At 40.6% G+C, this 144,179-nt stretch overlaps 1 protein-coding gene and 1 non-coding gene across 2 annotated transcripts; both read right to left on the reverse strand.

The window, feature by feature from the left end:
• Nucleotides 1-530: 530 nt before the first annotated feature.
• Nucleotides 531-114,457, reverse strand: LOC136863529 (cytochrome P450 307a1-like). The gene is made up of 5 exons (XM_067139915.2): nt 114,042-114,457; nt 2,794-3,215; nt 1,450-2,039; nt 974-1,187; nt 531-862 (listed from the first exon to the last, which is right to left on the reverse strand). Exons 1-5 carry the CDS (start codon nt 114,455-114,457, stop codon nt 531-533), a joined length of 1,974 nt encoding a protein of 657 aa, XP_066996016.2.
• Nucleotides 49,800-49,876, reverse strand: TRNAS-CGA (transfer RNA serine (anticodon CGA)). Its single transcript has one exon. It is a non-coding gene; the product is annotated as a tRNA-Ser (tRNA).
• Nucleotides 114,458-144,179: the final 29,722 nt, after the last annotated feature.

The following is a 144,179-nucleotide window of genomic DNA, read 5'->3' on the forward strand; positions in this document are numbered from 1 at the left end:
GTGTTTACATGTAATTGATATGTCTTATTAGCATTTACATTTATATGATTATTAAGAAACGTTGCACATAGTCTGGAGATCAATTACGCGGTTTAAAATTATTAATTAAAACTGAAAATATGTATGTGGTATCTCTGGAGTAATTTAGGCTCATTATTTGGTGCATTTGCTATCAAAATATAGAAATATTTTCAAGCCTTTAATATCAATCTCTCTCATTCGTGAGTACTTGGACACATACATCATAATGTTCTGTAGGTCAGGTCATAAAAAACGTATGCATTGTGAGAGGTAGGACCTTCAGAGTGTGTGATGTAACTAATATCCTTCTCAAGAACTTTACGTAATGTTAATGTATGATGATTAAATTGCGACATGTTCAATAAATAATATACATAATGTGAAATATGCACTTTTGTTTGCAATGTATGCATTTGACTTAATATTTAAGGCGGGAAGATATTATGTACAATGATATTTCTGTCATTACTTAGTTACTGAATTTTATGTGTATGAAGTCACCTTTTATCTTACCGCCTTTTCTGCAGAGTGAATTTAAAGACTTCTTTAGGCAGACCTAGATTGCCCACAGGTACACGATAGTCAACTCGTGGAACTGGGGCGAGCGAGAAATGCTGTAATAATGTTGACAAGGTCAAGAAGGAGAGGAACTGAACCATCTTGTAGCCCATACAAGATCGACGACCGCCTCCAAATGGCAAGAAATGATCCGGCTTCACCAGACGACCATTTACAAGGAACCGCTCCGGTTTAAATGCTTCAGGCTCGGACCAAAGTTCTGGACTCATATGTAGATCATAATTGTTGAGGAAAATAAGCGTGTCCTTTTCTACTTTAAAACCTATAACAATAAGAGATGACTCAGTTAATCTACTGTATGTTACACAACTCATATTTTGAGGCCTATATTTTTCAGTTATACACGAGCAAGTTGTAGGGTTATATACTGTACCTGAAATAGAGCTGTCCTGATTGGCCACATGGGGCACAATTGGGGAGGCGATAAGTCTTAGAGCTTCCAGAGCTACAGCTTCTGTGTATGGCATAGCTGTCCTGTCTCCGAGTTCAACAGGTCTTACGTTAACTCCTCCCACACAAGTTACGGCATCCACTTCTTCCTGGATTCTTTGTTGTACTTCCGGGAGTGTTGTGATGAACCCCAAAATCTGAAATATAAAAAAATGAACGAATTTATTAATATGATATGGGAGTCTTCTAATGTAATTGAGGTAATTATTTCATTAAATGGTGGACTACTTTTCAGTGGAGAAATTTTAAATCCGTATACGTTTTAGAAACCAAGGTGACTCAGGGCATATTTTTGAATCGTGTGACCACGAGTGTAATTTATGCAACAAGTTAAAGATATCTGAAACAACTATGAGAAAAATACTTAAATAGGAGTTGATATACAGTACTTCTTTTTACCTTGAAAACAAAGCAGGAGAGTGCAGAGTGGCCACCGATGATATCCTCCAGAGCAAACATTGCGACATCAAGAGACATAGCTGGCTGCTGTTCACTGCGTACGTGGTTGATAAGAGCATCTACATAGTCCTCTTCTTCTTTCCATGGCGTCCAAGCATCCATTCGTGATGCAACTATTTCAGTCATCATGAATTCTCGAATTGAATGGCTCCACTCCTCTATCTGTGAGAAATGTTTCTTGTGAAACGGCAACAGCCAAGGGATGAAGTCTGCAGCGTAGCCCTGGTTCACTTCGTAGAAGATTTCGTCGAAGTTCTGAACCATTTGCATAAAGCCACTATCATCTTTATCAAAACGACGATTGCAGAAGTATGAAGTGAAAATGTTGGCCATAGCGAAAGAGAGTTGTGGTCTCAGATCGATTGATTCGAGGTGCGATTCTTTGAGATCTTCAACCAGCAAGTCCAGCTCTGCCGTGGCAATGCTATTGAGCAGGTGGAAGCGCGCAGAGAAGGCCCTCGGAAAGGTGTGGGTGCGAATCATTTCCCGGCGAGCCTTTTGCACGTCTGACCAGTCACAAAATGCAAGAGCTGTGAACAGAAAAAAGGAATGTTTTACATATTTACAAACGTAAATTTTACTTGTTAAATTTTAGGAGAAATAATTTTAGTTCATATTAGAAATGAACTGCAGGATAAAATACTAAGATAAATACATGGTAATAGCTGATATTGTCAGATAACAACATATTTGTTAATAATTATCCATTTTTTATTCGAAGTACAAATGTAACTTTAGTTATTGCATGAAAGGTCCTTATGCAGAATTTCCTTTAATGCGGCATCAGAATCTATCAAATAGCCGAAAAAAGTGACTTTTAAGTATGTATGTCGTGGGAGAGTCCTCAGCAGCATTTTCAATTGTGTGACATGCATTGCTACAACTCGTCCCTGGGCTAGTAAGGATATCCCCATTATGTATTGGAAGGATGTTCGTATAATCCAGGGTACTGAGGAGTACTAGATTTAATAAAATATTTCATACAGTATTTAAGACTGAATTGTTTAAATGTTGATGTCCTAATTTAGAGGAATAATTACTTCGCTGGAGCTTTATCAGTTGTTTCAAAATTACTAAGCATAATATGATTTTTAATGACGTAATGAACATTCTATAAGAAATCAGCTATGATCCTGAATCACAAGAATAATAGTTAATTTGTAGGTAAGTACTAAATAATGAAGAACCTTTCTTTGCTTTACAAACTTGAACTTGGGATCAATAAGCTATCTAATATTTAAAACTATAATTCTCTGCATACGCAGTATAATTTAATGTACTCACAGTTTTCTTTATCCCCACAGAAGAGTTGGTTGTATCTGCTGAAATTAGGTCGTCCATCGAAATGAGTTCCTTTGGTTAAAAGTACTTCTTTTATGTTTTCAAGTCCATTGACCACCAGGCAGGGTACGGAACCCAGGTGAAGCTTGAAAACATTTCCATAGTTCTTGGCCAGAACTCCAAAAGCTTGGTATGGCACGTCATACCCTGCCAGCAGATGAAGAGAGCCGATGACAGGCCATGACTTCGGGCCTGGTGGATCGACAAGTGCCAAGTTTTCAGTGTCTTTATTGTCCACTGACTTGTTTTGTTTTCTGAACCTCAGAGTGTCCAGTAAAAGTAAAAGCAGAACTATTATTAATCCCAGAAGTAAAATGTAGGAAGTGGTGCTCATCATGAAAAGTGGGCCCATTTCAAAATACTGGCTGCAATAGTAATAATAATACGTTCTTTTTTAGAAACGGTAAGTGTTGTAGCGTGAATTATGTAATGGATGCTCCTCAAAGTTAACGAAGGTATTCTGTAGAGAATTCTCAAATTCCAAAAATTAAATAGTGAAGTGACAGCGCGAGTTATAAGTAATTAAAATTTTGTAACGAAGACTCCGTGAGCTGCTTCTCAGAGTAAAAAAGACACGACTTTTTACTCTTACTTGAGAGAGCCGCAGGCCTCGTCTGAGTTCCACTTGATTCCGCCGCGGTTTATATAGTGCAGAGCACCAGCCGCGGTCAGTATGGCATTAATACAGGTTTCCAAGTCACTAATACATTATGGATGTGGAGGGCTTTCATGAGGTGACAAGGCTTAAGGCTTCTCTCTCTAGTGGCCAATAGGAAGCCTCGATGAATACCATTTACATAGTTTGTAACTTGCTGTTGGTTTTCTAAGTCACGGGGCGAAGGCTTGATAATGTAAATTTAGGCATAAGGAGTAGGCGAGGGAGTAGAGTGCTTGCTATTTGGATTGATATGAACCTTTTATTTCGCTACGATATGTTGTAAAATATAATCGGTGCGGTGAAAGGCAAAATCTCCCATTACCAACTACTAGTAAGTATATAAGTGAATAGTTTAGATCGGAAATGTTTACTCCAACTTTTGCGAGCATTTGCAAAATTTTTCCTCTACTCTCAGGTATCATAGGGAGAAATACCTTCTGTGCACAGTATGTATTTCAATGAAATCAAAATGACGATGGGATTTCTTCCTTTTTCGAATAATTTAAACGTTATGACCCCAAAGTTATAACAACACAGGAACTACCTACTTTCTAACAATGAAAGTACCAGAACTGATGAAAATGTACTCAATGAAATGGCGTATGGTTTTTAGTGCCCGGAGTGTCCGAGGACAAGTTCGGCTCGCCAGATGCAGGTCTTTGGATTTGATGCCCGTAGGCGACCTGCGCGTCGTGATGAGGATGAAATGATGATGGAGATGACACATACACCCAGACCCCCTGCCAGCGAAATCAGCCAATGATGGTTAAAATTCCCGACCCTGCCGGGAATCGAACCCGGGACCCCTGTGACCAAGGGCCAGAACGCTAACCATTTAGTCGCGGAGCCAGTCATGAAAATGCACTGAAATATAGAAAGAAACAATTACTTTGAACTCAGTAGTAACAGGGCAGGAAATTTTAAACACTGGACTAATAGGAATTCGTACACAGTGTATGTTCAGTCTTCAGCCCTAAAGCTGGTTGGATCCTCAACAGCTCTGCTATCAGCTGTCACAGATGGCCTAGGCATCACCGAAGAGGCGTACTAGGGAAATGAGGAGTGAGGTAGTTTCCCGTTGCTTTCCTCACTGAGCCAGAAGTTGCTATTACATATCAGTCTGCCGAGCCCACTGAGATGCATGCACCAACCGACCCTATGAGCAACATTTTCACACCATTCACAGCAGCGACTGGCTGCAGAAGGAATGGCATTACTAGCATCGCTCATACCTCAGTCACTTTCATATTGTCAACGCCAAGGATAAGACAGAGACAGATCAATGAAAGTAACAAAATTGCTCTAGCCTATACCAGAAGACATAGTGCACTGTAAACACTAGGTCCTGCCACCAAAGGCATAATACACAGTATCATAATTAATTTAGTATTACTGATCCACTTAAATTAAAATATACTACGACGTAACAACAATGCAATAAAACTATTCCATGGACTTTAACGCCGAACAGAAGGCATTTTCCTTTCATTGGGGTCTGACACTATCTCGTAGAAATGGGTGGGGCAAGGACGATGCTCTGTAGATTCTTCCTTTTTGTTCCAATCACGAACTACCATCTCGGTCCTGCCTAAATGGGGCTCGGACTGCCTTCCTTTTTACAAAACATTTTTAGTCCACCTTTCCCACACTCTCGGAGAAGGTGGGGACGGGGGTGTGAATTGTGTCGCTGTTTCACGGACGGATGCCCTTTCTGGCATCAACCTTTTGTGAAGGGATATCTTCACTACTGCGCGTTTCTCTGGTGGTTGGTTGTATGGTATGTTGTATGTACGAAGGGGAGTGTGTTGGAACAAGCACAAATACTTAGTCCCCGAGGCAGAGGAATTAACCAGACGTGAGTAAAATCCACTACCAGGCCGGAAATCGAACTCAAGATCCTCTGTACGGAAGGCTTCGATGCTGACCAATCACCCAAGGAGTCAGACATCATGTTTATATTTACTGTAAGTAAAAATTTGTATATCTCAAATCAATTTCACCAGCGATTAGAATTTCTTCCTGTTGAACTCAGTAGTAGTCGCCACAGAGTACCAATTGGAAGAATTGCCTGTTTTAATTTGTTTCCTCGTGGCAATTACTGAAGAAACTCCCAGGCTTTCTCGTGCAGAAACGATAAAACAGGCAAGGAGTTCGAGTGTGGGGGAGGGGTCACTCTTCATATTATCAATAAACAGTGTTTGCGGTACGTTTTGGGAATCATGTTAACAAGGGCGAGTGTTGTGTAGTGTGGGAGTGACGCTTGTAATGCAGTTTAAAATAGCTGAGTGTGTTCTAATGGAGGGCACTACTTAATTCTTACGGAACAATTTGATTTACCAACACATTATTGATATTTAGAAGGCTTAAAATATCGTATACTATCCTAAACCACCAGGGAAAGGATGTTACATGTGCGTAATCTATTACTCGTAAATCACGTACCGGCAACTTAAGTATTTATTATAATTTTAAAGTACAGTACATATTGTTGGATTTGCAAGCACTTCAGTCTCTTCAAGATGGTTGTCTTGATATTAATGAGTACATTGTAGCCCCTTCTCGGGCCAGTGATCTGCTGCAGACTGTAATCTTACGACTGCATGTCTTTTCTAACACACACTACATTACTTGTATGGAAAATATGTAGACTATTTCATCTTTAAATTGTTGCTGATAACTCATATATGGACTCATTTAAATTGCAAATACTAAATTTATTATTTTATTCAGAAGTATATCAAGACATACGAGAACAAATTAATAATTGTTAATAATATTTAATGTCCGCCTCTGTGATGTAGTGGTTAGTGTGATTAGCTGCCACCCCCGGAGGCGCGGGTTCGATTCCAGGCTCTGCCACGAAATTTAAAAAGTGGCACGAGGGCTGGAACGGGATCCACTCAGCCTCGGGAGGTCAAATGAGTAGAGGTGGGTTCGATTCCCACCTCAGCCATCCTGGAAGTGTCTTTCCGTGATTTCCCACTTCTCCTCCAGGCAAATGCCGGGATGGTACCTAACGGCCGCTTCCTTCCCTCTTCCTTGTCTATCCCTTCCAATCTTCCCATCCCCCCGTAAGGCCTCTGTTCAGCATAGAAGGTGAGGCCGCCTGGGCGAGGTACTGTCCATCCTCCCCAGTTGTATCCCCAGACCCAGAGTCCGAAGCTCCAGGACACTGCCCTTGAGGCGGTAGAGGTGGGATCCTTCGCTGAGTCCGAGGGAAAAACCGACCCTGGAGGGTAAACAGATTAAGAAAGAAAGAGAAAGAATTATAATTAATAATAATTAAAAGGTATCACACACTTCTGATTTTTATTCTGCTCATCACAAAACTATATATTAAGTCCTGGTGCCCTCAAGATGTGCTATAGTTAATACTTCAAAATAAATCACAGTATTCTTACTCGGTAATCATCTTCAAATACCGTGTTAAGTGTATGTTGTGCACATTTTGGTTTTGTTGGATATCCAAGAAGAATTTCTGGATCGTGAATTAATGGGAAGTCATTTTGGAAGTGATCTACTCTCTCAGAGGATGCTGAAGTACATACATTTGATTGCATATTCACCGAAACATAACGCGTGATTCTCAAGTCTTTACTTGGCGTCTCCGAAAACCGTAAACATGTAGTTACTGGGACGTAAAGCAAATAACATTAATTAATTAGCCTTTCCGACAACTAGTTTTCAGAAATACTATTCCAGACTTACCTTCCAGATTTCGAATCACTTCAGCGTCAGTTAGGATAAAGTACAAATCAAGCATACAGAAGTAACGTCTTAAATTTCACATTGCGTATTATCTGCACAGATCATACCTGTAGTCTACGTACTTGGTACTATGATATTATTTTAGTGAAGATCCAGACTGTCAGCATGTTCAAGAAGAGGCACATCACAGGTTAAACCTCACGATATCTCAAAGCCATGGAGAGGGTATGGCATCAAGCATGGGAAATGCGCAACAGAAACTATGCAATCTTGTTAAATGAATTACCGGGTGAGTCGGCCGTGCGGTTAGGGGTGCGCAGCTGTGAGCTTGCATCCGGGAGATAGTGGGTTCGAATCCCACTGTCGGCAGTCCTGAAGATGGTTTTTCGTGGTTTCCCATTTTCACATCAGGCAAATGCTGAGGCTGTACCTTAATTAAGGCCACGGCCGCTTCCTTCCCATTCCTAGGCCATTCCTGTGCCATCGTCGCCATAAGACCTATCTGCGTCGGTGCGAGTTAAAGCAAATAGAAAAAAAACTTAAATTACTCTAAAGTTTCATGTTGTACTCCCTTCACTTTCCGCAAATACGATCAATAAAAAAATTTCGGGGACAATTTTAATGGCATTATCATGCATATCTCCCTGGTGTTAAAAGTGTTCCTACCGGGCGAGTTGGCCGTGCGGTTAGGAGCGCGCAGCTGTGAGCTTGCATCCGGGAGATAGTGAGTTCGAATCCCACTGTCGGCAGCTCTGAATATGGTTTTCCGTGGTTTCCCATTTTCACACCAGGCAAATGCTGGGGCTGTACCTTAATTCCAAATCCCAGCCCTTTCCTCTCCCATCGTCGCTATAAGACCTATCTGTGTCGGTACGACGTAAAGCAAGTAGCCAAAAAAAAAGTGTTCCTCTGTAGTTGGCTATAATAATCCTTGCAATTGGCTTTACGTCGCACCGACACAGATAGGTCTTATGGCGACGATGGGATAGGAAAGGGCTAGGATTGGGAAGGAAGCGGCCGTGGCCTTAATTAAGGTACACACCGCTCTCGATAGCTGCAGTCACTTAAATGCGGCCAGTATCCGGTATTCTGGAGATAGTGGGTTCGAACCCCACTGTCTGCAGCCCTGAAGATGGTTTTCCGTGGTTTCCCATTTTCACACCAGGCACATGCTGGGGCTGTACCTTAATTAAGGCCACGGCCGCTTCCTTCCCACTCCTAGCCATCCTCACCATAAGACCTATCTGTGTCGGTGCGATGTAAAACAACTTGTAAAAGAATTAAGGTACAGCACCAGCATTTGCTTGGTATAAACATCGGAAACCACAGGAAACCATTTTCAGGGGTGCTGACAGTTGGATTCGAACCTACAATCTCTCGGATGCAAGCTCACAGCTGCGCGGACCTAACCGCACGGCCAACTCGCCCGGTTATAATAGTTCTTGCTGTGTCACCGTCATCATTAGAACTACCACACTGTTGATATCATCCGTTACTTGGAGGTATCTGAGACTCTGTGACTTTTGATAGGATAGATATTCTTCTTCTTCTTAATCTGGTTACTCTCCAGAGTTGGTTTTTCCTTCGGACTCAGCGAGCCCACCTCTACCGCCTCAAGGGCAGTGTCCTGGAGCGTGAGATATTGGGTCGGGGGATACAACTGGGAACGATAACCAGTACTTCGCCCAGGCGGCCTTACCTGCTATGCTGAACAGGAGCCTTGTTGGGGATGGGGAGTTCGGAAGGGTTGACAAGGAAGAGGGATGTAAACAGCCGTGGCCTAAAGTTAGGTACCATCCCGACATCTGCCTGGAGGAGAAGTGGGAAACCACGGAAAACCACTTCCAGGGTGGTTGAGATGGGAATCGAACCCACCTCTACTCAGTTGACCTCCCGAGACTGAGTGGACACCGTTACAGCCCTCGTACCACTTTTCAAATTTCGTGGCAGAGCCGGGAATCGAACCCGGGCCTCCGGGGGGTGGCAGCTAATCACACTAACCACTACACTACAGTGGCGGACGATAGGATATGTCACGGGAGAATACTGACGTAAATGAGGACTATTTGACTAGTTGTTGAATGGGTGGCTAAATTTCTAGAAAATATAACTCAGAGAATTAGAGTAGGTGAAGTGTCATGTGATCCTGTGATGGTTAAGAGAGTGTCCTATAGGTCAGTATTATTGGACCTTTATGTTTTCTTATATGATATGAGTAAAGAACCCGCCTCTGTGGTGTAGTGGTTAGTGTGATTAGCTGCCACCTCCGGAGGCCCGTGTTCGATTCCCGGCTCTGCCACGAAATTCGGAAAAGTGGCACGTGGGTTGGAACTGGGTCCACTCAGCCTCGGGAGGCCAACTGAGTAGAGGTGGGTTCGATTCCTACCTCGGCCATCCTGGAAATGGTTTTTCGTGGTTTCTCACTTCTCCTCCAGGCAAATGCCGGAATGGTACCTAAGTTAAGGCCACGACCGCTTCCTTCGCTCTTCCTTGTCTGTCCCTTCCAATATCACGCCCCCCCCCCGCAAGACCATCTGTTGAACTTAGCAGGTGAGGCCACCTCGGCGAGGTACTGGTCATCCTCCCCAGTTGTATCCCCGACCCAAAGTCTGAAGCTCCAGGACACTGCCCCTGAGGCGGTAGAAGTGGGATCTCTCGCTGAGTCCGAGGGAAAAACCGACCCTGGAGTGTAAACAGATAAAGAAGAAGTAGAAGAAGAAGAAGAAGAAGAAGAAGAAGAAGAAGAAGAAGAAGAAGAAGAAGAAGAAGAAGAAGAAGTTAGAATTCAAGAGGAAAAATTGGGGCAAATATTCATTTATAGGACGATGAGTAAGGTACTGGAGTACTTTATGAAGGGAAATGTTCGATAAATTACCAGAATTTTTAAAAACGTTGAAGAAAAATATAGGTAAACATTGATAGGGAATCTGCCACCGCGGCGACAGCTCTAAATACAGATCATTGGTGATTGATTGATTGATTTATTGATTGATTAGTTAATGTCTAGGAAGTATCTCAAATGCCAAGTTTATCTAATCGTTATATAAATATATTTCCTATTAAGACCCTGGCCACTACCTTCCCAGTCCTAGCAGTTTCCCATCCTTGCGTCGCCGAAACCCTTCGATGTGTTGGTGCGACTTTAAACCACTAGAAAAATAAAATTAAAAATAATGATGTGTTCAAGAAGTATTTACGTGATATAAGCTTACTGTATATTAGTAAGTATAAGTTACTTAAATCATTTAGTATCATTTTCTTAGGTGGAAATCTAACTAACTTCATGTATTAATCACGATTACAATAAATGGATTTTCTCTCCATAGTTGATACTCATCCGTGACTGGGAGAGAATTCATTCATTCATTCATTCATTCATTCATTCATTCATTCATATCGTTTACAATTAGGGGCAGAAAAATGATGGGTCTGAGGCACTGAGCCCAATGGCATGCACAATATACCGATGAACCATCACTTGCAAGAAATTTCTCATATTAATGACTAGGCCTACCCAGAGGATGAACTGCAAGACCTACGCTGAGTAGAAAAGACTGCCTCAAGATAGACAAGGCGACAAGGCTTGGCCTTTGGAATATGATCGTGATAATCCCAGAACATTTATATAAACCCTTCTACAACCAACTATCAAGCTAAATTCTGTGTGAAATTGGAAGTAGTTCACATTTTTAGTGTCTGTAAATTATTTCTGTGATATCTGCTTTGAAAAACTGTGGAGGTAGTCTTGAAGGAAATGTCTAAACTCAGATATTCGCATTATACATGTTATTACGTGTGAAGATCAACGCCTTAAAACCTCATCCACGAGAATAAGGAGATTGTGTTTTCTTATTTCATTTCGTTCTAAAACTCCAATGTACTAAGGGGCAGTATTATATTCTCCTTCCGTACCAAGAGGTCCCACTTCACCCCTCCAAAGGCGCTGAGAAATTCAATCGCCGACTTGGCTGCAGCCACACAGAGTTCGTGGAAACAGGCTTGGCCCACTTACCGCAGCAGTGAATAGGTATTAGCTACAAGCTTGTGCGTAGTACTGTCTACTTTTAATATATCATCGAGTGTTTAGTAGTTTACTGTGAGCTGTGGAGTCCTGCTTGTAATTCGCAGCAAGCCTCTCTAGGCGCTATCATGGTTTTGAAGCCTAGAGCCTAAACATTCACTGAGGTCATTTACAGGCCTTAGGATGACTTCTTCCCCCTGTAGGGGAAAATAAATACAAATATGATCATTATTTATTAATAGTGAGGATTTAACTTGATGGATGAAGTTTGGAACGATTTTTTTTTCTACGAAAATATAATTTATGCAGTTTAGACACAAGAATGATTTGACTGGGATTGCAGTGAGCACTCGGAAATTATTGAAGTTTTTTTTTTTTTTTTTGCTAGGGGCTTTACGTCGCACCGACACAGATAGGTCTTATGGCGACGATGGGATAGGAAAGGCTTAGGAGTTGGAAGGAAGCGGCCGTGGCCTTAATTAAGGTACAGCCCCAGCATTTGCCTGGTGTGAAAATGGGAAACCACGGAAAACCATTTTCAGGGCTGCCGATAGTGGGATTCGAACCTACTATCTCCCGGATGCAAGCTCACAGCCGCGCGCCTCTACGCTCACGGCCAACTCGCCCGGTTATTGAAGATTAAGTGATGATTGTTATTACATAGTGACTTCATTGAAGTGGAAGGGGAATATAATATATCTCTGATATACACCCACTGAGCGAGTTGGTCTCACGGTATGGGTCGCGTAGCTGTGAGCTTGCATTCGGGAAATGGTGGGGTCAAATTCCACCGTCGGCAGCTCTGAAGATGGTTTTGCATGGTTTCTCAATTTCACACCAGACAAATGTTGGGGCTCCACCTTAATTAAGGCCACGGCCGCTGCCATCCCAGTCCTACCACTTTCTCATCCTTACATCGCCGAAAACCTTGCACATGTTGGTGCGACGTTAAAGTACTACCAAAAAATAAAATAAATAAAAAATAGACGCACATCCAGTTTCTTTTCCGGTTATTTCTACTCTATGATTATTCCGAATCGGAATTTCGTTCTAGCATCATAACTTCTTAAATAATGAAAACTGACTAACTGTTAACACTTTTTTGAAGATAAATTGGACGGTCTTACGCTACAGAGGGCCACGCGACATTAACAAGACTTCGATAAAAGCTGAGAGAACTTTCTCACATTCCTACGACTTATATATTTACAGTATGAGCCCTTTCCATGAATGTGATTGTAGAAGAAAGATTTACTTACATTTTACACACAACACAACTTGTGGAACACTTCGCTAATAATAATGAAAAATAATGTTTTATTTTCATTAATTTGTGATTAATTTTAATAAATAATGTTATTGGCTTTCCGTCTCACTAACTACTGTTATTGTTTTCGGAGAAGCCGAGGTTCCGCAATTTAGTCCCGTAGGAGTTATTTTACATTCCAGTAAGTCTACCGACATCCGGCGGCCACGAGTTCGATTTCCGGCCGGGTCAGGGATTTTTAATTGTAAATGATTGATATCCCTGTCCTGTTGACTGGGTGTTTGTGTCGTCCTTAACGTTCCTTTCCTCACATTCAAGACTACACTTCCGCAAATCCAATTGCATGTAGGTCCATATCATATGGTGCAAATAGTGGCAAAGCATCCACAGGGGTCGACGCCACGAACAAATATCATTTTATACTTTTAAAAAAGTCTACCGACACGGGGCTGACGTATTCGAGCACCTTCAAATACCATCGGACTGAGCCGGATCGCACCAACCAAGCTGGGGTCAGAAGGGCTTCAACCGTTTGAGTCACTCAGCCCGGCTGTGGTTAATGTATTATTGATCCTGAGCCTCAGTATTTAACACTCGTAACTTATTGTACAATATGGTAACATAAAATGTACGACACTTTTGCGTAAATAATTTGCATTAAAATGTCCGTACGTATCGTTATTGTAAGAGTTACGTATTGAAATTGTATGTTTGTCAATGCGAAAAATAATGCAAATAATTACTGCTCAGACAAATCAACAATGAAACAATTCTTAGCATTACGGAATTATATTTTGTAACGGCACTGAATGTCTGCCTCTGTGGTGTAGTGGTTAGCGTGGTTAGTTGCCACTGCCAGAGGTCCGGGTTCGATTCCCGTCTCTGCCACGAAATTTGAAAAGTGGTACGAGGGCTCGAACGGGGTGCACTCAGTCTCGGGAAGTCAACTGAGTAGACGTTGGTTCGATTCCCATCTCAGCCATCCTGGAAGTGGTTTTCCGTGGTTTTCCACTTCTCTTCCAGGCAGATGCCGGGATGGTACCTAACTTAAGGCCACGGCTGTTTACATCCCTCTTCCTTGTCAACAATTCAGAACTCCCCATCCCCAACAAGGCTCCTGTTCAGCATAGAAGGTGAGGCCGCCTGAGCGAGGTACTGGTTATCCTTCCCAGTTGTATCCCCCTACCAGGACACTGACCATGAGGCGGTAAAGATGGGATCCCTCGCTGATTCCGAGGGAAAAACCAACCCTGCAGTGTAAACAGATGATGTAGAAGAAGAAGAAGAAGAAGAAGAAGAAGAAGAAGAAGAAGAAGACGAAGAGGAAGAAGAAGAAGAAGAAGTGCCACTTGGTTTAGTTTAGCAAAATACCAACCAGTTTAAGTAGGTGGGGAGGTAAGTTACGTAAGTTGGCGTCCGGCACCATTGCTAAATGGTTAGTGTGCTGGCCCTAGATCACAAGGATCCCGGGTTCGATTCCCGGCAGGGTCGGTAATTTTAACCACCATTGGTTAATTTTCAGGCACAGGGACTGAGTGTATGTGTCGTCTTCATCATCATTTCATCCTCATCACGAAGCGCAGGTCGCCTACTGGTATCAAATCAAAAGACCTGCACCTGGCTAGCCGAACCTGTCCTCGGACACTCCCGGCACTAAGAGGCATACGCCATTTTATTTTAAGTTGGTGTCCACAACACATTTTGTTTGATGCGGCCCCAGTCTTCCTACGAGCAAACACTTTGGAAGCTCCTTCTACAGTGTGTACGACATATTTGTGTAGCTGGGTGGGGTATGTACTTGTTAATTTTGCTGGAGTGAGTGAGGTAAAACCAATGAAAATTCACATTCCGGATGACTGCATACATTTTTCACAATCTGGTTTTGATCCTTGAAATAATACTGAAAATCACCCACAACCTTGAAGCACCAGAATAATAGTAGGTCGCCGGGACGGATGCACGGCTAAATGCCGAAAATTCTTTGCTGATTTTTAAATTATAAAACCTGCACACTAGTATTATACATACAAATTCGAATAATTTATATGATACAAGTCACAGCATATCCAAATCGGTACAGTCACGCTGCAACCCCAAAAGCAACTTTGGGAGTGGTCAGTGCCTGGATGGCCGACCATCCAGACCTTCCACATACCGAGTCGTATTTGTCGCTGTGCCAACCTGGTCAACGGTCAATACGAGTGGAGTGTGACTATCAATGAATGAATGAATGAATGAATGAATGAATGAATGAATGAATGAATGAATGAATGAATGAATCAATCAATCAATCAATCAATCAATCAATCAATCAATCAACATCCTAAAACTATTAAAATTTAATTAAATTATTAAAACTCCTGAAACACTTAAAACTATTCGAACAAACACACCCAAATATACGCCGACAGAGGAGCGCAAAGGCGCACTGGTATCGGCACACTCAAATCACATAAGTCTTCGGAGATGTGTGGCATATCGTCGCTGCCGGGACAAAACCTCCTATGTGAAATATTTTAGCTTAGAACTTTGACCGGTAAGGTTCTGTCATCTAAGGTGCAATATTGTCTGAATGTTGTCAAGGCATTCTCGCTCTTCATAATGTATGTGCTGCGGGTCAGTATATCTCCAAAAATATTATCACATAGGAGGTTTTGTCCCGGCAACGACGATATATGGATGATAGGTTTTGATCCGCAGTCCGTATAAACAAGACGAGTAAACGTTTTGCCTGAAAATAACAGTACATAGACAAGTTTTCAGAAATCATCGAAATCTATCGGAGACTACCTGTTGCGCAGTAATAATTCACTGCTACTTTTGCTTCAGTCAGTGGCTTTTTTTGTTATTTGTTTTACGTCGCACCGACACAGATAGGTCTTATGGCGACGATGGGACAGGAAAGGCCTAGGAATGGGAAGGAAGCGGCCGTGGCCTTAATTAAGGTACAGCCCCAGCATTTGCCTGGTGTGAAAATGGGAAACCACGGAAAGCCACCTTCAGGGCTGCCGACAGTGGGCTTCGAACCCACTATCTCCCGGATGCGAACTCACAGCTGCGTGCTCCTAATCGCACGGCCAACTCGCCTGGTCAGTGGCTTTTGTCCCTGGAGCTTATTCTATCTTTTCAGACATGTACGGTTTGTTTTTTACTGTTGTAAAAATGGAAAACCACGGAAAATCATCTTTATGGCTGCCGGCAGTGAGATCCGAACCCACCATCTCCCGAATGCAAGCTCATAGTTACGCGCGGCCAACTCGCTCGGTACTTCCAGAGTTTGACTGGTGAACAAATATGCCGCCGTGATGTGATAACCTCCCACCCTGCTAGTCCGGGTTCGATTCTCGGCTTTGTCACAAATTGAACACTAGTTTGATGCATTAGAACGGGATGGCCACCGCCTCAGAGAACAGAACCGAATAGAGACGTGAGTTAAAAGAAAGCTCTCGTCATCTTAGACGTGGCCTTCTGTGAATGGCAGGATGGTATCTCCTCAGCCACTTCCTTAGCAGTCGCGTAGACACAGGTTATCAGTCAAGGTGTCCCATGTGAAACAACTCTTCTAAACGATATGTAGGCTACATGGAGTACAACTTCAGGACCCTCGTTAGCTTACAGATACGCCAATACTTCTAATTATCGACTGTTATTACGTGAAAATGATTATATTTTTCAGTCCGAGATGCAATGGAAATACGCTGAATGACATTACACGAATGGCGAAATGTTGTAAGCAAGTTTGCTAGTTGTTTTACTCGCACCGACACAAATATGTCTTATGGCGACGATGGGACAGGAAAGGGCTAGGAGTGAAAGGAAGCGGCCGTGGCCTTAATTAAGGTACAGCCCCAGCATTAGCCTGGTGTGAAAATGGGAAACCACGGAAAACCTTTTTCAGGGCTGCCGACAGTGGGGTTCGAACCTACTATCTCCCGAATACTGGATACTGGCCGCAATTAAGCGACTGCACCTATCGAGCTCGGTTCTAAGCAAGTCTGAGTACTGATGATGATTTTTGTTGTTTAAAGGGGCCTAACAACTAGGTCATCTGCCCCATTCTGAGTACTTGCTGGAGATATTGAGCCCGGTCAACTCTGGGTGTCCACGCTTTATATCCTGGCTGCGTACCTCAGTGAACGAAATAAGCTCCTCCACTTACCTTAATTCATAATTAGCAATGTATTATGTCGTATTTTCACATATCCTACCTACTTCTCTTACATTTTCTAGGTAATAAACTCTTGTCCATTTGCATTTTGTCGTCGTCTTCTTCTTCTTGTTCCTCCTAGCCTTTCCCCAGTTACCTGGGGTCGCCACTTTGTATGGACTTAGCCCCATTCTTACGGCTGGATGCCTTTCCTGACGCCAGTTCTATGTGGAGGGATATATTCACTGTTGCGTGTTTCTGTGGTGGTTTGTAGTGTGTTGTGTTTTGTATGTAAATGAATATGTGTATTAAGACGAGCACGAACACCCAGCCCCCAAGCTGGAAGAATTAACTAGACAAAATTAAAATCCCCGACCCGGCCGGGAAACGATTGCGGGTCCCTCTGAACCGAAGGTCAGTACGCTGAACATTCAGCCAAGGAGCCGGACTCCGTTTGTATCACAGGCTGCCATAATATTTGCCGATTTCTACCTGAAGATACATATTGAACCCATAATTCCACGATGAGAATTTTTTTTTATTTTCTCAATATTTATTTCAAATCAACAAGCTACTTTTATTTTTGAGGGCAGACATGTTGCGCTCCTAAGAGCCTCGATGTCGCGTGGGAAGGATCTCACCCGTGGCAGGCTCGTGAAACACCGTGACACCTCGGCGGTCTTCGAGTGCCCGATAATTCTTTAAATTCACGGAATTCTGCGTAACGAGGGATTTTGGCAATGCAGTAAATAAAGAAACAAATCATCTAAATTATTCTTAAACCCTACGTGAAGACAGATCCCCCAGGGTAAATTATAAATGCAGTTAAGCCTAAGTACAAGTCAGCGTCAGATCAGTGAACTAGCTCCACGTGCCAAGGTCAAGGGATGAAGAAAACGCGCGAAACGTCCGGGCAGAAATAATTTATTTCACCTGTTGTGAGTGTGGTAAAATTATGAGATTAACATCTAAAATAATTACAAGTCTGTCCGGAAGTTTGGGACAAGTCTCATAAAAATCGGTCTATTGGACGCGAAATTAGCAGATTACGCAATCAAGCTTAGTTGTGTGTGTAGCGTCCCTCCTATAGACTATAAGAGGAACCCCCCATTGCATATTTTTCAGTGTCGATCTGGTTTTTGAAGCGGCGGTAGCTTACGCCCGTCGTCAGCAGAAAGTTGTACCAGATTGATCTACAAACGACTTAGTACATGTTCGTGGCTGAGGTCCACCCAGTCGGTTAGAAAGGGAAGGTGACAGAAAATTTCTGAACTATTGCCGACAAATTGTGAAAGTATAGGCGCCTGTTAAAGTACACAGCAAATGTTACTGTATCACCTTATGTGCGATTGAAAGTGGTAAGAGAATTGGGAAGCTAGTCAGAGTAGCTTTGATTTCGTTATCTGTTGAACACCTGGTGTGTTTGTGGGTGACAGAGAGAGACAACTCTGGGACGAAAGCAGACAGTAGCAGTTGACGGCAGAACGAGGGAGGTTCGTGGTACACATTATAACGAGGAAAGTGCGTGATTTGTGTTGTAATTTAATATCGTGTGAAAAAGGCAGTGTTTGTAAGAGTGATATGTTGGAAATGATGATGTAATTTGTGCAAATGTACGGCTAAAGGCACGAGGTCAGCTGGCGACGATGTAGCCAGAATACTGGGAATGACGCCATGTGCAGGTCTGTCTATATTTGCATTATGTTGTAGTTAGATTTTTTTTGTTCTGTCCCAACATACTTTTCAAGATGATTGTCGGGTTGATATTTGTAATTATCAGGCGAAAAGTGTTATAATTTTGGTCAGCGTGTGAAAATTTTAGCTTGAAAATTTCACGTCAAGAAACTGTAAAAATGCGACGTTTAAATCTGGTGTTAATATTCTATGAGATATTGTCCAAAGCGAGAAAATTTAGGAAAGCTATAATTGTAAAATAGTCGTGAAGAGTGTCTTAATTTCAAATATCAGTTGAATTCAGAAATGTTTGTCGATAATAATAATAATAATAATAATAATAATAATAATAATAATAATAATAATAATGTCTACCGTGGGATAAAGAAATTTGTCTATGTTAAAAGTGCATTTAACCTGTATATTTTACAAGGATCACAGGCACTTAGAATTTCAGTGAAATTCGATAGAGTTATATTTATTTATGGGAAGTAAAAATTTTGGGACATCGTGTATATCAGTGATACGGAAAGTCGCGGTGTGTTCTTGGATTCTCGAGGTCCGAAAGTCGTAGTAATAGTAAAATAAAGAGGTGTATTTCATAATGGTTGTTGTTTTCATTAGAGGATTGAAAAATGAAAGGGGTCTTGGAAATATAAGAAAAATGGGTTGAGAGCGAAGAATTTATATATGTGGAGATGAGAGGGATAGGAATATTGAAGATGAAACGAAGCCTGGATTTTAATCGATACCGCTGGGATAAGGCGAGGAGAATGAGTTTGAGACAGGCTATGTTTGCCGAGGAAGTATTTGTGAAACAGACTGTATTGTGACAGGCTGTAGAGTATTCCGCTACCAATCCGAAATGTGAGACGACTACTGTGTGAGGCATCGTAGATTTCTAGTAAGATCCCAAGTGAAAACGACTCCAGTAAAAGGTTAAAAATCTTGGTAGTAAAAGTCAAGCGACTAGTTACGTAAAGCCCGTATGAATATTAAGATAATGCGACCTCAAGGATAAAAGAGCATTTCGAATACATGGTTGGTGTTGTATTGAATTTCGTTTCACTGGATATGTCATTGATATAAATATTTGGAATTGACGGTAGGCGATTTGAGAGTTTCTAAATGCGGTAGTGATGATTATTATTTTGAATACATCCACTAAATGGTAGACGTGTGTTGGTAGTTATCATTGCTTCCCTAAAAACTTCATTGCACAGGCTGAGATTGTGTTTGAGTTGGAGAATTGTTCGTCACGTATATTTATTTTCGAGTTCACGTATTGTAACGAGATGGAGACTTACTGCATGTTTCGACTTGCATTCGTTTAATAGTAAGAGACGCGGTCCCATGTGTATTGAAATGTCAGAGTTGGTTTGAAATTGTTAGTTCGCCTGATATGCTAGGGGATACGTAGTACGATCCATTCTGACGCCCGACAATAGATTTAGGACGTCACATGTTATCCTTGGAGTTACTGATGATATGTCCTAGTTCACGCCCGACGATAGAATTTTTAAGGTATCGTGTACATAGAGATTAGTGTTAGGATGTACAGATTTTAAGTGAGCCGGACGAGAGGTCTGGGATGTCAGCTGTACATACTCAAGTCTCAGATTAGATGTTTCTTTTGTTTTCGCGAAGTGACTTTGGCGAAGGTAGCCTCTACAGTAAAATATGAAATATGAAGAGGGTTAGATCGACAATAATGAGGCCAACTAGTGCGTAGCTCCAACATTCGAAGGGTGTTCCTTGATATAACGGGGCCGCTATCGGTGAATGAGGGTTGCCCAAATATTGGATATCGACCTGATGGAGATTAAATATTTTTGCTGTAATTCTCCATGTGTGTTGAGTTTTAATGACTTCGATATGTTATTTTATTTTACGGACTTAATTGTTTTGTCGTTCTGACGCCCGTTTCGTTTTGATAGTGTGCATATTGACACTCAGTGTATTAGCGTGAGACTTGAGTTGCGAATGCGGTTTCGATTCGTCAGCCAGTAATATTATTTTATTTTCAATCTTCGTCGTACTTTCATTTTATTCGTAGTTGAATTCGATTAAGTAATCATTTTATAGGTAGTGTGTTGGGACAGACAATAAGTAGACGGATCTGTAAAGGTAGTCATTGTTTTTTTTTAGGAAAGAATTCCTTAAAGTTGTAATATTTTTTCAATGTGGACTGGTAATTTCATTAAGCGTAACATAACCATTTCTAACCTGAAAATCGGTTTGATAATAATACTTTTCAAGTGATTTACCACTTTTTAATTAACTTCAGTGTTTGGCATTTCTTCTAAATGCGTGATGAATAAGTGTTTCCTGCATTTCGCAGTTTTGTTCCTTTAGAACGACGTAACGTAAGATCCTCGCGGATCATGTTGTTGTTGGTTCCTTCCGAACAGCTGTTTGGGTGATGCACATTTAGCATCGGGATTACCTTATCACTTAAGGGTGTCATGAATGACAAATACATGGTGGAATTTTATTTCAATTGTGAATGATGCTGTTAACTTGTAGTGAACACCATGCTTTCCCATAATATTTCGCAACCTATCCAAAGCAACTGATAGTCAATTTGGTTCGATTAAGGGTCCATTCGGCGGGTGTTCCGTATCCGTAAAGGGTATTCGACTGGTGGATAACTTTAATTGAGAGGAAATCAGGCGTTCTACTTGTTGAAAGTCAGATTTTCCACGGATCGTGTGGATTAATTCTCAGTTCTCGTTTGGAGTAATAGGTGCCCGGTTTTCAGGTCTTTCCTTTTTCAGTTTTTCAGTTTCGCTGTCCACTAATATACTCATTTCTCCGAAGCAACTCTTCGATATTGTGAGAAATAAATCAACGCTATGCAATGTGACTGCGTTTGAAACATTCAATAATATATAATTTATAACTTTTTTCTCTCAAGGATTTATATTAAAATAACAATGTTGTCGTGTCATTTCGATTTTAATAAAAGTTAGTGAACCCCATCGTTTGGTTAAGATCGTGACCGAATTTATTCCCGCAACGACCCATGATTTAAGAGTTCTATATTGTTCTACTGTAGCAGCCGTATCCGACCAACGATGGAATGGTAAGTTCAAGGGTTCAGTAAAATGTGTTAGTTTTCCCCTGGTCATTCTAGGAGGAAAAACATAAACTACTTACTGTGGATGAAACAGTCCATCTGCTCCAATTTCATGTCTCTTTCCTGACATTTGATACTTCTAAGGCTCTTTTCTTGAGCGTGCTGAATGTTATGCCATACCCACTGTGTTTCAGTACAAGTATGTTCATCATTACATACTTCCCTGTCAACATCTAATTCAAGACGTCTTCTTCGAGCAGAATATAACCTAAATGGGCCTAACTAAAAAAAATCATTGCATTCGGGCGATATTTCTAAATCGCTGACAAAGTGAAGGCAGTTCCGTAGCCGGAAAAAGCTTGATATACTACCATTGAACAGGTTCCAAAAATACTTAATTCTAGGAAGTTGTAATGCACCCATGGCTATAATTATTCCTTCTCAGAAGATGTGCTAGGTCTAAAACGACTCTTTCCTGATTGTAAAGCTTTTGTTTGAGAAAATACTTCTTCTTCTTTATCTGTTTACACTCCAGGGTAGGTTTTTTCCCTCGGACTCAGCGAGGGATCCCGCCTCAAGGGCAGTGTTCTGGAGCTTCAGACTCTGGATCGGGGATACAATTGGGGAGGATGACCAGTACCTCGCCCAGGCGGCCTCACCTGTTATGCTGAACAGGGGCCTTGCGTGGAGGATGGGAAGATTGGAAGGGATAGACAAGGAAGAGGGAAGGAAGCGGCTGTGGCCTTAAGTTAGGTACCAACCCGGCATTTGCCTGGAGGAGAAATGTGAAACCACAGAAAACCACTTCCAGGATGGCTGAGGTGGGAATCGAACCCACCTCTACTCAGTTGACCTCCCGAGGCTAAGTGGACCCCATTCCAGTCCTCGTACCACTTTTCAAATTTCCTGCCAGAGCCGGGAATCGAACCTGGGCCTCCGGGGGTGGCAGCTAATCACACTAACCAATACACCATAGAGGCGGACCCATCAAAAATACTTTTTGTGTAAATAGCTGTGGAAGAATTACAGGGGAGATCCTTTTTGTCATTCTTATGCGGTTCAGAAATCCATTCCGCAGGACATCGTGTTGTGAACATTACTTCAGTTACCTTTACCTTCAGTTATGAGGTGAGAAATCCAATGCATGCTATCCTGAACGTGTTCACCACCCGTACCTGTAGTATTATTCTGTTTATGCAATTTACAGTCGTTAGTTGTTGTGATAATCACATGACCATCCGAAAACAAGCTTTCTGTTTCTTCCTCACTTTGCCCTCCATTGACATCTACCACAACGCTATTATTTGGCACTGCATCATCACTAAATATTTCTAGTTCTGTTATTTCACCTGAATCACCAATACCAATAATATCTGAATGTTCAAAGATGTACGCATTATTGAGTATTAAAATGTTTTGGATCGTTAGACACTTCATTCAACGTGAATATGTAGTATAATGTACCGTTACATTCAAATTCACATTCCTACAGCACTTTCAGTTCCAGGGTAACAATGTAACTGTAGTACATAACAATGGTAGTTTGAACAGCCATCAACAAGAATTTAAATATCACAACAGTTGGAAAGCAAAGAAAGAGCACAAAGCAAACAAAAGAATACACTGCGTAGCATTCCTTTCTTTAAAATGAGCTTCCGTTGGCAGGGTCGCTAGTTGATTGGCTTGTCACGAGATATAGCAACCAAAAGACCAACACCTAATAAACAGACCCCTTGGCCAAACCATAGCATCATTATCCAGAATAATAATAGTAATAATAGTAATAATGTGCAGTTTATGTATGTGTATGTGAGGATCTTCAAAAGGCAGAAGTATTCAGTCAGCAGTATGTAAAGATTGTTGGTTACAAGGATAATGTCCAGATAGAGGAGGCGACTAATGCTAAAGAAGTATTAAAATTTACGTATGATAACAATGACATTTACAATAAGATACAAAAGTAAAAAACTAGAAAAGCAGCTGGAATTGATAAGATTTCTGGGGATATTCTAAAGACAGTGTGTTGGGATATAGTACCATATCTGAAGTACTTATTTGATTATTGTTTGGTTGAAGGAGCTATACCAAATGAATGGAGAGTTGCTATAGTAGCCCTGTGTATAAAGAAAAGGGTGATAGACGTAAAGCTGAAAATTACAGGCCAGTAAGTTTGACATTCATTGTATGTAAGCTTTGGGAAGGCATTCTTTCTGATTATATTAGACTTGTTTGCTAAATTAATAACTGGTTCGATAGAAGGCAGTTCGGTTTTATGAAAGGTTATTCCACTGAAACTCAACTTGTAGGATTCCAGCAAGATATAGCAGATATCCTGGATTCAGGAGGTCAAATGGACTGTATCACGATTGACCTGTCTAAAGCATTTGATAGGGTGGATCATGGGGGACTACTAGTAAAAATGAGTGCAATTGGACTAGACAAAAAAGTAACTGAATGGGCTGCTATATTTCTACAAACTAGATCTCAGAGAATTAGAGTAGGCGAAGCTTTATCTGACCCTGTAATAATTATGAGGGGAATTCCTCAAGGCAGTATTATTGGACCTTTATGTTTTCTTATATATATATAAATGGTATGCGTAAAGCCAAAGACCGTAGGCGTGTTCAAACACCCGATCCCGTGAGATCTCCAAAGTTAAGCAACATTGGGCGTGGTCAAGATTTGGATGGGTTGCCACGCGCTGTTGTTGGGGGGGGGGGTAAGGGAATGGAGGAGCGGAAAGGAACTGGCCACCCTACCGCACGTAAACTCCGGTTCAGGCACACCTCTGCGGAGGTTCGGACCTGCCTTCCGGCAGAATACACTCTTACCTTACGTTATATGAGTAAAGAAGTAGAATCAGTGGCAAGGCTTTTTGCGGATGATGTTGTTCTGGATAGAGTAATAAGTAAGTTACAAGATTGTGAGCAACTGCATCATAACCTCGATAATGTTGAGAGATCGACAGCGGGCAATGGTATGATGAAATGAACTGGTGTATGGCTTTTAGTGCCGGGAGTGTCCGAGGACATGTTCGGCTCGCCAGGTGCAGGTCTTTTGATTTGACTCCCGTAGGAGACCTGCGCGTCGTGATGAGGATGAAATGATGATGAAGACAACACATACACTCAGCCCCCGTGCCAGCGAAATTAACCTATGGATGTTAAAATTCCCGACCCTGCCGGGAATCGAACCCGGGACCCCTGTGACCAAATGCCAGCACGCTAACCATTTAGCCATGGAGCCGGACAATGGTATGATGATAAACGGGGTTAAAAGTCAGGTTGTGAGTTTCAGAAATAGGAAAAGTCCTCTCAGTTTGAATTATTGTGTTGATGGGGTGAAAGTTCCTTTTGGGGATCTAGGTGTTAATATAAGGAAAGATCTTCATTGGGGTAATCACATAAATGGGATTGTAAATAAAGGGTACAGATCTCTGAACATGGTTATGAGGGTGTATAGGGGTTGTAGTAAGGATGTAAAGGAGAGGGTATATAAGTCTCTGGTAAGACTCCAACTAGAGTATGGTTCCAGTGTATGGGACCCTCAATAGGATTACTTGATTCAAGAACTGGAAAAAATCCAAAGAAAGCAGCTCGATTTGCTCTGGTTGATTTCCGACAAAAGAGTAGCGTTACAAAACTGTTGCAAAGTATGGGCTGGGAAGACCTGGGAGAAAGAAGACGAGCTGCTCGACTAAGTAGTATGTTCCAAGCTCTCAGCGGAGATATGGCGTGGAATGACATCAGTAGACGAACAATTTTGAGTGGCGTCTTTAAAAGTAGGAAAGATCACAATATGAAGATAAAGTTGGAATTCAAGAGGACAAATTGGGGCAAATATTCATTTATAGGAAAGGGAGTTAGGGACTGGAATAACTTACCAAGGGAGATGTTCAATAAATTTCCAATTTCTTTGAAATCATTTAAGAAAAGGCTTCGAAACCACAGATAGGGAATCTGCCACCTGGGCGACTGCCCTAAATGGAGATCAGTATTGACTGATTGATTGATTCTCTCCATCAGCTGAAGATAATCTCTTGTTACTGCTAATTTATATATTTTAGCATTGTCCGCGTTACCTATGCAGAGCAATACAGCAGAATGTATTTCCCAACACCATCATCCGGGGATAATTCTGCAAGTCTCATCAGGCAAGTGGTGTGATAGAAACTTATTTCTCAAGTTCTAAAAAGTTTTGCTCAATATAAACACACGCGCACTCCTAGCTTTAAAATGTACTTTCGCTGCTAGGGTGTCTAGTTGATTGACTTAGGGGCCGATGACCTTAGATGTTAGGCTACTTTAAACAACAAGCATCATCATCATCATCAGTTGATTGACTTGACATGCCCACCTCATTGTTGCGGTACTCCTCATGTTTGCTGTGCCTGTACTTCCAAAAAACTATCATTGTATGACATATTTTAACTTTTCTGATGCACCCTGTTCGTAAGTCAGATGTTGTTCTCCCAAACGATTTATTTACTTCTTCTCCTGTGAAGTAATAAACGAAATATTTACTTCAGTATTGACGTCCATTACGTACGGCTGATAATAATTCATGAATTAGGCCACTTACACAACGGGAAATGAAACACAAGAACAGTTGATATTTTGTGTCCGATAGCAATATTAGAAACCATGCCAGTAGTTAGTGGGACGTACAATCAAGAACTTTTTTCTTTGCTATTTGCTTTACGTCGCACCGACACGGCGACTAGGACTAGGAGCGGGAAGAAAGCGTCCGTGGCTTTATTAAGGTGAAGAGTGAAAAAACCTTCAGATCTACCGACGGTGGGGTACGAACCCACTATCTTCCGAATGCATGCTCACAGCTTCGCGACCCTAACCGCACGACCAACTTGCTCGGTATTATTATTATTATTATTATTATTATTATTTCTGACTCTTTGGCTGAATGGTCAGAGTACTGGCCTTCGGTTCAGAGGGTCCCGAGTTCGATTCCCGGCCAGGTTGGGGATTTTAACCTTCATTGGTTAATTCCAGTGGCCCGGCGGCTGGATGTTTGTGCTGTTCCCAACATCCCTGCAATTCACACCCACACCACACATAACACTATCCTGCACCACAATAACACACAGTTATCTACACATGGCAGATGTCGCCCACCCTCATTGAAGGGTCTGCCTTACAAGGGCTGCACTCGGCTAGAAATAGGCACACGAAAATTATTATTATTATTATTATTATTATTATTATTATTATTATTATTATTATTATTATTATTATTATTATTATTATTATTATTATTACCATCTGATGGGTCTATTGTATCCTGTGTGACATGATATTAATGTATACCTATGTTTTCCACTAAAGCTATCTCTTTGATTATTTTAATGCACAGATATTACAAGGCGTATGTGTCTCGCAAAATATTACAACAAAGCTGAACGGTTTCTAAATTTAAAAAAAATATAAAATCTGTATTTTTGTGCTGTTTTGGAAATCATTGGATTTCTTTTTAATATTACTTTTATTAACATTTGTTTAATTGCATCCAAATACATGGTAAGAGTTTAATTTTGAAGAAAACATATTCACAAATATATCAGTAAATACATGACCCTAAGAAATTTTCAGTCCGAATCCCAGGCGTCACTTTCTTAGGCAGCATTATCATTGTCAGAGTTTCCATCATGTAGCAGACGCTCAAGGTTTGGCCGATGCTGTGCGCCAATGGATAGTATATTCTTCCGAATGTCTCTTGCTTTCGCTGGTTTCATCTTTAGTTCACTGTTGTAGGCCTTCGTTAAAGCTGCCAAATTACAAACACGCTTTTCTTTAAATTGAAATATGTGTGCCACTAGTCCACTAGTTGATGTGCTAACAGTCACATCATTGCTGCGATACTGAATAAGCTTGTATGATGTGACTTTCTACTAACCTTCATGTTTAGACAGTGGCACAGTTACTTTTGCAAGGAAGGTTTTGTAATCCATGCTCATGGATTGATCAACGTGAACAACGTGTATATTTCTAGCACTCTTCTCCAAGATGTCTATCCATTGTTGAGGAATGTACACAGTGTCCTGCTTCCTCTTCTTCAACTCCTCAACTCAGTACAAGTATATGCGTTTAGAGTCAGAACAGCATTTGTTCATGCACTTGTGATATTTTGATTATTATAACTCAAAATAGATGTCCACAAAACGGATATTTTGTGCCTGTTCTGATTGCCAAGTGAAAGTTTACGACGAGACGATTCCAGCGATACCCATAACTCATATAGCGTCTGTGCTGTTTTGGAATTCATGGCTTCAATTAATTATATTATTTTGTGAATTAAACATATAGTTAGTTAATACGGATAAAAGATCTGAAATAAGTTACATCTAAATGTTAGCAACAACGGCGGCCACGTTATCATTCTTAGCCCTTTCGAATATTAGTGTCGCCGGAAACTTGTACTGTACAATAAGGTCTTAAATCGCCAGCAGAAGAGGAAAAGAATATAGGAAGTCACAAAATTGTCTTCAGCAGTAGGTGATGGCATGGGATACACAGGATACATATTATTCTTGTATTCATGAACATTCTGTGAACAACTACTATTTACTTTCAGCACATTTTGTATATGTATAATGAAGTGTTATTAACATTAGTGTAAAACGCAAATTACACACATTTATTCACAACTTTGTAATATGCCCACTTCTGTGAAGTTTCTATGGGCCAAATATTAATTCTGTTAATGGAAAACTTGACTTGACAACTGATGTATTTGAGTCTCGGTGGAAAACGTTCTCCTTATTTATGTCTGAAAAGAAATGAAATGAAATGAAATGGCCCATGGCTCTTAGTGCCGGGAGTATCCGAAGACAAGCTCGGCTTGCCAGTTGCAGGTCTTTTGAATTGACACCCGTAGGTGACATGAGCGTCATGATGAGGATGAAATGATGATGAAGACGACACATACACCCTGCCCCAGTGCCAGCGGAATTAACCAGTTGTGATTAAAATTTCCGACACTACCGGGAATCGAAACCGCGACCTCTGTGACCAAAGGCCAGTATTAGCCCTGAAGCCCGACACAGGAACCGGTCACCCTACTTCTGATAACACTCAATGTAAGTGAATGAAGGAAATGAATGGTAACATAAGTCACTTCATATCTTAATAGTGGTAAAAAGAAATACCCAAGGGATTGTTCTTGTTACGGAGCCTCCGTGGCTCAGGTGGCAGCGCGCCGGCCTCTGACCGCAGGGTTCAATTCCGGTCACTCCATGTGAGATTTGTGCTGGACAAAGCGGAGGTGTGACAGGTTTTTCTCCGGGTACTCCGGTTTTTCCTGTCATCTTTCATTCCAGAAATACTTTCCAACATCATTTCATTTCATCTGTCAGTCATCAATCATTAATCCAGAGGAGTGTGACAGGCTTCGGAGTACCGCAGTCCCACTCCCATTTGACAGGCGAAAGACTCCCCGAAAACAACTTGGCGAACGAAATGGAATTCGATGGGGTGCTATCAATATTAATGGGGCTTATGGAATAAAGAAAGAACTGGCTGAGTCAACAAGGAGGATGCATCTGGATGAACAAGGAGTAAATGATATTCGGGTAAGGGGACATAACGAGGAAGAGATAGGAGATTATAAAGTGTATATGACGGGTGTTAAAAAAGGGAAGGGCAGAGTGTGGGGTAGGGCTGGTCATCAGGAACAAGGCGATACTTGTTTCAGACATAACATTCAAGTTCAAATTCAAATTCCGACACCTCAGCGTCTCCGAAAACCGTAAAAGTGGTTAGTGGGACGTAAAGCAAAATATGATTATACATACATACATAATTCATCATTATAGACCGTTATGCCTTTCAGCGTTCAGTCTTCAAGCCCCTCTGAATTTATTAAATGTCGCTACAATCCTCTATTTGCAACTAGTGCTGTGGCCTCATTTGTTTCTATACCTCTTATCTTTAAATCGTTATAAACTGAGTCTATCCATCGTCGTCTTGGTCTCCCCCACATCTCTTAACCTCCAAAACAGAGTCCATTATTCTCCTCGGTAGCTTATCCTCCTCAATTCGCTTCACATGACTCCACCACCAAAGCCGATTTATCCGTACAGCTTCATCCGTCGAGTTCATTCCTAACTTAGCCTTTATCTCCTCACTCCGAGTGCCCTACTGCCATTGTTCTCATCTGGTTGTACCAGCAGTCATTCTCGCTACTTTCAAGTCTGTTACTTCTAACTTATGAATAAGATATCCTGAGTCTGCCCAGCTTTCACCCTCGTAAACCAAAGTTGGTCTAAAAGCAGCCCGGTGTAAGGATAGTTTTGTCCAGGAGCTGACTTCCTTCTTACAGAATACTGTTCATCGTAACTGCGAGCTCATTGCATTAGTTTAACTGCACCTTGATTCAGTCTGGCTTACCATCCTGGGAGAAGATACATCCTAAATGCTTGAAAATTATCTACCTGTTCCAGCTTTGTATCACCAATCTGACATTCAATACTCTTGGATTTCTTACCTACTGACATCAATTTAGTCTTCGAAAGGCTAACTTTCATACCATATTCATTGCACCTATTTTCAAGTTGAAAGATATTAGACTGCAGGCTTTCGGCACAATATGCCATTAAGACCAAGTCGTCAGCATAGGTCAGACTGCTCATTTCATTTCCACCTAAATGAATCCCTCCCTGCCACTTTATGCTTTTCAGCAGATGATCCATGTAAACTACGAACGACAAAGGTGAAATATTACAGCCTTGTCTAACCCCTGTAAGTTCTCTGAGCCAAGAATTCATTCTACCATCAATTTATCACTGCAGCCCAATTGTCAACATAAATAACTTTGATTGATATTAATAATCTACCCTTATTCCTATAAACCCCCTTGGCGAACACCTTTTCCCCCGGTACCTGTCATATGCTCCCTCCAGATCTACGAAATATAAACATAACTGTCTATCCCTCTCGTAGCATTTTTCAATCACCTGGCGTATGCTGAAAATATGATCCTGACAGCCTCTCTGTGGTCTAAAACCTCACTGGTTTTCATCCAACTTCCTCTCCACCACTAATCACACCCTCTCTTCCACGATGCTAGTGAATACTTTGCCTGGTATACTAATCAATGAGATACCTCGATAGTTGTTGCAATCCTTCCTGTTCCCTTGCTTCTAGGTAGGTGCAATTACTGCTTTTGTTCTATCTGTAGGTATCTTACCAACACTCCTTGCTAATCTTATTATCTATGAAGCGATTTCTTCCCTGCCTTCCCATTATACTTCACCATGTAAGGTCTAATTTAATTTATTCCTGCTGCTTTATGACAATAGAGTTTATTTACCATCCTTTCCACTTCATCAAACGTAATTTCACCAACATCATTTTCCTCCTCTCCCTGAGCTCTGTTGTTCCCGACGTCACTAGGAAGATTATCTTTTACGTTGAAGAGAATTTCAAAATATTCCTTCTACATGTCCGGTGATTCCCTGGGATCCATTATGAGTTCACCTGAATTACTCAAGACACTGTTCATTTCCTTTCTCCCTCCCTTCCTAAGATTCTCTATTACTGTCCAGAAAAGTTTCGCTGCTACTTGACCTAGCCTTTCCAGGTTATTACCAAAATCTTCCCCGGACTTCTTTTTGAATTCAACAACCATTTGTTTCGCTCTGTTCCTTTCATCTAAGTACAATTCCCTGTCTGCATCAGCTCTTGTTTGGAGCCATTTCTTTTTACGTTTAAAAGCTGCTCTCACTTCAACATTCCACCAAGATGTTCTTTTTCCCCCAACTTTACACACAGTTGTTCCTTGCTATTTCCACTCTTCATCCCTGTATGCCACCCATTTTCTTTTGTATATCCTGAACCTGCTTATAGTCCACTTTTCGGAACTTCTCACTAATCATATCCATGTACTTCTGTCTAATTTCCTCGTCCTGGAGATTTCCTACCCTTAGGTCTATTCGTTTGCAGACAGATTTCACTTTCTCTACCCTAGGCCTAGATATACTTAGTTCGCTACAGATCAGACAGTGGTCTGTATCATCGAAAAATCCCAGGATAACCCGTATATTCCTAACATTTTTCTGATTACGAAGTTGTTTAAGATATAGTCTATTATGGATCTGGTACCCCTCTCCCATGTGTAGCGGTGAATAGCCATATGCTTGAATAATGTATTCGTAACTGCTAAACCCGTACTACCTTAGCACAGAAGTCCAGCAAACGCTTCCCATTCCCATTAGCTTCCATATCTTCCCCACATTTACCAATCACCCTTTCATATACTTCAGTTCTCTTTCCAACTCTCGCATTGAAATCGCCCATTAGCACTATTCTATCCTTGCTGTTGACCCTGACCACGATGTCACTCAATACTTCATAAAACTTGTAAACTTCATCCTCATCTGCACCCTCACCTGGTGAATACACGGAAACAATTCTCGTCCTAATTCCCCCAATTGTCAAATGTACCCACATTATTCGCTCATTTACATGCCTGAGAGAAACTGTGTCGTGTGCAATGGTATTCCTGATAACCAGCCCTACCGCACACTTTGCCCTTCCCTTTTTTAACACCCGTCATATACACTTTATAATCTCCTATCTCTTCCTCGTTATGCCCCTTACCCGAATATCATTTACTCCTTGTACATCCAGATGCATCCTCCTTGTTGACTCAGCCAGTTCTACTTTCTTTCTTTCTTCCATAAGCCCCATTAATATTGATAGCTCCCCATTGAATTCCATTTCGTTCGCCGAGTTGTTTTCGAGGAGTCTTTCGCCTGTCAAATGGGAGTGGGACTGCGGTACTCCCATAGGTCCGAGGCTTGCTTAAAATGCTCTGAACTCGATAAATTCTGTGAAGCAGGATGCTACCCTTACTTGCACATAGTCCATGTGAGGATATCTCTTCTGACGGTTTAGGGACCACTGGTGGATTGTATAGTCCTAGCCGCCTGAGGACAAGGAGGGCCATGACTCAGAATATGTCCGAGATACCCACTCCCATTCCGTAGCAACTGGTATCCCGACACTCAGGCCCACTTACTAGGCCACTCAGCCGTTGTTCATGGTTCACGAACTAGGACGTGACTACAGTAATCCACACAATGAACCATTAATAATAATAATAATAATAATAATAATAATAATAATAATAATAATAATAATAATAATAATAATAATAATAATAATACTAATATGTTTTGTTTAGTTTGACTTCACCAGTCTTAACCTAGAAGACTGTTAATAATAACTACTGACGACAATACTGTAACATGAAAAAATATTAACAGTCATAACAGCAATAGTATTAAAAATAATAATAATGATATTTGTTTTACGTCCCACTAACTACTCTTTTACGGTTTTCGGAGACGCCGATGTGCCGGAATTTAGTCCCGCAGGAGTTCTTTTACGTGCCAGCAAATCTACCGACACGAGGCTGACGTATTTGAGCACCTTCAAATACCTCCGGACTGAGCCAGGATCGAACCTGCCAAGTTGGGGCCAGAAAGCCTGTGCCTTAACCGTCTGAGCCACTCAGCCCGGCGCAATAGTATTAATAAAGTAATCAAACCTAGTGATATTAAGGAATAACTATATATATAAATCGTATCATCTATATAAAACACAATGTACTTACGTAAAAAACGTATGACAAATAGGTACTAGATATACTAATTAAAAGGAAGTTTTAAACATATACAATTTCAAGAAGATACCGAAATATCGCCTTTAGTTGAGAAGTGAAGAGAAAGGAAAGCGTGAATAATAATAATAATAATAATAATAATAATAATAATAATAATAATAATAATAATAATAATAATAATAATAATAATAATAATAATAATAAAATAATAATAATAATAATAATAATAATTTGATCTGTGATAGGGGAGGGAATTAATGTTGAAGAGGAAGTAGGGGAGGTGTTTTCAGGTCAAAACTAGATGATTCATGCATGTTACCTAGTATTTCGGCACAGGCTAGGATTGGGAAGGTAGCGGCTGTGATCTTAATTACGGTACAAGCCTCAGCATTTGCCTGGTATGAATATGGGAAACCACAGAAGGCCGTCTTCAAGGTTGCCGTCGGTGAGATTCGAGCCCACTGTCTCCCGAATGCAAGCTCACGGCTACGCGAACTTAACTGCACGGTCAATTCGCTCGGTTTATTGGTATTTACATTTTTGGTTGTTACTGCTGCTCTTCGTATTTAAATATACAACTGTTGGCATACAGTTTTGTTTGGGCTTTACATTTCTGTTGTTTCAGTTAACCTGGAATATAATTACACTGACTGACAGAGCAAATGCAACACCAAGGAGGAGTGGTTCGAAAGGGATGAAAGTTGGGGAAAAAACAGAGTCGGCACGGAAGAATAATTGATGTTTATTTCAAACCGATATGCAGGTTACACAATGCGCACGGCATCGACTCAGTAGGATGTAGGACCACCGCGAGCGGCGATGCACGCAGAAACACGTCGAGGTACAGAGTCAATAAGAGTGCGGATGGTGTCCTGAGGGATGGTTCTCCATTCTCTGTCAACCATTTGCCACAGTTGGTCGTCCGTACGAGGCTGGGGCAGAGTTTGCAAACGGCGTCCAATGAGATCCCACACGTGTTCGATTTGTGAGAGATCCGGAGAGTACGCTGGCCACGGAAGCATCTGTACACCTCGTAGAGCCTGTTGGGAGATGCGAGCAGTGTGTGGGCGGGCATTATCCTGCTGAAACAGAGCATTGGGCAGCCCCTGAAGGTACGGGAGTGCCACCGGCCGCAGCACATGCTGCACGTAGCGGTGGGCATTTAACGTGCCTTGAATAAGCACTAGAGGTGACGTGGAATCATACGCAATAGCGCCCCAAACCATGATGCCGCGTTGTCTAGCGGTAGGGCGCTCCACAGTTACTGCCGGATTTGACCTTTCTCCACGCCGACGCCACACTCGTCTGCGGTGACTATCACTGACAGAACAGAAGCGTGACTCATCGGAGAACACGACGTTCCGCCATTCCCTCATCCAAGTCGCTCTAGCCCGGCACCATGCCAGGCGTGCACGTCTATGCTGTGGAGTCAATGGTAGTCTTCTGAGCGGACGCCGGGAGTGCAGGCCTCCTTCAACCAATCGACGGGAAATTGTTCTGGTCGATATTGGAACAGCCAGGGTGTCTTGCACATGCTGAAGAATGGCGGTTGACGTGGCGTGCGGGGCTGCCACCGCTTGGCGGCGGATGCGCCGATCCTCGCGTGCTGACGTCACTCGGGCTGCGCCTGGACCCCTCGCACGTGCCACATGTCCCTGCGCCAACCATCTTCGCCACAGACGCTGCACCGTGGACACATCCCTATGGGTATCGGCTGCGATTTGACGAAGCGACCAACCTGCCCTTCTCAGCCCGATCACCATACCCCTCGTAAAGTCGTCTGTCTGCTGTGGCACACGACAACACGTTCTACAATGACTGTCGGCTGAGAAATCACGGTACGAAGTGGGCCATTCGCCAACGCCGTGTCCCATTTATCGTTCGCTACGTGCGCAGCACAGCGGTGCATTTCACATCATGAGCATACCTCAGTGACGTCAGTCTACCCTGCAATTGGCATAAAGTTCTGACCACTCCTTCTTGGTGTTGCATTTGCTCTGTCAGTCAGTGTACATAGAGTAATAGATATGTATTTACTAGATATTTTAATAGGAATTTAATAACGAGTAAGAAATTATATTATGGGTGCGGAAATTTTCTCTCAGAACTGAAGTGTTTATCCCTTTCAGACCTGAAATAAAACTGGTGGTGTGATTTATTTGCACGTCAGAAACTGACTAAAATGCTCTTAAATACATATACTTTTAGTTTATTCTACAAAATAAAAATTAAGATCTCAAAAAAAGCACCCGCACAATTGTGCGTGTCAGGACTTAATTCACTACTTACAAAAAAGAAAAATTACCTCAAAGCATGTGAATATACATATGTACATGATCAAATGTTCTATTTTACACTGGGGAATAATTTAAAACAATTAAATCTTCGTTCAAACACAAGTAAACGTTACATTTTCTACATTGAGGAAGAGTTTTGCTTTTACTGCCCTTTTGGCAGCAGCAACTTGTCGTCAGACCTGAAAGAAATATGGAGGTGTCAAAACGTCAAAAACTTACTAAAATGCTCTCAGATACATGTTTTTACAGTTTATTTGACAAAATAAGAACTATCGGCTGAAAAACAGAACCCACACTATTGTGCGTGTCAGGACTTCATTCACTACTTGCGAAAAATAAAAAATTTAAAAAATTCAAATCAGTACATGTGAATATGCACATGCACATGATCAAATGTTCTATTTTACAGTGTGGAACGATTTCAAACAATTAAAATCTTATACATTACATTTCTCATGTAGAGTACGAGTTTTGCTTTCACAGTCCTTTTTGTGACAGCATCCAGCACTCTTGCATGCATTGCCTGTAAGAAAACCTAGCCCGCACATATGTGCATATCAACATTCAAAACCTCATGGTATTACGTATGATGTTGTAAGTTCACAGTTTACGTTTGCTACATAATTTACACACTTCATTGATTATAATATTCTGATATTCAGTAAAGCTTCTAGATAAATATGAATGCAATAAATAAGTACATACTTTAGGCATTACTGCTTCCCGCCATCTTGCTAATGAACTGTATTTTTAAGCTCTTCTTCGTGCCCCCCGGTGGTCAAGCGCTAAATAAAACAACTGAAGTACATGCTACGTGTCCCGCACAAGCACTGCAGTCCGGTCTAGCGCCAAGAAAACGTCAAATAAGCTCAGACATAAATAAAATACGAACCCGCACAATTGTGCGTACACGGTCTGTGTAGGAAGGACACAGAAAGGAACGTGATTGTAGTGAGTGATCTCAGTTTACCAAATGTTATTCGGAAAGGAAATGCAAATGACAGAAAGCTTGGCCAGAAAATCAGAAAGTGATGGAAGTAATGGAAGCTATTAGAGGGAAGAGTATTCTAGATGTAGTGCTGACAAAACCAGATGAGATGAGTAGAGAAACCTAAGTCTTAGGTTTTACTTAAAAATAAATGCGATAGATAGGAAAGTTCTAAATGTAAGACTATTAGGCTGTACCATATGGTTGATAAGACAGGCACGAGAAAGCTTCGGAAAAGTAATTATAATCGGTGAAAATTTGTAAATAACAATGTAAACAGCGTATGGGATGGGTTTAAAGCAATTATCGAGGAGTGTAAAAAGAGGTATGTATCTTTCCAGGTGGTCAAGTATGATAAAGACCCACTGTACTATAACAGAAAACATTAAGGATTAAGAGGGAGGTGCAGGTTGGAAAGAAAAAAGTTATGAATGGTTGTGGAGTTGCTATAGTAGTCCAAGTGTGCAAAGGAAAGGGTGATAAACATAAAATTGATAACTACAGGCCAGTCAGCTTGACATGTGTCGCATGTAACCACTAGGAAAGTATTCTTTCTGATTATATTAGAACCGTTTGTGAAATTACTAACTAGTTTGATAGAAGCCGGTTTGAGTCAACTAGTAGGATTCCAGCAGGATATTGCAGACATTTTAGATCTAGTAGACCAAATGGAGTGCATCGCTATTGAACCATACAAGTCTTTTGATAGGATAAATCATGAAAGATTGCTGACGTAAATGAGGATTATTGCAATCGACAAAGGGTTTGTTAAATGTGTAGTTTAGTTTCTAGAAAATAGAATTCAGAGAATTAGAGTAGGTGAAACGTTATCTGATCCTGTAATGACGACCGGTGGTGGTGGTGGTGGGGTTGTCCGCAAGGCAGTATGATTTGACCTGCTTGTTTTATTATATACATACTGTATGAGTAAAGCACTAGAATCATAGATATGACATTTTGCCGTTGGTGATATACTGTACAGATTATTAAATAAATGACAGGATTGTGAGCGACTACAAAGAGACTTCAACAGTGTTGTGAGATGGGTAGAGGACAATGCATGATGGTAAACGGAGTGAAAAGTCAGGTTGTAAGTTTGAGGAAAATACACAGATGTTAATATAAGGAAAGCGGTGAGCTTGCATTTTCACACCAGGAATGAGGATTATTGCTATTTGCTTTATGTCGCACGAACACAGATATGTCTTTTGTCGACGATGGGATAGGGAAGGCCTAGGAATTGGAAGGAAGCGGCCGTGGCCTTAATTAAGGCACAGCCCCAGCATTTGCCTGGTGTGAAAATGGGAAACCACGGAAAACCATCTTCAGGGCTGCCGACAGTGGGTCTCGAACCCACTACCTCCCGATTACTGGATACCGGCCGCACTTAAGCGACTGCAGATATCGATCTCGGTGACGTAAAGCAAATAGCAATATATCTACATATAGAAAATAACTTGTCCTGACTGACTGACTGATTCATCATCGCCGAGCCAAAACTACTGGATATAATAAAATGAAATTTTGATGATACATTTATATTACAATGTAGGTGCTCGCTAAGGGAGGAAGGGGGGGGGGGTGAATTTTTGAAATGAGTGTATCTATATCTCAAAACTTTAAAATTTTACAGATCTGAAAATTGGTATTTAGAATCTCCTCTAAAAACAAAGAAACACGTATTTTTTGTTTTCGGGAACTCCCAATAGGAGGGGTGAAAAAGCGTGAATAACCGGTTGAATGCTTTTAATGAGGATACTTATATCTCAGAAACTGAAGACATTACAGACCTGGAAATTTGTATTTGGGATCTCCTTTAAAAATAAAAAACGTATTTTTTGTTTTTGGAAAATCCAATTGATGGGGGTGAAAAAGTAAATGAATTTTTAAAATGAGTTTATCTATATCTCAAAACTTTAAATGTTTACAGGTGTAAAAATTGTTACTTAGAATCTCCTTTAAAAATAAAGAAACACGTATTTTTTGTTTACGGAAAATCCCAATAGGAGGGGTGAAAAGGGTGAAAAAGTGGTTGAATGCCTTTAATGAGGATACTTATATCTCAGAAACTGAATATATTACAGACCTGAAAATTTGTATTTGGTATCTCCTATAAAAATAAAGAAACGCGTATTTTTGATTTTGAAAAATTCAATTAATGGGGGTGAAAAGGGGGCTGATTTTTAAAATCTGTGTATCTGTATCTAAAACTTTAAAAGTTTACAGATATAAAAGATGGTATTTAGAATCTCCTTTAAAAATAAAGAAACAAGTATTATTTGTTTTCGGGAAATCCCATTAGGAGGGGTGAAAAAGGGTGAAGAAGCGGTTGAATGCCTTTAATGAGGATACTTATATCTCAGAAACTAAAGACATTACACACCTGAAAATTGGCACTTAAAAACAAACAAACGCGTTTTTTTAATTATTGGAAGTGACAAATGGGTGTGAATTTTTAGAAAGATTATAACTACAGTGTTTCTCAGAAACGTAAAATGTTACAGACGTAAAAATTGGTATTTGGAATCTCCTGTAAATGTAAAGAAACATAGGTGATTTGTTTTTGGAAACTCCGCTTAAGGGGAACTATAAAGGGGGTGATATTTTAAAATGAGCATTTCTACAGTATATCTCAAAAACTTAACATGTTACAGGAGTGAAAAATGGTATTTTTTAATCTCTATTTCAAGTAAAGAAGCATGTATATTTTTGTTTTGGTAAAACCAATTGGGTGGGGGGTAAAAGTGACTGAAAATGGGATTGAATTCTTTTAATTAGGATACTGATATCTCAAAATTGAAGAGGTTACAGGCGTTAAATTTGGTGTTTGAAATCTCCTTTAAAATAAAGAAATACGTAGTTAATTTTCCGGAAATCCACTTAAAGGGGAGGGTGGAGGGAAATTGAAAATTTAGTTGAAATATTTGTATGAAGATACTATTATTTCAAAAACGAAAGATTTTGCAGACGTGAACATTGAGAAAAACGCGTTTTTTGGGGAAATCATATTGGAAGGCGGGGGTAAAATGGAGTTAAATTCCTTTTATGAAGACACATATCTCAAAAACTGAAGATGTTAGAGTCGTGATAATTGGTATTTAGAAGATCCTTTACTATTAAAGAAACAAGTATTTTTTGCAGAAAAATTCACTTGGGGGGGGGGAGGGTGTGAAAGGAAGTGACAAAGTGAATTATTTTTATTGGGATACTCATATCTCAAAACTGAATGTAACAGGCGTGAACATTGGTATTTGGAATCTCCTTTAAACGTAAAGAAACACGCCTTCTTTAGTCTTGGGGGAGGGGGGGGGGGGGGCGCTAAAATATTTTAACGGCTATGGGCTGAAAACAGTGTTGAGACCAATTGATTCTACTGTTCATAATTTACTTATTCTGATCATAAACCGATCATTTTTAATCTTTCCTGGGTTAATTTTCAAGAGCCATCTTTTTCTTTGGAGAACTTACAGTTAGATTACAGTAGATTCTCCTGGCATATAAATAAAAGTTTAACCCCATTTGAAATAAACTACAGGAATGATATTCACTGTGCAATTTTTCACCTCTATAATAAGGTCAATAATGCACGGAAGTATATCATTCGTGTCGCCAGAAATCCCGCGCACTGCATACGCGTGACAATGGTGCTGGTCACATAGTCAGCAATGACAATAGCGGCAGATGTAATTTACCGCCAAGTAGCGGTCTTGCATCTTGCTGTGGGGTCCAGAACATTAATAATAATAATAATAATAATAATAATAATAATAATAATAATAATAATAATAATAATAATAATAATAATAATAATAATAATAATACAACTAATATCACCCACCCTAATAATAATAATAATAATAATAATAATAATAATAATAATAATAATAATAATAATAATAATAATAATAATAATAATAATGTTCTGGACCGTCGTCGAAATGTGCGGACCGCGCTATAAACGGGTCCTGGCCGGGTAATGACTACGAATGCAGTCCGGCCGCGGGTTCAGTACCGCTAGGTACCCAAGACGACACCACGCCGGATCTCCTCAAGGATTTGATCTATATTAAAAATGCTTGCAGGGAAAGATGGCAAAGATTAAGGGACCCAACTGACCGAGTGGAATACCTGGACCTAGCCCGGGAAGTACGAAATCAATTGCTGGAAAGAAAGACTAAAAAAAGGGAGGAACTTTGCCGTAATCCCTCAGAAAACGAGTCAGATCGCGAATTTCGGCGGATTATATATAAAACGTTAAGCATTCAATTATAAATTTCAGTATAATACCGTAGCGAAGCGCGGGTATCTTGATAGTATATATATAAGGAAGGATCATCGAAGTAATCACATAAACGGGATTGTTAATAAAGGTTACAGAAATCGTCATATGGTTTTGAGGGTATTAATTAGTTCTTGTAATATTGTAAAGAAGTGGGCGTGTAAGTCACTGGTAAGACCCCAATTAGAGTATGGTTGCAGTGTATGGGACTTTCTCCAGGAGTACTTGATTCTAGAACTGGAAAAGATTCGATAAAAAGCAGCTGCGTGAAATGTAGCTGCAATTGAAGAGGACAACTTGACGTAAATATTCGTTCATAGAAAGAGGGCCTAGGGAATGGAATAATTTACCAAGGGAGATGTTCGATAAATTTGCAGCTTCTTTGAAATCATTAAAAAAACAGATGAACAACTCGTAGGGAATCGTAGGGAATCATCAGTTGGGCGACAGGGCTAATGCTTATCAGTGGTGAGCGATTGATTTGATTCAGCTTTTTAAATTCGGAGATCTTATTTGGTCTACGCAATTATATATAAACATTTGAGGAAGCAGATAAGGAAAGATACTCTCAGCCTTTCCTCAGTTCTCTACAATGAAGATACCATTAGAGAACTAATTGCGAGGTTGAGGAAAGAAGAACAGTCACTGTGTTAGACATTGTACAGTAGAGTATATAAACTTTTAAGAACGGTTCTCATCGCCTGGGTATTCTGGAGAAGCTTAAACCCATGTTTAAAAGAGCAACACCGAGTGATATGCCCGTGTGGTTAGGGGAACTTGCATTCGGGGGATTGTGGGTTCGAACCCTACTGTCGGCAGTCCTGAAGATGGTTTTCCGTCGTTTACCATTTTTACACCAAGAAAATGCTGCAGATATACTTTAAGGCCAGGGCTGCTTCTTTCCCACTCCTGGCCAGTTCTTATCTCCTCGTCGCCATATATGTGTCGGTGCGAGGTAAGGCAAACTGAAGAAAAACAGCAGTGTCTAGAGAAGTTGCACGTTAATGCAATAGAATTAGTGGGAATGGTCGGAAACAATTAGTGTTAGCCTATCAATGAAAACGCAAATACAAAAGAAAAAATAAATTTTGAAATATTGCTTTTTAAGTGTCTCGTAAATGATACACAGTAGTAAGGTATACCGAGTGCGATGCTTGACTATAATAAGGAATGTAAAGCGAATAAATCTATGACGTTCTGGGAGTCCACTACTTTCTTAGATGAGATTGAATTTAATTTTTCCCCAGTAAAAGTAATTAGGTGCTATACGAATCAAACGAGCATTTAAGAGTATTTAGGATTTGATGGCATATATTTGACTGTATATTGTGGAGTAGGAAGTGATATGATAGAGTATGAGTACATGAGTATAAGTGTATTTTTAAATGTTATTTAAATAATAACTCTATTGATTAATTAAACTTTAACAGAATATTCATGTTCCAGCAAGACAACGATACGATGCTGACCACAAGAAATCAGGCAGTTGACAATACTCCTTCACTTCCATCGCCAAATTTGAAAAAAACAAGTGAACACGTATGGTAGCAACTAAGAAGAAAACATAAGATTGACCTGAAGGAAGCTCTAAAATAAGTTTGATTTGTATCGATGTCCATAAGGTTAATTGAAGCGATTTGCTGTAACGCCAGGATCGTGTCAACATGCAGTACGTTGTACGAACATGCTTTAGCGTGTATTTTGTTTAATTCTACATTTTCGGGTCAAGGGAGATTTGTAGGATTCCAGCAAGATATATCACATATCTTGGATTCTGGAGGTGAAATGGACTGTGTCGCGATCGACCTGTCTAAAGCATTTGATAGGGTGGATCATGGGAGACTACTGGCAAAAATGAGTGCAATTGGACTAGACAAAAGAGTGGCTGAATGGGCTGCTATATTTCTAGAAAATAGATCTCAGAGAGTTGGAGTAGGTGAAGCTTTATCTGACCCTGTAATAATTAAGAGGGGAATTCCTCAAGGCAGTATTATTAGACCCTCATGTTTTCTTATATATATAAATGATATGAGTAAAGGAGTGGAATCAGAGGTAAGGCTTTTGGCGGATGATGTTATTCTCTATAGAGTGATAAATAAGTTACAAGATTGTGAGCAACTGCAACGTGACCTCGAAAATGTTGTGAGATGGACAGCAGGCAATGGTATGTTGATAAACGGGGTTAAAAGTCAGGTTGTGAGTTTCACAAATAGGAAAAGTCCTCTCAGTTTTAATTACTGCGTTGATGGGGTGAAAGTTCCTTTTGGGGATCATTGTAAGTATCTAGGTGTTAATATAAGGAAAGATCTTTATTGGGGTAATCACATAAATGGGATTGTAAATAAAGGGTACAGATCTCTGCACATGGTTATGAGGGTGTTTAGGGGTTGTAGTAAGGATGTAAAGGAGAGTGCATATAAGTCTCTGGTAAGACCCCAACTAGAGTATGGTTCCAGTGTATGAGACCCTCACCAGGATTACCTGATTCAAGAACTGGAAAAAATCCAAAGAAAAGCAGCTCGATTTTTTCTGGGTGATTTCCGACAAAAGAGTAGCGTTACAAAAATGTTGCAATGTTTGGGTTGGGAAGAATTGAGAGAAAGAAGAAGAGCTGCTCGACTAAGTGGTATGTTCCGAGCTGTCAGCGGAGAGATGGCGTGGAATGACATTAGTAGACGAATAAGTTTGAATGGCGTTTATAAAAGTAGGAAAGATCACAATATGAAGATAAAGTTGGAATTCAAGAGGACAAATTGGGGCAAATATTCATTTATAGGAAGGGGAGTTAGGGATTGGAATAATTTACCAAGGTAGATGTTCAATAAATTTCCAATTCCTTTGAAATCATTTAGGAAAAGGCTAGGAAAGTAACAGATAGGGAATCTGCCACCTGGGCGACTGCCCTAAATGCAGATCAGTATTGATTGATTGATTGATTGATTGATTTTAACGATTCAGTATTTTTGAAATATTTAATACATATGAGCTGTTCAAGAGTTCTCGAGTTGTACAGGGAAGGATTCTTATTGTTGTAATAAATATGTGTTTCATTACGTCTGTATTGAGTTTTCGGACACATTATTTATATACTGTAATTATGTATATTAACGACTGGGAGGATGGGGAGTATTGTACAGTTGTCTAGCCATTCGAATCCCAACTCCAGTGTCCCAAATTTGAATCTCAGGGTCTGTTATGGGGTTTATTTTCACTAGATCCTACGCGTGGCAACACGCTGCCAAGTCCTGAGCTGAACCTGGGTGTTTCACTGACCACACAGGAACTTGGTTAGGTGGGAGTGGGGGTGGGATGGTTTAAAAACACATTGACAACTACTAGACACTGAAGTTTCGTTTGTATCGTAGACTTAAATTAGACTTAAATGTTTGGCCCTTATCCAGGAATAAATCTTACAATTCAATTGAATTTACATTTTAAAAGTATAAACTAAGGTAGAACACGTGTACGCAAACCCATGACAAAAGGACAAAATTATTTCGTGCATTTATAGGATTTCGAATCACATTCACCGTGAGAAGGAGCTCGTGATACTTTATATACTTATCTTTTACATTTAAACACGAAGTATAACGAGGACTCAGCAGTGACGTAGACGGGCGTACGGGTCATTGTGACCCGACTCTGTCCAGCTCGATCCTGTCTCTCAAAACAAATACCGCTAACCCGGATCTGGATCAGACACATAATTGGTTCCGCGAAGTATATTGTAGGGCGTTACGTCAATGCTTTCATAAGAGACTTCAATGCAGTGCGTTTGTAAGTCTCTAGGTCAGAGTTTATCATCGGTGTAGGAAGCAGGCAATCATGACTACTGTGTTACTTCTCACGAGAAATAGAAGTTTTCAATTGGACTATTCACCGAAGTGAACTTCACTACTCTCTGCTTCATACATTACTAACCTGCTATCAGGAACTTAGGTGTCCGACTTGTTGGCCGAATGGTCAGCGTACTGGCCTTCGGTTCAGACGGTCCTGGGTTCGATTCCCGGCCGGGTCGGGGATTTTAACTTCATTGGTTAATTCCAATGGCCCGAGGGCTGGGTGTTTGTGCTGTCCCCAACATCCCTGCAACTCACACACACACACACACATAACACTATCCTCCACCATAATAACACGCAGTTTCCTACACATGGCAGATGCCGCCCACCCTCATCGGAGGGTCTGCCTTACAAAGGTTGCACTCTGCTAGAAATAGCCACACGAAATTATTATTATAGGAACTTACGTTCACGATACATGTAGGCCTATTGTGTCTTTGATTACGTCGCACCGACACAGATACGTCTTATGGCGATGATGGGATTGGAAAGTGCTAGATGTGATAGGAAGTGGTCGTGGCCTTAATTAAGGTACAGCCCTAACATTTGCCTGGTGTGAAAATGGGAAACTGACAGTGGGGTTCGAACCCACTATCTCCCGATTGCAACATTACTAGTATTACAAGTAAATCAGGATAAACGAAATTGGTTGTTCTAGTGAAGTCCTTGGTTCAAACTGCCAATTTCTTTCTCTTTTACGAAGTGATCGTTTCTACAGCACAATGGCTGCTTGTTAGACTGAGTGAGTCTTATGAGAAGATACCAGTAGTATTTTACTATTCTGTACAATTTGCAGATTAGAACGTTGATTATCTTCTACAGGAAATTAAAACGTGATGATCTGTCTCCAAAGAAGGCGACAACAGGTGGTCTACGTATTAGAAGGGAACTTTTTAAATGTTTTATTTACTCACTGCACTCTGTTTCGTGTGCTGATTATCCTACCCCTTGAAGAGTTATTTTAAACATCTGCAAAGTAACTTCTCGTCAGAGTTCTTCGAACATATAAATTCCTGCTTTTGTGAAGTACAGAAATTTACGCGTGGAATTGACGCAACTACATGGTGCAATATTTAGTAATATTTTGTCTGTCTGACATCGATTAGCAATTCGTACTTTTTATCACCTGTCATTTTGTTAGAACATTATAAGATGTTATTACTGAATCACAATTAGGTGATGATATAACCCCAGTGCAGAGATTCATTTTAACATATTCTGCTCGCTTTTAGGGTCATAGTTTGTGTATTTATTAACTGTGACTACTTATAACCAGATTATTAACCCTAGTCAAGGTACTGTTATGCCAATTTTGAGCATAATAACAGTCCCGCTATTTAACGTGAATAATCGCACTAATCTATGCCATTCTACAAGCATTTAGGTCATCGACTACCTTAAAGTGAAAGGCGTACACATTGAGCATCGAGTGGTGATGCGAAGAGAATATACAGTATCTGTTACCTTTAACTAGAAGATTACCGACCAGTAATGTATTTTCAAGTATAAACGTGAAAGGCCTTTCTATGTGGTGTATACATTGAAAAGTTAGCATCAAATGATGATGCCAAGAGAATATATCTGTTACTTTAACTCGAAGATTACGGACGAGTAAAGTGAAGGCCCTTTCTATGTGATGTATACATAGGCGATGAAGCCATGAAAATGTATATACCACCTTAAATAGAGATAACCGAGGAGGCAAAGTGAAGGGCCTTTCTATGTCGTGTATATATTGACGTACGCGGAGAGATTGGTTCACGCTCTAACGGACTGTACATATTTTCTTGGGTAACGGTGTTTTACTAACGGGTTTGGAGCTCGAGTGCAATCTGAAGAACAAAACATTAATCTCTAATTCGAACCATTTCAAACTTAACCTAGAAGTAACTTCGGAAGGAAGATCATCACGTCTTCCCGCACCAGTAATTTGTTCAAGATGATCGAAACGTACCGTACCACTTAACACGATTTCACGCAGACTACGTCCTAACCTGTGCTTGCGGAGCCACGAGTGTGGTTCGACCTTGAACCAATCCGATTTTCGATGCATATCTTAGGTGAGGGCTCTCTGAGGAGTTTCAGCTCTAATTCAGGAAAAGGCTGGAACGGCATCTCATGTCAAGTTTCAAGTGAGTTGTTCCATATTTATACATTTTAATATTAGTGTAAAATTTAACAGTCATAAAGTGTATAACGTATTTTAAAACTCGTATTAAATGGTGAATGATGTGATGGATCTTTAATGACCCCCGGAAGTTCGTGGGAGCCAAAATATGAAGTAAGATGCAAATCATTTTTAGTGAATTCCGGACTAAAGGCAAAAAATATAGACGGCAGTTTTATTGACATTTGAAAATTAAGAAAGTTACGATCATATAAAGGTTAAGCACGATTTATACTATAATATAATTCATGAACCATGATTTGTTCATTCAGTTCACCGAGTTATATGTAGTGCTAGGAATTTTAGGTGCAAAATTTGAATTAAAAAAGGTGCTTTAATATAATCGAAAAAGGTATAAAAAGTGCAAATTTTAAATGTAAATATCACCAAAATCAATTTTACATCATATAAAAGGACACAAAATTCACTCGTGTTATCATGTATTAAAAATCTGCCTAAAACAAGTCCCAGAACACAACGTTATTAAAATCACATGTCCAGAAAACTGTCAAACAGGTAACATTTCAATGTTATTTTCAGTGAGGTTGCAGCTCCTGTCAATACGTAAATACTTACGGTACACATAAAAAAGGAATGTTCAACGTCAACAGACACAAGTGTTGCAGTTGATATCAAATGCCTATTTGTTGCAACATCCTTAACATCAGGGTTTTCTAGTGTTCTAGTATCTGGTTTGCAATACCATCCAGTGCCTTCCTTCACATTCATCACAACATGTAGACTCCTTCCTCACATGTTTATTCCCTAGCTATATACTGCATAACATGATTACGTTGTTTTTTTGGGGTACCAATTGTTATTTATATACCTATCACAAACATTGCACTTCAGAACTGACCCGTCGCTCTGAATACAATCAGCACTAAACTGTTTAGCACTATCACTTATTTTCTCAGCGTTCGTTTTTTGTTTCAGCATACTTGATACTGGTGCTACAATAACAACAAATAGCGTAACATTAAGCTATTTGCTAGTAGGACAATGGGAGACACCACACACAGTCTAAGCGTATTCTGAACCGTCGCCTACGTACATATCAGGGCCGGCAGATAAGCAGCTGCTGAAGGGCGGCTACAATCACCAGGTTCGTAATTCCTTGTTGTTTTAAGCTTGCTTGTTGTTTTAAGGGCCTAACATCGAAGGTCATCGGCCCAGGTTCGTAATTAAGTTCCCGATCAGTGCAATATAAGGGGCCTACGATTTTAGCGACGAATTGAAGAACCGCATAGAACATAGGACCATGCTTTACATACGAAATGCTCGGCTTTTCTCGCTTAATTTCTGTAGTAATAAAATGCGGTGAAGGAACCAAGAAAATGGATTATACAAGTGGAAGAAGGTGTTAGCATTGAGAAAAGGTGCAAAAAGGTGCAACTACAACACAATTAGGGGTGTTCATTTTATGGTTTTTCTGTAAGATAAGCTAATTTGGGCATTTTAATAGAGAAAAAATTAAGGGGCAGCACTAAAATTCCTACCTCTAGTTAAATGTAAGCATTACATTGGACAATGTCAACAACTTGTCTCAAAATTATGAAAGTCTTCTTCAAAGCACCATTTCTTTCTTTCTTTCTTTCTTTCTTTCTTTCCTTCTTTCTTTCTTTCTTTCTTTCTTAATCCGTTTACCCTCCAGGATTGGTTTTCCCCTCCGACTCAGTGAGGGACCACCTCAAGAGCAGTGTCCTGGAGCGTGTGACTTTGGGTCAAGGAATACAACTGGATAAGTGGACCAGTACCTCACCCAGGCGGCCTCACCTGCTATGCTGAACAGGGGTCTTGTGGGGGATGGGAAGATTGGAAGGGATAGAGAAGGAAGAAGGAAGGAAGCGGCCGTAGCCTTAGGTTAGGTACCATTCCGGCATTTGCCTGTAGGAGAAGTGGGAAACCACGGAAAACCACTTCGAGGATGGCTAAGGAGTGAACCGTACCTTCCTCTACTCGTTGACCTCCCGACGCTGAGTGGACCCCGTTCCAACACTCGTGCCACTTTTCAAATTTCGTGGCAGAGCCGGGAATCGAACCCGGGCCTACAGGGGTGGCAGTTAATCACACTAACCACTACACCACACAGGCGGACTGAAGGCAACATAAGAAGACTTAATTTCAGGATGACAGCCTTTGTCTCACCTTTACCATTCATGCGTTTTCCTATCAATGTGACACACTCATTTCTGCAAATCGATGTGCAGGGAAGATGTCATGTGTATCAAGACTGTACTATATCTCAAAATGAAGAGAAACTTGAATATTGAATTGTCACGACCGCATTGTAATCGAAACAGACTTTCAACGTATTAGGTCGTGTTACGTACATGTAGTACGTGTTGAAGAGATGTTAAGTACAGAACAAAAATGGCCAGCCGGACACCAGTGGGATCCGAACCCGCAACCTCCCGATTTCGCGTCGGTTGCTCTACCAATTGAGCTATGGTGGCCTAGGCCATCTTTGTTCTGTTTGAAGGGATCTGAGCTACAGGTCTGGCACTGCTGCTAGCACACTGTAGAGTGCGTTTTTAGTCGCCCGTTGTGGGGCATGTCAATGAATATTGAATTTTCACGACCGCATTGTAATCGAAACAGACTTTCAACATATTAGGTCGTGTTACGTACGTGCAGTACGTGTTGAAGAGATGTTAAGTCATCATCATCATCATCATCTGTTTACCCTCCAGGTTCGGATTTTCCCTCGGACTGAGCGAGGGATCCCACCTCTACCGCCTCAAGGGCAGTGTCCTGGAGCTTCAGACTCTTGGTCGGGGGATACAACTGGGGAGTATGACCAGTACCTCGCCCAGGCGGCCTCACCTGCTATGCTGAACAGGGGCCTTGTGGAGGGATGGGAAGATTGGAAGGGATAGGCAAGGAAGAGGGAAGGAAGCGGCCGTGGCCTTAAGTTAGGTACCATCCCGGCATTCGCCTGGAGGAGAAGTGGGAAACCACGGAAAACCACTTCCAGGATGGCTGAGGTGGGAATCGAACCCACCTCTACTCAGTTGACCTCCCGAGGCTGAGTGGACCCCGTTCCAGCCCTCGTACCACTTTTCAAATTTCATGGCAGAGCCGGGAATCGAACCAGGGCCTCCGGGGGTGGCAGCTAATCACGCTAACCACTACACCACAGAGGCGGACGAAGAGATGTTAAGTACAGAACAAAAATGGCCAGCCGGACACCAGTGGGATCCGAACCCACAACCTCCCGATTTCGCGTCGGTTGCTCTACCAATTGAGCTATGGTGGCCTAGGCCATCTCTGTTCTGTTTGAAAGGATCTGAGCTACAGGTCTGGCAACCGACGCGAAATCGCGAGGTTGTGGGTTCGGATCCCACTGGTGTCCGGCTGGCCATTTTTGTTCTGTACTTAACATCTCTTCAACACGTACTACATGTACGTAACACGACCTAATACGTTGAAAGTCTGTTTCGATTACAATGCGGTCGTGAAAATTCAATATTCATTGACATGCCCCACAACGGGCGACTTAAACGCACTCTACAGTGTGCTAGCAGCAGTGCCAGACCTGTAGCTCAGATCCTTTCAAACAGAACAAAGATGGCCTAGGCCACCATAACTCAATTGGTAGAGCAACCGACGCGAAATCGGGAGGTTGTGGGTTCGGAACCCACTGGTGTCCGGCTGGCCATTTTTGTTCTGTACTTAACATCTCTTCAACACGTACTACATATACGTAACACGACCTAATACGTTGAAAGTCTGTTTCGATTACAATGCGGTCGTGAAAATTCAATATTCATTGACATGCCCCACAACGGGCGACTTAAACGCACTCTACAGTGTGCTAGCAGCAGTGCCAGACCAGTAGCTCAGATCCTTTCAAACAGAACAAAGGCCACCATAGCTCAATTGGTAGAGCAACCGACGCGAAATCGGGAGGTTGTGGGTTCGGATCCCACTGGTGTCCGGCTGGCCATTTTTGTTCTGTACTTAACATCTCTTCGTCCGCCTCTGTGGTGTAGTGGTTAGCGTGATTAGCTGCCACCCCCGGAGGTCCGGGTTCGATTCCCGGCTCTGCCACGAAATTTGAAAAGTGGTACGAGGGCTGGAACGGGGTCCACTCAGCCTCGGGAGGTCAACTGAGTAGAGGTGGGTTCGATTCCCACCTCAGCCATCCTGGAAGTGGTTTTCCGTGGTTTCCCACTTCTCCTCCAGGCGAATGCCGGGATGGTACCTAACTTAAGGCCACGGCCGCTTCCTTCCCTCTTCCTTGTCTATCCCTTCCAATCTTCCCCATCCCCCGCAAGGCCCCTGTTCAGCATAGCAGGTGAGGCCGCCTGGCTGAGGTACTGGTCATTCTCCCCAGTTGTATCCCCCGACCAAGAGTCTGAAGCTCCAGGACACTGCCCTTGAGGCGGTAGAGGTGGGATCCCTCGCTGAGTCCGAGGGAAAAACCGAACCTGGAGGGTAAACAGATGATGATGATGATGATGACTTAACATCTCTTCAACACGTACTACATGTACGTAACACGACCTAATACGTTGAAAGTCTATTTCGATTAAAGAGAAACTTGTTGTATATGAAGACTAGGTTCAGTATTTTGCCGGGATGAGTGGCTCAGACGATTAAGGTGCTGGCTTTCTGAGCCCAAGTTGGCAGGTTCGATCCCGGTTCAGTCCAGTGGTATGTGAAGGTGCTCAAATACGCCAGCCTCGCGTCGGTAACTCCTGCAGGACAAACTCCCGGCTTCTCGGCGTCTCCGAAAACCATAAAACTGTAGCTAGTGGGACGTGTAATCAATAATATTATTGTGCTGTCCTTGTGGTGCCCGTGACACAGTAGTGGCTACGATCCCTCGTGAGGTCAATGAAGTTTGTGGGTAGTTGAATAGGAAAACCTGTCTTTGGCATCCGGCAGTGTAAGGAACTCATGTGGGACAAAATTCCGGCATCCCGGCGTCCCTTAAAATCTATAGCACTTGCAGAGACGCTACTGTTTGTATTACAATAATGATTAATCTCTAGAATGATTCAGGAAGTAGTGGAGAAGTTCTGTTTCGAAGACTTCAGTATATTTTGGTGAAGATATATAAAGTCCAAAGAATGTGTAAATTAGCACATGTAATATTAGAAGAAGTAATCATTTAGGCAAAAGAAAGGTAAGAAACTCGTCAGTACGTACCTTATACTCTGACGTAGTCCGGCTCCATGGCTAAATGGTTAGCGTGCTGGCCTTTGGTCTCAGGGGTCCCACTTTTGATTCCTGGCAGGGTCGGGAATTTTAACCACCAATGGTTAATTTCTCTGGCACGGGGGCTGGGTGTTTGTGTCGTCTTCATCATCATTTCATCCTCATCATGACGCGCAGGTCGCCTACGGGAGTCAAATCGAAAGACCTGCACCTGGCGAGCCGAACTTGTCCTCGGACACTCCCGGCCATTTCATTTCATTTCAATCTGATGTAGAGCACAGTTTCTCTAGCTTCATGAATGCCCTGTTCAATAAGAAATACGCACATCTCGTTTCAATTGTACACTGAAATGAAGAATAAGCTAAGTACATTGTACATACATACATACATACCTTATCATTATAGACCGTTATGCCTTTCACCGTTCAGTCTGCAAGCTTCTGTGAATTTACTAAACATCGCCACAAACCTCTATTTGTAACTAGTGCTGTGGACTCGTTTAGTTCTATACCTCTTATCTTTACATCGTTAGAAACTGAGTCTAATCATCGTCGTCTCGGTCCCCTCTACTCCTCTTACCCTCCATAACAATGTCCGTTATTCTCCTACGTAACCTATCCTCCTCCATTCGTCTCACATGACCCCATCGCCGAAGCCGGTTTATGCGTACAGCTTCATCCATAGAGTTCATTCCTAAATTAGCCTTTATATCCTCATTCCGAGTACCCTCCTGTCATTGTTCCCATCTGCTTGTACCAGCAATCATTCTCGCTACTTTCATGTCTGTTACTTCTAACTTATGAATAAGATATCATGAGTCAACCAAGCTTTCGATCCCGTAAAGCAAAGTTGGTCTGAAAACAGACCTATGTAAAGATAGTTTCGTCTGGGAGCTGACTTCCTTCTTACAGAGCACTGTTTTTTGCAACTGCGAGGTTCCTGCATTAGTTTTACTACACCTTGATATAATCTCACTTACTATATTACCATCCTGGGAGAACACACAACCTAAATACTTAAAATGTTCTACTTGTTCCAGCTTTGCACCACAAATCTGACATTCAGTTCTGTTGAATTTCTTACCTACTGATATCAATTTAGCCTTCGAGAGGCTAATTTTCATACCATACTCATTGCACCTATTTTCAAGTTCCACGATATTAGACTGCAGGCTTTCGGCACAATCGGCCATTAAGACCAAGTCGTCAGCATAGGCCAGACTGCTTACTACATTTCCACCTAGCTGAATCCTTCCCTGCCACTTTATACCTTTCAGCAGACGATGCATGTAAACTACGAACAGCAAAGGTGAAAGATTACAGCCTTGTCTAACCCCTGTAAGTACCACGAACCAATAACTCATTCTACCACCAATTCTCAGTGTAGCCCAATTGTCAACATAAACGCCTTTGATCGATTTCAATAATTTACACTTAATTCCATATTCGCCCAGTATGGCGAACATCTTTTCCCTCATTACCCTGTCATATGCTTTCTCTAGATCTACGAAATATAAAAAAGAACCTGTCTATTCCTCTCGTAACATTTTTCAATTACCTGGCGCATACTGAAAATCTGATAATGACAGCCCCTCTGTGGTCTGAAACCAACCTGGTTTTTATCCAACCTCCTCTCAACTACCGATTGCACCCTCCCTTCCAAGATGCCAGTGAATACATTGCCTGCTATACTAATTAATGAGTTACCTCGATAATTGTTGCAATCCTTCCTGTTCCCTTGCTAATAGGTGCAATTACTGCTTTTGTCCAATCTGAAGGTACCTTACCAACACTTCATGATAATCTTACTACTCTATGAAGCTACTTCATCCCTGCCTTCCCACTATACTTCACCATTTCAGGTCTAATTTCATCTACTCCTGCTGCTTTATGACAATAGAGTTTATTCACCATCCTTTCCACTTCCTCAAGCGTAATTTCACCAACATCATTTTCTTCCTCCCCATGAGCTCGGTTGTTTCTGACACCACCATGAAGATTTCCTTTCACGTTGAGAAGATTTTCAAAGTATTTCCTCCACCTATCCAGTGATTCCCAGGGATCTGTTATGAGTTCACCTGAATTACACAAAACACTGTTCACTTCATTTTTCCCTCCCTACCTAAGATTCTTTATTACTGTCCAGAAAGGTTTCCCTGCTGCTTGACCTAGCCTTTCCAAGTTATTACCAAAATCTTCCCATGATTTTTTTTTTTGATTCAACAACTATTTGTTTCGCTCTGCTTCCTTCATCTAAGTACAATTCCCTGTCTGCATCGGCCCTTGTTTGGAGCCATTTCTGATAAGCCTTCTTTTTACGTTTACAAGCTGCTCTCGCTTCATCATTACACCAAGATGTTCGCTTTTTCCCGTCTTTACACACAGTCGTTCCTAGGCATTCCCTTGCTTTTTCTACTACAGCATCCCTGTACGTCACCCATTCTGTTTCTATATACTGAACCTGCCTACTGTCCACTGTTCGAAACTTCTCACTAAACATATCCATGCACTTCTGTCTAATTTCCTCATACTTTATTCGTTTGCAGACAGATTTCACTTTCTCTACCCTAGGCCTAGAGATACATAGTTCACTACAGATCAGATAGTGGTCTGTATCATCGAAAATTCCCCGAAAAACCCGTACATTCCTATCAGACTTCCTGAATTCGAAGTCGGTTAAGATATAGTCTATTATGGATCTGGTACCCCTAGCCTCCCATGTGTAGCGGTGACTAGCCTTATGCCTGAAGAATGTATACGTAACTGCTAAACCCATACTAGCACAGAATTGCAGCAAACGCTTCCCATTCGCATTAGCTTCCATATCTTCCCCAGATTTACCAATCACCCTTTCGTATCCTTCAGTTCTATTCCCAACTCTCGTATTGAAAACGCCCATTATCACTATCCTATCCTTGCTGTTCACCCTGACTGCGATGTCACTAAACGCTTTATAAACCGGGCGAGTTGGCCGTGCGCTTAGGAGCGCGCAGCTACAGTATGAGCTCGCATCCGGGAAATAGTTGGTTCGAATCCCACTGTCGGCAGCCCTGAAGATGGTTTTCCGTGGTTTCCCATTTTCACACCAGGCAAATGCTGGGGCTGTACCTTTATTAAGGCCACGGCCGCTTCCTTCCCATTCCTAGGCCTGTCCTCTCCTATCGTCGCCTTAAAACCTATCTGTGTCGGTACGACGTAAAGCAAATAGAAAAAAGGAAAACATGCTTCATAAAACTTGTCAACTTCATCCTCTTCTGCACCATCACATGGTGAACACACTGAGACAATTCACGTCCTAATTCCTCCAACTGCCAAATCTACCCACATCATTCTCCCATTTACGTGCCTAACAGAAACTACTGTATGTCGTGTGCAATAGTATTCCTGATAAACAGCCCTACCCCATACTCTGCCTTTTCCTTTAACACCCGTCAAGTACACTTTATAATCTTCTATCTCTTCCTCGTTATCTTCCCTTACCCAAATATCACTTACTCCTAGTACATCCAGATCCATCCTCTTTGGTGACTCAGCCAGTTCTACTTTCTTTCTTCTATAAGCCCAATTAATATTGATAGCTCCCCATCGAATTCCATTTCGTTCGCGAAGTTGTTTCCAAGGAGTCTCTCCCCTGTGGAATGAGAGTGGGACTCCATCACTCCCATAGGTCCGAGACTTGCTTAAAATGTTCTGAGCTCGGTAAATTCGTGAAGCAGGATGCTACCCTACGTACACATAGTCCAAGTGAGGATCTCTCCTCTAACGGGTTAGGGACAAAAATCAAATCAAAAAATCAAAATCTCTTTATTTGCAAATGAGGTGTTTACCTCGGTGGCAAATGGTACACATTATTGTCAAGCACTAAATATTAAATTAACAAGAGAAGAAAATTTTCCTATAATACAATATTGTATAATTTACGCTAACAATTTTTTCTATTAAACACACAGCTCATCCTTAATAAATTTACATTGTTTACAAAATTCTACTTATAATATCTCCTGTACTACTTACAAATATAGTCATCTGATATACAGTATGTGGAATTACTTCAAATGATACTGTACAACTGGTATAAGATTAAAATTTACATTGCATTTATTTACTTTTTCTTTTCCTTACCCATTCTGGAACCTAAGTAGCATAACGACCTGCTGCGTCTTAACCAGAGCCCCTTTTACCACCACTTTTCAGAGTTCCTGAAGGGCCTTCACAGCTACCGTAGCGGTCCCAGGGCCCTCGAATTCCCCACTGTACTTCACCCCTACAGGCAGTCCCCTACTTTGGCTGTCCAAACTCCTTAGACCAGGGGATGGAATTAATTTATTCACACACATTCTTTATTTACATTAACCTGCACTGGTCGAATGCCCTCTAACATTTCATTTTTTTCTGTTGCTGTTTATTCTCTTCTTGAATATCTGTACAGATTTTGGAAAAGGATCAAACACTACCCCTGGTTAACTGTTCCACTCCTTCACACCCTTCCCAATGAATGAAAATTCACCCCAATCGCTTCTGCTAAAATTCCTTCTAATTTTATATTTGTGGTCAGTCCTGCCGATATAATTATTTTCCAACTGAAGCCTCTCACGGATATCTCCCCATGCTGCTTCTCCTGTATAGGCTCTATATAAACCTATAAGTCTAGTTTTCTCCCTTCTCTTACTTAAAGTTTCCCACCCTAGTTTCTTTAACATTTCTGACACACTACTCTTTCTCCTGAAATCCCCTGTTACAAATCTTGCTGCTTTCCTCTGCACGCTATCTATTTCTTTTATTAGGTATTCTTGGTGAGGATCCCAAATACTGTTTGCACATTCCAATAATGGACGAACCATACTTAAGTAACTTTTCTCTTTTAATTCTTTGTTGCATCATTTACGTAGCCTCATTATGACATGTAACGATCTGTATGCTTTCCCAACAATGTCATCCACATGACCCTTCCAGTGCAAATTACTTTCAAATCTTACACCTAAGTATTTGCACTTGCCATCTTTTGGGATAACTACCCCATCCAAAGTATATTCAAATTCAGTTTTAAAACTCCTGTTTGTAAATGTTGTAACAGTTGATTTGCCTCCATTAACCTTCATGTTATTCTCTTCAACCCATTGTTGGATACTCTCAAGGTCCCTTTGTAATTCTGAACAATCCTCAATGGTATTTATTTCCCTATAAACAATTATGTCATCTGCATACAATCTTATTTTTGATGTTATATTGTTCCCTAAATCATTTACGTATATTAAGAAAAGTAACTGACCGATTATACTACCCTGTGCAATTCCCTTCCAAACTTTCTCTTCCTGCGATACGTTAATTCCTACTTTGACTTTCTGAAACCTTGAATTTAGAAATGTTTTTACCCAACGTGTAACCCTTACGTCCAATCCTATTCCCTCCAATTTCTTTAATAATATTCCATGTTCCACTCTATCAAAGGCTTTGGAAAGATCTATGGCTATGCAATCTAACTGGCCTCCTGAATCCAATTGATCTGATATGTCCTGCTGAAATCCCACCAGTTGTGCCTCACAAGAAAATTTCTTTCTAAATCCATACTTGCTCATCATGAACCAATTTTTATCATCACATACCCTTCTGATGTACTTTGATATTAAACTCTCCAGTATTTTACAAACTATACTGGTCAGGCTGATTGGTCTGTAGTTCTCTGGTTTCCTTTTATCACCCTTTCCTTTATAAATTGGTATTATTATAGATTCCTTCCATTCCTTTGGTATTACACTATTATTTATGACATAGTCAAAGAGAAATCTTAAATAAGGCACTATGTACCACCCCATTGTCTTTATCACCTCCCCAGTAATTTGATCACTTCCTGCTGCTTTTCCTTGCTGAAGCAGTTGGATTTCTCTGAAAATATCTACGTTTGTGAACGAGAAGCTTCTTGTTTCCCTCTGTGTCTGTCCCTCTGTAACTTCTGTTTCGGTTTCCAACTCCTGACAATCATCTACTGAATCTCTAAATTCCCTACTAAAGAGGTTTGCTTTCTCAGTATCTGTTAAATAGTGTTCACCCCCTTCTCCCACCATTGTAGGAATTTGGATTCCTTTTCCTTTTTGATTCCTGATATATTAATACAGCTTTTTCCATTTCCCTTTGTGGTCATTACGCTCTTGAAGAATGCCATTCATATAATTCTCTTTTGCTTTCTTTTTCACTCTATTCACTTCCCTCATTAGCTGTTTTCTACTTTCTCTACTCTCCCTACCTTCTTTGATTTTCCTGTTTACTATTCTACATTTTCTTTTTAGTTTTCTTATTTCCCTTGTATAATAAACAGGGTCTGAGGTCATTTTACCCTTCTTAACAGGTACAAATCTCTTCTCTCCTTCCCAAACGATTCCTTTGAATTTAGCCCAAAGTGTATTCACATTACTCCCTTCACTTATCCAAAACTGAATTGTGATTTAAGGTACGTCCCAAATTCATCAACTTTAGTTTTTCTGTACAATTTCTTGTCTTGTGTGACCCTCTTATTAAGCCTTTTTGGTACCAGTCCTACATCCATTATTATAGCCTTATGGTCACCTATTCCTTCAATTACCTCAGTTTTATCAACAATTTCCCATGGTTTAACCAAGAATACATCTAGTAAGTTATTGAGACGAGTCGGTTCTTGTACTACTTGTGTAAATCCTCCCTCCCAAATTAACTTATTTGCCAGTTTCTGTTCATAGGCTTCACTTGCAGCTCCATTCCATTCAACTTCAGGCAAGTTTAGATCTCCCCCAATTATTACCACATCATTATTATTGTTTTTATGAGTATATTCTATTATTTTCTCAAATATTTCCATGTCTCTTTCCTCTCTTCCAGGCCTGTATGTTCCTATAATTCCCACCTCCTTCATATTATCACAAATTAATTTTATCCCTAATATTTCATCCCTTTCATCGGTAAACCATTCATGTGAACAATATGTTTCCTTCACCAGAATAAACACCCCCCCCCTCCCTTTTTATCTCCTCGGTCTCTACGATAGACTGTGTACCCTTCTGGAAATACTTCTCTATTACCCACCCCTTCTCTCAACCACGATTCCACTCCTATCACCACATCAGTCTCATAAGATTCCATCAATGTACCGAATTTTAATTGTTTATTTACTACACTCTGACAGTTTACGAAGAGCAATCTCAGACCCCCTTCCGCCCTAAAAATTGACTGTTGCAATTGGGTAACTTGAAATTCCTTAATTTCCTGAGTTTTCCTGGTCAGTATTATAACTCAAGGGAGTTGCCTTTTTTACAGTACATATCTGATGATTAATACAATCTAGAACAATATTTGCTATCTTTCGTTTACCTGAATTGTTTAGATGAAGGCCATGCTTTGTGTAACAGTGTCTCTCGAAACTGCTGCTATCAATTACCTGTGTATTACGAAAATGTTGACAAATTTTAACCATATCTGTATTAACTTTGTCCACTTCAATGTTCACACACGAGTCTCTAATTAAATCATCCCTGCGGGGCACGTTCACTACAAAGATGTTAGTGTGAGTCAGCTTACCTAGTGTACATTTAAGTTCAGAAATAACATTCTTGGCGTCGTTGTGAGCTACGTCGTTCGTCCCGCCGATGATCACTACTGCATCACGACTTCCGAGATTTCTTGCCGCCTGCTCCGTGTTTTCCAATACCTTCTTCATTGGGGCCCCAGGATAGATGTCTGCCGATGCTGCAATATCTTCATTGACCATTTTCTTCGCAATTCCCCTCGCCTGGCTATCACCAAATATAAGAATGTTCGACACTTTCGCCGGTGCACTGTGTGGGATTTTAGGCCTAACTTTGCCGCTTCTCGTAACGGATTTTGCCCTATATGATTGACTGCTTCCTATACGGATACCTTGCGTATCGCTTACTTCCCTCAGGGCTGAAAATCTATTTTTGGTGTCAATTACAAAGTTGTCTTTATTAAACTGTACACTTTTCCTCCTAGAATCTGAAGCAACTTGACACCACGCGCTAGGATTCTCGGAGCCACCTGTGTTCTGAGTGTTTACTGGTACCGGTACTTTCGATTCCAGTAAACGTACCTTTTCCTTTAAAATCTCATTCTCCGGTTTTAATGCTTGTAAATCCTGTTGCAATAAAGAGAGAATTACAAGTACATTATCATTACCTCCATCCTCCAAGTAATGAGACGCCAGCGATTCGTTGACCGTTGTAGGCCTAGGTTTGCTACCGCTATTCAAATTGCTCTCGCCACAGCTAACACAAGTCCAAGTATCTTCATTTTCAGCAAAACCAGCACTACATATACACTCAAAATGGTACCAAATTAAACACTTTTCACACTGGATACCATTCTTCACTCGCTTCTTGTTTACACCACATTTATTCCCGATTATTTCGCAAGAGAACCGGGAGCTATCTTCACTTACAGCCTTCGCTGACGCCATCTTGTACCAGTACCACGGTGAATTGTATAGCCCTAGTCGCCTGAGCACAAGGAGGGCCATGACTCAGAATATGTCTGTGCTGTAAGTTTAATTCTCTCTAATGTATACAAGTGGCGTATGCGTTTGTTTACACCGAGTAAATTCGCTGCGCGGATAGTGCCAAGTAGGTGTTATCTTGCATTCCGCGTATGGTGAGTTCGAACCCCGCTGTTGGCAGTCTGTCCTATCCCTTCGTCGCCATGAGACGTCTGGGTTGGTGCGATGTAAAATCAACACCAAAAATGAAGGAACACGTTTTGTTTTCACTCAATGCGTATTTATGTCTACCCCTTAGTCCAGTGTACTGATACGGGATTGAGAATGAGGTGAGATGAAATTATATGGCATGCCTTTACGGCTGAACGCTCTTCCTGACGTCCACCTCAATTGAGGAGCTAATAAAAGTGAAATGAATGATGGTGAATGAAATTGTTTGAGGAGGTCGAAGGAATCGGCTGTGGCCTATGGACAGGAACTGTCCCGGCATTTGCTTGGAGGGGTAAATGTGAAACCACAGAAAACCAATTTTAGGACAGCCAAATGTAGAGCATGGCGCTTTCACACGCGCGGCCACTCCACTCGCTTTAATACGTATATTGAACAATAAGTCTTTGTTTACTGCTCATTTCGCAGGTCAACCGGAGCCATTAACAAAAGTAGGAAAATAAAACTACTGAACTGAATGATGATGATGATAATAATTGCTGCATTAAAGGGTCAACAGCAAGGTTATCGACCCCTACAGCATTTTAAATTGAATGTTGTAATTTTTCAATATATTGTTCATTTTTGAAGATGTAAATTGTGAAGTACGGTCTGTCAATCTTTTGTTTGTATGTACAGTCACTGAAAAAGGTATGAGCGAATGGTTTTGTAAAGTTCCTCCCAGGTAAACTTTTCTCAGAAACAACTGAACCTGTAGGTGTAATGTTTGATTTGTTATCTACAAGGTTTGTATCTGCATGAGAGGTGAATTATATTTTGACGATAATAAAAATTAAGTCCGGAAAGATGCTAAATGCGAGGAACATACAAAACCTGCAACCATACAGCAGTTTTATATCTGTCCACACTGATTGTCGGAGTTAATAGGTGAATCAATGACTAAGCCTATGATAAGAACCAACAAGAGAAACGATACATTTTAAGAGTGATATAAAGGATCACAGTGGCTCGGACAGTTGAGGTGCTGGTCTTCTGACCCCAGCTTGTCAGGTTCGATCCTGGCTCAGTCCGGTGGTATTTGAAGGTGCTCAAATACGTCAGCCTCGTGTCGGTAGTTTTACTGGCACGTAAAAGAACTCCTGCGGGAGTAAATTACGGCACATCGGCATCTCCGAAAACCACCAGAGTGGTTAGTAGGACGTAAAACCAATAACATTATTATTATTATTATTATTATTATTATTATTATTATTATTATTATTATTATTATTATTATTATTATTATTATTATTATTATGGTTCGTGGTGTGGGTTACTGTAGTCACGCCATAGTTCGTGAATCACGGGCAACGGTTGAGTGGCCTAGTACGTGGTACCAGTCGTGATACCAGTTGTTATGGAATAGGAGTGGGCATCTCGGACACATTCTGAGTCATAGCCCTCCTTGTGCTCAGGCGACTAGGACTAAACAATCCACCGGTGGTCTTTGATCGGTTAGAGATCCTCAGTGGGACTATGTGTAAGTAGGGTAGCATTTTACTTCATAGAATGTTTACAGAGCACGCTCAGAGTGATAGAGTCCCACTTCAATTTGACAAGCGAAAGACTCCTTGGAGACAACTCGGCGAACAAAATGGAATTTGATGGGGACCCCTTAGTATTAATAGGGCTTATGGATGGGGAAAAGAAAGTAGAACTGGCTGAGCCAACAAAGAGGATCCGTTTGGATGCATTAAGAGTTAATGACTTTCGGGTAAGGGGAGATAACTAGGAAGAGAGGGAAGATTATGAAGCGTTCTTAACAGGTGTTAAAAAGAGAAGGGCGTAGTGTGGGGTAGAATTGTTTATCAGAAATTCTATTGCACGCAGCGTAGTTGCCGTTAGGCACGTGAGCGGGCGAATGATGTGGGTAGATTTAGCAGTTGGAGGAATTAGGACGAGAATTGTCTCAGTCTATTCAGCATGTTAGGGCGCAGATGAGGATGAAGTTGAAAGTTTTATGAAGCACTGAGTGACACCGTAGTCAGGGATAATTCTGAGGATGTTTCGATGACACAGACCACCTGTAGTAAACTAAGTACCACTAGGCCTAGAATAAAGAAGTGAAATCTGTCTGCAGAGGAATAAGGATAGAAAATCTTCAGGACGAGGAAATGAGACAGAAGTACATGGATGTGATTAATGAAAAGTTCCGAACAACAGATAATAACTAAGTTCGAGATATAGAAAGAAATAGTTGGCATACAGGGATGATGTAGCAGAAACAACAAGGGAATTCCTAGGAACAACTGTGTGTAAAGATGGGAAAAGTGAACATCTTGGTGGAAAATAAAGTGAGGGCAGCTTGTAAATGTTAAAAGGAAGGCGTATCGCAAATTCCTCCAAACAAGGACTGATGCAGACAGGGAATTGCACGTAAATAAATTGAACAGAGAGAAACAAACAATTGTTGAATCCAAGAAGAAGTCGTAGGAAGATTTCGGTAATAATCTGGAGAGGCAAGGTCAGGCGACAGGGAAACTTTTCTGTACAGTAATAACGAATCTTGGAAAGGAAATTAGTAGTGTTCTGGGTAAATTAGACGAACTCACAAAAGATCCCAGGAAGGAATATTTTGAAAATATTCTCAACGCGAAAGGAAATCATTCTGATGACATCGTGAACAACCGAGCTCATGGGGAAGGAGGTCAATGCTCTTGGTGAAATTACGCTTGAGGAAGTCGAAAGGATGGTAAATAAATTCCATTTTCATAAAGCAGCTGGATAGATTAAATCAGACCTGAAATGGTGAAATAATTATAGTGGGAAGGCAGGGATGAAATGGTTTCATAGAGTAATAAAATTACCATGGAATATTAGTAAGGTGTTTCTGATTGGACGACAGCAGCAATTGCATCCATATATAAGCAAGGGACCTGGAAAGATTGCAACAACTATCGAGGTATTTCATTGATCAGTATACTAGGCAAGTTGTTCACTGGCATTCTTGAAGGGATGATACATTCAGTGGTGGAGAGTAAGATGGATGAAAACCACTGTGGCTTCAGACCATAAAGGGGCTGTCAGAATCAGATTTTCAGTATGCACCAGGCAATTGGATAATGCTACGACAGGAGGAGATTGTAATGCTTATATTTCATAGATCTGGAGAGGGCATATGACAGAGTACCGAGGGAAAATATGTTAGCCGTACTGGAGGAATATGGGATTAAGGATAGACTGCTAAAAGCAATCAAAGGCATTCATGTTGATAATTGGACTTCAGTGGGAATTGACGGTAGAATCAGTCCTTTGTTCAAGTGATGTCAGTAGGGAAGAAACTTAAAAGAATTGAATGTGAGGTTGGGGAAACAAACTGGAACGGGTAGATCATTTCAGATATTTAGAATGTCTATTTTCTCACGATGATAGATTGAATCAAGATGCAGAAAAGCTAATATAGGGAGTTCGCAATTGCGATCCCCAGCATTATGTACGAAAGAAGTCAGCTCCCGGACAAAACTATCTTCTCACGGGTCTGTCTTCAGAAAAAAACTGTTGTACGCGAGTGAAAGCTGGGTGGACTCACAATATATAAATATATATAATAAGAGTTTTGTCTGTACATTGCTCAGAATTTGAAAAGAATGGTATTTCTGTATCGATCATGTCCACAGTAACAAGGAAATGCACTTTTTACTATTCCGTAATTTCTGTCTGTCTGTATGTAAGTACACGCATAACTAGAAAACGGTAAAGAGAATTTAATGAAAATCGGTATGCAAAGTCGGGGAATAAGTCGCTACAATCTAGGCTATAAATAATTTTATTCACGCTGATTGAAATGGTAGTTTAGGGAAGGCGTAAAATTTAATTTTCAAATTTTATGTTATTAGTGATCCTATCTTAATACAAATTGGTATGCAAAGTCGGAGAATAAGACGCTACAAACTAGGCTATAAATAATTTTATTCACGCTGAGTGAAATGGTAGTTTAGGGGAAGGCCTAAAACTTAATTCCTAAATATTTACATTATTAGTGGTCCTATATCATTGAAAATTGGTATACAAAGTCGGAGAATGATCCACTACAGTCTATGCTATAAATCATTTAATTCACGCTGAGTGAAATGGTAGTTTAGTGGAAGGCCTAAAATTTAATTCTCAAATATTTATATTATTTGTGGTCGTATCGATACATACTACATAACCAAAGCTATATAGAATTAAATTTCCTACCATTTATATCTTATACATTTTTACCGTACCGGCTATGATAACACAAATTTAATATCAATTAGTTTTAGTACTAACTTAGTAATTTATTTAAATTTATTCTCAATTCTATTAATTTTTGTACTTTTCACTATTTTAAGTATCTCAGTATTTTATGTAAGATTTTGATTAGTATGTGGTTAAGTGGAAGAGAGGGCCTCGAGCCCTAACTTCGCCACTGAAAAAAGGCATAAATAAATAAATAAATAAATAAATAAATAAATAAATAAATAAATAAATAAATAAATAAATAAATAAATAAATAAATAAATAAATAAATAAATAAATAAATAAATAAATAAATAAATATTCATGAATTTGTATTTTTGTTGCTAAGTCCATATCAACGCCGAGCCACGAGAAAATGGGTTAAGCTAATTTAATGAAAATCGGCATATATAATCGAGGAATAAGAAACTACAGTCTAAGCTATAAACAATTCTATTCACCCTGGTTGAAATTGTAGTTTAGGGGAAGGTGCCTAAAATGTAATTTTTAAATACCTATGATATTGGTCCTATCGAAAAGTACTACATAACAAAAGTTATAGAGAATACTATTTCCGGTCATTTATGTTTTATTATGTTTTAACGTACCGACTATAATAAGAGTGGCATTTCAGAGTCGGAAGAATACTACATGTGAATGCCTACAATATCGAAAGCGCATAGCATTGATCAACAATAACATTACATTGACCATTGCTTGTTGTGGTTTCATTGTCTCTTATGTTGCCTCTCAACTCCGATAGATGGGATTACTGCTGCGTACCGAGTATAATAGCCTGACCGAATATTGGCGGGAAATAGCCGGGGAGTTAGAAAACTTTCTTTTTTAGCATGCCATTCCTCTGGTTCATACATTTTCTGATACAGCTGGTACGTAACATACTGGTTCCTCATATTATTCCAGCTATTCGATCCCTACTCTGATGCGCTGTGTTGAATGAGCAGTGGGCATAATTGAGGCAGAGGCTCGCTTAGTAGAGTAGTAGTATGACCTGGTCTAGAACTACAATTGGGGCTATTTCAAATTATAGCATTACAGTTCACTAAATAACTCAAAATTCAACCCTGAAAAGAGCCGTTTCTTATGAAAAGCTTCTTCCTCTTAGTGTTTATTAAATTCTACACTCATTTTATTCCAAACTAGCAGTGAAGAGGGGGTTTCTCCTCCGGCTTGAAGGAAACATTTGCCTCCAAGTCAGATAGATTTTTCCGCCACCAGTGTAGTGAATTGATACTTTCCGACTCATCGGGTACTCCTAGGAAACAGATTAGTAAAAGGGCATAGTTTTTGCCCTGGGAGTCGCCACTATTCGACCCCCCGCCGAAGAAAGACGAAGAGTATTCACGGCTCACAGCTATCTGCGGCCTAGTTATTCCAGCTCTGGAACTTTGTACTGTTAGATCAGCAGCGTAGTACTGTTCGTTAAAAAGTGATAAAATGTGTGGTTTTTCATTGCTTTTAATCGCGCCATTCTTACTGGCGTCATTGTAATGTATGTTCATTTCAGTTGGGAAAACCACTAAGAAAGTCTTTTTGAGGATGTAAAAAGGCAGGTGGAGATTGCGTGTCTACCATTATAATGAAAGTTCCCCAACCTGATTCTGACTGATGGTATGCAAGCGGTTCTACCATTACAGTGAAAATTCCCTAACTCAGTCTTCATATGAGAAAAGATGTTTGGTGACTTCCCCGTCGCGTTTCTAGGGTAACGTTAAGAGCTTTGCAATTTAATACAATCTTGCTCACAACGTGTACACTACCTAACCTAAAATTCTGTATACAATGTAGAATTCCGTAGCGAAGCACGGGTACATCAGCTAGTCTTATTAATAGGTTAAGAGTAACAGACATGAACGTAGTGAGAATAATTACTGGTACAATCAGGTGGGAACAATGGCAGGAGGGCACACGGAAGGACGAAATAAAGGCTAAGTTAGGAATTAACTCGACTGATGAAGCTGTACGCATAGATCGGTTTCAGCAGTGATGTAATGTGCGGCGAATAGATGAGAATATGTTGCCTAGGAGAATAATTGGCTCGATCATGCAGGGTAAGTGAAGTAGAGGGAGGAAAAAACGACGATGGTTAGATTCACTTTCTAATGTTTTAAAATTAAGAGGAGTCCAGAGAATTGTGGTGGCGTTAGTAAATTCACAGAGGTTTGAAGACTGAACGCTGAAAGGTGTAGAGTCTATAATTAAGATGCATGTATGTAATAATGCATGCTACCTGTTTTTACGTCCCACTAACTATTTTTACGGATTTCGGAGACCCCGAGGTGCCGCGGAATTTTGCCCGAAAAATTTCTTATACGTGCCTGCAAATCTACTGATACGAGGCTGACATATTTGAGCGCCTTCAAGTACCACCGGAACTAAGCCAGGATCGAACCTGCCAAGTTGGGCTGAGAAGGCCAACGCTCTACTCTCCGAGCTACTCAACCCGGCTGTATGTATATATGCATGCATGTATGCCTGTATATATGTGTGTGTGTGTATAAATGACCACATTTGAAATCTTTTTGCATCAGAGAATAAATTAAAGAGGGAATTCTGTGTTACATCAGAACACATTGATCGTTATCTTTACACTATTCACCGCTAGGATTAGCTTATACCTCTGCCAACTTCGTATAGCGAAAGTCAGGGATCAGACTCATCATTTACATACAGGCATTTGAGGCCCCAGAAGGTGTGAAAGATTACGAGTTTGACTATTCGTAACCTTGGCACTGAGTTTGCTCTGTGCCCGGCTGCATTTGCTCCCTCGTCATTTGATCTGGTTCTGATGTAGGCCGAGTGAACTTCAGGGCCTTGTGCCTCGCTGAATTGGAAACCTCTCAGTACTTCTAAACCCTTCCACACACACCTTTACGGTTTCGGCTAGGCAGTCATAAATATAATAATAATAATAATAATAATAATAATAATAATAATAATAATAATAATAATAATAATAATAATAATGGGTCGATATAAGACAATCAGAAGATTAATTTAAAACTTTAAAGTTAGAGCTATATTTCTTTCTCTACTATCTTTTTTCTTTCCAGATTTTAAATTTTGCACTTTGCTAAGAAAGCAACAATTCACGTACAGAACTAGTTCGATAGCTTAGGTACAATGTTGGAAAAATCAGAATGATCAACAAACTGCCAATTAACAATCTGAGCTTAAAGCTCCCAATTTACAAATGTGACTTGAGCACTACTGCTCCATTCAGTCAGTAATCAAGGAGACGGATCTCCCAATTTCTTTTACAGCATTAGTAATAGCATCTTTGCTCTACAAATTTGTCTAGGAGACTATTCTCCGAACCTTATAACATCACATCTTTGCTCTACAAGTTTGTCTAGGAGACTACTCTCCGAACCTTATAACATCACATCTTTGCTCTACAAATTTGTCTAGGAGACTACTCTCCGAACCTTATAACATCACATCTTTGCTCTACAAATTTGTCTAGGAGACTACTCTCCGAACCTTATAACATCACATCTTTGCTCTACAAGTTTGTCTAGGAGACTACTCTCCGAACCTTATAACATCACATCTTTGCTCTACAAATTTGTCTAGGAGACTATTCTCCGAACCTTATAACATCACATCTTTGCTCTACAAATTTGTCTACGACACTACTCTCCGAACCTTATAACATCACGGCCTTCCAAAGGCACCATTCAGTCTTCACATTAATAGAAAGAACGTCTTTGCTCTATAAAATTTACGCTTAGGAACCTATTTCCGGAAATGTCCAGGCCAATCAAAGGCACAACAAATTCGAGCAGTCTTCACTGTCTTATATGCTCAACAGTCTAACATCTTTACATAAAGGAATGAAATAGGGTTTAACAGGGGGATCGAGTACCCATTCTACCAGGCCTTTGTGAAAAACAACAGGTTAAGTTACTGGCCCAAAAATCAAAATGGTGAGGAGGGGGACACTTGGGCTCCTTGAAATGAAAAGCTAAAAACCCCATTTGGGCTTATGGCCTGAAGTTACAGAGGCTAAGCCTATACTACTGAGGTGACTAGATGGAGAGAATATTTAAGTTACAAAGCTTACAAACAGAAAAAAAGAAAAAGGTTACAAAATCAAGTTGATAGGGAACACGAGAGGGCAGCTCACCCTCTATTTCCTGATTTCGGTTAAGTTCCTTCTGCTTGTTTGAAATTTATATTTGACATTTGAAATGTACATTTATGGCTTGAAATTTACATTTTAGAAAATTAAAGTTACATTACTAAATATTGGAGACCTTCCCCTCGAGCTAGCTTTCAAAGACTATCACCTAGTTACGCCAGAACTACCATACCTTGAGCTGGTGGACTTCTCGAAGGTAGACGAGGCGCCTCCACCTCCTTTATAAACACACTCTGTAGACTGGAACGATCAATAAGACAACCTGGTCCGAAAATATGCCAGCTTTTATACCCGAGGGGAAAGTTCCTGAAAACTCTGGGCTAAGGCCCGACACACCCCAAGTTCCCATTGGGTAATTAAATAAATACCAGAAACCTGTAATTGGATGAAGAATAAATATACAAAATTTTCTATTGGTTCACATCTTAAGTTGGCGGGAAGAGTTGTAAACTTTAACACGCCAAAAACAAAGAATAATCAATTCAATTTAGGAAACCTTAGAATACAAACTTACTTTAAATTTTAATAGTCATTCTTCACACCAGAGGGTATAACATAAGTTTATAGTAGAGACATATGTAGAGAAATATCCAAACTTCTTGTAAGTTATTAGTTGTTGCGAGATTTAGATTTTAGATGGCCTTCTCCAAGGCGCTTCATTTAAATGAACGGGGCGGGTGTACCTTCCGGTACGATAATAATAATAATAATAATAATAATAATAATAATAATAATAATAATAATAATAATAATAATAATAATAATAATAATAATAATAATAATAATAATAATAATAATAATGTCGCCAGGTTCTCGTCAAGAAGACCTTGGTTCAATAAGGATAAGATTTTGGAAATAGTAACGGCATTCCAATTGTTCATATTCTACGCGATCATATTGATGTTTTTCTACTCAGGTAGGAAAATAGCATGCTGTTTTACGTTCCCGGCTAATTCTAATCCAATTATATACAACTACTGAGGTGCAGTCTCGTAACTCTTAGACTAAAGGCCGGTCTCCACTGATTAACATTTATCACCAACATGTTAAATTTAACATGTTACAATTGACATGTATATTGTGTTTGTGTCTTCCAATTGACTTTGCATGTTAACTCAGAATGTTGAGGTTAACACTTTTAACATGTTGGCGTGTTTTCCGCTCCAAGTGGAAAACATGTCAAGTCAATTCGTTGTTCGTGAGATGTTGGCACAGCTTCGGCAACTTCCTTGCCGTTTCCATGTCAACATATAGCCAGACGACGCAAACGACGTGTTTCTCGTGAAGCAGGATTACAGTTACAACACTCCGCAACACTCATTCTCTTTGTTATAAGCTACAAATACAGTACCGGTACCGGTACGCGTACGCGTGTCGTTCTGTCTACACTATACTAAAATTTATGGTCAGAAATGTAGTGGAGCAAGATTCCTTTGGACTTAATTAATGATATAATAGAAAGGCCTTGTTTGTGGGATGTCTCATCAAAGGAATACAGAGATAAAGCGAAGAAAGCCGACAGTTTCCAGGAACTCTATATTATAATTATTCCCGCGAGTGCATCGAAAAAAACCTAGCTTACCTCCGCTCCCAGTACAGTCGAGTATTGCAAAAAAATCAGAAAAAGTCTGAAGTCGGGGGGCGGGAACGGACGAAGTTTATACTTCATAGTGTTTTGCTTTCGAAGCAATGAGCAGGATGAGGGGAGGAAATGTGTCTAATAAAACTGCATTTGTAAATCATAACAAGAAGCAACAGTGGCAATAACAAAGGCCAAATCTTTTTCATCTGAGTCCATTGTCCTTGTTTGAAAATACTAGACACCACCTAAATTTATTACCGCAAACTGATATGATGAACTACCTACATATAAACAAAGAAAGTTAAGTTTAACATGTTTATTAAGTGTGGACACAATGTTAAATGAAACAGTATTCAACATTTAACATTTAACATGTTGATGGTGTCACCAGTTAACATTTAACACTTTTAACATTTAACATGTTGTTGTTAAATGTTAATCAGTGGAGACCGGCCTTAAGAGACAAGAATGTCATTTGATGCAGGATAGTTCAGTGGACTGGCTTGGGCTAGGTAGGTAAGTTTTCACTTTGTGTCAGGAGGAACATCCAGCAGTATTGCTGAGGAGTAACCGCTCTGTACGACATATGTCTTTTACGTGTTGCAGCATTTCTTAATTTGTAGTATGTTCAAATGCACATGACGTCTGTTCGATCGCAATCACTCTATACAGGTATTTAGAATGTCGAAATATTGTTCTGAAATATGTTGTTTAATAGATTTCTCTTTTTCTATAAGCTGCTTTAGGTCCCACCGACACATGGCGATAATGGAATAGGAAAGGGCTAGGCGTGGGAAAGGAGCGGCCGTGGCCGTAATTAAGGTATATTCTAGAAGACACATCTGGGTGAGCAACAGTCGTCATGGCAGGCAAAGGTTCTTATTGAGCCTGTAGTGAAAATGGGAAACGACGGAAAACCATATTCAGGGCTGCCGACAGTGGGGTTCGACCCCACTATCTCCCGAACCCAAGCTGACAGCTACGTTACTCCAACTACGTGGCCACTCGCTCGGTGTTTAAATATCTAATACAATAACAATAACACGCTTTTAATCAGTATTAAAGTGTGTGCATTGCTTTTTTCCAACAGGAAATTGTTAACTAATGCTGCTGTAACTGGAAAAGTGGCATCCAGTACTTCAGTGTGAAGCTTTTCAGGAGAGACAAGAACGGTGATAAGAGCGCTGTCTGCTTTCTGTCTTAGCAATGGAAATTACCTATAAAATTACTTTACCGGTCACTTACAGTGGATGAGTAGTTTTGTTGTGGTTTACTTTGAATAATGAAAATTTGGACTCAAGAAACACTGACGTCCTTGTTTGAATCAGATGGCCTTGACCTTTTTAGTGTTCTTCCTTCGTGATTTTAGCATTAAGTACATCATTTTATTCTACTTTCTTCCTGATTCCAGTTGTACCAACGCAGGAAAGCCCTGTAGCTCAATAGGAACCTTTTCCTGCTAAGACGACTGTTACTGTTGCTCACCCAGATGACCACCAGCTAGAGAAGTGACGTGTCTTCTGCGTGACGACATCCTCAACCGCATCGCTTAGCTTTCTTGACGGATTTCGCTGTCTCTCAAATTTTCACTCGGCCTCACCTCGTTCCAGCCGGTAGTGCAGGATTTAAATACCTGACAAAGTCGAGAATTGAACTCGGAACCTTCGGATATGAACAAATACACCACCCTACACCTCGAGGCTTACATTCCAGTTATGAAAATTACTGAAAGTGACCTAAGTGAATTTCTTTGAATACCGCTAATTTGTTATTTGTGTATAGAATAAGCCGACCCGCAGTATAGGGGTGGCGTGCCTGCCTCTTACCCGGAGGCCCCGGGTTCGATTCCCGGTCAAGTCAGGGAATTTTACCTGCATCTGAGGGCTGGTTCGAGGTCCATTCAGCCTACGTGATTACAATTGAGGAGCTATCTGACGGTGAGATAGCGGCCCCGCTCTAGAAAACCAAGAATAACGGCCGAGAGGATCCGTCGTGCTGACCACACGACACCTCGTAATTTGTAGGCCTTCGGGCTGAGCAGCGGTCGCTTCGTAGGCCTTGGCCCTTCGGGGTTGTTGTGCCATGGGGGTTTGGATTGGGTGCGTGTACTTTATTTACACTTCCAAATAGCTTTGCACTCAGTAAATGGCACCACGCAGTCATCGAATTTTGATGATTGACATCTGACAAATTGTCCATTCTGTAAGGACGTCGTTCAATTCAGAATACTGGATCCCCACACTTGAAATATCTCACGAGCAAACCTTCAGGTGAGACAGAAAGCTAAATTGTTACTGGGCACCCAACAAGACGGCCGCGGCTCAAATCACGACCAAAACATATGTAAACTTTACGATAGAATATCACGTTCTTTTGGTTCGGATTACGTAAAAAATTGTGGTCCCATGGCTATGGTCGCAATATCAACTGTCACATAAAACTGCAATCTTGCTTAAAAACAACTCTTTTCAATAATAATAATAATAATAATAATAATAATAATAATAATAATAATAATAATAATAATAATAATAATAATAATAATAATAATAATAATAATATGCTTATTTATTCTGGCAAATTTAGGGATGTAGTCCCTTTCTTACACTTAACCATTCTTAACCTAGAACACTGTTAATAGTAACTACTGATGAAAATAAGACGAAAAATATTAACAATAATAACAGTAATAGTATCAATAGCATAATCAAACGTAGTGATATTAATATATATTTATATATAAAAACAAATCAAATCATCAATATAATACACATCGTATGTAGAGCCCATGAGAACTTATGAATAATAAGTACTGGATATACTACTTAAAAGGAAGACTCAAAAATATATACATTCCAAGAAGATACCGAGATATCGCCTTCAATTGAGGGGTGAAAGGAAGGGTTAATAATAATAATAATAATAATAATAATAATAATAATAATAATAATAATAATAATAATAATAATAATAATAATAATAATAATAATAATAATAATAATGCTCTGTGAAAGAAAGAGGGGAATAATTACGAAGAGGAAGTAGGAGGGGCGTTGTCAGATCAAAACTTGATGATTCATTCATGTTTACCTGGTAGTTCTACACAGCCATGTTTAAAAGCTGAGTTGCTGGACATGCTTCTGACGTCCACTGGTAAGAGATTCCATTGTAGGTCAGTGGTAGCGGTGAAATATTTCGCGTAGATTGTTGTTCTATGTGGAAGATATGTAACTGAACATTACAAACAGTGTACTCAGGGTTCAGGGTTTATAAATCAAATGCAACAAACATTAGAGATGTTGGCGTTAGTTGAGGTGGAAATAGCCGATGACATCCAGAACTGGATAACGCTTGTCGAGAAACGCAGAGAACCGTATAAGTTGTGGAAGTATCAGTTATACAGTTCTGATAGTGTACTGGTTTCATGTTGTGCTCAACAATAAAATCAGATACAGACAACTAGGGCAAGCTTACTATCAACTCATTCTTTTCCTTCAAGTATGTTAGTGAGTCTTTAGTTAAGTATGGAGGATGCCTAGCTGAGGTAGTAAGGTTCACCCGCAAGGATATGGGTTCCATACCTCGTCAGAAAGTCGGCGACGTCTATGTTCCACAGCCCTCCATGCTCTATGTGGAGAACGTTTATTTTGCAGTTTGAATTGCAGTTGCTTGTTCTCACTTATTAATTCTAGTCCGGTGGTGAAATTCATATTTTGTTACACCAATTCCAATAATGCCGCCCCCTCGGTCTAGGGGTGGCGTGCCTGCTTCTCGCCCGGAGGCGTCGGTTTCGATTCGGGCCACGTCAAGGACTTTTACCTGGACCTGAGGGTTGTTTCCAGGTTCACTCTCTGACGGTGAGAGACGACCCTGGTCTAGAAAACTAAGAATACCGGCCGAGAGGATTCGCCGCACCAACCACGCAGCACCTCGTAAATTGCAGGTCTTGATTCTGAGCAGCGGCCGCTTGGTAGGCAAATGCCTATCAGAGCTGTAGTGCCGTAGGTTTTTGTTTTACTTTCAATAATGTTAATTTCTACAAGTTCCATGTTTGGAACCTAAGTTGTTCACTTCAGCTACTAACTTTGTCGATCTACAGTCTGTTCTTGTAAACATATGCATTGCACTGTAAGGATTAATCCAAGGCCAGGAAATCATTTTGTTCAGTTTTCTGCCTTAGCTGACTGTTGCCTAACGAGGACACTTCCTTCTCATCGCTCGAATTCGACTTCCTTTCTTGAAAGAAGAGATAAGTAGGAGTAGTAATCCAATGTAGATATTATACCGCAGCCAAGCACTTAAGTGATCTCCTGTCAGGGAGTCCCATAAGGCAAAGTAGCATTTTAAATCATGTATCATGATTCCATCTCAGTTTTCATGCAGATGTGATCTCGTCTGCAGTTTGACTTTGGAAACTATTAGATCTCTCGCCTATCCCTGGCTGAATAATGTCCCTGTATTACCAAGTTCCGCCAATAGACAGTTATACTGTATACATGTACACCCAGTACATGGAGGACCCTCCCCCCCCCCCCCCCCAACTGTCGACACACCACACGAAAGCATTTGACACATAATTGCCGTGGTCTGTGTAGTTTCTCACACGGTTGGTCCGCGTTCCATTCTCGACTCTGCAGTGACTTCAAGAAAGATTTAAGGGACTGGGACGGTATGAGTGAAGTGACTTAACATCTCACCGTAGTCGTTCGAGAAGTGATTGATCATTTCAACTACAGGTGAGAATTTATGTAACATACGGCCACTCCATAATATACCGACATGTTCCTCAGTTTTCAACCTGCAAATTCACCCGAAATATCTGAAACAGTAAAAAAAAAAAAAAAAAAAAAAAAAAAGGAAATTTCTTCCCGCTCATCAAGAGACATGTCAACAGTACAGCCTACAGACTAAATACCTCCATCATTCTTAGCAAGGAAACAATATCTTCTTCAACACCTCAGGTAGGCACGAGTAAAACGCACGTTTATTTCTTTTCTACATACATTTTTTTACAAATTGTTTTACGTCGCACCGACACAGATAGGTCTTTTGGAGACGATGGGATAGGAAATGGCTGGGAACGAGAAGGAAGCGGCCGTGGACTTAATTTGAGTACAGCCCCAGCATTTGCCTGCTGTGAAAATGGGAAACAACGGAAAACCATCTTCAGGGCTGCGACAGTGGGGTTCAAACCCATTATCTCCCGAATAATAGATATGGTTTCACTTCAGCGACTGCAGTTATAGAACTCGGTTTTCTACATACATACATACATACATATTCACAGGAATACAGTATATGACCGAGCGAGTGTTTGCGTGGTTCGTGTCACGTAGCTGTCATCTTGTGTTCGGGAGATAGTGAGTTCGAACCCCATTTCGGCATCCTTAAAGATGGTTTTCCGTGGTTTACCCATTTTCACACCATGCAAATCCTAGATCTGTACCATAATTAAGGTTACGGTCGCTTCCTTCCCGCTCCTAGCCCTTTTCTATCCTGTCGTCACCATAGGACTTATCCGTATCGGATGTGCCATAAAGCAAATTAAATAAATAAATAAATAAATAAATAAATAAATAAATAAATAAATAAATAAATAAATAAATAAATAAATAAATAAATAAATAAATAAATAAATAAATTGTAGGCTAAATGCGGCTTATTGCGTGTGGACTCCATAGTCACATACAATTCTTATGAATAACATGAAATACTAACACATTTTGCTCACCATTCTACTTACGATAAAAAAATAATAAAAAATCTATGACTTCGCCTTTCCAGGATCAGACCTTCTATTTTACGTTATTTTGGTTGCCTGCACGTCAGTTTCACCTTTCCGTTCTCTTCCAGAGAAACCGGAAATCCATCAGGCGACATGTTGCTGAGTTATTGTTTTCTCGGACAAATACAGAATGGGTTGATAAAGATAATTTTCCGCTTTTAAAAAACTGACTCCCTGTGTTGAGTTTGAACTTGCGATCGCTCCACTACTAACGTTCAATGTGATGGTGAAGAGTAAGGAAGATTTATCTTATCTGAATTTTAATATTCTGTTGATTCAATATGTTGCGCTGAATTATTTAAGATAAAAATGTGAATTCACAGAAAAACTGAATAAATTCGTTTAATATTAATAGTGGAAGTTAAATAGTTTATTCACTGATTCATAATGATTATTAAGAAGCTTTGGGATGAGGTAGATCTGATGCCTTCAAGAGACAGAGGGTCTGTGTTTGATATGGTCACTCCAGTTTTGTTCTGGTCCAGTTCAGAGATGAGATGTGTTGAGTATTTAGTCTTCTCTGTAGAGTTCACTTGCGTCGTGTACGTCACTTTCAGAAAGTCTTTGATGCGAAGCTTCCAGGGTCTGTTAAATTAAGTTCTTCCTCGTTGGACCGTGTTGTTTTACGCACGTCATGAACAGGTTGCCGATTTTCGAATACATTGGAGTAATCTTTATGAAGTCCGGCTCCATGGCTAAATGGATGATTAGCGTGCTGGCTTTTGGTCCAGTGGGTCTCGGGTTCGATTCCCGAATGGGTCGGAGGTTTTAACCGGAAATGGTTAATTCCCTTGGCTCGGGGACTGGGTGTTTGTGTTGCCCCCAACATCAATGAAAGTCACACACCACATATAACACTATCCTCCACGACAATAACACGCAGTTACCTACACATGGCAGATGCCACCTACCCTTATCGGAGGGTCTGCTTTACAAGGGCCACCCGGCTAGAAATAGCCACACAAAATTATTAATATGTTTATGAAGCCAACTGATGAACCACTACTCGATCCAAGGCAATCAGTCTCCCGAGACAGCTATGCGTATGCATGGTTGCCGTGGACATTGGATCCCAAGCCGGCATCAAAGGTCTTACATACCTTCCACCCTTTCAGCCCCACACAGGCGCCTTCCTGCCAAGTATTTTAACTCCTCCACAATGACTACAATGTTTCCTGGAATGTATGCTCGTTTTAGATCTCCGTTTCTGGGTGAGTGGTAGAGTGTCGGCATTCGGATCCCAAACCGAACAAAGTTAATTCAACACTACATGTAGAGTAAAATGGAACGTCGAAATTGACGGGCGGTAAGCCTAGAGAGCGTCGAATACGTGCACGCGGTAGCTGCGGCCATACCTAACGTAACGTAACGTAACGTAACGTAACGCAGCGTAACGTAACGTAACGTAACCTAACCTAACATAACGTAACTTAACCTAACTTAACGTAACCTAACCTAACCCCATGGCACTAAGCGACCGCTGCTCAGCCCGGAGGGGTCGTGTGGTCAACATGACGAATCCTTTCGGCCGTTATTCATGGCTTTCTAGGCCCGTGCCGCTATCTCACCGTCAGATAGCTCGTCAATTCTTATCGCGTAGGCTAAATGGACCATGAACCAGCCCTCAAATCCAGGTAAAAATCCCTGACCTGACCGGCAATCGAACCCGGGGCCTCCGGGAGCTGAGGCGATACAATTATTATTATTATTATTATTATTATTATTATTATTATTATTATTATTATTATTATTATTATTATTATTATTGTTGTTGTTTTTAATGCTTTTAGGATTTTGCGTAGGTATATCTAGGTTCATAGTGGAAGCCCGATGTTTAAAATGCGTCTGTAAAGAGATGCGGCTGTGTGGGATTGAGCAATACAGGGCAGCTTGGCAACAACCTGTTACTACAGGCTCAGGCACACGCAGTTATTAACTTCAAGGGTTTTAAGTATTCCGCTGGAACTCAAATACTGCTGGCTGAGGATCACATGGCCCTTGTGAACATACAACACACAAGGTACATTTCCGTGTACAAATTCTGGCCTATTTCCGTTGATCAAATTAGTGTTTTTTTTTCTTCCGTAAGGTTTCCACATTTACCTAACACTCGACTCTACCCAACCCTTACTGCTTCCCCCTGACTGGCTTGAAGTAAATCCGGAAAAAAAAAAAAAAAACAAAAAAAAAACACGTTGCACCAACACAGGTAGGTCTTATGGCGACGATGGAACAGGAAATGAAATGACAGGCTTGCCAAATGCTTAGAGACGGTGTGAAGTGCTCACTCAATCCACTGGCTGGAGGTAAGAATTTGTCAGTCATGTTGTTAGAAGTAGGCAAGAGGAGGAAGGAGGTTGACGCTAGAGAGAGCGGGTGTATTATACACTTATTACCAACCTAAATCACTGTTTCTTATACGGGCTGCATTTTCTGCACCCAAGTGTACACAAAACAACAACACGGTCCAACCCGAAAAAAATAATTTTAATTTTATTTCTACTTGTAAGAAGACTTCATTCACTTTCTGATGGAACTTCGTCTGATTTAGAAGTAGAGGAACTTAGTACAAACACCACCTGAAATGAAGGTAAGTAGAGGACTACTGAACAGAATTGTTAGCAAGAGTGCGGGGCAGAGAGACTGCATGGTGGGTACTAGGTCAACCATTGCAGGTAAGACGTCTAGAAAGATGTATAAATGTTTACCAAATGAGAGTTACTCAGATGTAGTAAGAAAGAACATGTCCCGATTGAACTATTTACAGTGTCCATGAATTCTAAATTAGAGTCAGCAGATGCTAGTGTAATAAAAAAGGGAGGCACATGTTGCGCATTGGAAATGATCCCCACAATATTAGACGACCTTTTAAAGGAACACCTTTGCTACATTGGTGTGAACAGGCTCAGCATTTTAGGAATAACACAGGTTTAGAGAAGTGGTAAGAAAAAAAAAGTTTCTCTCAGTGATTGCGAATAGCTGGTGTCACCCAGGACATTTTAGGATTTGGTCAGGATTTTAAAACCAGATGCTCTTCCTGCCATCACGTGATATTTCAGGTCAAACATCTATCTCCCAAACTGCGGGATTCGAACTTGAGTGCCATGGTGGAAAGCCTGAAGATAATTCAAGATTGTAAATTTAAAGTGACTGTTAATATTGTACACGAAACCTGAGCCTCACTTTACTTTTTATAATATCTGGAAAGTAAACAACCACTCGGGTAACGTATATTCTTTTCATTATCGGCTTACAACACATTGTGAAATAAATAGAGGTGTGTTAACGAAATGCATGTGTTAAATTACACATTTACAAGTACACGAGTACATTTTGCGCACAAACGAGAAACAAATACGTCAGATCTCGAATTGAAACAGCTAATTGATTTGTCGTGATTAACGGTGAAACGTAGCCTCTATTTTGGCTAAGACAGTGTTACACACACAATATTGGGCAAGCCATTCAGTAGGGCACTAGAAGAATATAGTTTCAAAACATTATGATGATATATGTCGTGGCCATCTACAGATACGGTACTCAGGTGTCAGAGCGTTCGCTTGTGATGTGTGCACGGCCAACATCCTCAACTTCCGCAGTCCAAGTCTGGACAGTAGTTGGCAACCCACAACACGTGCTTGTCCACTTCCTCATGAATTCTGCACAAATTTAAGTGAAGTCTCTTTACTACAATGGCCAGACTGCTTGGTCTTTCCCAGCCGGTTCTCACACGTCCTTCAGGGTACACACTTACAGTGGTAGTAACGTGAATTATGTTACTGATGAAGCAATTTAATATAGTAACCCTTAAATGCGCATGTTATTATTTCTTTCAAATAATATGCTTTTTCACCCCAAACGTAATACATTATTGTCAGAACAATATTAAAATAAATATTTAGGTCAAAATAAATATTTTATTTATCTACATGGATCAGTCAAATGTTAGGAGTACTGAATGTTGTACGTACCGGTATATGCAAAGCTGTACTATTCCTGTAGCTACTGCCACGTTTCAGTCCCAGGGATGCCCTTGCTCACGAATTCTCTGATGTAAATAAAATTTTAATTGTATTACCTTAGCTGTTTAAAGTTTTCACCACTCCAGCTAATTAGGAAGAAAAATCATAAAAAATAAAAAAATAAAAAAAAATGTTCGTTTCCTTCTACACTAGCGATACCTAGCGAGTCGTTTTCAAGATGGAAGTAAATTCACACTTGTAAACTCGTAAATTAGATATAACAAGCTAGTAAATTCTCTTGTGTACATATGCAATGCTGTGCATTTAAGTGTTAATACGTCAAAAGAACTAATGCAAGCAATATTTAACGACATTCAGCATTTACAGCAACAGACTTCATGCAAACCATGAAATATATGCACTGACTTGTGAGTAGCGAGAAGTCATGGAAAGACACTGAATGTGATGTAATAACGAGTTGCTCCTCCGCGAGCCCTCAAAACGGCAGCGATACGGCAAGGCATCGAATCTGCTTTGTACAAGGTGTTAGGAATCGTTCTGGAGGATCTGGATTCACGCATCTTGCACTACAACCCACAATTGATCTTGTGTAGTTGGTGCGGGGTTCATAGAGCGTACACAAGCATCGACAAAATCCCATAAATGCTCGATTGTATTAAGATCGGGGGATCTGGAGGGCCAATCCATGGTCGTAACTGCATGTCACCACTGGCGCATTGTCCTGTTCAAATATGGCGTTCCCATCAGGTTTCTCTAGAGACAGAAAGGGATGCAGATGGTTTGAAAGAATATCCACAAAATGTGCTCCTGTCAGCACTCCCTGCTGCCGGACAACAGGGCCTAACTGTGACCATGAGAACATCACTCAGACCAGAACTGAGCCACGTCTCGCCTGGACACAACCTTGTTGACACGCAGGATCCATAGCTTCATGGGGCATACGCCACACTCTCACGCGCCCATCAGCTCGATACAACTGGAACCAGGATTCATCGGACCATAACACACACCGCCGCTGTTCCATGGTCCATTGCCGATGTTCGCGGGCCCATGCTGTGTCGAGTTGTCAGCAAAGGGACACGAGTTGATCGTCGGCTGGTGAAGCCTATGCGGTGCAGTTGCCTCCTTGCAATCCTGGTAGAAATGGGTTCCTGACTCCCAGCATTCAACTGGGCGGTGAGCTGACTCACAGTAGCCCGCTGAGTGTCCAGTATGGTTCTGCAGAGGCGACGTGATACGCGGTATACGCGGGTGGTAACATTCGCTCTGCTGATCTCGGAAACCTGACTTCCCGTGTAATCTCCGCAATGCTATGACCCATGCGCCGTGCGCCGATGATCATCCCACGTTCAAAGTCGGTTAACTCGCGACGTGTTGCCATCTTCACGACAATGGTGTCTGTGACAGACTGCTCAGCCACGCTTCTGATAGTCGCAATGCTCAGGGGGAAATACACGGCACATTTTCTAATGGAACATCCCTTCCCGTGACTTATGGCCACTCAGTGTATATCTTCTTCTGTTGTCTTGTCTTTTATCTAATACTAGCAAGATACCTGTGCTTCACTACGGATTTAAAATGAAAGATATGATTCAAAGTTTGACATTTTGGAGAGTCCCCTGTCAGCTGTGCCAGTAAAATACGTCCTCAGTTCGTACATCAAACTATTTTTGGGGAATGATTATTTATTTTATAATCTACTGCTCACTTGAATCCCGTACGGAAAAAAATTGAATATCTGATTTAACATCTAGGACGTAAAAGTGACTAACCAGTGAAATTTTGATTTTGTACGTCGAACAGTAATGGAGGAATGATTACATTTTTAAGGGGGGAATGTTTTGAAATATTTATTAACATCTAGGATATAGAAGACCGCCGTTAATAAAAAAAAATATATTCGTGCCTGGAACGGTTTCGGAAAAATAGATATTGTGTTTTTGAGAGTAAACTACCATCTAAACCTCTTAGGGGAGAAATATTTTGACGTATACGGTATTTTATACCTAGGACATAAATTACAACTTTGTACGCCAGACGGTTTTGGAGGGATGAATAATTTAGATTGATGATGATGCTTGTTGTTTAAAGGGGCCTAACATCGAGGTCATCGGCCCAATAATTTAGATTATGATGATGCTTATTGTTTAATGGGGCCATCATCTAGGTCATCGGCCCCTAATGGAACGAAATGAGCCGAAATGTAATGACAGTTTAAAAGTCCAAAATCATCCACTGACAGAATTCAAAACGTGACGATGATGAATGCATGGATGAATATGAATTTAAGACAATCAGTGGATCCGATCCGCATGGCCCCACCTTCTCAGAAACTATCTTAAAACAATAACATTCCTGACCAAGGGCCTGCTTCTTAAGCTCATTCTTGAAACGATGATGCTCGATGTCTAAAGGGGTCCAAAACCCAACGGCCCCTCATAATGGTTGTTGTATGTTGGGTATTCAGCCCAAAGGCTGGTTTGATCCTCTTCGGCTCCACCAACAGCTGTCAGATAGCCTGAAGAGCCATACTAGGGAAATGGGGAGTGGGGTAGTTTTCCGTTGCTTTCCTCACTGAGTCAGAAGTTGCTATTACATATCAGTGTGCCAAGCCCACTGAAATGCATGCACCAACCGACCCTATGGACGATATTTTCACACCATTCATATTATGGACTGGCTGCATAAGGAACGGTATTACTAGAATCGCTCATACCTCTGTCACTTTCATATTGTCAAAGCCAAGGATGAGACTGAGACAGGCCAATGAAGGTAACAAATTTATTCTAGCCCATACCAGCAGACTGTAAACACTACATCCTGCCAGCAAAGGCATCTCATAATGGTGCTTGTCGCTGGTTAAGTACTGTAGAGCCATGTTATTTGTCATGTTGCGGTATAGACTCACGGTGTTCCACACATTATGGTACTACTCACAAGTATCGTACGTCGCACAGGTACCGCAGACCTATGGTGTTTCTCAAAATAATAATGGCGCCACTCATAGGCAACACAAACCAATGGTGTTTCTCACATAGGTGTTGTACTAATCACGGGCGCCGGTATTCCCGTGTTATTCCTCACAGAGTGGGTACTAATCTCAGGCAACGTAGACCCACGGTGTCGCTCATATAGTGGTAGTAATCACAGGTACTCTAAACCCACAGTGAATCCACTCTCTGCTGCTACTTATCACAAACCTGTTGTGTACCTAACATAGTGGAACTAGTCGCAAGAAAAGGCGACCCATGGTGTTCCCCGCGTGATGGTACTAATGACAAGGAGTTTCATGGTTCTAATACAATCATCCCTTGGTCTCCCCTTTTAGTCGCCTCTTACGACAGACAGGGGATAATGTGGGTGTACTCTTCGTCTGCGTCCCCTCCACAGGGGGTATGAATAATTTAGTTTACGGAGCTAAGCTCATTTGACACTTAAGCGGTGAAACTTTTAAAAATATTTCCCATTTTTCACTTAGGATTTAAAATATATACCGCTATCTGGAATTTTGTCTTTGTACGTTAAACCGTTTCAGAGGAAGAAATTATTATATTTGTTTTCTGGGCCTTAACCCCAGTTTAACTCTCTGAGGGGTTGAATTTGTTTCAAACCGTCTATTATTTAACACCTAGGATATCATTTGACATTTTAACTTCGTAATTCAAACGGTTTCATGTGAACGTATATTTTTGTCATCATTCCTCATCTCCTTGTCAAAATTCCGTAGGGGTGTAATGTTTTAAGTTCACTTCTTATTTCTATCCTCATAAAAGGAATTAAACTCCTTTTACACCCACTTAAATTGATTCCCTCCCCACCAAACAAGAAATGCGTGTTTGTTTATTTTTAAAGGAAATTCCAAATACCGATTTTAACGTCCGTAACATCCTTCGTTTTTGTGATATATCATCATACAAAGAATTAAATTCGTTTTTCAATTCATTTACCCACCCTTAATTGGATTTTCGAAAATGAAAGAATGCATATTTCTCTATTTTTAAAGAAGATTCCAATTACAAATTTTCATGTCTGTAAAATCTTCAGTTTTTGAGATATGGGTATCCACATCAAAAGAACTCAACCCCTTTTTCAGTTTTTTACACCCCTCCCCACTGAAGTGATTTTTCCGAAAAAAGCAAATACGTGTTACTTTTACTTTTCAAAAAGATTTAAAACCAATTTTCACGTCTGTAACGTGTTAAGTTTTTGATATATACTGTATATATCTGCCTGTTGCCATTTCTTGATGGTTGCAGTATTTTTGTATCTGTCTCTTGGCACAGGCCAGAACAAAGTGTAGCTTCCACCGAAGTCCCAGTCTCATCCATGCCTTTGTCAATATGGAAGCTGCTGGGGTGTGGGTGGTGCTGAGTGATGACATTTGGGACACTACTAGTGTCTGAGTGTTATGAAAGGTGTTGCTCATAGGATCAGTCGTGCTGCAGTGGCACCTTGTGGTCCAGTGAGGAAAGCAATGGCAAACTACCTCACTCTTCATCTTGCCTAGTACGCCTCATTTGGGCTCTGCCATTGGTTTTTGCAGTTTCCCTATAACTGCATAGCCTTTGGTGGTGCTATTTGAGGATCAAACCAGCCTCTGGACTGATGACCTAACAGAGAGACACTGCATATATGCTCATTTTAAAAATTCACCCCATTGTCTCTCCTCTTTACCTTCCCTTAAGGAGATTTTCCCCAAAAAATATGTGTTCCTTTACTTTTGAAGGAGATTCCAAATACCAATATTCATGACTGTAACTGCTTCGGATTTTGAGATATAAGTATCCACATAAAGCCGGCCCCGTGGTGTAGGGGTAGTGTGCCTGCCTCTTACCCGGAGGCCCCGGGTTCGATTCCCGGCCAGGTCAGGGATTCTTACCTGGACCTGAGGGCTGCTTCGAGGTCCACTCAGCCAACGTGGTTAGAATTGAGGAGCTATCTGACGGTGAGATAGCGGCCCCGGTCTAGAAAGCCAAGAATAACGGCCGAGAGGATTCGTCGTGCTGACCACACGACAACTCGTAATCTGCAGGCCTTCGGGCTGAGCAGCGGTCGCTTGGTAGGCCAAGGCCCTTCAAGGGCTGTAGTGCCATGGGGTTTGGTTTGGTTTGGTTTTTTAAGTATCCACATAAAATGTATTCATCCACTTTTTCACATTTTCAGCCCCCCCCCCCCTTAACAGGATTTTCCGAAAACAAAAAAGTACGTGTTTCTTTATTTTTAAAGGTGATTTCAAACACCAATTTTCATGTTTTCAAACTGTTCAGTTTCCGTGATATGGATACACTCATTTTAAAAAATTCACCCCTTTTCACCCTCCTTAGCGACGCAATATTCAAACATCTTCCCTTAGTGAGCACGGACGCTGTAATGTGAATGTATCCCCAAAATTTCATTTCTTTATGTCCAGTAGTTTTGACTCGGCGATGATGAGTCAGTCAGTCAGTCAGTCAGTCAGTCAGTCAGTCAGTCAGTCAGTCAGTCAGTCAGTCAGGGCAAGTTATTTTATAAATATAGACTAGCAATCACTCGCGGTTTCACTCGCGTGGATTTCGTAATTTGTTAAAAGTAATCGTTCCTCAGTACTGTACTAAGACATTGTCTGAAAATCAATAACGTACAAAAACGCACCGAAAAATGAGTTTCATTTATCCCAGAAACTCTTTGTAAACCACGTTTGTGATATTGCCTTTTGGGGCCAAGATGACCATACGACATAGAACTGTACATGTGAGAAACAGTCTTTTCTCAAGTCGAAAACAAACAAAACAACATGTTTCTTTATTTTTAAAAGAGATTCCAAATACCAATTTCCACGTCTGTAACATCTTCAGTTTTTGAGATATGAGTATCCCCATAAAAAGAATTCAAACCCTTTATCTATCCTTCCCCCAACCCCACCCCACCTAAGTGGATTTTCCGATAACAAAAATACATGTCTTTTATTTTTAAATGAGATTCCAAATAGCAGTTATCACGTATGTAATACGTTACGTTTTGGCATCTACTATAGATATACCGCTACTCATTTTAAAAATTCACCCGCTTATTTCAATTCCTTTCACCCCCTTATAGTGAATTTTCAGAAAAGAAAAAAGTACCTGTTTATTTATTTTTAAAGGAGGTTCCGAAAACAGTTTTCACGTCTGTAACACCTTCAGATTTTTAGGATATAAGTATCCTCATAATAATTGAATTTCTTTTTCACTTGTTTCCACCCGTCTCCCCCTTAAATGGACTTTCCGAAAACAATAAATACGCGTTTCCTTATTTTTAAAGGAGATTCAAAATACCAACTTTCACGTCTGTAACATATTCAGTTTCTGAGATATAAGTATCCCCACAGACAGAATTCAACTCCTTTACTTATTTTCACCCTCTCACCTTAAGTCGATTTTCAGAAAACAAAAAAAATGTTTATTTTTAAAGGAGATTCGAAATACTAATTTTCACGTCTGTAACATTTGCAGTTTTTTAGGATATGAGTATCCTCATGCAAATAATTCAACTAATTATTTAATTCTTTCACCCCCTTAAGTAATTTTCAGAATACAAAAGAATACCTGTTTCTTTATTTTTAAAGAGGATTCCAAACAACAATTTTCATGTATGTAACATCTTTAGTTTTTGAGATGTAAGTACCCTCATACAAAGAAAGCAACTAATTTTTAAATTCATTCACCCCCCCCCCCCGAAAAGATTTTCCGAGCACAAAAGAATACCTGTTTCTTTACATTGAAAGAGGATTCCAAATACACATAAATGTTCGTGTCAGTAACATCTTTAGTTATTGAGATATAAGTATCCTCGTAAGAAGAACTCCTTTTTCACCTCCCACCCCCCCGTTAAGTTGACTCCCGTTCCCCCCAAGAGGTGTGTTGCTTTATATTTCAAGTATATTCCAAATACCAACTTTCACGTCTGTAACATCTTTAGCTTTTTTAGATATAAGTATCCTCATACAAATAATTCAACTCATTTTTCAATTCTTTCACCCCCTTAAGTGTATTTTCCGAAAACAAAGAAATGCGTATAATTTTACTTTTAAAGGAGACTCCAAATAGCAATTTTTATCCATAGCATAAGAAAAAGAAAAAGCAAAGCAAAGCCACGAACGCCCTTGGAGGAGTGGAAGGTAAAGGTTTCCACTATCCGTAACCTCGGCACTTGATGGGGTAGAGTGGTTAACTCTACGCCCGGTCGCCTTTGCCACCAGGAATTAACCTGGTACTCAATTTTGGTGTAGGCTGAGTGAACCTGAGGGCCATGTGCACCTCCGGAATTGGAAATCTCGTTTCTTAAATTTTACGACTTCCTGACGGGGATTCGAACCCACGTACTTCCGGGCGAACCAAGCACGCATTTACCGCCTCGGCCAGGCAGCCCCTTCCCTAGTGTAACGGTTAGTGTTATTAGCTGCCGTCCTCGGAGTCCCGGGCTCGATTCCCGGTAATGCCAGAAATTTAAGAATGGCAGGAGGGCTGGTATGTGGTTTAAATGGTTCATGCAGCTCACCTCTAATGGGGGTGTGCCTGAAAAGAGCTGTACCACCTCGGGATGAGGAAACGAGTTCACTTTCTTCACCTGTGTAACACCTTCAGTTTTTGAGATATCACTATCCTAATAAAAATAATTCAATCCCCTATTCAGTCTTATTTACCCCCATCCCGTTAAGTGTTTCTTGAAAACAAGGAATACATGTTTCTTTAATTTTAAAAGAGATTAAAAATACCAATTTTCACGACTGTAACATGTTAAATTTATGAGATGTTCTGCAGATATTCTCATTTTAAGAATTTACCTCCTTTTTCAGTGCCCCTTAAGTGGATTTCCCGAAATTAAATTACCTATATTTCTTTATTTTTACAGGAGATTCCAAATACCAGTTTTCACGTCTGTAACAATTTACGTTTCTGAGATTCACCCCATTTTTTCACCTCTGTTCAACCCACATTAATTGGATTTTCCTAAAACAAAATAATACGTGTTTCTTTACTTTTAAAGGAGATTCCAAATACCAGTTATTATGTCTGTAACATCTTTAGTTTCTTTTAGATATAGGTATCCTCATAAAAGATATTCAACCACTTTTTCCCTGTTTTTCACTTCCTTTAAGAGGATTTTCCAAAAACAAAACAATACGCGTTTCTTTATTTTTAAAGGAGACTCAAAATACCAATTTTACGTCTGTGAACTTTTAATAATAATAATAATGTTATTTGCTTTACGTCACACTAACTACTTTTACGGTCTTCGGAGACGCCGAGGTGCCGGAATTTATTCCCTCAGGAGTTCTTTTACGTGCCAGTAAATCTACCGACATGCGGCTGACGTATTTGAGCACCTTCAAATACCACCGGACTGAGCCAGGCTCAAACATGCCAAGTTGGGGTCGGAAGGCCAGCGCCTCAACCGTCTGAGCCACTCAGCCCGGCATGTAAACTTTTAAGTTTTTGAGATATAGACATTCTCATTTAAACAATTCACCCCCATTTTCACCCCTTAGCGACGGAATATCCAAAATTCCTCCCTTAGCGAGCACCTACACCCTAATATAAATGTATCTTCAAAATTTCATTTAGTTCTGTGCAGTAGTTTTGGCTCGGCGATGATGAATCTGTCAGTCAGTCAGTCAGTCAGTCAGTCAGTCAGGACATGTTATTTTATATGGATGTTACAAACTATGAAACCGGGACGAGTTTTTGCACATTTTCAAAACACCAAAAATAACTTGTTCTTCCACTCCTGAAAAACAGTGTCGACTTGCCAACCGCACGACACCTCGTAATCTGCAGGCCTTGTGCTGAGCAGCGGTCCTCTGGTAGGCCATGGCCCTTCGGGGCTGTTGCACCATGGGATTTTTATTCTGCTTTTGATTTCAGAAAACACCGTAATTGTTTTTCTAAACCATTTACTCAGTTATAATTTTGCCCTTAATCAGAAGTTTATATTTGTGTATGTTTAAAGCTCCATGTCATCGTCAGATAAAGAGTTTACTTTACTAATCTCCGCTGTATGCCATCGCTCTTGGCCTGTCTACAGCAACAGTAACAGTATTATTGTGAAACGGGGACGGCTGGGTGGCACGTGCGGCCATTACTTGAACTGTTCTGATGACCTGATTCTTAGTATATTTCAAATAATTGCGTTACAGGGCCAGAGGAATATATATTTTTAACTAGAGTAGTTAAATGGTCAAATGCCAGGGGAGAAGTTATTGCCCATTCTCGTGGATTGTAGTATTATGAAGAGTTCTTACCAGGGAGCCGAAGGCAATGCTGAAGATAATAATGGTAATTATCAACGTCCGTTCAATTATTCTAGAGTGTTCAGAATGTCGGAGGCATGTCCCACAGGGTTTTTCTTAACACGCTAGAAGCTAAGGGCACGGACGCGGATGTTACATATAAACACCCTCAAATGTCATCATCCTTAGCCAAGGTCGAACGCGCTATCTTAGGAACAAGAGGACAACAACTAACCAACTGCGCCACTGAGCTCGGTTGCTTAAGACACGACTTCAGAATGAGTTATTTTTGGTATTTGTTTTATGTCACACCGACACGTGGAGGTCACATGGCAACGATGGGTAGGACATGGAAAGAATGAGCGACCGTGGCCTTCATTAAAATACATCCTGGTGTGAAAATGAGAAACCATGGAATATTATTTTCATGGCTGCCATCAACGGGGTTCGAAGCCACTATTTACCGAGTGCAAGCATAGAGCTACGTGTCAACTCGCTCGGTGGCTTCCTTCATGTAAGGAGCTTGGGAATATGTGGTCTGTATTTAGTGACCAGCGCGTCTTTGAGGACAGGTTTACGCACGAAGCTGTAGGTGTCACTATCAGGAGATAAAGTAAAGAACCACGGAGTATCAACTTCAAGATGGCCGAGATTAGGATCCTGAATGAGTTTCCCATTTGCAAAACCGGTTATATCTATCTAAACAAACTGATCAGAAATTAAGAAAACCGCTGCAGACAAAGTTGTTTAGTGGCCATAAAGTTGTTTTGAAATAAAGTAGAAATGTACACAAATCTAGTTCTAAAAGGACATCAATCAAAATACCGGAAATTGTTTGGACATGACACATTTTGCAGCTGTAGGAGGGACATAACACTGTTTGCATCTGTTAGAAATTGGGACTGAAAACAATCACTTATTCAAACAGGTTGCTGTAATCAGTTATCTTGGCTATGTTTAGAGGAGAGGCTAAATATGCACTCTGTGTCAGTTTTTCATAGTGTTCTACGGAGCGAAACACCAGTTTACTTGAGAGATGACCTTCAGTACCTATCATCCAGAAATTAAAACCAAACAAGGTCATTAACTAACTCCCTGCAAAGTTTCCCTACCCATCACACTACTCGAACAAAACTTGGGCATATAATATGTAAATCATAATTTAAAAAACGAAAGTGATGTCAGCAGAAAAGATGAGTATGGTAAATACATGATAGAAAGGATATTGGAAACTAGACAAATGGACTAATTTATGCGCCAGCCCTCCCCCGGAATTGTGTATACTGTGTAGAAAAAATACAGTGAATTCTTGTCTGACATCCTATTTATTTTGCTTGAAAGAAGTTGCTGGCGAAATTATATATATATGTACTACATCGTTCAGTTTTCATGGAAGTCTGAGTTGATTGGAATTTGTAACGATTGCAACCTACAATTTCGAGTAAATCGGAGAAAAGCATTTGAAGTGCTTTTATCCTGAGACTGTTTGTACGGAGAATGAAAAATATTAAATATAAACAATCTCCAACATTGCTACAAAGGCAGCCATTCATGGAATGATACTGGCTCACGTGACTCATTAGCTAGGTTTTGATATGAACGTAATAGAACGGGTTGCTGCTACCCTGCTGTGGAACGGTCTTGCCAACATGAGGTGGTTCTTTCATCATCTCAGAGAGACAGCGACTGTAATGTACTCGTACTTCCTCACAATGGTTTCTTTTTCAATTTGCTTTACGTCACACCGACACAGATAGGTCTTATGGCGACGATGGAATAGGAAAGGCCTAAGAGTGGGAAGGAAGCGACCGTGGCCTTATTAAGGTACAGCCCCAGCATTTGGCTGGTGTGAAAATGGGAATCCACGTAAAACCATCTTCAGGGCTGCCGACAGTGGGGTTTGAACGCACTATCTCCCGGATGCAAGCTCACAGCCGCGCGGCTCTAACCGCACGGCCAACTCGCCCGGTCCTTACAGTGTTGGCAAGGGGCTGATGAAGTCTCAGAACTCAGGAAAGAGGCAATTCCTTTCTCTCAGTTATCTTCCATTGTCCAACATGGTTCATTCGAAGTAGCATACCTTGAGATCGACAACAAACGGAAGAAAATGCTCACATATCTGTGGACACGAGAATAGCTACACACATAATCTGTCGCACATTTGTTGGAAGATCACTAGGAGATCATGGTCATATATCAAAAATAAAGTTCCTAGAAGGGAACCATAACGTTAAAACATATATTTTTAATATAAAGGCCAAAGGTAGTTATTTATAAAAGTCGCTGCAGTGTCCAAGACAGCGCATTAGCCGCCAGCAATTCACCTGACAAGACCACTGCTACACTGAAGCGAAACGCTGGTAATTTCACCATTGAAAAGGACTAAAAGGACTAAAAAGCTTGAACGCTTTTCCCATTACTTTAGTTTTGGATTTATTTCCTTCCATCTTGCACTCCTTCTATGTGCATACCTTGCAGCAATTTCTCCAGATATTCTGCAGATTCAGATAAAATAACAATATTGATATTGATTTCCTCACCTTGGATTGTCATTCACTTTCCAAATCCCTCTTTGAATTACTTTACCACTGGTTCTATTGTAAACATTGAAATGGAGAGAGGACAAACTGCAGCCTTGTCTCGCTCCTTTCTGGATTGCTGCTTCCTTTTCTCAGTCCTCGATTCTTATCACTGAGACTGATTTTTTTTACAGATTGTAGATAATCTTTCTTTCTCGGTATCTGATCCCGATTACGTTCAGAATCTCAAATAGCTTGGTCCGATCAGCATTACCAAATGCATTATCTATATCTGCGAATGTTATGTATGTAGGCTGGTCTTTCTTAGTTCGATCCTATAAGATCAGACGTAAAGTCAGAATTGCTTCATGTGTTCCTACATTTCTTCTGAAGCCAAACTGATCTTCTCCCAACTCAGCTTCAACTTGTTTTTCCATTCTTCTGTAAATAATACGTGTCAAAATTTTGTAAGCATGAGATGATAAACTAATGGTGCGGTTAGTTTTCATTGATGTCAGCACCTGGATTTCTTGAGAGTAGTTATAGCAACATTCTGTCTAAATTCGGATGAGCTCGGCGCCCCGCGATCTATAGTAGCCTACTGTGGGGAAACTGCGAAATGAAGGTCATGTGTTGAATTCCGTTTGTGAAAATAGCTTGCCACCCGTCATCAATTTTCGTACACCATTGTTATTTTACATTGTGTTTTTCGGGGACGTAGTACTCGTAGATGAAAAGCAAAATGCTTTGACTTCTAGTGGAGCTTGTGGATGATGTCAGCAGAGACCTCGTGCTGCTGGAGCACGCTGTTATATCACAACACTTTTCCCTTCACTATGCATCTGGAGCAGGAGTAAGACGTCTACATCACTCCGTTAGTAGAGAATGCTAGGTCACTGTGCCAAAGGCGACAACATTTTACATCTGTTTACTGGACCTTGCTTCTTCGTTTGGTGTTGAACTGCTTCATTATTCAACAGGTCTCAAATCAAGCGTACTGTGCCTTATGTATTGTCATATAATCTTATTACATTAATAGTTCAAAGGCAGCATTAGTAAGTTCAAAAAATTTCACTGGAACATTAGTATCGTTCTTTATAATACACCTGGGACTGAGAAAACCTGCACACATAATTAAGTGATAACCACTCCAACTACGAGTGAATACGTAATTGAGGACCAAATATGGAAAAGGGTGAAAGTTCCAGAAACACGTTTTCTAGTAAATGCCAATAATAGAATTCCCGAGCACAATGACACTTTTACCCTTCTCTACCAAAGGAGACAAGGAATTTATGATGACCTACGGCCTTTGAAGTGCACGTATACTACATCCAATACATTTAATATCATTACATAACAATAACTTCTATAAATATCATTTTTTTAATTAAGTGGCTTAGAAATTAGAAAATACATGAGTGATAGCACACTGACACAATGGTCGGTATAGAAGAATCGCAGCGCGAGACACTGGCACATTCACCCTTCCCTACCAAACTCAGCTGGGCACATTGGACTTGGTCTCTGTATGATGAACATCGCATTGTCTAAACTGATGACCTCAGGCACATGCAAAAGTTACCACCATATGCGGCATAGCTGATACATCACCTTATTCCAAAAATAATTTTTTTCATATTTCGGCACTTTCACCCTTTTCAATCTTTGGTCCTCAATTGTACGAAAGGTTTTGTGTTTTCAGGGTGAAATCATTAAGTAGGATATGGAATTTGAAGCATCGAAGAAATGTGCGGAATATTATTAAGCACTATTTCTTTAAATTCTTCCTTGATAAGTAAATATGATTCTTTAGACTCTCAGTTTCTTAATCACTAAATTACTCCGGTATGCCACACATAATTTTTACTGTTTGATGGAGCAATCCTCATTTCTTACATCTTCGTAATATTCCGTGCTCGGAGGCCCTGTATTTTCTCTGTACTGACTTTGATATGGATCACTGATTATGTATCTTAATCCCTTCGACATATTCTTCAATAGTTTAGCTCCCTTTAGTATCTTGAACTGTATTTAGAACGTCACTCTGATACTTGTTATCTCCAATCTGTCTCCATATTTATCCGAGAAATAAAGGTACTTTTACTGTGTATTTGTGTCGTTCTAATGGAGGAATCAGTAAAATTATAAATCTCTTCGCTTAAAAAATAACATTATCTGGAATGGAAAATTCGAGAAAGAAGCTCTTAATTTTCACCTGAGCTTGAAGTATCTTCAGTCAACGCTCATACGTAGGCCTACAGTACTTTTGAATACAGAATCTGTCAGATAACCTATGTTATTACAGGGTCTCTGGCAGTGAATGTAACAATAGGACTGGAGGAGGTGCTCTCGATATGATACACGTTCTGACTTAGCGTTTGGAGTGAATGTGGTCAAAGTGAGGCAATGGTAACGTTCAAGATGAAACCTCAGATCATTGGACGTTACGTTTTCCCAGTCCTATCGTAGAAAATACATAACCACTCGACAACTAAAGTGGGTAATTTGATAACTGCGATTTTTCGTATTGTTATTGATCGCGAACATGTATTTGAAATTACAGAGCAGGTGTGGCTTCTCTTATCACTACGGATACAAGCTGGGGATTGATTGAAATATCAATATTCGCGCAGTAAATATTTACCCCTTCATCTTAATAGCCAACGGCCGTAGCCGTGTTGAAACACCAGATCCCGTGAGATCTCCAAAGTTAAGCAACATTGGGCGTGGTCAAGATTTGGATGGGTTGCCATGCGCTGTTGTTGGGGGTAAGGGAATGGAGGAGCGGAAAGGAACTGGCAACCCTACCGTACGTAAACTCCGCCTCAGGCACACCTCTGCGGAGGTTCGGACCTGCCTTCGGGCAGAATACACCCTTACCTTACCTTACCTCATCTGAATACAGTCATCTATGTTCGTCAGACGTAAACTGTGGTAATTGGAGGGCATGGATAAGAGCGTTGATACAGCAAATACGAACTGAAGTATAATTACAGTATTTCTACACAATCCTTCTTATACATGCACCACACGTCGGGGTTTTTGCAATCATTAGGGGATGTTTCTTGATGATTTGTCTAAAGTAAATAGCAATCACATTAGAAACAAACCACTCAACAACATGTAGTTGACTACGAGAATTCAATTCGACAAGTTACATCCGATTTGAGGCAGTACATGTTCACGATCCTACTGCAATAAATAGGCTCAAAGGAACTGAGTGGATTTGTTGAGTCACCATTAGCGAAGTAAATAATGTAAGAGGACACTAACTGTTATTTTAAACGAGCCCCAGAATAGGACTAGAAATGAATCGTCTAGGCCATTATGGAGCATGTTTGATCGCACTCACACATTACCTCAAAATGCTCGTGAGTATTGCGGAAAACTTTTCTTGTACTATGTAACAGGCAATACATATTCTTCTTTTACGTAGGTGGAACAATGTGTCCGACAGATAGATATATACAGTATTTCCCAACAGAGAAACATAATTTGGAAACGTTGTAGTGGCATTGCATCTTTATAACATATTCCACTAAAATCTGTAGAAAACAGTGGCATATCTTCTTGTCCAAACTTGAAAACTGAAGCTAACGTGAGAATAGCTAGAAATTCTTTTATTTTTACAACTATCAGTGGGTTTGTAATTTTTATCGATCTTCGTGGACTCTACTATTGTTTCTTCTAGTTTTATATTTGTCCACAGTATATTATGTTCAATAATGTCGTAATAAGGACTATAGCAAATATCTTTCATTTTGGGATTTCAGCCTACATATCTAAAAAGCCTTGTCAATCCTCAATCCTAAAATACTCGGGATCATATTTTGATGGGGAACACGTCTAGCTATATTTGGTGTTTTAGAATCAAGATAAAACTGAACGGTTATTTAACAAACAGATGGAATAGAGCAATCGTTATTTACTTCTTAATGTGCAAATGAAACATTATTTTCCAAAACAGAATCATCACTTATCTTGCTGTTTCGAACCAAAATTCTCAAGGAGAAGAAAGTTCCAACATTGGAATTATGATGGAAAATATATTTTGCTCATCATCATCATCATCATCATCATCATCATCATCATCATCATCATCATCATCATCATCATCATCATAAACATCAATTTCTTCTTCTTCCCGTATCCTTGAAATTTATTTTTGCCAAAATTACGATCATTGTCTTTTACTATATTATTTTGTTCTCTTTTCCTAGACGTTGAGAATTCTTGCTCTAATGTTTCGAACCTGTATCAATAATAGTAACTAGGCAACTATATTAATTTTACATGCCGCATGTTACATTCTCGAAACACTGAAACGAACAATATCCGATTTTACTCACCAACAGATAAGAAAAATTATTTTCCAAAACAGAATCATCATTTACCTTGCTGTTTCGAACCAAAATTCTCAAGGAGAAGAAAGTTTCAACATTGGAATTATGATGGAAAATATATTTTGCTCATCATCATCATCGTCATCATCATCATCATCATTACGTACCCGCTGGGCACACAGCTGATCGTACGTTACTGTCTGTCAGACATCGTAGTATGGAAGAAAATCTCTTATCACAGAACATAGAACAATAATGGCTCACAATACCAGACTGAGTACTAAATTTTATGAAGATACTAAGATGTTTTCGCCAATAACGTTAACAATGTTTCCAAAAAGCAAGCGTGCCTGTAAGACACATACTTCATGTTAAGGTTTACTTACAGTTTAAGAATAAATTTATTTACAAAAAAGCATAATTTGACAACACAAATACATCCATGTTAAAATTATATTCCTCACCTGCAAGGTTCAGAAGAGTAGTTATTCAGAATGCAGCATAGCCTATCTTTAAGATATTTTTCATTTTCCTTACAAAAGTCCATAAGTGACGATCGCTAAGTGAGACTTTTCTTCGTTCTTTGTGCTCAGGAGGATGTCGGCCCAATCTCTGGCAAGTTTTGTTCGAATTTTTCTTCATGAATGATCTTTCAGAGTCAATTTACAATGTGTGATCAAATAGAAATCGTGCGAGGAGGCTGGCGCAAGTAAATGAGACTCACTTTGTCTGTGTAATAGTCGATCACATGTCACAAGTAATTAGTTCCTAGCATTATACGTACAGTTTCATTACAGACTGTTAACGTTCAGTCTGCAAGCCTCTTTAAATTAACTAAGCAACTCCACAATAATCTATTTTCGACTAGCTTTTTGATCTCGTTTAGTTCCACACCCCTGAAATCATTCAAAACCGCATCTAACCATTGTCATGATGGTCACCCACTACTTCTCTTGGCCTCTATGGCTTAGTCCATTAATTTCATCAGGTAACCTATCCTCCTCCATTTGTCGCTCAAGATTCACCACCAAAGTTGATTTATGCTTATAGCTTCATCCATCGAGATCATCATTAATTTAGCCATTATCTTCTCATCATCCTGCCTTTGTTCCTACCTGTTTGTAGCAGCGATCATTCTCGCCACATTCAAGTCTGTTACTTTAAACTTACGAATGTCATGTCCTAAGTCCATCCAGCTTTCACTCCTGTACAACAAAGAGCTTACAGAATACCGATGATCGCAACTACGAACTCATTGCATTAGCTTTGCTACACATGAGTATATGTTGTGAGAGATAATAGGCAAGGTAGTTAACCAACTACCACGTACATTCGATGGCGGAAGTACCACAGGTTTATGCGTCAGTTAAAATAAATTTCTGTAATAAGCTAGACAGAGTGCTTTCCCAGTGGAAGCATATCCTAAAAGGGACGACTGATCATATTTGTTAAGGATTATGGGCTTTACCCATGAGGGCCCAAGGATAGGAGCATGGAGCAAGTTAAATACAGTTGTTTAAAAAATAATCCAACAGAAAGAAAATTTATTCTAAATGACTAGTACTAACAACATGAATATCTTTGTTTTAAAGCATTAATAACAATATTCACTCCTGTATTTATATTTATATATTTATATATCCTCTGTGGATCAGCGGTAGAGTGTCGGCCTCCAGATCCCAAGATAGCGGGTTCAAACCCGGCAGAGGTAGTCGGATTTTTGAAGGGCGGAAAAAAAGTCCATTCGACACTCCATGTCGTACGATGTCGGCATGTAAAAGATCTCTGGTGACACATTTGGTGTTTACCCGACAAAATTCATTAAATCTCAGCCATGGATGCCCAAGAGAGTTTCGGTTTACTCGATCTGCCATCTAGTGGGAGCCTAGAGTAAAACGGAACGTCGAAATTGACGAGCAGACAGCCAGATGGCGTCAAATTGAAATGTCTGCACACGGTAGCTGAGGCCATACGATTATTATTATTATTATTATTATTATTATTATTATTATTATTATTATTATTATTATATCTCCAAAGGTTAAGATCATCTTATTAATGTCATGGGACCTGAATAGAGTCTCTTTGGACCTCATCAAGAGGATTATCACTAAGTTACAATATCCCTTCAAATATAGTTTTAGGCCAATGACTAACATTATAAAATATTCCAAGATGAAACAACCTCCAAGCGGCTGTTACTTACACACGAGTACACTTTTTTATAAGCCAATGTATATAGCACCAATAATGAAATAGGATAAACTACACATCGCCTATTATGAGGACTTAGATTTCCTCCTTCGATTAGGAAAAGGACATCAAATAAATTACTCACAGAATAAAACACCCATCTATAAGTTCACGTAAAGGGTAATTACAGCAGTAGTTGAAAAGAAGCGGGCACTGCTAATAAAGGCCACTGTTTATATCGGGAGCCATGCACCACCTCAGTCCTATAGAGCCAAATTGATACAATTCAAATAATGAGTTCCATTATCCATAAAGTGAAGGGAACCATCTTGAAAATTCACATGTTCTTTGGAAGCATTGATCATTCGCTACATCAAGCACGACAGGTACATAGTCCGAAACGAAGTATATTAAAAAAGTCCAAAACCAAGAACAGAAGTAAAAGAGAAAGGAAGTTGAACTTTGATCATTACATATATCAGGCCCGGATTATTTGCTACTCCAACCTAGAGTGGATGCAAAACGTCACCATAGCTAAAATCGAAATACTTTGAAGAACCAGCTTCACAAGATTGATATGAAAGCGAAAGAGGTCTCTCCCCCTACCTGGTAGCTATCCATTCAACAAAAGTTGTTCCTGGTGCGAGATCATGCCAGGCATCACCAACCTGACTTGGACAAGAGATAGGTGTCCTTCTTTGAAGGAGCACCGTATCACAGACACGGGACAGAAAATGTTCAAAGAATTTATACCACTTCCAGAAGGGGAAACGTGTCATGTCGGTAGGGACAAGAGGGGAGAGGAGAACATTCCAGAAAGAAGTAGGTACTGATGATGATGACGCGATAGCATACAGCGTTGTGAGTAGGCAAGAAGAAGTTGAAGAAAGGGTCGTGAGGATAGAGTTCCAGATACGTAAATTCGGAACATGGTGGCGGGAGGTAAGGATAACATTACACAGCCTGGGAGTACATGTATCCTACCGAATGAGTGGTTGCGTGGTTTGTGTCACATAGCTGTCAGCTTACATTTGGAAGATAGTGGGTTCCAACCCGACTGTAAGAAGTTCTGAAGCTCCGTGGTTTCCCATTTTCACATCAGGAAAATCCTGCGGATGTACCTTAAATAAGACCACGGTCGCTTCCTTCCCACTCCTAGCCCTTCCCTATCCCATCGTCCCCATAAGATCTATCTGTGTCGGTGCGACATGAAGTAAATTATATATAATACACCCTAAATTGATAAAATGATCCACCTGTTAGTGTTTTGTAATCCGGACCTGACATTCAGTTTCTTGTCTAGTGACATCACCTTGTTCTTGGAAATTGTAATTGTTATATCACACTCGCTGCACCTCTTTTCAAGCGAGTCTGCCATTGAAGCCAAGTCGTCAGCATGGGCCAAACTGCTTACTGTATTTCCACCCAACTGAATCTCCTTCCCACTTTATACCTTTCAGTGAATGATCCATATATACAACGAACAATAAAGGTTTACACCCTTTTCTAACCTTTCTAACTACTGTAAACCAAGTACCTCATTTTACTCTCAATTCTTTTTTTTTTTTTTTTTTGCTAGTTGCTTTACGTCGCACCGACACAGATAGGTCTTATGGCGACGATGGGACAGGAAAGGGCTAGGAGTTGGAAGGAAGCGACCGTGGCCTTAATTAAGGTACAGCCCCAGCATTTGCCTGGTGTGAAAATGGGAAACTACGGAAAATCATTTTCAGGGCTGCCGACAGTGGGGTTCGAACCTACTATCTCCCGAATACAGGACACTGGCCGCACTTAAGCGACTGCAGCTATCGAGCTCGGTACTCTCAATTCTCATTTTGGCCCGATTGTCAACATAGATGCCCTGAATTGCCAGTCAAAATCTACCCCTGATGTAATCGCACAGTATGGTTAACATGTTTTCCCGTGATACTCTGTTACACACCTTCTCTAGAGCTACGAAATATAAGGTAAGCATAACTGTCTATTCCTCTTGTAACATTTTTTAATTACGTGACGCGAACTGAAAATCTGGTCCTTAAAACCCTTCCATAGTCACCACACAGATTTTCATCCAATTTACTCTCAACCATAGATTGTATCCTCGTTTCCGAAATGCCTGCTGCACTGATATAAGACATACGTCGGTAGTTGTCGTAATCCTAGCTGTTCCGTTGCTTCTAGACAGGTGCAATTACCGCTTTGGTACAGTGAGAAGGTATCTTACATTCCATACCACTCCTGTTAATCTATGAAACGATTTCATTCTTGCATTCCCACTATATTTCAGCATTTTAGGTCAAGTTTAATCTATTCCTGCTGCTTTATGACAATGTACTTTATTTATAATACTCTCCACCTCCTCGAGCGTAATTTCACTGCCATTGTTGTTCCCCTCCCCATGAAGTACACTCTTCGGAACTTCAGCAGAAATATTTCCTTTAACGTTGAGAAAATTTTCAAAATATTCATTCCATTGTTCAGTGATTCCCTAGGATCTACAATGATTTCATCCGATTGACCAAAAGCACTACTCATTTCCATTTTCCCTCTTCTTAAAATATTATTTATTACAGTTTACAAAGGCTTCCCTGCCACTTGACGAAGCCTTTCTAGGTTATTACCAAAATCTTACCAATGATTTACCTGCCTTTTTTATTTCATCGTACAATTTCCAATCTACATCAATTCTTTTCTGGCGCCGTTTTGGTACGTCTTCTTTTTACGTCTGAAACGTGCCCTGAGTTCCTTATTCCACCAAAATATTCACAGTTCCCTTATTTTTTTCACACAATTGTTGGTAGAAATACCTTGCCGTTTTTAGCACATCTTCCCTGCATGTCACCCGTTCTCTTTCTATATCGTGAACTTGCAGGCTGTCTATTCTTTGCAACTTTCCACTAATCGAATCTACTTGTGTGTACCTCCATCTAATTTCTTCGTCTTGGAGATTTTCTGCCTCTATCGGTCTACACACAGATACTTAGTTCAGTAAAGATCAGATAGCGGTCTGTATAATCGAAAATTCCCCAGCATGGCCGTACATTCCTAACAGATTTCCTGAAATCAAAGTCGGTTTTGATATGGTCTATTATGAGATTGGAGCTTCAAGAATGAATTCGTAATTGTTAGTCACGTACTAGCACAGAAGTCAAGTAAAATATTTCCATTCCTATTAGCTTCCATCCCTTCCTTACATTTACCCATCACCTTCTCATATCCTGAAGCTCTTTCTCAAATTCTTGCATTGAAATCTACCATTAACACTTCCCCGTCCTTGCTGTTGACCCTGACTACAACATTCTCCCGTGCTTCGTAAAGCATGCCTACTTCATCCTCATCTGCTCCCTCACGTGGTGAATACAATGGAGTAATTTGTTTTGAAAACATGTCCACTTTTTGGATCTATGTGAGTTACTAATACTTTCGTAGTTACATACATACGCAAAAGCTACAATTTTTTACAGAAAGAACACATTTTCCATACACCTCTGACTTGCAGACTCATTCCACTATTTCAGTTTGTGTCTATAATAAGACAATATTAGTTACTGATACGCCGTCAACAAGTTGAGATGTGTTGTTTCTGAAACAAGTGATTCAATGATATGATCTGGTCCTAATTCCTGCAACCACTAAATCTATCCACACTATTCGTTCATTTAAATGCCTGACGGAGACTATGTTGCGTGCTACGGAGATGTTAATAAACTGTGCTACTCCACACTCTGTCCTTTCCCTTTCCACACCTACTTAAATTGATGGACGTAGACGTCGCGGTCGAAGGAAACACTCATGGCTGAGGAACTGAGCAGGACTAGATTCTAGTAGACTGATGAGGACAGACGAACATTGTACAGACTTCGCTGTGATTGTGGCCAACCTTCAGTAATGGAGAAGGCAATACAAGAAGAAGGATCTTCTTAATCTCCGTCCGGCCACATGGCTAAATGGTTAGCGTTCTGGCCTTTGGTCACAGAGGTCCCGGGTTCGATTCCCGGCAGGGTCGGGAATTTTAACCGTCATCGGTTAATTTCGCTGGCACGGGGGCTAGGTGTATGTGTTGTCTTCATCATCATTTCATCCTCATCACGACGCGCAGGTCAAATCGAAAGACCTGCACCTGGCGAGCCGAACTTGTCCTCGGACACTCCCGGCGCTAAAAGCCATACGCCATTTCATTTCATTGTCATAATCTCCTTTCCCGGTTATCTCCCTTTATGTATATATTATTTACTCCCAACACATCCAGACGCATCGCCCTTTCTGACTCAGCCATTTCGACTTTCATGCTTGCATAAGCCCCCCCCCCCCCCTTGGATTCCATTTCGTTCACCTAGTTGTTTCCAAGGAGTCCCTCACCTGTCAAAAAGAAGTGGCATTCCGTCACTCCCATTGGTCCAGGGCTTGCTTAAAACAATTTCTGTGAAGTGGCATGCTACCTTCCTTACACATACTGTAATTCCAGCGAACATTTCTCCTCTGACGGTTTAGGGACCAGCGGTGGATTGTATAGTCCTAGCCGCCTGAGTAAAAGGAGGACCACGATGGCCGAGATGCCCACTCGTATTCCGTAACAAGTGGCGTCCTGACTCTCAGGACAACTTACTAGGCCACTCAGCCATTGCTCGTGGTTTCTGAGTCCAGTAATCTATACTATGAACCATAGTTCCTAGGATATGACGATGAAAATCTAAGACTTCCGAGGCCTTCCTAACACAATATCGTTGATGTCGTAAACAGAATAATTCACCAACATGGCTTGGACAAAGGCGATATCAGACATCAGTCAAAGGCCTTTGATACTGTGACACTTTGACATACATGTAACGAGCTGTGAAGTTCTCGGGAGTGTATTTATTTAATGTTATAATTTTGGGAATATACGTAAGTAACGGCTAGTAAATGATGATATTTGTTTTAATTTGACGCTTCAAATTCTTAACGCTGTTTATTATCAGTTAAGCACGTTAATATTTACTGTGAATAAAGATGGTTAATAATAAAACAAAGTATGTTATTGCTCTAGAAAGGCTAGTAGTTTTAAGGTGTAAACCTTCGAATATACCATCGATAGATCCAGTACAATAATTTATTTAACAAATTTTGTATAATATTAATTAAACGTGTTTTCCATTAGGACATGATGCCTTATAATACCTATGAACTAAACTCCTGATTACTGATACAATGTTTTGAAGAGCTCGTGTCCAAATATTTATTTCCACACCGACAACAACAAAGTTTATCATGCCTGAGAAAATAGAACGGATTAAAGTTGGGATAACATGCCTTTTGAATACAGTTGGTGGGAGGAGTATCACAATGAATAGTTAACCGTTTGAATATGTATGAGCAGTACTTCTAACATGCCAAATTTCGTTGTAATTCGAACAGCTATTGAATAGTTGCGTTTGCTGAAACGTAAAATTTACTGGGTATTCGTATTCTGACACAGATGAAAGGTACATGGGTATGGAAGAAATATGATCACGGGTTCTGGTAAAAAAAGAAAGGATAGATTACTGAGTGCAATTGGCAACACTGCATTATTGACAATTTAAAAAATCAGATGCGTGGTGGCAATACGTTCTTCTTCAAATTGAGAGCATCTCTTACGTTGATATCATGACCCAACTTCCTATAATCTAATAGAGTAGACTGACATGGACTTAAGCACGTACGCAGCGGAGTTCAATGTTACTCTTCCTTCTCACTGCCATGAGTAGAATTTTTCCTCATTCCGTACTGTTGTGTTAGATATTTAAAAATACGCCCTTTTAAGAGCGTTGAAAATGTATTTTCGGTGCTTCCTTCTATGTTATTTTTGTGTACCACCCGCATCCTCTTTTCTCGTCAAGGTTGTCTCGAAGTCAGTCTAGTTCTCTTTACGAGCATGGTGTGGTGATCATTAACAGACTGCAGAGATTTGTGCACTCATCAAGTTTCTTCGCCATGATTAATGGTGTAGGGAGTTATTTCTCTTTGTTGTACGTCCCTTTATTGCCACCAACGCGACAGATCGTACACTATGAGTCCTCCTCTAACCGCATGGCAAGAAATTAATTTCACGCCAAATATACTGAGAAGGTAGAAATATATGAATCAGTGCGAAAGTGTGTGTCACCGGTGGTACAAGCCGTCGCGTACGTGTTATACAGGTAACACTCAACTGCCTCTAGAGCCCCTTAACCACGGGCTATTTCTCCCTTATCCTAATTTTCTTGTTGTAAGTGAAGACGTTAATTTCTTCTTCTTCTTCTTCTTTTCGAAATGTGTACAATAATGAGTGGAGCTATCTAACGTAACGACAACTCTTTCCACTTGTCACAGAACATGTTACAATCTGTAGTAATGCAGTAACTTACATTCAGATCGACAACACAATTACATTACAATTAGAATTTCAATTACATGAAGGTCAGACAAACTTGCAGTCTCTACTTGAAGCAATCTACGGGTAAATTTTAGAGAAATAATCTACGACTGTTGCAGGTAAATTATTCCAATCTTCAATTCCGCATTTTACGAAATATTTTCCGTAGAATGCCTTCTGTGGTCTTATCTTTACCTTACCTTACCCGACATCGTAAACCAAATTAAGGGACTGAAACTCAAACTGAAACTAAGTATCTATCTTCTTGATTGGTCTTTCACAGCCTGGTCCAAGGATAATAGTAAGAGGAGTAGAGAAAATATTGGTTTACTGCAGCTGTATTATGTGGAGTAATGACTGATTTTGGAGAGGGCGATTTTCTTCGGGAGTAGTACCTATTAATAGACTCCTTGACGTGAGTTTAAAAGAAGGTGGTTGAGTAACAGAATGACTAAAAATTTGAATACGATGTCTGCGTGGTTATCTAAGAGAAAATTATACACCTGCAAACACAGGAAAGAAAAAAATGATGTGAGAGGCATGTAATTTGACTTAAATATTTATATGTATCTGGAAAAGGGTGAATAAATTAACAGGAATATTGTATATGCTCACTTGGCAATCTTCCGTAACGGACATTCTTACTTGTAGATTTACAGGACTTCCATGAAGTGGAAAGGGAAAGACAAGCTTTACGAACTCGCACGTTACTTATTCTTGAATGTGACTTTTACCTCAAGCAAAAAAAACCCCCTTGTGGAAGCAGTAGTAATCGAGAGATTGTAGTACTGATATTTTCTAAATCACGGAAGCCGAAGTTCACGTTCACGAAATTGTTTGTGAACACGCAATGATGAATTCAACTCCACTGTATTAATCCAAAGTTGATCGTGAGAGAAATCAGTGCTGACCCAGAATAATTGAATTTTGGACTTTTCTTCGAACTGTTGAATGAAGATTACCGTCGTGTGACGTGGTATTGTCAGTCACCGTACGCAGATTAGGCGTGTGTCCTATTACTCAAATGATGTATCTGAGAGAGTGTGTGTGAGAGAGAAATCTGTCTGCATGATTGCAGATTAATTTCCTGTTTTCATTTGATGATGTAACTATGAATGCTGGGTACAGCAGCGTGCCCCACATATCCATCTCCTTTTGTTCAGTAGGGCACTTAATTGCGTGTAGAGGAAGAGCCGAAGAATACCACTGATTCAAATTTCCAAATTCATATGACCATTTACAGACAAGTACGTAGCAAGATATCTATTTTGGCCACGTGCGGGAGTGTCGCTATGGCGAGCTCTTATGTCTCGTCTCATCTCACGATTGATAAAGCTATGCTCAATCGTTCTAAAACGAATGAACGCATGGTATTCTATAAGTTCCTCGCAGGCATATTTTTCTTAGAAATAACTGAACCTACAGATAGAATGTTTGTTATGTGTATCCACAGGGTTTGTATCTACACGGGAGGTGAATTATATGTTGATAATAACTAAAATTAAGTCTGATAAAATATGAAATGCGCTCATTCTTTTTTTGAGCTACTGTACATTTCGACTGACTTGCGCGAGAGGGCTTAGTCATTCAGTTTCAGTTCTTCATGGTCTTAAATTAATTTATTTGTCGATAAATATATCAGTTCGAAGGTGAGCGATTCGATACGAGGTTACGTTAATTTTCTCTGAAAGTATGATTTCTCACATACTGACGGGCGCGATAGCTCAGTGACACCTTCCCTAGTTTCTCCGCTGCAATCCATTCTCGATCATTGCGAGTTAGACTTTTGAAATGGAAAATAATATCCCAGTGGTTAAGGTTTCTGGTAAAATTAATGATTTCGTCGCCATAAGACCTATCTGTGTCGGTGCGACGTAAAGCCGCTAGCAAAAAAAAAATTAATGTTTTGGACTCAAAATAGTACAGATGAAGGAAAAGTATCCTTGTCTGATATGAACGCAAATTATTCTATATTTTGGACGTAAACGTTTAAAATGGTCCATCGTCAGAAAAGAAACTTATATTACTTCTTTAAGAAGATAAGAGAATTACACATAAAAAGTTTTATTTTTTTAAAGACAGCCGGGAGCATAAGACGAGAATAATTAGTTAAAAGTTGACTTTAGATTTGGAGTAAAGTGCAAACTGTTAAATCCCCCATACTTCAAAGCGTTTCAAACCGTTCAGATATTAAAAAGTGCTATCATAATATTTATCGCGTATGTTATATCAGAACACCTTCCAAGTACTGAAAGACTTTTCAACCAGTTATTTCTTTACCAGATTCTTGAAGATGGTTTGAACATTTTGAGAGTTCCTAAAACTAGTAAAATCATTGTCCAACGGACGTGTGGTAAATGGTGCCTTCTGTGAATAGGAACAGAAAGATTAATCCTAAAACCAATGGCAGCAAGGAAATATTTTAGGCTATCATTTTTAAGAACCTAGGAGCTCAGTGTTTAGTCAAAATAATATATTACATCTCTTCAGACGTCAAGGAAAATTGGAATACATTGCATACAATGCTATTAAATTGCTACTTGGCTATATTTGACGGTTTTTGTGGTGTGGATCATGTAGGATTATGTTCATACTACTTATTTCCAGGTGTGAATGTGAGAAACGATTAATCTGGAGTTGTTCAATTTGCCGTGCATTTTGGAAAGAAGTACATTAACAGTACGATCAAAGTTCCCCCGGGAAGTTTGCGACTATGTGCTAGATGTGCGGTAGTAGTAATTTCGTGTGGCTATTACTAGCCGGGTGCAGCCCTTGTAAGGCAGACCCTCCGATGAGGGTGGGCGGCATCTGCCATTTGTAGGTAACTGCGTGTTATTGTGGTGGAGGATAGTGTTATGTGTGGTGTGTGAGTTGCAGGGATGTTGGGGACAGCACAAACACCCAGCCCCCGGGCCATTGGAATTAACCAATGAAGGTTAAAATCCCCGTTCTGGCCGCGAATCGAACCCGGGACCCTCTGAACCGAAGGCCAGTACATTGACCATTCAGCCAACGAGTCGGACTAGATGTGTGGTTACAATATTCTACTACGAGAAACTCACTTCTCGTGGAGGTCCCTCTGAAGACAGCCAGATCATGCTGTTGTACGACCTTGCCTGTACTTAGTGAGTAGGTGGTATTATTCATGGGATCTGCTGTTTGGTCCAAGGACTGGGAGTTGCTTATTTTCCCACAAGATGCTTATGAATCAACCTACTCAGAAAGAAGCTGCAGGTTATGCTATTTCCTTGAGCTGCACGACCTTGGTTCTGCTAGGCAAATAGGTGGAATTATTTATGGCATATGTTGTTTAATCCAAACCCGTGTCTGGTTCTCTTTTCACAAAAGTATATGAATCATCCCACTTAGAATAGAATTATTGGTATCTTATTCCCCTCGAGCTGTACGTCCTTGCTCATACTTGGTGAGAGGGTGGAATTTTATGGGATTTGCTGTCTGGTCCAAACACGGTGACTGGTTCCCTTTTCACAAGAAACTTGTCAATCATCCCACTTGGAAAGAAGCTACTGGTTATGTTACTTTCTCCAAAATGTACAGCCTTGCTTCTACTTGGTGAGTGGGTGGAATTAATTATGGGATTTGCTGTCTGGTCGAAAGACGGTGAATCGTTCCCTTTTCACAAGAAACTTGTCAATCATCCCACTTGGAAAGAAGCTACTGGTTATGTTACTTTCTCCAAAATGTACAGCCTTGCTGCTACTTGGTGAGTGGGTGGAATTAATTATGGGATTTGCTGTCTGGTCCAAAGACGGTGACTGGTTCCCTTTTCACAAGAAACTTGTCAATCATCCCACTTGGAAAGAAGCTACTGGTTATGTTACTTTCTCCAAAATGTACAGCCTTGCTTCTACTTGGTGAGTGGGTGGAATTAATTATGGGATTTGCTGTCTGGTCCAAACACGGTGACTGGTTCCCTTTTCACAAGAAACTTGTCAATCATCCCACTTGGAAAGAAGCTACTGGTTATGTTACTTTCTCCAAAATGTACAGCCTTGCTTCTACTTGGTGAGTGGGTGGAATTAATTATGGGATTTGCTGTCTGGTCCAAACACGGTGAATCGTTCCCTTTTCACAAGAAACTTGTCAATCATCCCACTTGGAAAGAAGCTACTGGTTATGTTACTTTCTCCAAAATGTACAGCCTTGCTTCTACTTGGTGAGTGGGTGGAATTAATTATGGGATTTGCTGTCTGGTCCAAAGACGGTGACTGGTTCCCTTTTCACAAGAAACTTGTGATCATCCCACTCGGAAAAGATTTACTGGTTATGTTACTTTCTCCGAGCTGCACGACCTCGCTTCAGCGTAATGAGTATGCGGAATTACATACTGAATTTGCTGTCTGACCCAAGGTGTGTGATCATTTCTCTTTTCACAAACACATTTGCATCATCTCCCTCAGAAGGATCAACCGGTTGTGCAACTGTCCGTATTTCTGTTCCCGAGATATACGACCTTGCTTCTCCTTGATGAGTAGGTGGAATTATTCACTGAATTTGCTGTATGGCCCGGAAAGAGCGACTATTTTTTTATTCATAAGAGACTTGTGAATCATTGCACTTAGACAGGAACTATTGGTTGTATTGCCTTCCCCAAACTGTGTAACTTCACTTCTATTTGGTGAGAAGGTGGAATTATTTATGCGAATTGCAGTCTGCTCCAATTACTATGCCTAGTTTCTCTTCCCAAGAAAATCTTGTGAATCATCCCACTCAGGAAGGAGGTAGGTACTGGTTATATTACTTTCTCCACGCTGTTGCTTCTAGATGATGCGTAGGTGGAATCATTAATGGGGTTTCTTTTTGATGATCTGTGACTTATTGTTCTTCCTGCAGGAGAACCGCGGATCATCCCACCAGCTACCTGCAGCTGCAAGTAACGGGATTAAGCGTGTGATGATCTTAAAAGTAAAAACAAATGAAAGTCAAATTTGTTCCAAATATCACGACCGAGCTCTTCACAGATAACGGTTTACTCACGCGGGATAAAAATGCTACTGATACGGTGAGATGTTAAACCTAACACCTGTCTAAATGAAGTCGAATTATAATGACCCCATTGCGGTACAGGAGTAATAGCTAGCGTCATCATTTGCGACGGTGTGGAGACCCCTGTACCGTTAGCCCTTACTAATGAGTGTTTTAAGTAAAGCACCTGTGATATAACGGTCGTGACGAGTAGCTGACCCCAGCATTGTCCCGTTACATCCTGGGGCCACGCGACCAGCATCTTCATTCTAGTTCTTCTGGGACGAAGGGTCACAGGGCAGCTTCCTTGGCTCCTCCTTTCACACTCACATATTATTATTATTATTATTATTATTATTATTATTATTATTATTATTATTATTATTATTATTAAGTTCCTCTGCCTACTGAAAATGTCGCTTTAAAATCTCCGAAATGTGGGTCTCATGGATAGAGGGAGGGAGAGAGAGAGAGAGAGAGAGGTGGCCAGTAGGTGTCTAGCAGAAGCCCAGTTCTTTCCTCCGCAGTGTGACACGTGGCACTGTTAGTGGGAGGTCGTCCGTCAAACGGCGACTCAGACTCAGGGGCTGACAGTTTAAGGTCATCTGATGGGCAGGCTACTTTCCGAATTAGTTTAACCTTTATCCGTGGGTATTACGCATATTCGACTGACTGACTTTTTAAAAGGGAGCTCTCAGCAGTCGATATTTAACTTCACGCAGTCCAGATGCTTTGGAGCGAGTAACAGCGATTATAAGTAACGTACTGTCCTAGTGTACACTTATAATTCTTCCCTTCCGAGAACACTACGATAGTGCTGATTCTATTTTCATTCTTTCCTGGGGAAAGCAATTCATATCTGCTCAGCAATGCATAGCACACTCCCTCAGTGGCACAGTCAGTCATTTGTTTCACGTTCCCAAGTCAGAGGGTTCGATCCCAGCCTGCAGTCGTGGGAATTTGAGGGAACTTAAATGCGACGACTCTGTGTTACTGACTCCTTAAACGTTAAAGAACTATTGCTGGACAAAATGCCGAAAATTTGTTGTCTGCTAAGACCTATAATATACGTCAAGGGTATATTATTATTACTAATGCTACGATTATGTAATTGGCTCTACGTCCCACCACTACTTTTACGGTTTTCGGAGACGCAGAGGTCCCTGAATGTAGTCCCCCAGGAGTTCTTTTACGTGCCAGTTTACCTACCACCGCGAGGCTTACGTATCTGATCACCTTCAAATCCCACAGGACTGAGTCAGGATCGAAGATTCCAAGTTGGGGTTAGAAGGCCAGCGCCTCAACAGTCGGAGCCTATTATTATTATTATTATTATTATTATTATTATTATTATTATTATTATTATTATTATTATTATTATTACTATTATTATTATTATTATTATTATTATTATTATTATTATTATTATTATTATTATTATTATTATTATTATTGTCTATGGACATTGTATTTGTTCAAATAGCACTCCTCACTACAGCTCCGGTACAGACCACTGTGTCCTGTAGGAAGTGTATGAGCTCAAATATAACTCCCCACCACTGCTGAATGTCACACTACTGTAACTCTGCCTCCCTCTTTTGATTTGTGCTACCTGGGTGGCGGTGTATGGTAGGAATTCGTCTGTAAATATAGTACGAAATTCTAAATTGTGTAGTGCAGCAATTCCTTTTTTTACTTTTGGGTTTTATGTCATCTTGAGGTAATGCCACTAATGTCCGGGACGATTGTCCTTTTTTTTTTGCTAGTTGCTTTACGTCGCACCGACACAGATAGGTCTTTTGGTGGGGTTGGAACACTTGCACGTAGCCTTTCACTCTACCTGATGAGTCAGAAGTAGGATAGTGACACTTGCACGGAGCCTTTCACTCTACCTGATGAGTCAGAAGTAGGATAGTGACACTTGCACGGAGCCTTTCACTCTACCTGATGAGTCAGAAGTAGGATAGTGACACTTGCACGGAGCCTTTCACTCTACCTGATGAGTCAGAAGTAGGATAGTGACACTTGCACGGAGCCTTTCACTCTACCTGATGAGTCAGAAGTAGGATAGTGACACTTGCACGGAGCCTTTCACTCTACCTGATGAGTCAGAAGTAGGATAGTGACACTTGCACGGAGCCTTTCACTCTACCTGATGAGTCAGAAGTAGGATAGTGACACTTGCACGGAGCCTTTCACTCTACCTGATGAGTCAGAAGTAGGATGGTGACACTTGCACGGAGCCTTTCACTCTACCTGATGAGTCAGAAGTAGGATGGTGACACTTGCACGGAGCCTTTCACTCTACCTGATGAGTCAGAAGTAGGATGGTCATACTACCATAAATTTTGGATACCTAATCTAATTTGATAGGTACTTTGACGAAGATGCACGTAAATACTGGCCTCTCCTGGAAATCTAATATCACACGCGTAAATTTTTTCAACATGTAAGAAAATGACTCAAAAAGTATAAAATAGTCTTCGGCTCGCCAGGTGCAGGTCTTTATGATTTGACTCCCATAGACGACCTGCGGGTCGTACACCCAGCCCCCGTGCCAGCGGAATGAACCCAGAACCCATTATGGTTAAACATTCCGACCCTGCCGATAATCGAACCCGGGACCCCTGTGACCAGAGGCCAGCACGCTAACAATTTAACCATGGAGCCGGACAATAAATTACATAAAATGACCACATAATGACTTACAACTTTAAATTGACCTAATAACACAAAATGGCAAAACATGACCTAATAAATTAGCATTTCTTTTTGTTTTTGTTTTTACTATTTTTTTAACGTCTCACTAACACATCGAAGGTTTTCGGTGACGGAAGGGTGGGATATTGGGAAGGTAGCGGCCGTGGCCTTCATTAAAGGTACAGCTCCAGCATCTGCCTGGTGTGAAAATGAGAAACCACGGAAAACCATCTTCAGGGCTCCCGACAGTGGTGTTCGAACCCACTACCTCCCGAATGCCAACTCACAGCTGCGCGACCCTAACCGCACGGCCACTTGCTCGGTAGTTAGCATTTCTACAATGTGGGAACTATGATAATGATTTCTATACAAGTTAGCAATGTCTATTTACAACCAATTAAAAGATGGCATGTCATCAAAAATCCTATCTCTAGTAATTTAGATGCAATTTATAAGTAAGTGTTAATTTTATAAATGCCGGCCCCATGGTGTAGGAATAGCGTGCCTCTTACCTGGAAGCCCTGGGTTCGATTCCCGGCCAGGTCAGGGATTTTTACCTGAATCTGAGGGCTGGTTCGAGGTGATTAGATTAGAATTGAGGAGCTATCTGATGGCGAGGTAGTGGCGCTGGTTTAGAGAGCCAAGAATAACTACAGTGAGGATTCGTCGTGCTGACCACACGTCACCTCGTAATCTGCAGGCCTTCGGGCTGAGCAGCGGTCACTTGGTAGACCAAGTCCCTTCACGGGCTGTTGCGCCATGGGGTTTGTTTTTATGGTTAATTTTATACATTGTAAGAGACATTTAGCCGACTTAGCGCAAGATATGCAAGTTCGTCAAGTGTATTTTTAAGTGCTGATTCAACATATTTGCATGATTATCCAGTGATATTCCATTGTCACGTTTTTCTCTTTATTAATTATGATTCAGAATATTCATATATTTACAAGATTTACAAATCCTGTTATATTCCAGGGTAGTTTCACTGCAGTTTCTGAGCGTAAGCAATAAAAACTAGGAATGATCTTAGTTTGCCAACAACTTCAAGTCTTTTTAAGGCCTTTGAAATCCTCTCATCGATCTTCACTGCTGATTTCTTTTTTCTCTTCTCACTGATATTCAAAACTATCCTGTCAAATTGGTGACCGTAGTACTCTGTGTCATCTCGAAGAGTCTTGATCAGCGAATATACATTCGGGTGCGCTCTCGAAATTAAACTGTTTATTCTTTGGTTCCAGCCTTCAAAAACGTTATTGGTCCGATGCCGCCTTCCACATATTCCTTAGCACGTGCTCGTTATCCAGCCATTGATCGACGACATAGTTGTAAGACACCTGTAGATTCTGATTTTCAGGCGTGCTCTCCTGAATACATAGCCAACCATCATCAATCATTTCTAAGGGAATGTGCGCTAGTGCAGAACATATTCGAATATGAAGTCAAATTTCTTCATTTTCCCTGTACGCAGTAACAAGGCCACAATCTTGTACTTACCTCCATAGACACTGATCAAAATGATAGTTGCAACCAAAAATCTCAGCTTGAGGAAACAGCGTTTTAGCTGATTGGACGATGGCGATTTCGAAGTCCATAATACGTGTCACAGGGTTCCATCCTGGTGCGTTGTTTTTAACAGCTTCGAAGAAACTAGCATATGTTTCCCGTTTCTTGTTTGGTAACAGCGCGTAGACAGCTGGTATCGTGATGGTTTCTTCCCAAGAACTTCCATGATCGGCGTGGATGATAAATAACTGCCCAAACTGCTTGCTTGAATTTTTGAAGGTCCCGTCCACAAAGAATGAAGAGCATCTTGATAAAGCAGATTTTCCTTTCTCGCTGGCAAACACTAATATCCTGTCTTTAGGCCCCCTGTTGTCGTCTTCAAGTAGGAATTTTCCACCGTCGTTCATTGCTATGTGTCTTTTATTACACCTTCAGAATTGATCGGTTGCTTTGTAGGTCCCGTTCTTTTCCGTCGGATGCGATGTAATGATTGTTTGGCACTTCTATGTGATGGCAGCGATGTCACAAGGTCATAGCCTCTATTGAGGGGCTGGCCTACTTCTTTGGTTAAATTGTTGAAATCATGCTGTCTGCTTCCCTCGCACGTTTTTGCATTCACTACACTTTTTTCACTTTATTCGCCGCGTCGTCCGGAATGCAAACATGACTTGTCTCGCCTAAAACTGTATTATCTTTCGCTGTTATTCTTCCTTTACATTTACGCATTTGATCTTTATAGGTATAGTCCACAATATACTGATGTCCGTTGTAAATCAATAAAGGCTTTCCCTTGATGGTCTCAGTGAACTCCATAACTGCAGAGCAATTATCACCAGTTCAACACGGAACACTAGTTGTCACACGGGTATCAACTGTAGCAATGAACTCCACTTGCCGGGTGGGCCTTCCCCTCCCCTGTTTCTGCATTCCAAACCCTCCTTGGGCCTCCGCGCAAGTGTCACTGTTTGAAATAGCCATGCTTAGTAATTTCCGGGAATTTTTGGCTTTCCGTGCAAGTGTCAACACATTCCATCTCCGTGCAAGTGTCACTCCGTGTGTCACAACTTCCAGCGTTTGCCTGGTGTGAAAATGGGAAACCACGGAAAACCATCTTCAGGGCTGCCGACAGTGGGGTTCGAACCCAATATCTCCAGAATACTGGATACTGGCCGCACTTAAGCAACTGCAACTATTGAGAGCGGTGTGTACCTTAATTAAGGTCACGGCCGCTTCCTTCCCAATCCTAGCCCTTTCCTATCCCATCATCGCCATAAGACATATCTGTGTCGGCGCGACGTAAAGCCAGTTGTAAGAACTATTATAGCCAACTACAGAGGAACACTTTTTTTTTTTGCTACTTGCTTTACGTCGCACCGACACAGACAGATCTTAGAGCGACGATGGGATAGGAAAGGGCTAGGATTGGGAAGGAAGCGGCCGTGGCCTTAATTAAGGTACAACCCCAGCACTTGCCTGGTGTGAAAATGGGAAACCACAGAAAACCATCTTCAAGGCTGCCGACAGTGGGGTTCGAACCCACTATCTCCCGGATGCGAGCTCACAGCTGCGCACTCCTAACCGCACGGCCAGCTCGCCCGGTGGACGCTTGTCTGACGCGACTGACATCCTTAAAATGGTTTTTCGTTTTAGGTCCCTCAGTCTCGGCCCGAGGCTTTATTTCTAATTTTTAAGCAAACATTCGATGTGGTAGTTATTTTAGCTGCTTTTGTTGGAGTCAAAGAAATTCATGGAAACTTCTCATTTCCTGTATTTTATTCCATTGCAGAGTACTATGCCAGTCTAGAAGTTCCACTGACTAAATTTATTTTTTTGTGCATCTCCTGCAGTTATGAGAAATGGCTCTTTCATGAAGACGAGGCGCTATAATCAAATTAATGAAGGCTTGACTTCAGTTCCTATAACTATGCCAAGTAAGACGGTATTTTTGTTTGTTTGTTTATTTTTGTTTGTTGTTAATTGGGATGAAGAACACTGCACTAAATTTTATTCTGACTTGCTTGTATAATGGTTCGGAAAAAGCAATGATTTACTTGAAGTGTCATTTACGAAGCAATCATCATGAATACAGAATATTGATCCAATGTAAAACTGACTCGGCAACCGCTATTTCATATAACGAAAGAAATTTACAAAAGAAGTCTCTCTAATAATATTGTGCCTCCTTGAAAATTCTTTTGTACTACCGTATCTGATGTCATCCCTCTCCTGTCTCTACTCAGTTAATTTATAACTGTTAGGCTCTTCAGTCTGCCGAAACTCTTTTTGAGTAAATAAATGTATAAACTACATGAAAGAGAAAACATATTTAACAGTATTACACCTGTAAAAGAAGCAACTTAATTAAAATGGAATGACGTTCATTCTTGAAAGAACATCAGATTCTTTCAAATCACACTCAAATTATTTAGGAATAGATATTTATGGTTATTTATGTTTATATACTTATGAACTTGAAACCTGTAACCTATCTTAATGATATCCTCCTTTGCCTCAACTCCAGCATATACTGCGAGGTTTTCGAAAAACCGTCGCTCTGTCATTGGCATGGGTGCAAAATGGCTGCAGTCCGTTGACCTTCCGCCACGACACGCCGTTCCCCTTGGCTAGGTCAGTTACACGCTCTGTTTTACTTTTGGGTATTTTGGCGCTCCCGTTATTATTATTATTATTATTATTATTATTATTATTATTATTATTATAATAATAATAATAATTATTATTATTATTATTATCATCATCATTATCATTATTATTGTTTTCCTCGTACAACAATTCTTTTTGTAAACTATGCAAGGGTTATTAATGAGCATCTAATGGGCTGCCTGTCATGTCGGTAATTTTTGTAATTTCATTTTCGTTTACTTCAATTATTTTCTAGCAGTAAATTCGAGTTCCTTTATATAAGTCTGCCATTAACATTCTTATTATTGTTAGCGTAATTTGAATTATTTTGAAGACTTTTTAGGTATAGTCTAACGAGCATTTTTTTTTAACGGATTTGTTAGTTATGTAATTTACGTTTATGTGAAAGGCTTTTCGTAGAACTATAGTCGTAATTTGGCCCATGGTGTAGGGGTAGCGTGCTTGCCTCTTACCCGGAGGCCTCGGGTTCGATTCCCGGCCAGGTCTGGGATTTTTACATGGATCTGAGGGCTGGTTCGAGGTCCAATCCGCCTACGTGGTTAGAATTGAGGAGCTATCTGGCGGGGAGATAGCGGCCCCGGTCTAGAAAGCCAAGAATAACGTCCGAGAAGATTCGTCGTGCTGACCACACCACCTCGTAATCTTCAGGCCTTCGGGATGAGCAGCGGTCGCTTGATAGGCAATGGCCCTTCAGGGGCTGTAGTGCCCTGGGGTTAGGTTATATTCGTAAGTTAAAAATCATAAATAATTAACTATTTACAATATTATGTTCTTAATATATTAGTTGTATTGAGTAATAATATCTGACTTATATGGAACATATTCAGTAGATGTGTTGTACTATTTTGTTAATATTTACATATTTTACTTTGGAAAACTCAGAAGTGGTTGAAATGAAACTACTGTGAAATATGAAACCTTATTACAGTTGAGTAAAAGTAAACTTGACAAAATGCGGATTTCAGTTTTACAGGCATGCGCCAGTTCATAGTGTCGTACTGAAAATAAAACATCATACTCTCTGATTGTAAGTTAATTCAGTAATAACCAGTTTTTGTCTTTACTGTTGATGGCTTCTGAGTATTCCGTCTTGATATTTTATGTTTACAACGAATGGGAGGAATAATGAAAAATGCGATTTAAAGTAAATACGAAGAAGCCTCCATTTTCTCTTTTACAATTGGTAATGGACTGTAGCATAAGGTGTTGGATGTGATAGTTTAGGATCAGGATTTCTTCGATGAGGGAAGATTAACTTCTTGAAGTCGTCCCCTCCATCATCATCATCATCATCATCATCATCATCTGTTTACCCTCCAGGTACGGGTTTTCCCTCGGACGTAGCGAGGGATCCTACCTCTACCGCCTCAAGGGCAGTGTCCTGGAGCTTCAGACTCTTGGTCGGGGGATACAACTGGGGAGTATGACCAGTACCTCGCCCAGGCGGCCTCACCTGCTATGCTGAACAGGGGCCTTGTGGGGGATGGGAAGATTGGAAGGGATAGGCAAGGAAGAGGGAAGGAAGCGGCCGTGGCCTTAAGTTAGGTACCATCCCGGCATTCGCCTGGAGGAGAAGTGGGAAACCACGGAAAACCACTTCGAGGATGGCTGAGGTGGGAATCGAACCCACCTCTACTCAGTTGACCTCCCGAGGCTGAGTGGACCCCGTTCCAGCCCTCGTACCACTTTTCAAATTTCGTGGCAGAGCCGGGAATCGAACCCGGGCCTCCGGGGGTGGTAGCTAATCACGCTAACCACTACACCACAGAGGCGGACTATAGAAAATTCAAAAGATTAAAATAAAACTTTAAGATTGGAGCTGTATTTCTTTCTCTCCTTTTTTTCTTTTCTATCTTAAAGTTTACACTTTGCTAAGCAAATAAAAGTCAGGTACAGAGCCAGCTCGTGAGCTTGGAAGACAATGTTAGGAAAATCAGGATAATCAATTAACAACCTGAGCTTGAAGCTCGCTAATTACAAACTTAACCTTTGCTCCTTTCAACCAACAATCAAGGAGACAGATTTCCCAATTTCTTTTACACCAATAGGAAGAGCATTTTTTGGTCTACAAATTTACACTTTCCAGGCCTATCAAAGGCACAACTTATATTTAATAAAATTACACAATATTCACTGTCTTCACTGCTCAACAGTCTGATTGCCTTAACATGAAATAGAGTTGAACAGGGGTAACAAGTACCCATTCTATCTGGCCTTTGGTAAGAACAAATGGTTAAAGTTACTGGCCGAAAATCAAAATGGTAAGGAGGCGAACTGTGGCGCTCCTTAAAATTTACATGAAATACTTAAAACCCTATTTGGGCTTATGACCCGACGTTACAGAGACTAAGAACGTGACTAAATGGAGATAAATATTTAAGTTACAGAAATTACTAGATAGATTTTAAAGGTTACAAAAGTCGTAGTCACCTCGACACCAGGTTGAAGGCGATTACAAGAGGGTATCACTCGTTATTCCCTGTTTCCAGTACGTTCTTTAGGCTGTTTGAGAATTTACATCAAGAAATAAAAGTTACATTGCGGAAGAAATTGTAAACCTTCCCCTCGAGCTAACTATTACGTTGTTAAGAAAAATCTGTCAATACCTTGAGCTGGTGGACCTCCCGAAAATGGACGAGGAGACCCTTTCCCCCTGCCTCTGACGGACACGCTCTAGACTGGAGTGATCACAAAAGTCAACATGGCCCGGAATGTGCCAGATTTTATAGCGGAGAGGAAAAACCCTGACACACCCATAATTTCTATTGCTTAAAATAGTAAATGTCAAAAATTTATGATTGGTTACTTAAATAAATGTACAAATTTTCTAATTGGCCAACAAATTAAGTTGGCCTAAAAAGATAGAAGTGTTGATAACTTTTGAACACCAAAACCTATAAACAATTCAGTTTAGGAAACCTTGACATACAAAATTACTTTGAAAATTAATAGTTCATCTTCACCCCAGAGGGCGCAACATAAGTTGATAGTAGCGACATCTGTCGAGAAAAGTTCAATCTATTTCCAAAATGAGTTTCAGATTTCCTGATCTAGATGGCCTTCTGCAAGGCGCAAGTTTTAAATGCACGGGGCGGGTGCAGCTCCGGTACAATTATTATTATTATTATTATTATTATTATTATTAACAAATACATCGCAATTGGGAAATATCTCGGTGGCAATGAACATTTACATAGTGTGATAGTAAAGTTAAAACATAATTACCCAGCAACAACAACAACAACATACAACAAGTAGTTACGTGGGAAGGAAATATTACAAGAAATACTACTAGATTAACATTCTAAATCCGGCGTCATCATATACAAATTCACACACAACTTAGGCCTAAGTATTTTCATGCTTAACACTACGGCTTTAGCTTGAGCTTACTACTAGCTCATTACTAGTGGTAACTAGTAGAAACTGAGGTTTCTTGCTGTAGATTACATAGGTTAGGGATATAGGAAATACTATTCCCTTCTTTGTTTAAATACCTGTACATTTGTTGGTAGAATAATTATAAAGACTGTTTATTACACGGAATTTTACCTCCGTACATTCGTTCGTTCGATCGTAATCTGTTTACCCTCCAGGTTCGGTTTTTCCCTCGGACTCAGCGAGGGATCCCATCTCTACCGCCTCAAGGGCAGTGTCCTGGAGCTTCAGACTCTGGGTCGGGGAATACAACTGGGGAGGATGACCAGTACCTCGCCCAGGCGGCCTCACCTGGTATGCTGAACAGGGGCCTTGCGGGGGGATGGGAAGATTGGAAGGGGTAGACAGGGAAGATGGAAGGAAGGGGCCGTGGCCTTAAGTTAGGTACCATTCCGGCATTTGCCTGGAGGAGAAGTGGGAAATCACGGAAAACCACTTCCAGGATGGCTGAGGAGGGAATCGAACCCCCTCTATTCAGTTGACCTCCCGAGGCTGAGTGGACCCCGTTTCAGCCCTTGTACCACTTTTCAAATTTTGTGGCAGAGCCGGAATCGAACCAGGGCCTCTGGGGGTGGCAGCTAATCACACTAACCACTACACCACAGAGGCGGACCCGTACATTCGTATAGGCCCAAATATGAGACTCAGTATTTCGTATACAGAACGTACTGTAGCACCTGTATCGAAAGTGGTAATTTCTTGATATGAATAATCGCTTTCTGCAATAAAAAAAAGAGTTCAAGTGGCTATACTATATTTCACTAACAACATAGTGAACGGTCTTGGACTCCTTCGCTGAATGGTTAGCGTTGAGGGTTTAGGTTCAGAGCGGTCCCGAGTTCAATTCCCGGCCGGTTAGGGGATTTTAATCGCGTTTGATTAATTCTTCTGGCTCTGGGATTGGTTGTTAGTGTTTGTCCCAAAACTCTCCTCTTCATATTCCGACAACACATCACACTACCAATAGCAATTACATGTTTCCACATAGGGTTGGCGTCAGGAAGGGCATCCAGCCATAAAGCAGGACCAAATCCACATGTGCGATTCACTTCGCACTCGCAACCCAACAAAGTATTGAAAAGAGTGAAATAATAATAATAATAATAATAATAATAATAATAATAATAATAATAATAATAATAATAATAATAATAATAATGAGATAGTGAACGGTCTTTGCATTGTTGATATTGCTGCTCTTCGTTTTCAATTATACCGCTGTTAGCCACGGTCGAGTTAAACTTAATAAATCAATTTCTTTATTGCGAGATTTAAGGACAGATTTAATTTCTGTCACGCGTACTAGAATAAAATAATCACCAAACGTAGTAATCCAAGTATTTAGTTTTATTTACATTTTTAATATTTCCGTTAACTTGTTGAAATTAAGATTCTCTTCAGTACAGTTTAGGATCGTAGTGTAGTTATTATTGTAGATAGTATCTTGCTTGCAGTTCTGTTCCGTAATTCTTGTGTATTCCTTCCGATATTCAGTAATTAACGGTAGTTTTCGTTACTGTTAGCGCGTAGTAGGGTAAATTAACAATAAAATAGTACACCAAAGTAGTATTATGGAGTAATTATTTTATTAGTTAGTAAACTGCTTGCTTTGTTATCGTGTGATCCTTGTGTAGTAGCCTAGAGTGTATTTCTTTCCTATGATATTTTTTCACAGATTACGCAATGTTATATTTTTTGATTTTTCATATTTCCATGAAGAATATTAAACAATGGCTAAGAAATGTACAGGGCATGAGCAGGCATGTAAGGAGTATGAGGGGAAACTATTGAGTTTGAGGGATATAATTAGGATTCTCACGGAGGACAAGAAAGAAGGTAGGTTTTCCTCAAACAATTTACGGGATGTGGTAGATGCATATGAGGGACGGGAAGGAAATGGTGAAGTTGTAGGAGACAGGTGGGGTAATCTTTTAAGGGGAAGGAAATTGAAGACAAAGGGGTCTACTCAGGGACGTACTACAGGACAGATATCGGTAAGAAATCGGTATGAGTCACTGCAGGTAAAACAGCAGAGGGAGGATGAGGAGCAGGGAAGTGTTGCTGAGAAGGGGTAGTAGGAAGGGCAAAGATAGGAAAGGGAAACATAGAGTAGAGGACAGGAAAAGGGAAATGGAACAGGGGGAGGAAGAAAAGGGAGAAGGATGTGGGTTCTGCAGCCGTCAGGAAAGATAGGTGAGACCAGGAGGGGAGGGGTTCAAATGAAGTGGGGGGAGTTGAGACTCTGGTCATGAGGGACCCCGTTGTAGGCATGTGGGGAAAGTATATGGAGGAAAGGGAACCAGAGTAGAGTGTTAACTAGGAATTCGATTCAGCCAGATTTTAAGGAAAGCAGAAGATAAGGAGGAGGGCAGGGAGAAGGTGGTAGTTTTTCACGTTGGTACCAGGAGTGTTATTCCAGCATGAATAGGTACCAACATAGTTGGGGATTTCTGGGATATGGTTAATGCAACACGGGACAGGTTCAAGACAGCAGATTGTTATCACTGGGACACTGTGTAAGAGAGATACTGACTGAAGGTGATCGGGGATTTAAAGGAGACTATGGAATTGACCTATGGGAAACTGGGAGTGAGATTTGTAGATCCTAACGGGTGGGTAGGAACTAGGAATCTGCGCTCAGATGAGCTTCACTTGAACCGCAGTGGTACGGGATAGTTAGAAAGTTTGTTTAGAAGAGTTATAGGGAGGTACTGTTAGGGAAACCGTGTGACTTAGGTAGGCAAAGGAATTTAGATCTTCCGTGCACTTGACGTCTGATCGGTGGTCGAAGATCTAAAAAACAAAGGGTTACTATTATTTTTTACACATAGCAACATCAATTGTGTAGCTGTGATTCATCTTTTTAAGTGACTTAAATGTGATACAGTTACCTTTTCTCCTTTGTAAGGAAGAGCCATTGTGATCTGCATTCGAAATTTTACTCGACGCTACTGATGCTGACACTTTAAATTTATTCAACCACTGACAAATTATTCTGCCATTTTCTTTACATCACCTTCTTCTAGTAAATCTTTTCGTGTGGGAAACACCACCCCATGTTCTTTTTTAAACATACCAATGAATTTCCTTGATGCTTTGCAATCGTTCACTCCAACTGTTGCTTGCATTGCAAAATTCTGCAAATGCCAGTAATGAACAGGTGCACCATAATCTCGAGCTTTCCTAAATCGTGTCAATGTGAACTCTTTGATCGAAAAGTTGCCACTCATTGTGAAGTTATCATTTTGGTAGACTGTTCTCCGTTTAGCTTTAACGTATGCTAGAATTTCTGCAACATTTGGTTTCAAGCCAGTACTTCTCCAACTCTTACATAAATTGTCGTAGGGCATTTTATTCTCATGATAAGCATCGCAGATCTTCTCCATCACTTCCTCAAGAATTAATTGTAGAATTACTTGTCTGCGTGGCTTCTTTTGTGCTAAAAGTTCATATTTACTAATGCCTGTTGATGGACCTCCTTGATTTGAAATTCTACCTTTATCGCTGTCATTTTCCACCTTTTATGTACCTTCCAGCATATAGCTGGCTGAGAAAAGTAGTGAAGTAACTCAAAAATCGCCGATTTTGAGTTGTCGATAAAAGTCGTCACAACTTAGTCCTCTCTATGATCCATAAGGGGCGGAAATTTCACGTTGCCTTGTGCCGCTAAGGAGCCCTCAGCGTCAGCACTTGAGCGAGGGCATTCATCCCCTTCTTCGAGCATGAGAGACGCATGTTGTGTGGAGAGATGGGAGTTCGCTTCACTAGTGACGGATGTGTATCTAAGCCAGTAACGCACCAGCCGAGTTAACACTCTGTCAGTACAATATGGACACAATTAGACTTACGTCAGTGATGTACGATTAGTTCGTTCACCTATACAGGGTACTGTGTACTTATGTCCCATGGTCTTTTTAACTAGGTCGCATTTTTACTTGATGTGGGTTGTGTTGTGAAGAAATGGGAACACGAGAGGAAATTATTCTTTCATCGCTCGGGATAAGGTACGTAGACCTTGATTTGTTTGAGAATTTAATTCGTGTTAAGTATTGGAAGAATGCCTTTTGTTTGATATTTTACTACTGTGAAGGCTAGCTGTGGAACTGTACCTTACTAAATGCCTAAATTATATTTTTCAGACTAAAGAGCGTAGGAGGTAGTAATGGAGAACATCCTAAAAGGAGAGTTGATGTACTTCTGAAACTGTGAACCCATGTCACGTAACCAAAGGTAAGGGTTCCTCTATTATAATAATAATAATAGTATTGCAACCAAATGGTCATGATATATACACTTAAATACACTTAGATGTATATCACTAATAGTGATAATATGCAGTCAATGCTTGCAAAACATGATCAGTTATTTACACAGTTGTGTCAAGCTTCCTTTTCTATGGACACATTCGATAGCATGGTATATGCCGCATCGTTGGTCACAGAAGACACATACGCAACCCGGTCCTGACTTGTGAAATTCCATGGTTCTGCACACCTTATGGTGGAACCCGTGTACGGCAAACCTGGTCACTGTATGCCTCAGGTCATATCCACCACGTGTCCAGTCCCTGTTTAACATCGCATCAGTTGAGTAAAACTCGTCCCATATCATAGCCCTCTTTGCTTGCAGTTCTTGTAGCAGCTCTCTGTAACTCCTTGTCGCTGAGAGTAACAATCTAAGTCTTATGTCTTCAACGAAGTACGTCTCCTTTGCCAGAACGTATACTAGCCTTGATAATGTATATTTAGAAACGCATAAAACTCTCTTCAAGAATCTAGCCTTCAAACTTTCCAGCTCTTGCAGTTGTCTTTTTGAGAGGTGTTCCCATATTAGCTCTAGACCATATATGGCTGTTGGGACAACTTTCGTATTAAACAGAGCCATGGCTGTCTCCAAAGATAGCTGTGGAAGATGTTTAATATCACTAATGCTTCGTATAGCTGCTATGATTCTCTCCTTTAGGTGTATTGTGAATGTTGTTCCTGTTACCTGTATTGTGATCCCTAGATATTTGTACTGGTTACTAATTCGTAATTTTTGTCCTTTACACAGGATGTAATCGCCTCTAGATAATTTTCCTCCCCTCCTAAAAACAACCAATTCTGTTTTGTTTGCATTAAGGTCCATTTTATTATCTTCTGCCCATTTCAAAATTAAGTCCATGGCAACTTGTAGTTCCTCTTTACTCTCAGACGCAATAGCCATGTCGTCCGCATATATGTACGCGTTAACCTTTCGTGTTTGCTTCTTAATTTCTTTTATTGCATCCTGTGTGAAGATGTTAAACAGCAGAGGGCTTAGTGGGTCCCCCTGTAATACCCCATTTGTCTGCCGAATCCATCTTGATGTGCAGAGATTGTCGCTTATTTGGATATAGTTCTCCTCTGTTATGTTAGATGATTATTAGATGAAGTTGATGGAGTGTGGAAGGTTACAATTAAGGTGTTTTGTTTGTTGTTTACCTGTTATCAGTACGTCTTGTCTAGTTTCCTTTCTCCTCCGTATTGTTATTTCAGGAAATTACAACGGTTGTCTCTCTACATGTACACAAAACCTCTCTTCTAGCAATGACGCTGAGTACTTCTCACCACCCGGTAACGAGTCCAAGCCCCCAGCGGCTGCTAAATTTAATTTACGCAGTTAGAGAATATTAATAACAATAAATCAGTGGATAACGGAATTTAACCGATTTTTCAGGAGATAATGGAGGAAATATATATTTCTCTTTGTCCACCAAACAATTCAATTTTAAAGTTTCCTCGTTGCGCTGAATTTATTCATATTTTCTTTTTCCGAAGCAAGCTACGTAAATAGTCTCTGAATTCTTATACACGGTAGCCATTTACAAAATCGAAGACATTAGCCTGAAGTTCTTTGAACTTGGACACAGTCTCCTGCTATTCCGTTATAGAAAGAAATGTTAAAAGAGCCTTGAAATCTGGACCCATCTACGTATCAGCCCACTATTCAGCTATAATCAGTGGTGCAAAGGGACGTGGAATTGCGTTTAGAGTAAACGAACTGGCTCACACCGATTTCGTTGATGTGAAGAATATTACATCTAATATGACCAACTTTCACTCCAATGAGAACACTGATAGAGAGAAATTTCAATTCAGCAGCATCGTAATGATGAAAGTCACTGAGGACCATCTGGACCCGTACTTCTACAAATGCTCTTACACTAAAGATGAATTTAAGTCGGCAATAATCCTCCGAAAGGAAAGATGGAAATCATATTGAAAGTTATGGATTAACCCCAGATTATCCGAGAACTTAACCAATCCTGAAGAAGGAATTTGACGACTTACAGAGCCTCATTCGCAACAGATCCAAACCGCCTGTCCATGCTTTTTTGTTTTGCAAGTTTAGAATGCGAGTAGAATACAAAAATCTGACTCATCAGTGTGAACTGACAGACAGTACTTGCATTAGTATTATCATTTTAACTTAGTTTTTCGTTTGATTTTGATGTGACTCGTTTTATTTTTTACTCACTGTAGGATAATTGCTTTCTGTTGTTTATTCAGTGGGAGATCTCAAGTGTAATGAATATTGCTGTCTTTTCCTGCTTTCGCAAATGTATGCTTTTGTTTCTCATTAATTGGTAATACAATCCTGTCAATATTTGTGGACTTTTGGGGGAATAAACAGTTCTATATGAATAAACAATATACATTACGCCATTATTGCATCCATACTTTCTTGGAATATGACACCAACTAATTCGTTAGGGACGTAAGTCAGAAAAACTTAAAAACATTTAATAAAATGCAAACATAATTATATTCATATTATGTTAACTTGAAGAGTACTGTCTGTAAATAAAAAATCAATTTCTGAGAAATACTAAATGGGGTTGGCGGAATAAAAAACTGAATTTGCGCCAAAACTTCGAAGGCAATTTCCTCCGAACTGCTAATATTCACTAATGTTCTCTTGAAAGTCCAATGTAATTCCTTAGTAACCAATAAGGTCCTTTTCGTACTTGTAAATGATTATTGTTTCGAGGAAATTGCCAAATGCATATTGTCATATCTTCAAAATCAAGTTTCTGATCATCTTTAACTTTTCGTTATAAGTTTTGCTGTTATAGCTTACTACATTCCAGGGATTAATTTTGCATGAGTAGGCCATTTTCCTGCAAAATATACAAGTGATTATTATTTTCCATGTATCTAATTACTAACACATAACATAATATCGTAAAAGCCACAGTTGAAAATTTGTTTTCCACTTGTATGTAATGTAATTGTTGAACAATAAGTACAACACAACGAAAGTGTCTTTGCTCAAAAGCAAGTAGTCTTCATACTGCTGGTAAACAAATCCATTTTACGGTAATGTAGACAATTTGCATCCAGCTAAAGTTCTACAACTCATCGTTAAGAATATCGTCACTCCCTCAAACTGAACGAAAATGTTATTTTCTATGAATAAAAAATAAATGAATAGCAAATAAATAAATAAATAAATAAATAAATAAATAAATAAATAAATAAATAAATAAATAAATAAATAAATAAATAAATACAGCACGGGAGTGCAGTCTTGAAAAGTGCGTTCAAAACATTCCAAACATGTCGTTAAATGTTTTAAACTTATATGGACCGGGCGAGTTGGCCGTGCGCGTAGAGGCGCGCGGCTGTGAGCTTGCATCCGGGAGATAGTAGGTTCGAATCCCACTATCGGCAGCCCTGAAAATGGTTTTGCGTGGTTTCCCATTTTCACACCAGGCAAATGCTGGGGCTGTACCTTAATTAAGGCCACGGCCGCTTCCTTCCAACTCCTAGGCTTTTCCTATCCCATTGTCGCCATAAGACCTATCTGTGTCGGTGCGACGTAAAGCCCATAGCAAAAAAAAAAAAAACTTATATGGTTCTCCAGGCTAAACAATTGAGTTAACACGGGAAGGGCTATCACCATGAGACTCGGTGCCCTCCGATTGGTACAACGAGCCAGGTTTAATTTGTTTCCGACTGTTCAGACCCAGGGCCATCCCTCGTAAGTGGTATAAAACCGAATTTAAAATGAATAATAATAATAATAATAATAATATTACCGATTTTACGCACCACTATTGTCTTTTATGGCTTTCGGAACAGTCGAGAGGCCGGAATTTTGTCCTGCAGGAGCTCCCTATTGTTCATGTAAATCTATTGACACGAGGCTGGAGTATTTGAGCACCGTAATACACCGCCGGACTGAGACAAGGCTCAGAATTCTAGCGCTCTACCGTCTGACACACTAAGCTCGGCTACATGAATTAAATTCATTCTGATTTCTTTTATCGGGGAGGATGTTGCAGAGAAAAGGAATTTTAATTTTACATTTTAGAGATTCTGCCGATATGTGCAAAAGCAATATATTCTGTATAATCTCCTAATTTAGAAACACATATTGATCATAGCATTGGCAGTTTTTAAAATTCCGTCTCTGAAGAAAGAACGGGGATGTGTTTACAGCCACTTGGGTGTGAACTCCTCTACTCCCGCAGCATCGTCGAATCGCTGTCCTCTCAACGCCATTTTGAGTGTTCCAAATAACTATTTATCGCAGGGCGACAAATTCGGGCGGTAAGGAAGAAGTTCTAGTGGTGTTATTTGAACGTCTTTCAGGTTTGCGCGTGGGGCAGCAATGTGCGGCCTTGCATTATCATGGAGAAAAAAGAAGACTCAGGTTGATTGTGGTCATCTTTTAGTGAGGAAGGCTGTTTTTGAGTCATCCAGAAGTTGGCATTATTAGGCAGCATTTACTGTTTTTTGTTCATGGAGAAAATCAATTAACAAAATGTCCATGGAGTTCCAAAAGTTTTTTGCAAGGACCTTTTCATCTGACAAGCGTTTACCGACGCAGTCTTCTCCTCTTTCATCCCTCCATGCTCGATTGCTTGGATTCCGTGCTCTAGTGCTGAACCCAAATTTCAGCACAGGTGACGATGCGGCGCGAAAGAGTTCTCACGATCTTCCTTGTAGGGAAGCAGAAGCTTCTGTCAAATTTCCGGACGAGCACGGTATTGTTGCTCGGTAAGAAGATGAAGAGCGCGCCTGGAAGACGATTTCTCGTAGTCTGAAGATGGACTGAGCACTCCCTTAATTTATTCCTACCGCTGGTGTTATTTCAAAAACCATTGCTTGACCACCTACTTCAATAAGGTCACGACCATTTTATTTTGTTCAGTGACACTATTGCCCTGGGCCGCCGTTTGTGAGGTTAATTTTGCACAGCTTCCTGTCGTGACAAACGCTTTTTCATGCCTATCACACACTCATGTCTTTAAAAGAGTTTGTTCCTCGAACTATGCCTGCAGTCTTCTCAGAAGTTCTGTTGGACTGACGCCTTCCTTGGTGAGAAACGCTATAATGATTCGTCGCGTAACGAACGGACGTTCTTCCTGCTTACTCATTTCACTAGAGACGAGAGGAAAGCTTCGCTACCATACGGGTTTGCACGTAACTGGCTGTAAGCATGCCCCCCCCCCGGTGCTTCAGCCGCTAGTTGAAAATTTCCATTTATATTTGATCCTCACTGTATGTTTCTAAAAGTATGATTTATGTAGATGCTTTTACGAACCGTAAACTCGTTACTGTGGTGAAAAGAATAGTTAAATAGTTGTAAGCTATCTACCAATGTGCTAGCTGCCTCGGTAGAGCAGTGGTTTGTTGTCTGGCTCATTATCCCAAATTCATTGGCGATATTTCGACTGGGGTAGTCCATTTGTCGAGAATGGTAAAAAGACATTGGCACTCCATATCATCATCATCTGTTTACCCTCCAAGGTCGGCTTTTCCCTCGGACAAAGCGAGGGATCCCACCTCTACCGCCTCAAGGGCAGTGTCCTGGAGCTTCAGACTCTTGGTCGGGGATACAACTGGGGAGAATTACCAGTACCTCGCCAAGGCGGCCTCACCTGCTATGCTGAACAGGGGCCTTGTGGAGGTTGGGAAGATTGGAAGGGATAGGCAAGGAAAAGGGAAGGAAGCGGCCGTGGCCTTAAGTTAGGTACCATCCCGGCATTCGCCTGGAGGAGAATTGGGAAACCACGGAAAACCACTTCCAGGATGGCTGAGGTGGGAATCGAACCCACCTCTACTCAGTTGACCTCCCGAGGCTGAGTGGACCCCGTTCCAGCCCTCATACCACTTTTCAAATTTCGTGGCAGAGCCGGGAATAGAACCCGGGCCTCCGGAGGTGGCAGCTAATCACGCTAACCACTACACCACAGAGGCGGACGGCACTCCATATCACTCTTTTATAATGTTAACCATCTCTGGTGGTCCACTCAGTGCTATTCGAAAAAGACATCAAATGAGCCACAGTATCCGTCCAGTAGAATTCTGCTTTCGTTGCTAGCTATCAGCACACTCAGAATATAGGCAGGCCGTCTAGACGGCACCAATTCAGAAGACCTGTCCAATTTTCACACCGGATAAATGCTTGGGCTGTACCTTAATTAAGTCTACAGCCGTTACCTTCCCATTCCTAGCCTTTTAGCATCCTTCCATCGCCGAAAACCTTCGACGCGTTAGTGCGACGTTAAAACAATTAGCAGATTATTATTATTATTATTATTATTATTATTATTATTATTATTATTATTATTATAGCATGTGCTGAGGTTATTGCAAAATTTTGCTAATTCTCTACCTCCAGTTGCATGTTCTCTCGTCATGTCGCAGTTACTCAGTCATAACTTGTACCAGATGTTTGAGGTACGTTGTCTGCAGTGTTTTGGGTTGCCTGACCTGGTAGGCGCATACTCCGCAGTATGCTATAATAATAAACTCGTGTCCTCATCCCGAGTTGGTGCAGCTCTTTTCAGGCACACCCCCAATGGAGGTGAGCTGTATGCTCCATTTTAACCACATACCAGCCCTCCTGCCATTCTTAAATTTCTGGCAGTACCGGGAATCGAACCCGGGGCCCTGAGGACGGTAGCTAACAACACTAACCGTTACGCTACGGAGGTGGACCGCAGTATGCTGTGTTGCCGCAATGGCCAGCGCAATTAAATGGAAAACGAAAGAGAAGGAAAATCAAAATATGCAAGATTATTTGTTACACGTTCCGTTGCAATGAATTCTGGAAATAGCCCTCTCCCTGTTCCGACAATTCTGCTCTTCTCATTATGCACTCTTGCACTTTTGTCGACATTATTGGTGTTCTGTGTTGTGTTGCTTCACGGAGTTCACGCATAGGATAAGCCCTGTTTGTACACAATGTGCATACATTTGATCGCAAAATAGCCGGTTAAATAGGGTGATCTTCGATGCGTACCCTCATAAACCAAAATAACATGCAACAGTTGGCCTCAGTAGCGGCGAATGGGAATTAAAAGTGTGGGGGCAAAAAAAAATACAGACAACAAAGAGCACCGCGATAGCGGACGGTGACGGGGGGGGGGAGGGTTACACGCATACAAAACAAGTACAAAATGGTAAGTTTTGGGTGCTCTCTCAGCGAATTTTGACAGAGAGATAATAGTAGATTTTTTAGATTTTTATTCAATACTATATAATACAGCCGCCTCTGTGGTGTAGTGGTTAGCGTGATTAGCTGCCACCCCCGGAGGTCCGGGTTCGATTCCCGGCTCTGCCACGAAATTTGAAAAGTGGTACGAGGGCTGGAACGGGGTCCACTCAGCCTCGGGAGGTCAACTGAGTAGAGGTGGGTTCGATTCCCACCTCTGCCATCCTCGAAGTGGTTTTCCGTGGTTTCCCACTTCTCCTCCAGGCAAATGCCGGGATGGTACCTAACTTAAGGTCACGGCCGCTTCCTTCCCTCTTCCTTGTCTATCCCTTCCAATCTTCCCCATCCCCCGCAAGGCCCCTGTTCAGCATAGCAGGTGAGGCCGCCTGGGCGAGGTACTGTCATTCTCCCCAGTTGTATCCCCCGACCAAGAGTCTGAAGCTCCAGGACACTGCCCTTGAGGCGGTAGAGGTGGGATCCCTCGCTGAGTCCGAGGGAAAAGCCGAACCTGGAGGGTAAACAGATGATGATGATGATGACTATATAATACAACTTTCATCAAAGGAACAATATTATACATTTATTACAATTAAAAACAAATACGGTGTTAATATACAATAAAACCATTTGGCATTCGACTAAGAAACTAACAGACACTAAAGAGGCTGCCAGACTGACGAATGCGCGCGGCAAACGGGTGAATCATACCTCAGAGTCCCATACCCCTGCTACCGTTCCTCACTGTACGTGCAAAGTCTGCACTACTTGCCGTTGCGCTCTGGAACGAACGATATTTTGTGCGTATTTTTCCGCTAATATTTTTGTGTTTAATCCCAATACACTCCTCTTCACATTCACACAGCACACCATACTGGCAACCACCACAGAAACACGCAATAGTGAATTTATCCGTCCACATACTGTTGTCATCTGGAAGGACATTCGACCATAAAACACGGCCAATCCACAGTTCGCACCGCGACCTCTGCAGGATGTAGGGAAAGTGGTAGAATAAGAAGAAGATATCATATTTTGTTATGTCTTCATTGTATTCGGTTAAATTTGAAAGTTTAAGGCCTACATTTTAAATAAATCATGGTGCTTTTTAGATACCGGTACCATCATCATCATCATCATCATCATCTGTTTACCCTCCAGGGCCGGCTTTTCCCTCGGACACAGCGAGGGATCCCACCTCTACCGCCTCAAGGGCAGTGTCCTGGAGCTTCAGACTCTTGGTCGGGGGATACAACTGGGGAGAATGACCAGTACCTCGCCCAGGCGGCCTCACCTGCTATGCTGAACAGGGGCCTTGTGGAGGGATGGGAAGATTGGGAGGGATAGGCAAGGAAGAGGGAAGGAAGCGGCCGTGGCCTTATGGTAGGTACCATCCCGGCATTCGCCTGGAGGAGAAGTGGGAAACCACGGAAAACCACTTCCAGGATGGCTGAGGTGGGAATAGAACCCACCTCTACTCAGTTGACCTCCCGAGGCTGAGTGGACCCCGTTCCAGCCCTCATACCACTTTTCAAATTTCGTGGCAGAGCCGGGAATCGAACCCGGACCTCCGGGTGTGGCAGCTAATCACACTAACCACTACACCACAGAGGCGGCTACCGGTACCAAGTTCTGATTATTCCTCCATAGTAAAGTCTAAGAAAAGGACAAGAAGAGAAGATACGAGGTAACTTCCAAAGATGTCATCATTTTCCATAATGTGGATATTGAACGTTCCTTCACACCGAATGAGAAGTTCAAGTGCAAGAAGGAATTTGTTTGTCACTTACGAATGGTGTTACAGGCCTATAGAATAATCTGCTTCCAAAAATGTTACTTTGGTGCAAGTACACCGGGATATGGTATTTGGTTTTAAACGTCAGATGACATATTTTTAAAGAAAATAGTTAGGAATGGAACTTCATCATTCAGAATAACTAGGTACCAACAAGACTTTTATAATGGGAGAGAAGAGCCTGTTTCTCTTGGTCAAAAAAATCTAAAACGTAACATATTACAACATTAAATGCATGTAAGTTATACTAAGCTTCATTGCCCTTGAATAATAAGAACACAACGATGTGATGAAACTGGCATATGACCACATTCCTCGTGAACATGAGAAGTGGTATTCGGATCTCAGAAGTGAAAACTAGGACAGAGGCTTTGATTCTGAAAGTAAAGCACCATAACACGAATTCTAAAGACTGCATTTATAAATAAGATTGGTTATTATTATTTATTATACGTGGCACACACTAACCTTTTAAAATTATTTAACTAAGAATTGATACCATACATCTAAACGCATTAATTTTCTAATTCGACAACTTCCATACAAGAAATGGATAATTCCATCACGTAGTTCTCCCTTATTTCTTACTTCTGGATGAGCTAGCAGTTTAAAAATTCAAATACGAAGGCTGATCAACGAAGACTGAGAATAATTTTTCTCACAAATGCTTTTTACTCCATTTCATTGTTTACATGATCTTTTTCAAGGTAGTCCCCTCCTACTGCAATGCACTTTTTATAGCGTCTCTGCAAGTCTTTGAACACATGCGAAAGACCATTCTTTGGTAGGTTCTTGAGAATCGCCTCACTTTTCTTGAGCACTGATTCAGAGTTCTCAAATCGAATGCCCCTAAGCTTTGCCTTTAGTGATGGGAATAAAAAATCACAGGGTGAAATATCCTGATATAAGGTGGATGCGGTACACAGGTAATGTTGAATCGAGCCAGAAACTGCACGACTTGATTTGCGACGTGAGGCCGTGCATTGTCATGATGAAGTCGCCACTAATGTGCTTCCTCAGTGTAGCCAATACTGATGTGTAGTAACAGTAGTGTGAGGGGGAACTGGATGCTGGTAAATCATTCCATTACAGTAAAACAGATTTATCGCCACAATAAACAAAAATAGAAAACTCAAAAAATAAATAGACAATGATCACCATCACTTTCCCTGCAGATGGAACAACTTTTGCCTTTTTTTTTGCGATTTCCAAACTGTGCTGGCTTGTTTTCCTTCAGGATAATAATGATGCTTAAACTTTTCGTAAGTTTCAGTGGCTGTATGGTTTAAACGAAAACAGAATCTGATTGCGCTGTACTGCTCCTTCTGGTATGCGATATGCACGTTTTTTCTAAGATATCTTTTGGTTATTATATAGTTCTTGTACTCAGATATTAAATTGCCCTCCCAAACATTTTTTTTAAAATTATTAATATCACGGAGGATGTCAGTAAGTAATTTGGCACAATGACACCTCTTCGTATGAGACCAGAATAAACCTTGTTGGGTAGGTAGCCTACTTAAGTGCTTTCTGAAATATTGAATATTATACATGTCTATTATATTTTTGATGCTGAACTTAGTTAAGGGTACCGTCCTGTTAACTGTCTGGAATTAATGAGGGAAGTGCACTCTACAACGGCCGTTCCTTGTTGGCAGTACTTGGTTTGGGATTACAAGTCGATCAAGCGTGCTTTCTGCCAACTGAGTGTGACGAAGTAACTAACTACACAGTTGTACCTGGCCCTTATTTACAGGTTCGGAGGTCGTAACGCTGCCAGGTTGAATTTACTTTTATTTAATTCCCAAGTGCACCTTGACGTCTGTTTCAAAAACTTGACCTGCTGCTGAGACTCTGAATTTCTTTTGAATTTGTCGACAGTACTACAAGAGTGCTACATTAAAATATCCCAAAGGCATGTTATACGTTACTGATCACAATAACATTTTAAGTTCAGGAAGCAGAAAGGCGTTCTTCGCTATCGTTCACGAGGACACTTGCGAAAACTAGAAAACGTGATTACTTGCCTGATGAGGGCAGCATGTGTTATTTTCAGCCACTGACTCTGAATAATGCAATCTGATTTAAAAGGCAGATCTTGTGCAGTCGTCCAGGAAAAGAACTCCCTCACACTAATTCGCGTATGAATAAGAGCGCTTCCTCTCCAGGAGAAAGAGAGTCATTACGGGAGTGGGGGAGTGGAACTCGATGAATTATGGAACTGCCAGGTGGAGTCTGGAGCACAGCATAACAACTGCGGATGTTGAAATATTATATTATGAAATCATTTCATGTCACAAGAAGGAAAAGCTATTGTTATATATCACAAGAAAAAAGAATTGTTGGTTTGAAAGTAGGACAGTGTTTTAACGTACAGTCTATGAAGGAACATGAGTCTGTCAAGGCGACCACTGCCCAGGTATTGAATTGCCGCAGGATTAGCGTAACAACTCCCTCAACCTTATATTTTGGCCTTCTTGACCGGGTTTCTGTTTCTATTTCCAGACAGCTTCTCATTTGACCCCGTAACGCTGAGACCGCTCTGTTACAACCCTAAGAGCAGAGCTTTAAAAATTCTTGGGAACGAACTCAAAGCCTTCAAGTAGGAAGCAGTGATGCTAGAAGTCAATAGAGAAATTGCGAGTGTCAAAAAATTATGTTATAGCATCATAATAACACAGCATTCATTACAACTCTGGCATAGACGCCCAAGAGAGATTCGGTTTACTTTGCCATGTAGTAAGCCTAGAACGTCGACACTGACGAGCAAGCAGCTAGATGGCGCCAAATTAAGTTGTCTGTACACGGTAGCTGAGGCCATACGATAATAATAATAATAATAATAATAATAATAATAATAATAATAATAATAATAATAATAATAATAGTTTTAAAATCATCTCAGAAATCGCAACCTAGTGTGCCTCTTAAATTAAGACAAGTAATAATTTTTACTCTTCTCTGTGAACCATGTGACCTTGGTGCTGACGGGAGGACTGTTTGTCTCAGTAAAGTCGATAGCCCAGCTGTAGGTACAACCATACTAACGAATGACTCATTGAAAGGTGGTAGATGCTTTTCTGAAATTGTAAGGGTGGTAGTCTGGATGATTGATTGAAATGGCCTTGTAATGAAATGAAATGTCGTATGGCTTTTAGTGCCGGGATTTCCCAGGACGGGTTCGGCTCGCCAGGTGCAGGTCTTTCTATTTGACTCCCGTAGGCGACCTGCGCGTCGTGATAAGGATGAAATGATGATGAAGACAACACATACACCCAGCCCCCGTGCCATTGGAATTAACCAATTAAGGTTAAAATCCCCGACCCGGCCGGGAATCGAACCCGGGACCCTCTGAACCGAAGACCAGTACGCTGACCGTTCAGCCAACGAGTCGGACGAAATGGCCTTGTAATGTTACTGAACATGGCTTAGCTATAGTGTGACACATAGCATCCTCTCATTGAGTCCCCACCCGGAGATCTGAATGGGGGAACAATTTCACCTCTGTAATATTTTACCCGAGATGAAGTCCTTATCACTGCATCATTCAGCCATATATAGAGCTGAATGTTCTCGAGAGTTAGGGCTGTCCTTTCCTTTTGCTTAAAGCAAGCATGGCTAAGCCATGTTCATTTTCCTGTGGATAGTGATAAATTTGTCATAAAGATGAACACAGCAGTACAGATCAAAATTCCTAGTAGGTCAGCAAATAATGAGAAAATCATTATATAGGACCTACAGGGAGATAGATTTAACACAATATGTGAAAGATGATGAAAAAATACCCTACCGGTGATGGGGAAACTAGAATACAGCGATAGGTCAAGGAAGAGAAGGTAATAAAATAGGATAATATGAACTGGGACAAAGTAATGAAAGAGGAAAAAAGCTGGCAGAATTCCGCAGTGATCAGTATTTAATCCTTGCTCGCAGTTTAAAAGCCACAAAAGACGATTGCATACGCGGACAAGACCTGGAGATACTGGAAGGTATCTAATATTCTGCATTATGGTTTGGCAGAGATTCGGAACCAGGTGATAGAGTGCAAGACCTTCCCAGGATCATATGTGGACTCCGATTACAACTTGGTGGTCATGAAATACCGAATGAATTTTTAGAAGTTGAAGAAAGAAAGAAAGAAAGAAAGAAAGAAAGAAAGAAAGAAAGAAAGAAAAAGTACGTAGAAAAATGTAGGAAAAGAGAAGTGGGGGTATGTTCAAAGAATGTGTTGCAAAAGGATGAAATAAAGGGATCTACAATGGATGAAGCGTAGATAATCGTGACGAATGTGACCAGTAGGGATGTTGATGAAAGGAAGGGAGGCAGTCAAGACTGAACACATCACGACTAGGACCAGAAGTTTCTCGCTATTATAGAATGCAACAGTAGGCTATCCTCTTTCCTGTTGTATGGTTACGTAGGGAGGGTTGAATAAATAGTGGATATAATTAATGACATGTGATCTCCGAAGAGGCCTGCTGCAGGTCTTTCGAGCTGATGCCTGATAGGCGACCTGCTCGTCTGTGAGAATAATTATGTTGTTTAATTTACGTCCCACTAACTAGTTTTGAAGTTTTCGGAGATGCCGAGGTGCCGGAATTTTGTCCCACAGGAGTTCTTTTACGCGTCAGTAAATCTACCGACACGAGGCTAACGTATTTGAACACCTTCAGATTATCACCGGACTGAGTCAGGATCGAACTTGTCAAGTTGTAGTCAGAAGGCCAGCGCCTCAACCGCCTGAGCCACTCAAGCCCGGCGCGCGTGTCTGTGAATTCTTCTACTGAAGGCGGCACACACACACCCAGCCCCCGAACCATCGGAATTAACTATTGAAGGTTAATATAGCCGACTCGGCTGGGTATCGAACCCAGGACCCCTAAGACCAAAGGCCAGTACGCTAACCATTTAGCGATGGAGTCGGACAGTGTTAGGGATTATAATAGGTCGTACTCCAAATATCTGTGAAAATCTCACAGCAAAGTTTTGTGTTTGTGTTCTAACATAGGGTATTACTGCATGAAATTAGTGGTTCTACTGATGAAAGGCGGAAGCACCAGAATGCGAGAAGTAAAGTGGTCGGCAAGGAGTAAAGATAAGCACAGAATAAGGTACATAAACAGCTAAAAAAGTATGACTTAAAGGGGAAATGTAAGGATCATGAAGGTTTTATGAAGTCAGTTAAGGTAGATACTGCGTATAGGAAAATCAATTAAACTTTTTGAGAAAGCAAATTTAGGAGAATGATTATTGTAGTAATGACGTGTGGTCTCCGAAGTGGCCTGGTGAAGGTCTTCCCAATTGCCACCTATAGGCGACCTGCGAATCTATGAGATGGGTCCCTACATACGATGAAATCCAGTGTTGAAGATGACACACACACACACACACACACACACACACACACACACACACACACACACACACACACACACACACACACACACACACACACACACACACACACACACACACACACAGTCCCCCTAATCCAGAGATATTAACCAATTAAGTTTAAGACACCAGACCTGGCCGGGAACCGAAACAGGGTCTTATTGGACCAAAGACCAGCACGCGCTAACCATTTAGCGACAAACCCGGACTAGGTGAATGATTGGTAGGCCGAAGAATGGTACGAACATATTTGGCAATAATATCAAGGGAAGGGAGTAAATAAGAATTAACTGGAGAAGGAAGATGTGGAGAGTGATGAAATAGGAGACACAATATTGTGATCGGAATTTGACAAAACATTGGGAGACGTAAATAAGATCAGGCACTTGGAATCGATGACAAAACCTCCGAAATTCTTGGCTGCCTTGTGAGATGCCGGCATGGCAAAGTTATTCCGTTTAGCGTGTAAGATGTGTTATGGGATATTCCACGTCAAGTCACACTGGAGAAATTGGAGAAAACGATCCTGGGACTTTAAAATGGATGTAGAAAAGCTTCACAATCAAGATTATGTAAATAATATTTTCCTAACTCTAATGACGCTCGTCCGCCTCTGTGGTGTAGTGGTTAGAGTGATTAGCTGCCACCTCCAGAGGCTCGGGTTCGATTCCTGGCTCTGCCACGAAATTTGAAAAGTGGTACGAGGGCTGGAACGGGGTCCATTCAGCCTCGGGAGGTCAACTGAGTAGAGGTGGGTTCGATTCCCACTTCATCCATCCTGGAAGTGGTTTTTCTCTTCCAGGCAAATGCCGGGATGGTACCTAACTTAAGGCCACGGCTTTTTCCTTCTCTCTTCTTTGTCTATCGCTTTCAAACTTCCCATTCCCCCACAAGGCCCCTGTTCAGCATAGCAGGTGAAGCCGCATGGCTAGGTACTGGTCACCGTCTGCAGTTGTATCCCCCGACCCAGAGTCTGAAGCTCCAGGACACTGCCCTTGTGGTGGTAGAGGTGGGATCCCTCGCTGATTCCGAGGTAAAAATTGACCCTGGAGGGTAAACAGATGAAGAAGAAGAAGAAGAAGAAGTAATAGCGCTCACAAAAAAGTTGTTAAATTTTCGTGTAATATTATTTTTTCTAATTTCCGAGCTCCATATTGCAGTTCATCTTAGAAAGTTGAATGAGGTTTTACTTCCACGTATATAATATGGGCTTTTGGGTGTTACGTATATTACGTGTGATATCCACGATATTACTGAACTAATCATTAAAATGTTAAATTCATTTTATTCCACAATGGCAAAAGATATGAATACGTACATCAATGCTTTTAGTTTCGGCAGTTGAATAATATGCGTTGTCAAATTTAAGGGGTCGTGAATGACATGTGAATGAAGAATTACTGTGGTGAGGTGGAACTCAGTACGTAGCTGCTCAGCAAGCGCGTGTTCAACTGAAGCGCGCAGATATTGCAGGTCATGCACGGTTGCATAAGTTTAGGCGCGAGTTTCGAAAAGTGAACTAATAAATTCACTTCCATACAATTACACGTAGATCCACAATTAGTCCGTCTCCTCCTCTGAAGACTCTCAACATATATATTCTAATGTGGGGAAGTTGGTCACGATTAATACATTTATTTTCAGAACGTGTTTATACACAATTTAATTCCTAAATAGTTATTCTGGTGTACATACCGGTATAGTATTATCATTATAACTGTAGCTCGGCTCAATGCCTAAATGGTTAGCGTGTTGACATATGGTCCAGAGGGTAGAATTCATCATAGGTAGGGCCCCATCTTCACAATCACGCAGGTCGCCTACACGGTGTCATACTGTAAGACTTGCATCAGGGCTCCCCAGAGGCCACACGCTATTATTATTATTATTATTATTATTATTATTATTATTCATTCATTCAACTTCGCTAATCGGCCAACTAGGGACCACGATAAGCCTCACTTTACATTCTGGCATTTGTTCGTCTTTCGCTTGATCCACATCGTCTTCATTAGCTCACTGTGTTTAGCACGACGTTCTTCTGTCCATTTAGCACCAGTTGCCCGTTTTTCGTCCCGGAAAGTCCCAAAAGTCTTGATGGCTGCTCTGAAAAGATTTCGGTCTTGTGCATCTTCTGCTTGTAGGCCCAGTTCTTTAAGATCTTTCTTGACATTAACGTACCATGGCATTGCCGTTTTTGGTTTTGCGTCAAATATACTGAAGATACGTTTCGTCCATCGAGAGTCGATCATCCGTCGTATATGATCGTAGAAGCGAACTCTGCCTTTACGCATTGTGTCCGTGATCTTCTCTATCTTAGAGTATATTTCTTGCCTGGATTTTCTAATGTAGATGCCATTTTTGTAGTTTGGACCAAGTATGGTGTGTAAGATCTTTCTTTCTTTCCTCTCTAAATCCGCAAGCAAACATTTCTCGGACAGGATAAGGCATTCAGATGCATACAGTGATACTGGTTTGATGACAGTGTTGTAGTGACGAATTTTTGTGTTCAGGGAAAAGCACTTTTTGTTGTAAATGTTGCGGGTGGTTTGGAAAGTGACTTCCATTTTCTTGATTCTTGATGCTATGGCCTCTTTGTCAAGTCCATTTTGCTGAATCCATTCCCAAAGGCATTTAAATTTACTAACACGGTTTATCATTCCATATTTGGTGTTTAGTTGTGCCGTATCATCTTTGATATTTGACATTACTTCTGTATTTTGAAAGGAAATTTGTAAACCTGTTTGTTCTGCTACGTCCTTCAACACATTGATCTGTTCTGTTGCACTTTCGAAATTTTCTGCCATAAGGGCTATATCATCAGCGAACGCTAAGCAATCTATTTCCACTCCATTTTTCTTTGTCCCAATCCTTACGGGTTTGTAAATGTTTCTTTCTTTTAACGTCTTTCGCCACTCCTGTATTACCTTCTCAAGTACGCAGTTGAACAAAAGAGGTGACAGCCCATCTCCCTGTCGAACGCCTGTCTTGATCTCAAAGGGTTCAGAGAGACATCCTTGGAATTTTACTTTGGATTTGGTATTAGTTAGTGTTGCCCTTATTATCGCCAGCAGTTTCTCATCGACTCCCATTTCTGCAAGGATATTAAGCAACACATCACGGTCGATGGAGTCGTATGCTTTCCTGAAGTCTACAAATGTAGATACATAAGTTCGACCTCTCAGCACATGGTATCTTATTATGGTTTTTAGGTTAAGTATTTGTTCTGCACTTGATCGGCCTTTCCGAAAACCTGCTTGGTATTCCCCGAGTTTGTGCTCAATTTGCTGTTCTAGTCTTTCAAGGATGGATAGTGACAGGATTTTGTAGGCTACTGGCAGAAGAGAAATTCCATGGTAATTGTTCACATCTCTTATATTTCCTTTCTTGTGTAAAGGGTGGATCAAGGCTAGCTTCCAGTCCTCTGGTAGTTGTTCTTTTTCCCATATATCTACAATGGTTTGGTGTAGGATGTCAATTGCTTCTTCCGGGGCAAGTTTCCACAGTTCCGCAATCATGGAGTCTTCACCAGGAGCCTTGTTATTTTTCAGTCTCTTTATGTGGCGTTTGATTTCATCGCGATTTGGTGGAGAAGATGGCAGGTTTTGGCTCACTGGTTTGTTTGTTTTGATGGGGTTGGCTGGTTTTTCACAGTTTAGAAGGTCGTTAAAATACTTAGCTAAGATTTTGCAGTTTTCTTCATTTGATGTTGCAAGAGTTCTATCTTTCCTTAGAAAGCAAAGGGAAGGTGCCTTGTATCCTTGTACCTTCTTATTAAAATTTCTGAAGTATTCACGGGTCTCACCTCTATGAAAGTCTTGCTCAACCTTGTCCAGTAGTTCCTTTTCATACTTGCGTTCCTCACTGCGTATTATTTTTGCTGTTTGTGCTTGTTGTGTTTTGTACATCTTCCAATCTTCTTCTTTTTTCGAGGTGTAATACTTTTTCCAGGCATTCAGACGATCCCCTAAGGTCTTCTCGCAGTTATCGTTCCACCACGTGTGCTTCTTCCTCTTCTTCATTTCCGCCACTCCTTTTGCAGCTTGTATCATCTGCTTTCTTGTGCTGTTGAAGTCTTTTTCCACTGGTTGGGCAAGTTCTTTGAATTCATTCTCTCTTTCTCTGAGCTTTTTTGTGTCAAAGCGAATTATGGTAGGTTCGTTCTTATTTTTGTTGAGAGGGATTGGCCGAAACTTGATTACTGATACATAGTGGTCTGAGTCTATGTTTATTCCCTCTTTTACGGTAACGTTCATGATTTCCGGACTGTATCTTCGAGATATAGCAACATGGTCTATTTGGAATTCTCCTATTGTTTTGTTTGGGCATCCCCATGTCATCTGTTTTCTTGGTAAGTGACGAAAGTGTGTTGACATCAGTTGGAGGTTGTGGTTATCACATAGTTCAACGAGGCGTTCTCCATTCTTGTTGGTTCTTTTGTGTGCTGGGTAGAGCCCAACAACTTTCCTGTGTTTCCGTTCACGTCCTACCTGTGCATTAAAATCACCCAATATGATCTTGACGTGGTGCTTTGGGATTTTCGCTAATCTGGCATCCAGGATGTTCCAGAATCTATCTGTGCCGTCCAGGTCTTTTTTGTTTTGTTCATTAGTTGGAGCATGTGCATTGACTAGCGTATATGTTTTATTTGCACAACGCAGGGGTATTATTATTATTATTATTATTATTATTATTATTATTATTATTATTATTATTATTATTATTATTATTATTATTATTACCGTAAATCAATCAATGTCCTATACTTAATAGTTTGTTCATATTACTTCTGTAAAGAGTTGAGTGTCGGAAGTATATGCTATTAATGTAATTGTAATTAATGTAATGTAGACTGTTGAACAGAGGAAGCTGATGTTGTTCAGAAATGAACATCCCCAACTACAGATGTCAGTCTTTCTTTTGCTGTCCGAATTCCCCGTATGTTACAGGAGAAGTGCAATCTAATTTTTGAAAGAACCGTGTTTTCCCTATACATAAGAAAAGTGGTGCCGACAAGTGTTAGTTGGTTTTGAATATGCTTTATATATTCTGGAAAGATTATGGTGAGATGGCCTTCTCTTACTTCCAACCATATTAATACAAGACTACAAACACTATAATGAAAACATTCCTAACATAGTGTCTGATAATTGTGATGGCAGATAAGTAATTAAAAGTATATAACTTATTTACGCATGGATTAAAATATATGCCGGCCCCGTGGTGTAGGGGTAGCGTGCCTGCCTCTTAGCCGGAGGCCCCGGGTTCGATTCCAGGGCCAGTAAGGGATTTTTACCTGGACCTGAAGGCTGGTTCGAGGTTCACTCAGCCTACGTGATTAGAATTGAGGAGCTATCTGACGGCGAGATAGC

This window comes from Anabrus simplex, chromosome 2 (genome assembly GCF_040414725.1).
Source record: "Anabrus simplex isolate iqAnaSimp1 chromosome 2, ASM4041472v1, whole genome shotgun sequence".
Classification (NCBI taxonomy): Eukaryota; Metazoa; Arthropoda; class Insecta; order Orthoptera; family Tettigoniidae; genus Anabrus; species Anabrus simplex.

Excerpts from the sequence above, each read along its gene's own strand:
- LOC136863529 (XM_067139915.2), bottom strand. The coding sequence starts at position 114,457 with ATGAACGACGGTGGAAAATTCCTACTTGAAGACGACAACAGGGGGCCT. Across the intron at positions 2,040-2,793 it reads CTGTGGGGATAAAGAAAACT|CTCTTGCATTTTGTGACTGG; the intron begins GTGAGTACATTA and ends TTCTGTTCACAG. Across the intron at positions 863-973 it reads TCAGGACAGCTCTATTTCAG|GTTTTAAAGTAGAAAAGGAC; the intron begins GTACAGTATATA and ends TTATTGTTATAG.